Below are 144,179 nucleotides of genomic sequence, written 5' to 3'. Positions count from 1 at the left end.
GATTAACTGGAGAATTATAGTGATTATTGGTTCTGCAACGAGGAAGCTGGAACTAAAACTGGAACGCCGAGCCACTTGGGGGACATAGTAGATATCTTGGGGGATATTTATTAGATATCTAGTTATCTACTAATGTAGATAACTGTTTGATTTAATTTCTTATTCATAGTTTATTCATCTATTGTTCCAATTATTCAGAATTCATCAGACATCATAAGAAACTATGAGTAATCCTTGAAGGAGACCCTCAAAGGTTCCCCTTCTTAGACATCAACTTCAAACTCAATTTGCTTGTAAGATATTATTTTGATTTAAGCAATATGACGGACTGACCAAATCGTCTGGACACAGGACATTGTTTTGACTGCGCCCCAAATCAATTATTGTCCACGGCTTGACTGTGCGTGGACAGGTCTGTCTCTCCGGGGTAGGGGCGACAAGAACCCTTCAGGGTTTCCCTTGGGGTTGAGGGTGCGGGAGGAAATCCTAGAACATGAGAGAGGAGGGGGATCTAAAGGGTTTCTAGGGCTGTACAAACAGTGAGGAGGAAGGAGGGTAACACTAAAGCCCGGGTTTATAGGGAAATAGTTGGGGGAGCGGCTAGGCCCTGTTTTGAATAACTAATTAGAGAGCCCATCAGATCCAGGGTGAGGGAGGAGATAGCTATTTTGTGTTGTGCGTTACAGGGAATTCCTTTGATGTGGTCTCGTGGATGCCTTTGGCGATCCTATTAGTTTGTGCCGAAATCGATTTTCGAATCTTGAATTTTATTGATTGGGCAGTGATTCGTGAAGAGGCAGACCAGAGCCCATGTTTGACATTTTAATGGCATGTTGAGAGCAGGCAGGACCCCCACATCAATGTGTGGACCCCAGTGTCAACAATCGCGATGGGCCCCTTTGGTGTCTACAGTCAATACGAACTGACTTTACGCACTCTGCAAACATAATTAATTAACTGATGTAGATGAATAGAGTGGCCCTAGAAAAAAAACAAAATACCTGCTTCATTATAGTGTCAGAGAAAACTATTATACGCTTGTTTAATAGTTGCAAGATTGTTTCATTCTATGATATTGTTGAGATGAGGAATGTTGAAAAACATTGGGGGAACGTTATTGGGATTTTCCTTCTTCAACATTCACTGTGGACTTGAGAAACTTGAGAAAATAACGAAAACTATATTTCATGAGATTTACTTCAAACTGTCAGCATTGGTTGAATGTGAAGCATTGATGTTATTCATAAAGGAATCCTGACAGTTGTAAGTGAATCTCTTCATAGGTCTGGCCATGGAATAAGACAATCTTCATTGATAAATTAAAAAGTAAAGTTTTCTCTGGTCTGGCATAAGTCAACTTAACTTATACTGAGTTATTTGGTGCCTGGTGAGATGGTGTTATTATCAGAATGTTAGAATCAATGGTATAGAATCTATCTATATTCTTACCAACAGAATATATCTAATAATATTATCAACCTTGTTCAATGATTGAATAGCAGCAATACAACTTACTGTATATGACAATGTGCAGCTTGCAAACTTTTAGGGCCGTTTACACAGTATCAGTTTAAACTAAATTTCATCTTAAATTGGATTAAATCCATATCAAGTCTCGTTCATTATAATGTGGTTCATTTTTAGTTTAAGCCACCAGCTGATTCAATTCAGTTTAAGCTTTGACTGTGCAAACGAATCAAAAGGTTATTGAAGGATAGTGTTAGTTTGCGTCAAATAGAGCTCATAATTTGTAGCGCGTGAAATATATTTGTCGTTTGCTATTGGTTATTTAAACGAAACGTCCTCCCTCCTACTCTGGCAACCAACCAATGAGAATGCTTCTTGAAGCGACGTCGTCACAACGACGCCATTGCTTGTTTATGATTGGTTGGATACGGTACTTTTCAAGAGGTTGTTGGTTACAGTTGAAATATCACAATCAACAAACTAAATTTCAATATTTCTTTCTTATCTATTCAGATTTTCATTGCAATTCATCTACCAATATCTGTGAAAACTACACTAATATCTCAACATTTCAATAAACTAGACCAGTTTCTTCACAGGTCTACAAAGTACAGAGTTATTTTCTTCACATTCCAATAAAATAGTCCAGTTTTTTCGCCATGGAGAAAAAATCTGACAATAAATGCTATAATTGATTTCTTTTGTATTGAAATTATTGTGAAATTGAATAAAGACCATTTTATTATTATTATTAGTCCAGTTTTTCACAGGTCCACAGAGTACAGAGTTTTAGCTAGAAGAGTTCAAAACATGATCTCTATTAGTCATATCAACCCACTTGAAAATCGAGCAGGGCGAACCATGTTTCAGTGTGTAATTATTAGCATGAATTATTTGCGCCGTGAAAGGACAGGAAGGATATGCCAGGAGATGAATGGTGACCGTCGGGCCACAGGAAGCCAGTGTCCTCTCTAGTTCCTACTGCTCTATGGTGATGATCTAGTGCTCTCTATGGACCTCTTTCCTCCATCTATGCTATCCATGAACTGTACGTTCATTGAACTATATTTATGTGTATGCATGTGATGTAACTAGCCTACATGTTGTTATCTGTGTACGCTCATCTCTCTGCTTTAAGATACATCAGCCGTTTGCACAGTGCGAGTTCAAACGAAATTACATTTTAAAGTGGATTAAATCCATATGAAGCCTCGTTTGTAATAATGTTGTTCACCTTGAGTTTAATCCATCAGCTGATTGGATTCAGTTCAAGCTTTTACTGTGTTAACGGCCCTAAATACAACAAACTTCATTGACATGGAATCTAATCGATATGCTACAAAACTAGACTAATTTTGCTCTAACTGATTTGACTGGAGAGTCAAATCAATAGGGCAGTGTATTGAGGATATAAGTCAACTATTGTTTATTGACAATAGCAAAGTCAACTACCCTATCCGTTAGTATCGAGAGATCATATTATTGGGTAATATAATAGATAAACAATAGCGTAAGTATGCTATGTTACTAAGTATACATATACTTATACATACCTAAGTATGTATACTTATGCTATTGTTTCTCTATGGTAATATTCTAATATTATATGTTCAAATCTGTTACAACTAATGAATGGAATAGAATTAAAATATTCCTTAGCTTTTTCCCATAAAGGATAGCAGAGAAGAATGCATTTACGCAAAGATACATGAGCTTATAGCTCCTAGCAACTAGCCAGCTAAGCCCTCTCATGCTAGTGAATTGGACTTAGTGAGGTCCACGTTATAATGGCTGTGGAGAAAGATAGGAGAACAGCGTTGCTGATTCTCTTCCTTGTCACTGCATTTAATAGAGGATAGCCGTCACCGGTATACCTTATGTAATTCTGATCATTTATGTTTAAAATAATCAATTATATTTTATTTGTCAAGAATCTATACTTTTCTTGATTAAAAGAAGTTTTCTATACTTTAATTGATTAAAAATAATCAATTATATTTTATTTGTCAAGAATCTATACTTTTCAATGATTAAATAACTTATTTTTGTAATTGAGGTTAAATATTTTGTTAATTGATTATACGTCCACATTGTTAAAAACTGATCTGTCATCGTTGCGGAGCTAGAGAAGGATAGTGCTATCTGCATTTTCGAGTGATAGACAAGGATAGGAACACCAATAATATCAATCATATACTGCCATAGTAACCTGGTAAATATTGTCATTGTAACTACAGCTTATCACACTGGACTTGAGAATCAAATAATGAGGAAACTAGACAACCAGTCATAGTACTATTTGTGTATGGAAAATGTGTAAAAATGAAGGCAAGTAGCATAATAATTATATTAATAGTTTTTTTATATCTACTGTTAATGAAGGTAAGTAGCATAATACTGTCAGGCACGGCCCTAGGGACTTTGCCGCCCTGGGCGAGATCGGCAACTGCCCCCCCCCCCCAGGTAGCCCGTCTTTAATTGTTAATCCCGGGTTCCACCCCTCCTTGAGCTATCGCCTAACGCCGGTTACATATTGGGCGGTTTCTGCCGGGGTAGTAATTTTGCCGTCGCCGCCTTTCGAGCAGTAGTCTATGGACTTGAATGGAAGCTTACACACTGGGCGGCAGAAACGCCGCGCGGCTATATTGCCGTTGGCGGCAGCTGTGCAGCCGTCCACTACCACTGCGGCTGGCGGTGTTTTTGCCGTTCTTGTCTACGCAGTGACCAAATGGGCGTTAACACATTTGGCGGTTGTCTACCGTCGCCGCTGATCAGTCGTCTTTCCCAGTTGCTCCAAGTCAGAGGTCTTTGAAAATCAGCCTTTCAATTTGTGTCTTGTTGTAAAGTTTGTAAGTTGTTTATAACATTTACTTATTGCTTTAAGTGTTTGTGGTTGACGAGTGTGAGAAAATGAGTAAGTTGGTAGACAATGAGTTGTTAATCTCATTTGTAGAACAGAGGCCAGTTTTGTGGGACAAAACCCTCGACATATTCAAGGATCGAGATGCAACAAGGAATCCGTGGAAGGAAGTGTATATGGAGATTAGGGGGATTTTGAAACTCTGGATGACAAGGAAAAAACTGTAATATGTTGTATATCGCTGTCGATTTAATAAAAACGTTCATTTCAATGAATCCAAGCAAGGCGATTTCTCTGATGTCTTCTTTTCCTTCGACGGTACAACAAAAGTGGTAAAAGCTGTTGCCTTTCTATTTTAAGTTAAACACTTAATAATATATACTTTTGAAAAATGTGCAAAATACAATTAACTGAACACTCATGAAACAGAGAAGTCACAACACATTTGCGATGAAGAACTACAAGAATTATTTTGGCTACTGATCATACGTGGCGGTAATTTTGCCGCTCGATGTTTGGCTGTATTTTTTCCGCTGAATGTGTAAGCTCTACTTTTTTTCGAGGCGGCGACGGCAGTTTCGCCGCCGCGGCAGAAACCGCCCAGTGTGTAACCAGCGTTACTATTGTGTCTCCGCTGTGATGCGACACCACAGTCTCAGTAAACTCTAAAAAATTATGTTTATCAATATTTATTGATATTTAAACAAATATTTGACAAATATAAATATTGGGGAACAGTAAAGTCCAGTCAATATAGACATAAAAATGAGGGTTTGCTTGCAATTTATATCGTAGTTCTGATTTTTTAATATTTTATTTGGATACATAAGAGAAGTCCAGAACCAAATTCTCCATTTAAAATTCCCTTATGCTAATACAGAGTGGCCCAAAAATTTCGTATTTTAGGTTCAGTTTTCAGCTATTTCCGGCAAAATCAGTGATCAGACAGAAAAATTTGCATTGCCTTTTTATGATCATAAAATTCTGAATGAAATGAGATCATTCGGAACTCTCTATCTCCAATGAGTACTGAGTTATGATATTTCAAATTTGAGTGATATTTAAAAAAAAAAACAATTTTGATGATATTTAGTATTTGATCAACAATAATTATATCCCGATTACAATCTAGATGTAAAATTATAATCCCTCTGGGCATAATTTTTTGCTCTAAAATCTGAGACTAGGTAGAGCGCTCTATCTCATATAGATTTCCAGGTACACTTGACAACAATGCTCATTGTATTGTGAAAAACACCTCATTTTTAGCTTCAACCATCATCACCATCTAAATTGTCCTCACAGTGATATTTACCACAATGATATAAGCTCATGAGATTATGTTCTATGAGAATCACCCGTTAGTTGCACTTCATTTCAGTATTTCCTAGTGGAGAGGCGCGCGAGGACACGATAAAGGATCGCTTAAGGATCAAGCTATCAAAATGAAAAAATTTCTTAGGAAAACATTTTTTTTTTTCAATCATTTCAAATTTTCTAAAAATATCAATTTTTGAGAAAGTTATTCAATTTACTAAAAATGACCAAAAATAGTGTTTAGTTGAGTTTTTTTGGAAATTGAATAAATTTTTCAAAAATTGATATTTTCAGAAAATGTTTCAAAATTTTCTTGTTTTATTCAATCAACATTACCATGAAGAATTTATCTCGTACCGAATTTGAAATTTCCTGTCCCAAAATTTAAACTTTAGGCGTTCATATCTCAAAAAGTAGTGATTGGAAGAAAATGTTTTCCAAAGAAAACTTTTTCATTTTGATATATACCGGTACAAATCGAAAAACTTTGAAAAATATCACCAGTACAAGAAAGTTTATTTTTAGCCTTTGCACAGCCTCAAGATGTAGACTGCAACATAGTATTAGGCCTACTTAACTTGCTAAGTAATTAGAACTACAATTTCTACAAGTTTGTTTAACACACCTGTTTAATTAAGTAGAACTCGTCTGACCTTTGCATGGGGAAATTCCTTCACCAATTCTTCAAGATCTGGGGACTGAACTATTTTATGTTCGCTAGACCACTCAGACGTTCCTGGGATATTGTTGATCTTAGGAAAGTCTTCATTAGCTCGAGTTTGAAAAGCTTCTTATATAATTTTACCATTCACATTTGATATTATGAATTTATTATTTATTTGTATTTTAAAATTTTCCATTCCTTTAAATTTGCCGCCCCCAAAACCTGCCGCCCTGTGCGGCCGCCCGGTCCGCCCACCCCTGGGGCCGGGCCTGAATACTGTATATTTTTTGCTTTTCTTGTATGTAGCATAATAATTATATTAATCGTTTTTTTTATATTTACTGTTAATGAAGGTAGGTAGCATAATACCGTATATTTTTTGCTTTTCTTGTATCTACCTTAAATTTTCTGATATAACTAGCTACACTGACATAAAATCTATTCCTCACGTTTGTTAGCTGGACTTTGGAATTTTTATTTCCACTAGAACGAAAACAAAAATAAAGCTAAGTAATGGAAAAATAAATTTCGTATAATGAATCAATAAATGATGTCAGTTCAGTGAATGTTAAAATTTGATGAAGAGCGAAAATAGAATTCAAGAACATAATTTTGCGAAGAAGAATAAGTTTGGGAGAGAGTGATTATGGAGAGTCACGAGTGAGAGAGCTTAGTACAGAGAGAGAGAGGATTGATTGATTGATTGATTGAGTACTTTATTTATGTAGATTACAATGTATACTGTCTTATACACTTATATACAATAGCTTACAATACAGCAAAATTATAGATGAATTTACATGATATAGACTAAGAAAATAATTATTGAACTGTATATGATATGAAAAAGCAATTTGTAATATGTAGGATGAGAGAGAGAGAGTGATATGGAGAGTCACAAGTGAGAGAGCTCAGTACAGTAGTACAGAGAGACAGTATGAGAGAGAGAGAGTGATATGGAGAGTCACAAATGAGAGAGCTCAGTACATAGAGATGGAGGGAGGGAGAGAGAGTGATATGGAGAGTCAGCAAGTGAGAGAGATAAAATGAATGAATGATTGACCCCCAGAATGTGCTATGACCCCAGTGACCCCTAGATTCAATAAGTGAATGAAATGTTTGTGATGGCCTTGGGTTATAAAAGGCCTTCCTTTTATTGATGTAAGGGCAACTTAATGCGGAATTGCGGAAGCTCAACTTCCTTTGCTAGAAGCCTCTATGCTAGTAGATAACTCATATCATTTCATATCACTGAATGCAACTGTTTTGTATACACAGAGTGTAGAATGTACATTCTATACACTCTGTGTAAACATTACTAGTGTTACGTAGAACCATAGAAAAACAATAGCGTGAGTAGATATCCCATGGTACAGGGCGTTTAAGTCGCAACTTTTACTGTTAACTCAAGCAGATTACTGTCGATTATTGTCGATTTTTGAGAATGTATGAACGGCACAATATGAGAGACTACCAGCGTCACACAGCTTCACGGGAAAGAACTACGTGGACTATCGGCTTGAGATAACAGTAAATGTTGCGACATTTTATACATGTTTTATACCATGGGATATCTACTTACGCTGTTGTTTCTCTATGATAGAAAGTAGCTGTATTAAAATAGGATATTTGAAGAATTAGACTATAGTAAATTTGCTATGGTAAAATGTAGGCTATGTGGATTTAGTGAAACCTTTGTAAAATAGAATAAAAGTTCAATAAACTTGAAGTAATGGAAAGCTTTGGGGGATTTCAAGTCAGCAGCAGTAGGAATGAATTTGTGACGTGAAATTTCTCATTCCAGGAGAAATAAATAAGTAGTATTATAAACTTAATTGTTCAGTTCAAACGAAAGATCGATTACATGGAGTTTAATTCTTGTGAAGATGATTTGTACCACTTTATCTACGAGATATTTATCCACTGTATTTACAAACCGACAACGAAAAATATAATTTTGATTATAAAACATATACATTCTACTTCGATCTAGAACGAGGAAAAATTAATTCCATAAGAATTTGATCTCCTAATTCATAAAAATGTAGCCTATATTGTTATTAAAAACGTTGAACTTCAATACATTCCATGGAACATATTCTCCAAATTTAAACAATCGAGCAATGAATTGCCTTCGAAAAATTTGGAGCACAGAAGATTGATAGATTGCTGATTGAAGCAGAGTACCTGGTATCAGGAGATGGATAAATTGGAGATGAAAGGAAAGGTCAACAGGATGAATTCAAAATAGTCAATTCAATCAGAAATTCATTATTGACAAAGATTGTAATATTGACAAAATACAAAACACAAATGAGAACGACTAATGAGAATCAATAAAAAAATTGAATAGAGTGGAGGAGAACGAGTAAGAGAGAATGAGAATGGCAGACCAATCACCAGCAAGATACAAAATTAGAACAGTCCCACTAACCGTCAAAATCTGCCTATTCTCTCCTGATTGGACAACTGGGTGAAACGTATCATTTCTGAATCTAACGCTAGGGGGCAGTAGCTACTGGGTGGAGTACAATTATTTTTCTCTTCCATTTTTGTTATGTGGATAGCAGATGGTAGTATTTACTGGGTAAATGCATGACCATTTCTTGATGAATAAAACAAAAACATACTATTTTGTATATAGTGAGGTCTACGTTATAAATTATAATGGCAGTGTAGAAGATAGGAGAAAAGGGTTGCCAGATCTCAGCCTTGCCACCCAAACAGCTGATACTGGTATATCTGATGAATTTAACTGTTCATTAGTGTTGAAAATAGTTAATCATATTTTATTTGTCACGAAACTATTTTTTTTAAAGATGTGATGATAAATTTTCATGATTGAGATTAAATATTTTGTCAATTTGATGAATTTCTACATTGTTGATAAACGATATGGCAACATCGCAAAGATTGATAGAGATAGCGCCATCTGCTTTTTTGAATGATAGACAAGGATAGTAACACCATTGCAAATAATACACTGCCATTATAACGTGGACCTCACTATAGTAACGTATTTGAATTCATTCAATAAAATTTTCTGATACATTCAAATTTAGGAGTACGAATTCTGTCAAGTGCTTAAATCACAGCATCTGTGATTTTCTAATAGCTTAAGAACCAGTAGTTCATATCTTTAATAAGAATCTATTCTAACATTTTCGTAAAAAGACTTGTCCGAAAAAATTTAGTACCGTACATAAGTTGAGGAGTTAGAAGGATGTGATGAGAGAGTTTTAATTCATTCCATTGAACACACTTCACCATTACAGATAATTCTAGAATGCATGCATGCATGCCATCAGGACCAGTTTCGTGAAAAAATGGAAATTGCATTAAATAATAAAATCTGTGGGGCCTCCAAGTTGGAGGCCCCAAAGATTTTATTATTTCCAAGATTCATTAAACACATAAAATTGTTTCATAACTCATCTTTGATTTTTCACAAACTCACTCGCTCACTCACTTCTTCACTATCCCCAGGTGTTTCAGCCAAGGATGAATTATCCTTTTAATGACGTTCAGCGAGTTTTCCCTAAATAAAGGGCCTACTATAAAGCAGGTGCCTGGTGTCTCCAAACATTCATCTTCCAAAAAACATATAGGAGAAAAAAGGAGCCATACAATGCAAAAAAATTACAGGAAAAAAGGGTCATACGTCGAAGAGAATGATTTATTAAATAAGTACAAGATAAGAATAATTTAGGGAATAGCAACACCCACAGGCAAAACGATGGGGGATGCATGACTGACGTCACAATATGTATTTTTCAACTAAGCCCTCACACTCGCACACACTTGGGGCGCTGCAGGGTAGAACGCTGTCAACCCCGACATGGAATCCAATTTATAGCCAGATCTGAATATTCTCCCTTCGATTTGTTGTCAAGGCTGTTAACAAGCCTACCTAGGGCATATTTAGACCCCACCTACCCCCAACCTATATTACCAGAAAACTACCCTACACCAATTACTGGCCCATATAGCCTTGCACTACGCACGGTTCTTTTCAATCACCCTATCGTACAGGTTTTTCTCAGTTGAGTATCTCTCTTGTATTATTCTCACACTATCACGCTCTCTCTCTCTCAACCTGCATATTTTCCACTATATTCCAATCATATTTACTTCTTTACTCTCTCTTCATCTGTCTCTTTTCACTCTTTCTTCTTTTTTATCACTGCATCTATAACTCTCTTCAACTCTCTCTCTCTCTCTCTCTCTCTCTCTCTCTCTCTCTCTCTCTCTCTCTCTCTATCTCTATCTTTGGTAGAGAGTTAGTGGGGATGATATTTTTAATATTCTTTCCGAAGAATGGACATTGATATGTCCAAAGCTCCGCCAGTTTATGTAGATGCATAACAATATAATTATCTATAGTTATTATATTACAAATCACTTTTTCATTTCATATACAGTTCAATAATTATTTTCTTAGTCTACATTATGTAAATTCATCTATAATTTTTCTGTATTGTAAGCTATTGTATATAAGTGTATAAGCCAGTATATATTGTAATGTACATAAATAAAGTACTCAATCAATCAATCAATCTCTCTCTCTCCTCTCTATCTCTAAGCCAGTAAATATTGTAACATACATTAATAAAGAAATCTAATCTAATCTAATCTCTCTCTCCAATATCTTTCGATCTCTTCATCACAGTATCTCATCTCTCCAATAATTATTTGGTTTGAATGATTGAGAAAGGAACAACATGCTTAAAGCCCAAAACTGTTCCTTTCCCGAATTTAGATAGAAATATTGTCCAAAAATAGGTTATGTTTACACTTAATGATTTTTGTCCAATTTTGAGTCCAAAATATATAGATCTTTCCATCTCTTCATTCTCTCTTCGCCATGCTTCTCTTCATTCCTCAATTCTCTTTCTTTCTCTCACTCTCTTCTTTCCTCTTCATCTCTTTCCATCCATATCCTCTCCACCACCATTTGATCTCGTCCACCTTTCTTCTCTTCTACCCCTCAATAAAGGTGAACAGTTTTTCACATCTCCAAATGATTTTGAACCGAAGTGGAGTTCTCATGTTGAATCCTATACAGTATAAACAAGTAGATTTCAAACATTATTCATTATTATATGTGAAATGTAAACTTTTACGATACCATTATGTGAAATGAGACATTTTCTTGAATATTCTATTCTTTGTTGTAATATTCTTCCTTTTTTCTTGTTCGGATCTTGATGTAATAAGACTAGTCTACTTAATGCTCTTAATTTTGTTGGTCTCGTTAGATAGATAGATATGTTGATAGAGAGAGAGAGAGAGAGAGAGAGACTGAGGGAGCTACGATACTGTAGAAGTGAACCAAATAATTTCAGCCTTACCAATAGAAAACTAAAATCTTTCTACATCTGTCTCTTTTCCACTACTTTCTATCTCCCACATCCCCTCCTCTTTTCTTTCCCCACATCTGATCTTTTTTATCGTATATCTACCTCTTCCGCTGTCTGTCACCCTCTCTCTTTTTATCAGGCACCATCTTTCTTCAATCAATATAAACCCAATAACTCCACTCATCAGTCATCCACTCCACCACATTTCGATCTATCTCACACTCACTCCTTCTCTTTCCTTCTATCATTCACCCCTTTCTCCCCACTCCACGTCCATACGCTTCTTTTCTCTCTCACCATCTCTTTTTCCCTCTCTCTTTCCCTCCCTCTCTATCTCTCACTCTCTCTCTCTCTCTCTCTCTCTCTCTCTCTCTCTCTCTCTCTCTCTATCACTCTTTCTATCGTACTCCTGAATCCATACGACACTCCCCATATATAATTATTTCTGTTTTCAAGTACTGTACTTTAAAAAAACCGGAGGGTAGGCCTCCTGTACTAAAGTGATTACGTCATCGTTTCTAATAGAATGTGTGGGAATTCTTTCAAGTAGTTCTGAAGGGCTACACCCACGTATACAGTGCAACCCTATAGTGGGATTCAATTTAAATAACGGTTAGCATTAATAGAATGGGAATGGGAAGCATTCATGCTTTTTTAAATAATTGCTGACAATTTAAAGTGAATCCCAAGTGTCATTGTTACGTCAATGAAAGTTTTTCAATAAGAATGGGAGCAGGACTGTGTATACCAGGCTCAAGACTCAATGGGCTACAAGTACATTAGTTCTTGAGAGAGTTTAGAAAACGCAGGAAAAACACACATATTGGGCGTGACCTTGGGAAATTTTCAAAATACGTCCGGTGCGCGTCGAAGGGCCAGTTTCCGAGCTCGGGATTTAGCTAAGCTCTAGACTTAAAACAGCTGGAGTCAGAAAATTGGCTTTCCGATACTGGGCGTAGTCGTAGTCATAGTCACGTTTAAATTAAACTTCGAAAGACTAGAAAATTGAACACAAAAAAATAAAGAGAAAATAGTTTAAAATTTCAGCTAATTTGAATTATTTAGGAATGTTTCATTTCGTCAAGGAAAAATGTTTCTAATCATAGTAATGGAAAATTGAAGATTTATTTTGCTACAACTATTTACTGCGACTACGCCCCGTTTTGGAAAGCCAATTTTCTGACTCCAGCTGTTCAAAGTCTAGAATTCACCTAAATCCCGAGCTCGATAACCGGCCCAAAAACGAATATGAGCCATATGCTGACACTACGCTAAACCAGGTTACTTGTAGATATGGTTGCATTAATAATAATGAGTTTCATATGGGGTTTAAACGATCAGCTGACATTTCTCCGTATAAACCACATACGGGTCCTTACTGTCAAGTTTGCAAGTTCTTGGCTTAGTAGATTATAAGCTCTGTTGATGGAATCTGTTTATTGAATAGAAAATGAAAGCCATTCAACTTTTTTAATATAATATAAGGACTGTAGATTGGCATTAACTCAAAAATTGTGATTGCTTGTAGATGATATCAAATCTTGTTGATATCTGTGAAGTAGGCTACTTTTTTTTATTTATTTGCAGTAGTGTTACTAACCCACTTGAAGGAATGCAGATGATAGATAGAACTCGTTGAAATTGAAAATTCCATGTTATTTTATATAAGTTATATAATATACTAGTAGTTCTGTGAACAGTAGACCTCACGCAGTATTCCCATCCACAAGTACCTGATGTCAACTGTTTTAAATGTTAACAAAATCAGTTCACGTTTGAATTTGTATTCCATAATTTATTAATATTTATGTTAATTTAAACAATGAATAGAATATATTTCTATTTCAGAATTTATATAATATTCATCCAGTTCCGTGATAATCTTTCCATCTGATAAATTTTTTTTTCAATCAAAAATATTATAATTTGTTTAGCATTATTTAGTTCATTTGATTATTTTTAATCACCTATTAAATTAGTTTTTTCGAATGTGAGAAAATTGGTACTGATGGACACGCATAATAATACCATGACTGCAAAAGAAAGTATTGAAACCAAAGACCTTAAAGCTGCAATTGGACCAAATTTATTAACAGAATGTTAATAACTCAATCTTTATAGATTATATTAGATTGAACATAACTTATCATACACATGATGAACATGTGTGTTTGTCAACTTGCGTTCAATCTAATAGAATCTATAAGGATTAAGTTATTAACATTTTGTTAATAACTTTGGTGTAAACCCAGCTTAAAGATGCATACCTCTTTAAGGTCTTTGATTGAAACTATATACCTTATACAAATACAGTAATAGACTGGCTTCTCCACACATCTGTGTAATCACTTGTCTGCTGATTTATGATGAATAATTCTATAGTCTGATTTTACTGTAATATTGACGTATGAAGGAGACTTCTTTTTCCTTTTATATTATCCTTGAAATGCAAAATTTCCAAAAACCTTGTATATACGTCGACGCGCAATTTAAAAAGGAACATACCTGTAAAATTCCATGAAAATCTATTACCGCGTTTAGCCGTAAATGCACAACATATAAACATATAAACATTTAAACATTTAAACATTTAAACATTTGAACAATTAAACATTTAAACATTTAAACATTTAAACATTTAAACATTTAACATTAAACATTTAAAAATTTAAACATTTAACCATTTAAAACATTTAAACATTTAAACATTTAAACTTTTAAACATTTAAACATTTAAACATTTAAACATTTAAACATTTAAACATTTAAACATTAAACATTTAAACATTAAACATTTAAACATTTAAACATTTAAAAATTTAAACATTTAAACATTAAACATTTAAACATTTAAACATTTAAACATTTAAACATTTAAAAATTTAAACATTTAAACATTAAACATTTAAAAATTTAAACATTTAAACATTTAAACATTTAAAAATTTAAACATTTAAACATTTAAACATTAAACATTTAAACATTAAACATTTAAACATTTAAACATTTAAACATTAAACATTTAAACATTTAAACATTAAACATTTAAACATTTAAACATTTAAACATTTAAACATTTAAACATTTAAACATTAAACATTTAAACATTTAAACATTTAACATTTAAACATTTAAACATTAAACATTCATCTTCCAAAAAAACATATAGGAGAAAAGGAGCCATACAATGCAAAAAATTACAGGAAAAAAGGGTCATACGTCGAAGAGAATGATTTATTAAATAAGTACAAGATAAGAATAATTTAGGGAATAGCAACACCCACAGGCAAAACGATGGGGGATGCATGACTGACGTCACAATATGTATTTTTCAACTAAGCCCTCACACTCGCACACACTTGGGGCGCTGCAGGGTAGAACGCTGTCAACCCCGACATGGAATCCAATTTATAGCCAGATCTGAATATTCTCCCTTCGATTTGTTGTCAAGGCTGTTAACAAGCCTACCTAGGGCATATTTAGACCCCACCTACCCCCAACCTATATTACCAGAAAACTACCCTACACCAATTACTGGCCCATATAGCCTTGCACTACGCACGGTTCTTTTCAATCACCCTATCGTACAGGTTTTTCTCAGTTGAGTATCTCTCTTGTATTATTCTCACACTATCACGCTCTCTCTCTCTCAACCTGCATATTTTCCACTATATTCCAATCATATTTACTTCTTTACTCTCTCTTCATCTGTCTCTTTTCACTCTTTCTTCTTTTTATCACTGCATCTATAACTCTCTTTCAACTCTCTCTCTCTCTCTCTCTCTCTCTCTCTCTCTCCTCTCTCTCTCTCTCTCTTTCTCTCTCTTTGGTAGAGAGTTAGTGGGGAGGATATTTTTAATATTCTTTCCGAAGAATGGACATTGATATGTCCAAAGCTCCGCCAGTTTATGTAGATGCATAACAATATAATTATCTATAGTTATTATATTACAAATCACTTTTTCATTTCATATACAGTTCAATAATTATTTTCTTAGTCTACATTATGTAAATTCATCTATAATTTTTCTGTATTGTAAGCTATTGTATATAAGTGTATAAGCCAGTATATATTGTAATCTACATAAATAAAGTACTCAATCAATCAATCAATCTCTCTCTCTCTCTCTCTCTATCTCTAAGCAGTAAATATTGTAACATACATTAATAAAGAAATCTAATCTAATCTAATCTCTCTCTCCAATATCTTTCGATCTCTTCATCACAGTATCTCATCTCTCCAATAATTATTTGGTTTGAATGATTGAGAAAGGAACAACATGCTTAAAGCCCAAACTGTTCCTTTCCCGAATTTAGATAGAAATATTGTCCAAAAATAGGTTATGTTTACACTTAATGATTTTTGTCCAATTTTGAGTCCAAAATATATAGATCTTTCCATCTCTTCATTCTCTCTTCGCCATGCTTCTCTTCATTCCTCAATTCTCTTTCTTTCTCTCACTCTCTTCTTTCCTCTTCATCTCTTTCCATCCATATCCTCTCACCACCATTTGATCTCGTCCACCTTTCTTCTCTTCTACCCCTCAATAAAGGTGAACAGTTTTTCACATCTCCAAATGATTTTGAACCGAAGTGGAGTTCTCTTGTTGAATCCTATATAACTTAAACAAGTAGACGAAAATGTTTTAAAACATTATTCATTATTATATGTGAAATGTAAACTTTTACGATACCATTATGTGAAATGAGACATTTTCTTGAATATTCTATTCTTTGTTGTAATATTCTTCCTTTTTTCTTGTTCGGATCTTGATGTAATAAGACTAGTCTACTTAATGCTCTTAATTTTGTTGGTCTCGTTAGATAGATAGATATGTTGATAGAGAGAGAGAGAGAGAGAGAGACTGAGGGAGCTACGATACTGTAGAAGTGAACCAAATAATTTCAGCCTTACCAATAGAAAACTAAAATCTTTCTACATCTGTCTCTTTTCCACTACTTTCTATCTCCCACATCCCCTCCTCTTTTCTTTCCCCTCATCTGATCTTTTTTATCGTATATCTACCTCTTCCGCTGTCTGTCACCCTCTCTCTTTTTATCAGGCACCATCTTTCTTCAATCAATATAAACCCAATAACTCCACTCATCAGTCATCCACTCCACCACATTTCGATCTATCTCACACTCACTCCTTCTCTTTCCTTCTATCATTCACCCCTTTCTCCCCACTCCACGTCCATACGCTTCTTTTCTCTCTCACCATCTCTTTTTCCCTCTCTCTTTCCCTCCCTCTCTATCTCTCACTCTCTCTCTCTCTCTCTCTCTCTCTCTCTCTCTCTCTCTCTCTCTCTCTATCACTCTTTCTATCGTACTCCTGAATCCATACGACACTCCCCATATATAATTATTTCTGTTTTCAAGTACTGTACTTTAAAAAAACCGGAGGGTAGGCCTCCTGTACTAAAGTGATTACGTCATCGTTTCTAATAGAATGTGTGGGAATTCTTTCAAGTAGTTCTGAAGGGCTACACCCACGTATACAGTGCAACCCTATAGTGGGATTCAATTTAAATAACGGTTAGCATTAATAGAATGGGAATGGGAAGCATTCATGCTTTTTTAAATAATTGCTGACAATTTAAAGTGAATCCCAAGTGTCATTGTTACGTCAATGAAAGTTTTTTCAATAAGAATGGGAGCAGGACTGTGTATACCAGGCTCAAGACTCAATGGGCTACAAGTACATTAGTTCTTGAGAGAGTTTAGAAAACGCAGGAAAAACACACATATTGGGCGTGACCTTGGGAAATTTTCAAAATACGTCCGGTGCGCGTCGAAGGGCCAGTTTCCGAGCTCGGGATTTAGCTAAGCTCTAGACTTAAAACAGCTGGAGTCAGAAAATTGGCTTTCCGATACTGGGCGTAGTCGTAGTCATAGTCACGTTTAAATTAAACTTCGAAAGACTAGAAAATTGAACACAAAAAAATAAAGAGAAAATAGTTTAAAATTTCAGCTAATTTGAATTATTTAGGAATGTTTCATTTCGTCAAGGAAAATGTTTCTAATCATAGTAATGGAAAATTAAACATTTAAACATTTAAACATTTAAACATTTAAACATTTAAACATTTAAACATTTAAACATTTAAACATTTAACATTTAAACATTTAAACATTTAAACATTTAAACATTTAAACATTTAAACATTTAAACATTTAAACATTAACATTTAAACATTTAAACATTTAAACATTAAACATTTAAACATTTAAACATTTAAACATTTAAACATTTAAACATTTAAACATTTAAACATTTAAACATTTAAACATTTAAACATTTAAACATTTAAACATTTAAACATTTAAACATTAAACATTTAAACATTTAAACATTATTTAAACATTTAAACATTAAACATTTAAACATTTAAACATTTAAACATAAACATTTAAACATTTAAACATTTAAACATTTAAACATTTAAACATTATTTAAATATTTAAACATTTAAACATTTAAACATTAAACATTTAAACATTTAAACATTAAACATTTAAACATTTAAACATTTAAACATTTAAACATTTAAACATTTAAACATTTAAACATTTAAACATTTAAACATTTAAACATTTAAACATTTAAACATTTAAACATTTAAACATTTAAACATTTAAACATTTAAACATTTAAACATTTAAACATTTAAACATTTAAACATTTAAACATTAAACATTTAAACATTTAAACATTTAAACATTAAACATTTAAACATTTAAACATTTAAACATTCAAACATTTAAACATTTAAACATTTAAACATTTAAACATTTAAACATTTAAACATTTAAACATTCAAACATTTAAACATTTAAACATTTAAACATTTAAACATTAAACATTTAAACATTTAAACATTTAAACATTTAAACATTTGAACATTTAAACATTAAGAGAAATGCCAAACCGTCTACTTGAATCTTAGACCTCACTTCTTTCGGTCAATAATGAAGATGAATTTGCACTGTTCGAAGCTGAAAGCTTCTTTCTTTTCTTAACAACTGATTTTTTTCATGGGAGATGGTAGATACTTATTCAACCATTATTATCAATATATCGTACTTCGGGCCTAACATATAAGACTACATATTAACCCCTTGTGTCCTTCTCTCATTGTTCTTCTCTCATTGTTGAACCCTACACCAGGGTTAGCGTCGGACATCGTATGACGTTTCCCATCGTCTTACATTGAAAATCGCACATTAGACATTAGAATCTCTCATTGTTCTTCTCTCATTGTTGAACCCTACACCAGGGTTAGCGTCGGACATCGGATGACATTTCCCATCGTCTTACATTGAAAATCGCACATTAGACAAAACCATATCTGGTTATTGAAAGCCTGGCTGTATCCTGGGTTTCGTTACGCATGCGTGAGTTAGTTACGATTCTGTCAAGCAAGAGTAATCCTTTTTTAAGGGTGTTAGTGTTGGTGAGGGGACTGTTTAGGGGATTTTGAAGATCAGAAATGTGTGCGATATTTTCAAAATCGGATTGAGTTTCACGCCCAGAGAAACAAAACCAACCAGCCGCACCAATGAACATTCACACACACACTCTCTCTCTCTTTCTATTTCACCAAATTACTCCTCACCCACCTATTATCATTAACTCACTCATTATTCTATTGCACTCACTCACTCTCTCTCACTCTCTCCCTCTCCCTCTCTCTCACTCTCTCTCTCTCTCTCCTATCCAGTGTATTCACTCACTCATTATTCTATTTCTCTCACTCACTCTCTCTCTCCTATCCAGTGTATCTATCCAGTATATCCTATCCTCTCTCTCCAGCTCCCTCCAGTATTTATATAACATAGATATAAATAAATAACTCTAAATCTATCTCTCTCACTCTTTCTCTCTCTTCCTCATACTCTACTCACCAGCTCACTCACTCACTCACTCACATCACTGTGTCTCCCAAACACAACCCACGCATTTTTTTGAAAATAAAAACTTTAATAATGAAATCAAGAGTTGAAATGACTCTTCAGAACTCACTTCACCACGCTTGTGTGATCTAGATACTCTTAGCAGGCCGAGTGGTGAGTTGTTTTCATTAGTTTATTCGGTTCAATGAATTTCATAACAGGGACTGCGTTATTGGAGGGCGGGAAATTCAATTTGTAGAAGGTTATGAAAAAATAAATTGTTGACTCTAGAGAGTAGAGATAGGAAGACTGACTGTATGAGTGGTTTACTCATGGATTTACATTTGAGAAGGATGAATCCTCTTGAGAAGGAGTAATCCATTTGAGAAGTAATAATATTATATAGGTCCCTAAAATATGAGAAATTTCATAAAAGTGGGGTGTGGCATTAAATTGCATTCATGTACAATATTACATCACTTTCAAGAGTGTTGAAACAGTACTTCTTGAAACATTCAACGATTCAACCAATCTACTAGACGTAATAACATTTCAGGAGCTAAGGCTAGCTTCACACACATTCAGTTTCATTCGGTTCGGTTCGTTGCCGAAAACGAATGAGGCTTTCATACATATCAGGTTTTAATTCGTTCGGCTCTAATAAGGATTTTTCTTCTCAAAAACAGCTGTGTTTGGATTTTCACAATTCATGCTAGTAATAAAATATAAAAGCTGGTGTTCAAATAGAAAGATGTGATTTCTTGAACAACAAAATTTCCAAGTTACTTAAAAATTGTGAACTATTTGAATAGTTTATTTTTTATTATCTTAATTTATTTTTGACATTCAGAGTGATTATTTTTTTGAATTGAAAATTTGTTTCAATTTTGACACATGATACATAACGTTATCATCTCTTCTCTTCATTAATGAAATCATCAAATTTTCATGGAAAAATATAAATTCTCCCTGAGTTTTAATTTGTCTTCATATTTTTTTAGCAAACTATTCATTGGAAAAAATGCTCCAGTGAACAAGCAGAAATTGATTGGTAATTGACCATAATTATATTATGATTTTGACATGGAAGATTTTTAAACAGATAATCACGATAACAGGTTGAAATAAAAGCAAAAAAAGCGAGAGTGTGTAAAAGACTTTGGAATGCGCTAATCAACAATAAATAATTGAATAAAAATGGTTGCGAAGCGAATGCTGAATTAGTTTGATTCGAAACTCGAACTGAAATCATGGAGACTATGATGAAGAAAGTGGACACTCGCCCGATCTAGCGGATGACTTATTAACTACGGACTTCTAAGCGGTTGGAAAGAGACTACTTTCTGGCCTAGACCGGAAAAGAAACCTGTTTCTCACGTCAGACGAGAGTTGTCTGCAAACAAGGTCTTTCAGATCTATGTAGGGACTGGAAAACAGCTGCTGCTCTCTGTGCAGTGTGGCGAAAAAACCTATTCGTGTCGAGGGGGAGTTCGGTGCTATTCGGAACCGAATTCAAACCGAATCAGCGTTTCACACTTATCGGAATTCGCCGAAAACGAAACGAACCAAAGTGAACCGAATGTATGTGAAAGTAGCCCTTCGCTAGAAACGAATTTGAACCTGATGGAATTTATTAGTGTCAAGTGAGCGTTCGCTTCTATGCGGTTTTTATTCGGTACCGAATTCGAACCTAATTACCTATTCATACTTATCGGAATTTGCTGAAAACGAAACGAACCGAATGTGTGTGAAACTAGCCTAACTCGAAAAATTCAAAATCTACATAATCATCTTGCAATCTACCACCCCATAATCTAGTTCTCACCACTTTACTTATCTTATCTACAGTAACTATATAACCATAATTATTATATAGTTATATGGTTATAGTTACTGTAATCCTATCCAGCCAATAATCTATCATAAGATTCACTTTGAACAGTCAGCATTTGTTGAATGGGAAGTATTGACGCTATTTATATGGAATGCTGTCACTTTGAAGTGACTCTAACTGATAATGTTGTTATCTTTTATTGGCGTTTTAATGTTTCCTAGTAATGGCTGGAATCGGCTGTCAGATGTCAGGGACAAAGCCATCATGATAGTGGATGGGAGTAGCTCGCATTCCAGATTGGAACCACAGAGAAAAGATGGAGAAGGAACAGTTTAAATTGTTTGTCTCTATGGAACTTCAAAGTTGATTTTTGAACTGGAAGTTTCTCTTATAAAGCTGATTTATACTTAATCCATTTTCAATACACTATAGTGAGGTCCACGTTATAATGACAGTGGAGAAAGATAGGAGAAAAACGTTGCCGTACCTCTGTCTTGTCAATCCCTTCCATAAACGGTAGTAGATACAAGTTTATTGATGTAGTATTAACTGTTCATTCTCGTTTAAAGTAGCCAATTATATTTCATTAAGCAATAAATTAGATTTTTTAATAACTTCATAATGAATTTACATAATCAAGATGAAATAATTTGTTAATTAGTTATTAATCATACATTGTTAAAAGACAAACTGTCAACAGAGGAAATTGAGAAAGAGATGGCGCTATCCGCTTTGTTGAATGAAAGACAAGGATAGCAATACCATTGCTAATCAAACACTGCCATTATAACGTGGACCTCAGTATAGGCATAACCAGAGACACATAATCCAAGTAAACAGTATTTTTCTCTATGACATAACTGACCAAATGGATTCACAATCTCATTTCATATATGGTAATACATTAGCCTTCTTATACAAAATTTGCAACTGTAAGTTACATTGCTCATTGTTAATCTTGTATTGTTGTATTTGTGAAGGAGACACATTAGGGGTAACCTGTTGTCTCCATAAATAAATAAATAAAATAAATAAATAAAAATACTTTATTGGGAAAAAAATAATCAATTTTGAATAATAGTGATCAAAATAATATGAAATTGATATTGACAAAGTAAGATGAACTTTCTGCAACCTCTGAACCTCTGCATTTGTGACTATCTGTCCAAGAAAATATATCTGACCTAATATCATAAATCAATTACCAATCAATGTTAAAACTATTCTATTCTATTTCAAAAATTCTTCTATCTTCTTTGAAAAATCTAGGATACAACATAAATATAAATAAAGTGTTAATTATGGTTTTTCAATGATAGGAAAATAGAAACTTTTTCAAATTCGTATAGAGGAATATGGTTTGGAGGGAGTTGTGAATGTAGAAGATGAAATTCTATAAAACTAGTGCTAACTTATTGATGTGTTATCAATAGCATGCTCCGCTATGATTAGTGTTAAATTACTTTTCTGAAGTCTACTGAGAAAATGAATCCATAAGAAATAGAACTACTGAATTGAACAAGAACAACTCTCTGAATTAAGATATTTTTCTCGGGCCACTCTCGTGTTCCGGATGGACACGTTAATTCGTCGGTCCCGGTTGCCTAAAAAGCAGTCGTTAGGTCATGTCAGAGACCATGAAATCGATCAGTTGCGACCTGAAAACTCTGACACCAGACCTGAGCCAGCCAGGTCACACGATATTATTATTATAACTCTCTGAATTCTAAATTATTATTACGTGAACAAGATTTTGAATTTCGGACTACATGGAAATTTATTAAGTTTTCAATGGAAATTGGTTTCTGCTGTCAATCTTATTAAATGAACTGTCAAAAACAATATTCTTCCAAAGATTAGAAGCTATTGGCTGTCAAACTGTCAGCATTCCTTTTATATTACATCAATGTTTCCCATTCAAACAACACTGACATTAATAAGTGAGATCTCTATAATCTGATCTTACTACAGATCTGAATAATCTTCTATTACACGTATTTTTACTTTCCTTGCCCTATTACCATAGGTAAGGAAAGTATTGCTTTCCGAAAAAAATTAAGGTACACCAATTTCTAAATATCTATACGTTTGAAGGTCCCCTGAGTCCAAAAAAGTGTCTTTTGGGTATTGGTCTGTGTGTGTGTGTGTGTGTGTGTGTGTGTGTGTGTGTGTGTGTGTGTGTGTGTGTGTGTGTGTGTGTGGTGTGTGTGTGTGTCTGTTTGTGTGTGTGTATGAGTGTATTGGGTACCCCAATTTGTAAATTTCTATACATTTCAAGGTCCCCTGAGTCCAAAAAAGTGTTTTTTTGGGTATTGGTCTGTATGAGTGTATGTGCGTCTGTGTACACGATATCTCATCTCCCAATTAAACGGAATGACTTGAAATTTGGAACGTAAGGTCCTTACAATATAAGGATCCGACACGAACAATTTCGATCAAATGCGATTCAAGATGGCAGCTAAGATGGCTGTCTAAAACAGGGTTTTTCGCGATTTTCTCGAAAACGGCTTCAACGATTTTGATTAAAGTTATACCTAAAATGGTCATCGATGAGCTCTATCAAGTGCCACAAGTCACATATCCGTAAAAATTTCAGGAGCTCCGCCCCATCTATGCAAAGTTTGATTTTAGATTCTCAATTATTAGGCTTCAGATACAATTTAAACAAAACATTTCAAGTGGAAAAGATTGAGCATGAGAATCTCTACAATTAATGTTCAGTAACATTTTCACCTAAAATTAAAAATAAGCTCGAAATTCGAGAAAATGTTATTTTTTCAATTGCAAACTATTGGCACCTGTTGATTCTATTGAATCATTCACTATGAAGAGATAGCAGACTTCGTGTGTCTGCAGCGTTATTGTCCTGTCATCAGCTGGCTTAGATCTTAGAATAGTAGACTTGAGATGCGCGGGAACACTAGCGTCAGGTGATCAATTTTCATAACGGCAAGGAAAGTTGTGTGAGTGCGCCACACCAGATTTTTTATTAAAAAGTATTGACATTTTAAGGTTAAGTTTGCTCATTAGACAACATACCTACTATTCTCAATTGTAGTGAAAACTGTTACGCGACCAAGTAAGTAGAGTAGAGCTAGCTCGGTAGAGTTAGTATGCCAGTTACTCGACCACTAACTCTACTAGTGAAAACCAGGCTATAGGGATAGCAGCACTCTACTCTTCTATTACTTATATCTCTATAAGCTCATAGGGTTACAGCTCTAGAGCTCACGATTTGAAAATACAGTGCTGTACTTTTCTGAACTTCATCTCAAGCATGATCTTCATGTTTCCACCTCAAACTACTTTAGTGCCTTATAAATCATCATACTTTCTCACAAATGCATCATGAGGATAACTGGAAATATTCCAACAACTCGTGATGAGAATTACAGAAAGAGATCAAAGGTAAAAACAACACCAGCATAAATAACAATCGTTGAGCTCATAGAAACCAGAAAATTCTTGATGTTTTGATACAGAAGAAAACTAGAGAACTGGGCGCCACATTGTTGAAAAATAATAATTAATGACTGTGAAGAAAGTTGCATTTAGGAATTTGTGAAATTAAATGTTCATGGTTTTGTTGATTTATGCCTGGTTAGCTGAGTTGAGTGGGAAAGAAACTGGGAATAAACGAACCGTGATGAAAGTCCCCCTTGGATGATTTGAAAATAAAGAGATGATTTTGAATGAATATCGGTTTCATTTCTATAGTTATTCAGAATATCGCAATCCAGTTACTAATCAGTGAATGTCAGTGCCATTCAGTCAGTATCAATCTCCATTGAAAGTATAAAAATTCACATAAGCATACTTATATTATAATTGCATCTTTAATTAGGCTACAATCAACCAGGGGAAAAGCCCCCCACCACAAGCCCATGGACGCACCCTTGGAGTGAGTACCTCCCCAAGATTTGATTTTGAACTCCCTCACAAGTATTTCAAGGACGTCCAAACCCCTCCCCCTCCTATGAGCACCCCTGAATTAACAAGATGGAAAAGGTCACATCTGGGATTACTTCTGATATGCTTTATTTGTCTTCTCGCCTTCCTTTGGTTTGTTTTCATAATATTTTGTATAATAACTATTGTGAATATAATTCATGTATTTAATTGTAGTTTTTTCATTACGGATAATACCCACATGAGTTATTTTGCTTGTGCGTAGGTAATTGGACTATGCTTAATTTTTTAAAATCTACCTGGAGTTTGTATAATAATTTGCAAATTGAATAATAACTATTGTAAATATAATTCATGTGTTTGATTGTAGTTTTTTCATTGCGGATAATGCCCACATGAGCTATTTTGCTTGTGCGTGGATAATGGGACGTTGCTTAATTTTTTAACATCTACCTGGAATTTATAGCAGCAATTTACGAGTTGAGAGTAATTTTCTCTCTCTTCATAGATGAATACTGTATACAGAGTGTCTCATGGAAGGTGTAACAGCCGAATACCAAAGATTCATTCTACATAAACCTTTTTATGAGCGTTCAAACTGTCCGAAATTTGACTTTGAACTTGACGAATGCAATATTCCAACTTTGAGCGCTAAAAAAAGTTCAAAACCGTCAAACAATGCAGCAAATTATATATAAATGAATCTTATTGGAAATTTCTTCCTCTTTCCAACCATACCCTTAAAATTAGATTTCGACTGATATTTTTCTAGGTATTGACGTTTTTCAAAAAATCTATAGATCTCGGAAACTAAGGTCGATATAAGAAACTTTTACCTGTCATTTTCGTTGAAAATTTCAATTTAGAATAATTTATGGTCTTCGTCTGTTACAGCTTTCGTGGGACTTTCTGTATATTTTCGAAAAGGCCTAATCAAGCAAAGCCTAAAACTGTCCCTCGTATAATATTTATGAGTAGTAACAAAGTGCTCACCTTGTATCTCGATTCTTACCTTCAAGTTGATAATTTCCGATAAAAATGATCAAGTACCAATTATCTTATTGCAACATAACTTTTTCCAACTCTTCAAGTGCAAATATGAGTGAAATTGAAACTAGTTGTCTTGTGTTGTAATAAAATGAAGGGTACTTGATAATTTCTTTTGTGTTCCATGTATAAATTGCCTTATAATAGGTATGCTTTGAGTCTTCTTAAAGTTGAAATTCATATTTTAGCATTAATTTCCGCTGGAGAACTTACTTCCGCTTATGATAGTAGTGCACCAATTTGATTTAGTGAGCTTACACACTTGATCTGCCAAGTACTGATTTTAAGCAGTTTTTCCAATTAAGCCGTGGTTAAGTGGTAGAGTTGACATTACTATCCAAACTTCGCCACGTCAACAAGTAAAAAAGTCATTCTATTCTATTGTTAAAGTAGGTTCGCCATAATTCAATCTTGATCAACGATTTTTATTTCTGTCAGTGATCTAAAGCCGTGTCCACACTGAACAAATGTTCGATGAACATGTTTGTTGAAACAGTTTGGGCAAATTTTATTATGTTTGACAAACAATGTTTGCCCGTGGCCAGTGTGGCCGCGTCACCAAACAAAATATTTGTAAGTGGGAATAACAGGTTTTATGTTATGCAGCAGTCAACTCTGAAAATGTTTGGAAGAACAGTAATTTTTTGTTTGACAAACAATGATTGTTCAAACTATTTAAAATGTTTTTCCCTGAGCCACTCAACAAACATGTATGTCGAACATTTGTTCAGTGTGGACACGGCTTAATACTGAACCTTTTTGAACAGTGTTCTAGTATTTTATTGTTTGATGAGTATTTCATCCTAGAAATCAATCATTATACTTTTTATTATGCAAATGTTTTGGTTCATTAGAGCCTGGTCACACGGATCTGCTACCCTATAGGTTTCTATAGACTATCTATATCTAAGAGAGCGATCATATAGGTATAGAAAACATGAGGATCGCAGATCGCTCTGTGTAGCCGGGTCCATCTGTATAGAACTATAGTGAGGTCCACGTTATAATGGCAGTGGATAAAGATAGGAGAATAGCGATGCCGATTCTCTGCATTAATTAATTATATTTTTACACTGGCAGAAACATAATTGGCATCGCTGTGGACCTAGAAAAGGATAGTACCACCGGCTTTGTCGAATGATAGACAAGGATAGCAAAACCAAAGTCGATCGAATACTGTAATTATAACGTGGACCTCACTATAGTATAGGACAGCAAGTCCAAAATTCAATATTCTACAAGTGAATTTTTCAGTGAAACTAAACTTTGCACTTCTAAAAGTGGGAACAGAACGAGCAGGTCGCGGTGAAGATCGATGCCTCTGAACAGCTGTGCAATGATGAAATCATTTGGAGTCATTCATTGATATTGATATAGAAGGTCGATAGCGAGGTGAAATTTACATATCGACCTGACCGTTCTGTTCGTACCCAAAGAAGTGTTAAGAGTCTCATACTCAAATTGAGATTTATAACATAGCCTAAATTCCCATTCAAAGCCTATAAGGCTAGTTACACACACATGGCTATAGTACGATTCTTTGATGACCTTATAAATCCTATTGGATGAAACAGATGATGCTTGTCGAGTTTCGTTTAAACTGATAGAATTTATAAAGACGGCAGAAGATCTAACGTCAAAAAACGATGAGTGTAGCTGGATACACAGTTCTACTAAATTCTTGAGCCTTTTGAACTATACTCCGTACAAAATTACTTCAGACTTGGAGGAATTTGGAGGGAGATCAGCCAATTATAGTGATGGTTAGAGTCACAGGTGGAAGCGCAGTTGTCAATTTGTCGATTAGAGTCAGTCACGTCTGTGATTGCAGAGAGGAGACTTCCTAAGGCTATTTACACACACATCGATTTTTGGTCGTACGATATTTTGCCGTCACTATGAATTCTATCAGATTAAATGGAACTTTGCAAACATCATATGTTTGAAATCATCTGTTCAATCTAATAGAATTTATAAGGACGGTAAAATATCGTACGACCAAAAATCGATGTGTATGTAACTAGCCTAAGTTTAACATGAGCGCTTGAATACTCACTGGAAATTGGAGAACGCTGGCCGGTACACAACGGCAACATAGCCGCCGTTGTATCCCTATCGCTGTATATGGATATATGGCTAGTAATATAATATTCCCAGGAATAGCTCTGATTGAAGTAGCAGTGCCCAATCAATTTTTCTCTACTGCGCATGTTCACCACAAGTAAGAAGTAATTTTGTACAGAGTATAGATAACATAGTTCCACCATAGAGAAACAATAGCGTAAGATATCCCATGGTATAGGGCGTTTATGTTGCAACTTTTACTGTTATCCCAAGCCGATTACTGTCGATTATTGTTGATTTTTACTGTTTTGACAGGGTAATAGTGTATGAACGGCACAATATGAGATACTACCAGCGTCATAAAGCTTCACGGGAAAGAATTACGTGGGCTATCGGCTTGAGATAACAGTAAAAGTTGCGACATAAACGCCCTATGCCATGGGATATCTACTTAAATGCTATTGTTTCTCTATGGTTCTACTCAAGGTACCCAGAATACATATTCTAGGTACTACTAAAGCAAAGCCAACCAACGTGTTTCAATATTCGTCTTTTGAACTATAGTTTCAATTACATAATAAGATTGTACTTTAATTCAACTTATTTGTATGTAGGATGGAATTTTCTCTCAAACAATAAGAACACGAATAATTAATGCTGTTATCACTTCTATCTTTATTAATGATTTGTACAGGTTTATGTATAAAATGTCGAACCTTACGACACATAAATATATCCATCATTTTAATAATTCATATCGATTTAACTCGAATGCATATAAATTTTGTCACACACATCGAGACTTAAACATTATACTTTTGCAACTGTTAACAACAAAATTTATATCGACAATTTCCTACTTCACACATAAACCACATTTTCAACTAGATTCCTTCCGAAACAATCATTTTCTATTAGGATAAACAATCACCGGACTCTAGTTCGATTGTAAATAATGAACTAGTTCGGTTTACTGATAACTTTTTGATTCAGTTACAAAACAGATACAGTATCTTTTAAATGTTGTCTCTCACAATGGAACAATTCTCTAGAAGTAACAGCAATCATAATTCTTGAAAAAATACTCAACGCACTTATGTAACTAATTTTATTATCCAAAACATCATCAATATTCCAATTTAACTTCAGTTTAGTAGTTATTGGTTGCCTGTAGCTTTTTATGGCATTTCTTTTCCTCTCTTCCAACATTTACCACCAATTCAACATCTTGTCCAATGTACACTCTAACTTCTGTCTAACAGTCACAATATACACAAAATTATTTACAAACTCTGTTAGAAAAATGAAACAAATTAACAGCTTTCCTTTTCTCTAACACGAAAAAGTCTCAAATACAAAACAATTCAACAACCGGGGGTTTCCTTCAAATATACGAGCTCTCAAATCATTCCAATAACTCCATAAATACATGCAATTCTAATAATGACCATAAACTGATAATACTGCATTGAGTTTGCAACACAACATTTCTCATAGATTATTATACAACTTCATTAACGTATCAACTCGTCAAGTTGATAAATAAATCAGCGACTTTTGGAATTTCGTAATCTGATTTTCTGTTTTCAATATTTTTTTCTTTCCGGTGGTTTCATCTCTTTTATGAAAAAATATAAATATAATATTTTGAAGAATTTATGAAAATTTGATCATTTGAAGCAATCAGACTGGAAACAATATTGCAGAACGCCCTCAAAAATAAATAATGTTAATAAATATTTGGAAAGCTTTTATGTTTAAATATTTATGCATAACAATAATTTTAATAACTAGAATTATAGACTAGGTGAAAGCATTCCATACAGCAAAATTGCCCCATAATACAACATTACTATTCTCATAAATATATTGTAGTACAAAAGACAGCATTTTGATAAGCTATCAACTAGTTTCTTGAACAATTTAATTTGTCCAGAAACCGTTTGCAAAATTGGCTTTCATATCAAAACACACAACATTTGTATCGTTCAACATATTTCAACATTTAGCACTTCCCATTATTTTTACAACATTACAAAATTTCATAACTTACTGGTTTTATTTCAATTTCCAAGATACAATTTACATTAACACATTTACAATTCCTATGTTTACTGTAAACAATTTTTTATGTACATTTATACAGTGTACATTATGTACAGATGAATCCAACTAGACAAAATGAATTACAGTATTAGTGAAGTTCACTTCAATAATTTATAGGAACATTTTTTAAATAGCAGAAACCCAACTAGACTGCATTAGTGTTTCACCAACATTACAAAGAATTATGCTAAATCTTTCGAAATTTGTTAGTTTGAATGATAATCATAACATGAATAAATGACTAAAAAATATACTTTCCCGAACAAGTAATTGATAAAGTTTGATAATAATGTATAGTATAATAAGATGGAATGATTGAATGTCAACTAAATTTCAACTTATCAACCAGAAACATCATTGGAAGCAAGACAAAATTTGAATCAGTATAAAATGAGTAGAATGAAAAGATTCTTATTAATTAAATTATTGGTTTCTCACAATATTATAGTTTAACAATAACTTGAATTGTATGCTTCTAAATACATGAAGGAGCATCAATTTTATATCATGGAAATCATATCATCAATCAGAATTATGCATAACAAACAAGATAGAATAATACTTCAATTGGACGAAAAATATACCAAAATTGTAAAAGAATCAATATGAAGAGTAGGTAATTATTATATGAGGATAATAATGAATAGTATTTGATCCAGAGTTAACTTCCCCATAGAAATATAGTATATACAGTATAATAACAGATAAGGATATGTATTTATTATCAAGTAGTGCTATATCCGGGAATAGAGGGGTTGTAGATAATTCTTGTATAATGCATTAACAACATGAGAGCTCAAAGGAGTTCTGAGATGTTATATGGGCTTCAGAAGCATATGAAACAAAATGGAATACCTAGTATAAATAAATTGATAATATAAGTTCTATTTTTTTTTTACATTTTGATAGGTTTACAGCTTAGAGAACAGATAATCTTTCCAACAAAACCAAAGACACAAACCAAAATTTGTATTCAATACTTGGCAAAATAGCCTAGCATTGGCAAACATAGGCCTAGTTGTTGAACAGTGAAAATGAAAAACAAATTGACCCATAGATTAAAAATATTGGAATGATACAATAATGTAGCCTATTAATAAATCAAAACAAAGAATAATAATATTGCACAAATAATATTGCATTATGAAATTGTACAAGTAATATTTGACATAAGGAAAAATTCCACATGATCATAGTCGAAAATTAGAGTTATTGTTCCTTTAGAATAAGAATCAATTCAGAATTATTTCTTGATATAATTTGTGAATCAGCATTTTTCCATTATTACTCAAAAATCAGGAAATAGACAATTTTCTATAGAAAGAAAAGTATTCATACAATACCCAACAATTCGTAAACAATTCAAGTTGAGAAAAGTAAATTTAAGCTATGGATAGATGAATAATGAATTTTGAATATAGTAAAATATGAAATAATAAAACAAGGTAGGCCTATAGTAGGCTATGGTATAAATGTATTCAATATAAATGTATAAATGAAGCTAAATAAACTTCTAGTTCTATATGAACAAGGAGACGAGAATAAGTGAGTTGAATATTTCAAATTAATACTTTTTCAATTTGAATATATTTTGTGATTGACAGATAGATTAAGATGATTAAATTCTCCATAATTTTCAACTTTCAGTCAGAAGCCTACTTCCTATACCAAGATTGTCAAACCAAATACTTGGTTTTAATATTAATTTCACCTTTTCCCATGTTTTAATATTTCTCATGTTAGATATTATCATTTTACAAATGTCAGAGAATGTACATTCAAAACCGTACAATAAACTTTATAATATTATAATCAAACAGTATGTTTATGGGGAACCAAATTCCGATTAAATAGTATAGTGTGAGGGAGAATTAATAAAATCAAATTGTGATATGAAATACAGTTCTTTAGTCATATATCGTATACCATGATATTCATAAAATTTAAGTTATTTGATCAACCACAAGTTTTGTGTAGCGATCAAAATATCTAATCTATAATAATAACAATTCATATAGAATAAGATTGAATTGATTTGAACAAAAATGCAGAATACTAGATATTTTAAAAGGGATAAATAATTTAAGAAATAATAACTGAACCCATAATAAATGGTGCATGAATAAGAAAATAATTTGTAATAATAAAATAATGAAATTTTCAATCATTTCAATACAGAATTCATTAGTGTATAATGAATTAAAAAGAATAACAATGGCAAAATTTCAATCACAATAGAATATAGTTGGAAGATTGAAGACTTGGTGAAGGATATGCAGACCACAGTTTCAATTAATTATTTTATAGAAATTAATCAAATTCAGATAAATGTCTAAAAGCTGTGGGAAATACTTCATTAGGTCTTGGAAGACTAATCAACTTTTGGAAGAGCTTTATTTTCTTAGAAATTTGAGAATGTTAGAGACTACCTACTCTATAATAATATAATTCCAATGAGATACACAGCCTAATTAATTTCAAAATTGGGAAAGATGAAATTTGAGAACTAAAAACAAGATGACCCCTCATAATTAGTGTTTTTTTTTCGTCAATAATCAATTGTTATTGACCAAGTGGATTTGTTAAATTTATACTGTAGATTAAATTTTTTAAAATAAAATGTTACATCGGCTGCTCAGTAGCTTCAATAGAAAAATTGTGAATTGAAGTAAATTGTGAATCAAATAAAGTTCCACAATACAAATAGAAGTAGCCAAGTCTCCAATTTTCCAAATGCTTGTAGATTGTCTGTGAATTGAACTTTCTACATTACTGTCTTCAGAAAAAACTGAACAAGAAATTAGTGAACAAAATGTTTGACAATATTCAATAAAAGTAACGAAAAAATATTGTAAAAACAAAATAAGAGGGAAATAAAATATGAAACATGCAGAGATGAAACCACAACTAACATCATAACACTTTCCACAATCTGATAATGAAATAAAGTTTGATTTGATAATAATTAATGACTTATAAACTAAACAATGCGAAGAGGTAAGACTTGTAGAAAACATAGTTTCAAAATACACTAACAACAATATGATAATGATAATGCCTACCGAATAACGTATGTTAGTCAATTAACTGTCCTTCTAATCCAGTCTTAAAAAATGAATTAATAAAATAAGCACAGCCTAGGGGTTCAGAAGTAGTCGGGTCATTCACCGCTGACGGTGACTGGGGTCGTCCACTGCCAAGGGCTCGTGTACGTCTTGTCCTGGTGACTGAAACACACACAAAAAACAAACAAAATTAGTGAAAATTGCAATAAAATATTGTGAAACAAACGTTCAGCAATTCACATAATATTTAATAATGTTGACATGTCTTCAAACTTTCAATGGCTATTCAGTTGCTTCTGTCTGTAAAAAAGTGAGAAACTTGTTAATAGTACTCGCAAATAGTAAAATAACTCGAAGTTCGGAATGAATCAAGAAATCATAAGATTTTGATAATCTGTAATCTGTGAGAATTTGTACCAATAGGTCTATACTTGAAAATATCGTTGAATATGGTATTTTTATTGTCTTACAATAATCGAATTTTGAATTGGAACTCTCAGGGCCGGGTGATCAATAAAAGTTTCATATCATCCAAACTTCAATGAAGCTATGGTCGCTCAATAACAGTTTTTGGCCCGGCTTCTAGGACAATTAATAATCTATTTTGATGGTCCATTATGAACCATATTTAATGGTCTATTAGATTTGATAAGTGGTCTAGAAATCGGACCTCTGTCGAAGTAAAATTAATCCAGGATTAAATCTAGCTATCGTCGCATAAATTCTATGTTACAATTCAATCATCCGGGAGTTTAAACTCGAAATGAAACTAGATTGCTATTCAACAATTGTGTTTGGTCATTATGTTTCATTCCGTGTTTGTGGATTTTGAAATAATTCAATGGTAGTACAGACACCACCTAAAACGGTGAGCTCATTCATCTCTTATCATTCCTTCGATTACCCACTCATAAGTCAAGAGTCGCTTACTATAAAATATGCTCATCATTTTAACTTTTCAACGAAAATAAAAGTTAACGAATGGAAAAATTGTCCCAGCGGCTAGTCGGATCTCTTCGCGTTTAAGATAAGTGGCGTATTCTTGGTGTTCCTGTTGGGTGATTACTTGAGGTTGAACCAACAGGTTCAAAACCACTTTTGGTGGTAAGGAACCCACCTGAAAATGCTGTTCCGTAATCATTCATCTCATATAATGAGAACTGAAGTACAGTATTGAGTTAGCAATACTTGAAAATTATATTTATGAGTAATGTTAGAGGAAACTTATAAGATTGTTTTATTCTATCGCATTGTATCTGATTAAGCAGCAGATAGAGAAGCAAGAAGACTATAATTGAGTAGAAAATGAAGTAATAAGTACAATATTCAGAAGCTACTTCATCAAGCTCTGAACTCTGCACTTATTTACAGTACTGATAATGCCAAATTATTTTTAGCCTACTGTTGTCTATGAAAAACGGTTGTTATTTTTACTCCAAGGGCAACTGAACATTGATAGCATTGTGATATTGTGACAGATATCAACCACATTCCAATTAGTTTCAATTTTAATAGAAACAATCTGTTATGATGTCCTACTTGACCTGATAGTGCTTGAAATGCTAAAATAATGTGGTTTCTACTATAATTTGTCAAAACTTCAAACTCAATAAGTGAAATCAAATTTACTAGAACAATGAGTAAAAAGCATGAATACCTCACACAATATCGATATACAAAAAATAGGTACCTCAGACTTTTAATAAACAATTTTTAAACTAAATAACAATAGTCAATCAATTTTTTGAAGTGAACAACTACAAAACTTTACCTATTTCGGACTATGTGTAACCTTATCTACATTTGGGAGGGGAATAGCACAAGGTTACCTTATTTTTTTCTCCTTATCATTTTGATGATGTACTTATTGTATCAATCAATAAAAAATAAATAGTCGTGGTAGCCCTATAGAGAAAAATTGAATACAGTATATAGAACATCCTGTTAAGCCTTGGAAGTAGTGTTTACAGTACTTTTGTAATATTTATAAACTTCTAACTATATCATTAAAGTTTTGTGCTAGGGAATGAATTTTCATAAAAAATTTGGTACTTGACCGTGATGAAGTAAATATTGCAAAGTTTTAATGGAAAAGTTCCATCATTCTCTTCAAAAAGAGAGACAAGCTATAGAATGGAATAGAGAAAACTGAAAGAGATCAGTGTAGTATATGATATTCATTATGGATAATTATTATAATAATTAATCATTATTATTACATAATAATGATTATCACGATTATTCAAGTGAGAATAACATACTTCTAAATTAAATTGGATCAGAAAAGCTACAGAAATGAAAAGCTAAAAAATTTGAATCAAAGATTGTCTATGACAGTCATTCACATTGCAATAATATTCGTAATATTGAATATTATTGACCAACAAAGTTTTTAATTTATTGTGATTCATTTAGAGTATAACATCAACCTTAAAAATTTTCAAATCATTATTCCTGGACCGAAAATCAAGTGACGAAGCAGTGTGTGATTACATAACCTTAACTATTGGACAACATTAACATTTTATCAAAAGTTTTGGAGAGAAATAGTACAGGCTCAGCCTAGTTTTTCCACCTACAGTATGTCATAATTGTATTATGATTATAGTGTTTTATACAATAAATGAATGAATGAACAAAGTCCTCAACAAAAATCTGGGAAAACGAAGGAGTATCCTCTATCGTCTATCGTGAATTGAATATTGTCACAGCATTCACTAATTATTGAAATACATTAGTTTATAATACAATAGAAGCTTCAACAGTCAATACCTAATTGCTTTCTGATTAATAGAAAATTGAATTGTATCATTTATGGAAGGAATGATGTCTACCCATCAAGAAAGATGGCTGGCAAGGTGTAAGGGAGGTGTTCTATAGTTGGATTCACTGCAAATTGTCGGCATTCCTTGCTATGAATAGCATCAGTAGCTTCCCATTCAACTCAAGCTGCCAGTTTGAAGTGAGACAGCAAGAAGTTCTTCTTCGTGACGTCATTAAAATAAGCCCACGACCCCATTACGCTACTAATTACTACTTCACTAATTAGTTTCACTACCCCTTTCCTATATTCTTCAGTAACTCCTCTTGCTTCTCTTTCAACTTCTCCTTCATCATCATCATCTTCATCATCTTCTTCTTCTTCTTCTTCTTCTTCTTCTTCTTCTTCTTCATCATCATCATAATTTTCTCCTACTTTCTCCACTTCTTCTTCTCCATTTTCTTCTTCATGATTCTCTCTTTTGAACCCTTTATTTTCTTCTTCTGCGTCACCAAATCTTTTTTCTTTTCCCTCTACTGCCCATTCTCTTTCCCCTTTTACTTCTACTGCCCATTCTCTTTCCCCTTTTACTTCTACTGCCCATTCTTTTTCTCCTTTAATTTCTACTCCCCATTCTCTTTCTCCTTTAACTTCTACTGCCCATTCTCTTTCTCATTTAAATTCTACTGCCCATTCTCTTTCTCCTTCTATCTTTTAAAACAATTCACCTTCTTGTTCTTCTTCCTCTTCTAATGTTGATGTTCCTCTACCTGCAGTTCCCCTCTCATTCACACCATCTACTCTCTTATACGCTATGATCTTCCTCTTATTGTTTCAGTTATTCTTATTATAGCCTTGTAAGCTTCTTCAATCTATCCTCTTATTCTTCTTCACATAAAAAAAATACTCATCCACGTTTTCACCTCTTCATGATTTTTCTAAAATTTTTCATCTTCTTTTTCTATCAATATCTTTTGTTCCTGCCAATCGCTGTCATTTTTTAGTTCCCTTTCCAAAGTGGGAAATTTCCATTCCAAGATCCTCTACCTCCTCATCATTCTCATCCTCTTTATCCTCCAATTTATTTTTCCCTTCTTATCAATCACAATCTTCCCAGCTGTCTTCCCTTCATCTCCCTCCTCATCATTATTTCACTTCTTCTACCTCCTCTCATCTTCTTGATCCTGCACATCCTCACAACTTCTCCTGTTCTTAGTCATTCTCCTCAATCTTCTTCTTCTTCATCATCTTTTCCTTCAACTCTTCCTCTTCTTCTCCTTCTTCTTCTTCATCTTTTTCCTCTTCCTCTTCTCCTTCTTCTTCTTTTTCTCCTCCTTCTTCTTCTCTTTCATATTTTTCTTCTTCTTTTCCTCCTTCTTTTTCTTCTTCTTCTTCATCTTTTTCCTCTTTCTCTTCCCCATCTCCTTCTTCTTCTCCTTCCTCTTCATCTTTTTATACATCATCTTTTTCTTTTCCCTCTTCCTCTTCTCCTTCTTCTTCTTCTTCTTTTTCTCCTCCTTCTTCTTCTCTTTCATATTTTTCTTCTCCTTCCTCTTCATCTTTTTCTTCTTCTTCTTTTTCCTCTTCCTCTTCCCCATCTCCTTCTTCTTCTTCCTCTTCTTCTCCTTCTTCTTCTTCTTCTTCTTCTTCTTCTTCTTCTTCTTCTTCTTCTTCTCCTTCTTCTTCTTCTTCTCCATCTTCTATTACTCCTTTTTCTTAGTCTCGTTCATTTCCTGTTACATCTCCACCACCTTCTCCTACGTCCTTCAATACAATCCTCCTCCATCAATACAATCAAGAAACGGGAACACACTAACAATAAATGAAACGCGAATAAATGAACCTTCAAGGCCAAACTTTAGAAAGACGACAAAATGGCGTGTTGAGTGCCCGTTCTAACCAAACCAAAGAAAATTAATTAAGTAATCAGGTTAATAAGCACAACACTAATGAGTCGAGCACATGCTAACTTCAGCAAACAAGCCGTTATAACTGATGTGGAATTGTTCAATAGTTATAGTTGTACGGTTATAGTTTATAGTAGTTGTTCAAGTTGTTGGAGTACTTGAATACAAGGTGTTTCCCATGTTCTAGAAAGGGGAAACATGTGCAAGGTAAATAGGGAATGACATGAATATAATTACAAGACAATTCTCTTGAAAGTAGAGGAATATCAACAAGTTGTAACCATGGTGTATCAAATGTTTTCATATTATATGAGAAATGAAGATATCATGTTATAGATACAACTAGAGGACTGAGCATCAGAGCATTGTTTGAAAGGGCATTGAGATTCATCTCCAATTAATAGTAAAACCCAGATGGTAGTTCGGAATTCACCTGAACCAGTTTCCACTCAGGTAGGAGCTTCGAAAACATTATTCAACCCGCATTAGATCATTTGAACCGATCGCCAATTATATGTTTAACTATCGTTAGAATTGGCTAAAATCTCACTAGAATAAATTTATCATTCCATAAGTAGACTAGAAAAAATAAAAAATTAATATCGATAAAATTAAACATTAGCGGTAATATTCCCTATTTCGTATCATTTTAATCGGACTCCAGTAATTAACTTATTGAAATTATAATGGAATAATAATCTCGAGCGGACAGAATTTAATGATTTGAAAATCAAAATATTCCTCAATTTCTAGTGACAACAGGTAAGTACCATGATATCTACCAAACTCTCCTTTTTGGAGAGCAATTCTATTCACGATCATATACGAGTAAGTTTAATCTACATTATACGATTCATCCTATTTTAATTTTTCCTTTTTATGCTTTTGTACTCCAGAGCGAAGCTCGGTCCCCGATATTATATATGATTCATCCTATTTTAATTTTGCTGATGCTAAATTGATTTTCAAATAAATATCTTACGATTTTTTTGAATTCACGATTCATATACGATTAATCAACATATACGATTCATCCTATTTTAATTTTGCTGATGCTAAATTGATTTTCAAATAAATATCTTATGATTTATCGAATACAGTGAGTAGGCCTACGAGATACACGAGATACAGTACCGTATTTAAATCATCAACTATACATTACATACGACAGATAGACCTAACTATATTCATAGTGAGTGTATCATTTGTATGTAAAGCACATTTCTTATCACATTATCATACAGGATAGAGCCCACAAACTTCATTTTACGATAACGAACATTTTATTGATCGTTAGCTTTTATGAGACGAGACCTCCCATGCGCATGCGCTGTGACAAACGTGTGAATACTGATGGTAGAGATAGTGTTTGTACTATCTCCTGTATAGGAGTGTTATGGAGAGAAGTCTAAAATAGTTAAAAAGCGAAGAGAGAGGGAAAAGAGAGAAGAAGAAGAAGAAGAAGAAGAAGAAGAAGAAGAAGAGAAGAAGAAAACAAGAAGAATAGGGAGAGAAAAGAATAAGTAGAATAAGAAGGAAGAGAAGAGGAGAGGATCATAAGGTTCAAGACGAGGATGAGAAAAAGTAGAGGAGACCAGAAAAGAGGATACAAGGGGATGTACGAGGAGGTGATGAAGTGTGAGAGATTACAGGAGGATGATAAGAACGACACGGAGAGGAAGGAGAGAATGAGTAGAAGAATAAAGAAGCTGGAGAGGATAGAAGAGGAATGAGACAGGAGGAGGAGGCAGAAAAAGGAAGAAGAAGAGAGAAGGGCCAGGAAGAGGGTGTCGTGTCAGACTTGAAGAAGAAGAGAGAAGGGAGAGAGAATAATATGACAGAGGAGGAATGGAAGGAACAGGAAGAAGAGGAGGAAGGAGAAGGGCGAATAGGAAAAACAGGTGAGAAAGAGAGTGAAGAGAGATGACAGGAGGAGAAGAAGAAGAGAGGAGAAAGAGGAGAATGAGTAACCGGTGAAGAATGGAAGAAGTAGAGAATGAAGAGATGGGGAGAATAAAAAAAGGAGGAAAATACGAAGTATTTGAAATTTGTAAAACAAAAAAGAACAGGAAGTGAAAGAAGAAAACTGAGGAGAGGTGAAGGATGTAAGAGGAAAAGGAAGAGAAGGGATTATAATACGTAAAGAAGGAAATGAGAGCATAATGAAGAGAAAAGAAGAGGGATAACAATTTAGAGAAAGAGGCGGAGGAGAAGGAGTGGAAGGAAGAAGATGGTAAGGAAGAAGGAGGGAGAACAGGAGGATTAGAAGTTTGAGAAGAACGACAAAAGTAACAAAAGGAGAAAATAACGAGGAGTGGAGAATGAAAAGGAGAATTAAAGGAAGGAAGAGAAGAATGAGGAGAAAGAGAGAACTGAGAATAACAAGAAGAAATCGTGCAACTACAACGTATGAGTAGACAAAAATATCTCAAAAAAGAAAAAGAATAAGCTGAAAGAAGGAGAAGGAAAAAAGAAGATGAAAGTGAAAGATAAGAGCTAGACGAGGAGTTGGTACCTGACTGGGAATAATGAACAGGTTATCTGGTATATGTGACATGTCATTACTTGGATGATTGTGGAGCCCACACATGCTAAGACTTGTTCACGACCGAGGGGCTATGCTGACGAATTCTAAGCTGGAAATGAGTATCTACTGAAGAAGGCTCAGTCTTTTACCATCACAAAGCAATAAATAATAAAATAAAATAATCGCCCGGCAACTTCCAGTTCAATAGTAGTTTAACCAGAGTTCAGCTTAGTCCAGGATCATGTTTCGCGATTGAACAGCTGATAGTTTAATCTTGAGATGAAATAAAACTGCTATTGAGAATGTGTTGAATTCCTTGATTAATCAACCACAAGCTCATACATAACAGTTCCGTTCAAAATTATGGGGCATAAGGACCCATAAGTTTAATACACCCTGCAGTGCAATATTTCTTTATAGGAAACAGTTTTATGCTATCATGCCTGTTGTTTCCAAAGTTTCATCACTCTTATTCTAAATAAATTAATAAGGTGCATAGTGCAACTTTCATAGTAGCTCAGTAGCTTCATAGGTTGATACAGTACTTATGAATCAAGAATAAAACAGATTCCAGAGTATCTCAGGATATGATTGGAGAACTTTGTAATTTTGATAAATATTTTTAATAAACCCAAATCAAATGAATCAATATTGCTCTGTGGATCCATCTCTCGAACCACAGAAATCGACAATTTCAATTGTTTTAATTTGGCATCCCATTCAATCGAGTATATTCCAAAAAAAAATCTATTTGGCCAAACAAGAGGGTTATAATGTAATGGTGATAAGTCGAATTGCAAAATATATTTTGAAAAGATGCATTGATTTTGTATAAAATGTGATCTTGAATTATTGTGAACCAATGTCTTCCACTTCTTTTTGAACAACTCAAGCCAAAGGGTCTTCTACTCCTACATTTCTCCACACTATCCTATCTTTTTCTATCATTTCCTTACTTTCTAAATCTTCTTCTATCATTTCCTTTTTTTCTAAATCTTCTTCTATCACTTCCTTACTTTCTAAATCTTCTATTCCCACATTTTTTCTTCACCAACTTTCTTTCAAAATCCCTCCATTCAGCTTCTACAGTCAAGAAATGATACACAATACAATAAATACACAGGTACAATAGACTACACAAAAACAAAGAGAACTTTAAAAATTGTGTGGACCACAGGAGCTGAAATCATCGAGGAATCGCCCTGGGGATTCGTTATAGCCAATCAGCTGTTGTTGTGCTGGGGGTAAAAAGGATTGTAAAAAGATAACAACAGGCTGGGGTTCCTGTTGACCAAACCGGACACCTAATTGACCAATGAAAAGACCGGAACAACTTTATTACCGTCGGTAGCAGAATGATTGTTGCGTTTTTTCGGACTTCACAAAAACAGAAAGATTGTGGTGACTCACAGTAACTAGCAGTTATTCGAAGGGAGAAATAAGACAATAGAAAGAGAGTTTTAGGGGAAGAAGATGCAATAAAATGTGGATAAATGAAGACAGATAACTGTTCATAAAGGGATGATCAAAATGGATACAATAGTAACCAGAACCAAAGAAAACTTTTACATTGTTTTATTGTATACCAGAACATTTCTCAACTCCAAACAGAAAGACAGAGTTCACTCCCAACGAAACAACGTGAATGATTGATAAACAAATGAATACAGCTGTATTTTTAATATAAATATTTTCCTTCAAATATTTGAAAATAATTCACCTTCAAATCTATTTATTGACCCTTCTTAAAATTCTATCATGAAACCGATAGATTTCCAAAGCAATATCAAATTTGTTTATAAATAACTGTCTCAAAAACTCTGATTACTGACCTTACCAAACTTGAACTCGATAAGTTTGGTTCAAGGTCAATTTCAAAATAATATCAATTTTTCCACTAATAAATATTTTTGTGCTACAAATAACTGATTACTTGTGACATAAAACTTGATAAAGTAAATGTGTAAAGCTTTAATTTATTAAATTTAAAATTATCGGTATTGTCCTAGACACCATGAAAGGATCATGATATTTTAATTAATTTTGGTTTGTGTATCATTGAATGAATAAATGAATAATTATTTAGCGATGCTACGCCGTTTTGAAATGGACAGATTGTTTAACATTATAGTGAGGTCCACGTTATAATGGCAGTGGAGAAAGATAGGAAAAAAACGTTGCCAAACCTCTGTCTTGTCAATGCCTTCTATAGACAATAGCAGATACAGGTTTATTGATGTAATATTAACTGTTCATTCTCGTTTAAAATAATCAATTATATTTCATTAAGCAATATATTATATTTTTTAATAATTTCATAATGAATTTACATAATTAAGATAGAATATTTTGTTGATTAATAATTAATTGTACATTCTTAAAAGACAATGTGGCAACAGAGCAAAGCGAGAAAGAGATAGCGCTATCCGCTTTGTTGAATGAAAGACAAGGATAGCAATACCATTGCTAATCAAACACTGCCATTATAATGTGGACCTCACTATAGAAGATACGTTCTCCAAGAACGTTGCTAAAGCTACTTATATGACGTCCTGAATTGGCCTGTCTGTACGTTACCAAGATATTCACTGTCAAAGAGTGTATACATTTTTTGGGTCCCTCTGTATTTGAGAGGTCTTCATCTCCTTCTCAAATTAACCTGATTACTTCCTAATCCTTGAATAGTTCTATTTTTTATTGTTCCTATCTTTACATCCTTTCCTACATATCCTACAAATAAATCCTCAATATGCTTTTTATATGAATTGAAATGACCTTTATTCTTCTTCTTAGAAAGAATACAAACAATATACAATTTACATATATACAAAACTTGAAGAAGGTTCCTCACATGGGCAAAGCCTGTGTGCGAGGAATATCCCAGTGTTGAACTCTGGTTGACTATGACACAGAAATCTAATCAGGGGTTTGGACGTCGCAGATTGCGTCCTTGAAAGGTTGAGATTCAAGGGGGATCTAAAAAAAGTAGTCAGCAGTGTTTCAAATGACTATTATCATAGAGAAAAGATAGCGATACCTTGCATCAGTTGTCTCTGCTATTATGTATGTGGGGGGGGGGGAAGCTGCATTTTATCTAAATTAAATTCAGGTTGGGGGGGTGCATCCATGGGCTTGGAGTGGGGAGTGTTCACTCATGGATAAGAGTAAGTAATCAACAATACTAGTAGTTCTGTGAACAGTAGACCTCGCGCAACTATAACGACGTCCCAAACCATAAGCACATCCACACTGATACACTAACTATTCATTTGATCGGATCATGCTTACACAAGATTTAATTATCATATAACGCTTTCCGGAATTTAGCGCGAGAAAACCAGAAGACATCTAGGCGCCCAGACGAGCTGTTATAAGTTCTTTGCATCATATTCAATAGTGCATAAAAATTGCACTCAATGAGGCATGCAATTTATAGTCTACACAGCTGCTAATTTTTTACCAAGTTACATTGAGATATTGAATTGCATGCGTCATGGCATGGAATTTATAGTCAACTCGACAGCTGATTTATGATGAATGATTCTATAGTCTGATTTTCACTCTAATATTGACGTATGAAGGAGGCTCCTTTTTTCTTTTATATTAAACTTGAAATACAAAATTTCCAAAAACCTTGTATATATTTATGTCGACGCACAATTTGAAAAGGAACATACCTGTCAAATTTCATGAAAATCTATTACCGCGTTTCGCCGTAAATGCGCAACATATAAACATTAAGAGAAATGCCAAACCGTCGACTTGAATCTTAGACGTCACTTCGCTCGGTCAATAAGTACTGTAAAGTATCCAAATACTAGAGGTACATGGATAAGAAGAACAATATTATTATTAATGAAATAAGTCAGGCCTACTCTGAGCTAAGGAAATTAATAGGAAAAAATATTCACTATAGGTACATTGATCTGTGCTGTAAGTGCGAACTTGTGATTCTGTTGACGGCAGTAGTTGAGTTTTGCGCTCACAGATGGCGCGAGCATCGCTGATAAGACCGGCATTGTTTACAAAACGTCGGCGCGCTCCTATTTATGAGGTCAAACTGAATGTCTTCGATCCACAAACGTTGCTCCGTCTCTCGTCCTCGTCTCCTTTCTATAGAACGCTGCAATTCTGTCTGCTGCATTTTTTCTTTCATTCTACTTGGAACCTCGTTCAATTGATATTTCCTATTATTTTGCTGCAGGGAGCATTCGTCACTCATAATCTTCCGAGTGTAATACTCACATTATACTATACATATGCCACAGACCAGATATTGTATTGTGTATTGTATTATTATCATATGTCACCAACTCGTCTCCCACTACAGACTTGGAAGTTGCAGTTGGATGGGAAAAGAGACATCATAAGACCGAGGAAGCGGTGGACACCGGAACAGGCTTTTACCACGATGGCCTAATTACCACGATGGATGATTATGATGATTATTGTTATCATATATTATTGTATCTGGTTAGTTTCTGTTATAATGTTCATTGGTGATAGTTTTCAGAGTATAATGCTCACACCAATTCCAGACTTGTTCATGTGTATGTAATGAGATGGATGATGATTGATTGATTGAGTACTTTATTTATGTAGATTACAATATATACTGGCTCATACACTTATATACAACAGCTTACAATTCAGCAAAATTATTGTTGAATTTACATAATGTAGACTAAGAAAATAATTATTGAGCTGTATATGATATGAAAAAGCAATTTGTGATATAATAACTATAGATAATTATATTGTTATGCATGTACATAAATAATTGGCGGAGCTTTGGACATATATCAATGTCCATTCTTCAGAAAGAATATTAAAAATATCCTCCCCACTAACTCTCTACCAAAACGTTAATTTCATTAATTAAACTAAGGATTTATTTATTAATGGAAATATTGTAAAAGTTTTATTTAATATGAAAATTTAACAGAAAAAACAGAAAATTGATAAATTAAAATAATCATATAGGTAGATAAGATCAAATTATTGATTAATAAAATGAAGTAGGCTGAAAGTAGATCAGGGTTATCAACTTTCAGTAATATACAGCAGTATGCAGAGGATAATTAAAATAACATGAGTTTATATAATATATAATTCATACAATAATTACAATATAATCATATACAATTCATTCTATATGATGAGAGATGAGTGGATCTACAGCTTTAAGTGGGTTCCAAACCACCGAGAACGTATTTTAAAACTCTCTGTTCAAGCAATGACTCTCCAATCAATCACTCTTTCAACTCCCGACCGTAGTAATCAAAGAAAATAATGTAATTACTGGTATTTTAGTACCATAAGTCATATATTACTGATATAAGTCATTCTGGAAAACGTCATCAGCGATTTTTAGCCGAGCCATCATTTCAAACTAAGTGAACTCCTAAACTTCGATATATTTGGTAATTTTTTTCACTGATTTCAAAACAGCTCTTGAAGCTTTCAAGCTAATTGACACCTGGTACATATTTGTGCAATGAGATCCTACTTTGAATACAATACCCTACTTGTTAGTAATGCACAAATGTACATTACTGCATTTGTTAAACAATGAGATGATTTGCAAGTACGTCCTGAAATTAGTAAGTATATGAAGAGAAAGTTTCATTGAAGCAACAAGACGTAACAACTAGAAAATACGTCATAGTCATAATTATTCCCCTATATCTATATGCTCAGAGTGACATGTAACTTATTCACATGTGAGGTACTGTTACAGCATCATAATTTCTCCATAGATATAATGACACTCTTTACCTGTATGGGTAGTTGGGTTAAAACATTAATATCGGGGACCGAGCTTCGCTCTGGAGTACAAAAGCATAAAAAATTTATAACGAAAGAAGAAATTATAATAACATTCATAAAATTCATACAGAGATGTTCTATCTAATCACAGTAAATTGAGATTAATTCCCAGAAGAATGGAAAAATTTCCCTCACAAAGGCCCAGTTGCACAAAAACCGGTTAGATTTTAATCTTGATTAACTTCACGTGAACCAAATCAGAGAAGACAATTTCGAAGAGATGGATCTACTGGAATTAATCAGGATTGAGAATAACCTGGCTTTTTTGCAACCGGCACTAAGTACCTGATTGAATGATTACAAAAGTTCACTGCTGAGTCATCATTTTGACACAGTCCCACACACATGAACTCGCTCACTCACTTCTATCACCAACAGACGACGAAATAATTACTGTATTATCAGCTGTTTTTCCAAGGATGAATAATAATTATCCTTTTAATATCCTTCAGCGAATTTTCCCAGGGATGAGACCTAGTGCAATCGAATCTTTATATTATAAACCTATTATGTTCTGAATTTCGTGAGAATCGTTAGAGCCGTTTTCGAGATCCGGTGAAATACAAACATACAAACATATAAACATATATAAACAACTAAACATATATAAACAACTAAACATATAAACAGAAGTTGCTCGTTTAATAGTATAGGATTTACTAATACCTATAAGGTTGAAAAAACATTAGTTTTCTTCATACATGTTACCTATACATGAGGACGAAGACATTTTCAACCAATAAGGTTGAAGAGACATTATTTACCTATACATATCAGGATAGAACACATAATTTGGGCATCTATTATATGGATCCAGAGAAATCTTATACCATTACATACAAAGCGATGATAATGTATAGAGAACACTGAAAAATAATGGAGCAATTCAGTTGCCAAGACGATTATGTCAAGTCAAGCAAAGAGAGGGCATATTAGAAGATACCTGTATGTCATTTGATATAATTCAGAGATAATTTACTCAATTTTCCCCAGTAAAGAAAGTTATTAGAGCGTGTCTAGGAATGTCTGCGAGAACTCTACGTATGGATTGTTTGTGTTACAGCGAATGACAAGCAATATTCAGATGCCGTGTTATGATGGTTGAGTGATTTCAGAAGTGTATGAAGGACTAGAATCATTTGAGTGAGTACTGTAAATATCTTCACGTGATAAACCTATAAGGATAAATCTATTGAGGCCAGACATGAAAAATATTATCAACCATAAATGGAGAAAAATAATTATATCATTAAATTCATGATGAATTGAATTTATTTTCTATTATCACCGTAGTTTCATAGCAAGGATGCTCAATTCAGTGATCTGCTGAATTGAATTTAATTTAATTGAAATTTATTCACAACACTGACATATTTTACAAATATTTTTACAATGCAATTATTATAAACAGTATCATGATGGAAAAAAAAGAAAAGAACTTCAGTAGCTTAACAGCTGTGGTTGAAGTTCTACACTATTGTTATTGTACATAATAATATGAACGAGACAGTCACTTGATTTTGGTAACTAAAAAAAAGAAGAATAAGTCTTTGTCAATTTCACACAAACAGAATTAGAGCAATAGTAAAATAATAATAATAATAATAATAATAATGAAACCTGAGAAAAACAAATAAAATACAATTCCTGAAGTACCTAAACATCTATACAATAAATATATAACATGAAAAGAATAAATAAAAAAATGAATAAATAAATAAACCTCTATCACCAGTATAATTTTTAACAATTGTGTCTAAAACCAGTCAAATTGATCATCAGTGAAGTAACAAATAAAAGCAAAAGTTAAATTTACTACAAGATTGTTTGAAATACTACAAGGAAATACTGAAGGAGAAATAATATTAATTCAATAAAACCGATTTACGCGGGAAAAAAATGAATAAAATCAAAAACAATGACAATCGTCTTGAAAAGATGGGAAAAAAGAGCAACGAGAAATGTATGATAGTCTAAAGAAAGGATTAGTTGGCCTCTAGAATATTTCCTCCTCAATGTCAATCCCACATATCCACTCCTCAATTTAATTCCTGAGCTTTCTGCTACCGCTCATATTTTCTATGAATTTAGTCGGGATTAAATTTATCAGCCTCTGAGAGACGTAAGAAAATTGTCTTCTACTCACATTTAAGTCCATTCTATTTTGCTGAAATATGCCTCTAGTAGGGCGTAAGTTCAAGTTGGAAACGGTTATTTATTACTATTATTGCACAAATACATTTTTTATAATGCGTTCTAAGGCCTTAATAAGTTGAGAAATAAAACCATAATCAAGTTTCTCTTTCCCTCTTATTGAAAGATGTTTGAAAATTTAATTGTATCATGGCGGTTTTCATTGAAAGTATACTGGAACAATTGAAGAATAAGTGAAAAGTGAATCCGAAAATGTAGGCTAAAAGTAGAAGGAGTAAGAAGTATAGCAACTGATAATAAAGGGCTATTTACACCATCTACGCTAAATGCTAAACCACGTTTTGTAAATAATATGGTTGCATTTATTATAATATGTTTCATTCCGGATTTAAATGAAAAGCAGATATTTCTCCGTTTAAACTGAGATGATGTATATATATATATGGACCAGAGTCAGTTAAGAGAAAAAGTAATCAGAAATTATAAAAGGGCAAGGAATCTATCTACTATATACTATACAAGGAATCTATGTGTAATATCAAGTAAGGTTTTAACTCAACATGCACTAGAAATATAGTAGAAACATAGTTCACTCAAACTGCAATAGATGCTAGCACCAGTCTGATGAATTTACATGAAGAGCTATCATTGGCTAACAAAATATGGTAGGAGCCCAGAAACTTAGTTCACTGTACCTGAGATAGGTAGCAGCACTAACTGGATGGATATACATGAGGAAGTAACATTGGCTGAATAGAAATGGGAGGAGCCTAAAAACTTTGTTCACTGAAACTGCAATAGAGTAGATCTGGATAGAATAGTAGATCTGGATAGATCTACTTGGATAGCTCCCATTAGATGAAAAAAATTGAAGGAGGGGCCCATATAGTCTTATCTAATTACGTTACTGACCTGCTATTGGTTAGAAGGCGTTGACTACGATCAATATTTATCAGCTATTCTAACATTTGGTGGAGCATGCATGAATAACATTCAAACATAGAATAAGACTTGGTGAAATCATTCAAAATTAATATCAATTTGATTATAAATATTATTGCTAATTTTGAAATGCATCAAGATTATAATGTTTTTCATGCTATCTACAATGAATATGTTTATTGCTCTAGTAAGTTGTAAACATTTTTGAGGCAAATTATAGTCAAGCATTAGAAACCATGGATTCATATTATTAGTATGTCTATTGCAAAGTTCATTATTTTTAACTGTGAAGAAAAGCGATGGATCAATTAGGAAGAAAATCATAAGCTTATTGAATTACTATCAGTATTCGGCACTATTCTGTATTTCTATTATTTGGCTATTTAAAATAATTAAAAAGTTGCATATTAGTTATTATAACAAAATTAATGATATTTGCAATGAGTTTGGATGAGTTTGTTGTAATTTCGTGAAAAAGTGCAGATTAAAATTGATAGATTAATGTGAAAGAAATTAGCAAAATTGGTGATCAAAAATCTTATTTCATAGGTTTTGTCAACTCACTAGATATGCCGTGTTACGAGTATTTGTTCACAGAACAGCAACATACCTGTAAAAAAGAGAAAGCTGTTAAAATGGTAATTCTTATATTGACATGCCAATTATTTCCATACATTAACATCATTCACTCTCACAACGTAGATAAGATACGATACAAGAAATTTCACTTGACATATTATCATATAGACTAGACTATGTGGTGCAAGATATGCCTTATATTTCCTGGAACCATTTTTACAAAATTAAATTACTGGCAGTATTCCTTATTTATTTCTACCTCCGTTAATTTTTTTATGTTGTACAAGATATGCCTTATATTTCATGAAACAATTTTTAGAAAAACAAACTTTACACAGTATTCTCATTCATTTCAGCTTCCGTTAATCTTTATGAGGAGAAATATTAGGAAAAACACATAAATAATGTATCAGAATCATAAAACCCAAATTTTATGAATTAATTAATCAATAGTCAATAACGATGTTGAATGTGACATTTTATTGTCACATCACCTTGATTACATTACACTCAATTTAGTCCTAGCTCTTGTCAATTTTATCAACAAAATTGAAACGAAAATTGCAACATGTGGATAAGATTGAGAATTCAGTCAGAATCTTACTAATTTTCATTACAAATGGGATGATACCCACTTATTTCACATAAAACTCTTGCCAATTCTGTTAAAACAATATGAACAAAGATTACAACAGTTGATTGAAGCGGAATAAAGCCAAGATCTTAAGGAATTTCCACCCAGGTTTCAATGGATTTTCATCTGACAGTACTGATATTTCAGTGACTATTAATATTTCTATCAAACATGTTGTACTCAAAGATTCTTTAAGAATTAAGGTGAGTTTTACGGCGATCTAACTGGTTTCACTTCTATTATCTTTCAAGTATTTCAATACTGGATAAGTATATTTTGAATAGTATACGAATAGTATATTTTTATAGTACACGAATACTAGTTCGAAAGAATACTGCAGTTACAAGTCAAGAATCACACCACAATCCAATCTCTCACGAATTTCACCGAACAGGGGTTGGAAATCAAGATTTCCACCCTAATGAATCCACACAATAGCCATCGACTGGACAATGGTCATCCAACAATGAATTCACCCAGAAATAAATCAGACAGACAAACCCCTATCAGTTCATTCAACCGAGAAAGATACGAATACCATACAGGCTCCTAAGATAAGACACATTTAATTCCAAAATTCACAGATGTGAGCAAAAATATATTACAATACAACAAAGCCCTACACATATATGGAATATGTGCACATACAATATACAGAAAATATACGCGTTGAGAGCAAGAATGCTACCAATCCACAGATTTGTAAGCTGATGAAAGATGGATTTATAGATTTGTTGGAAGTCTAGTCTTGCGAAAACCTGATAGTCACTTCCTGAGGGAGAGAGTTTCTCCCTTGAAGTCAATCATATTTTCTCTCCCTCTTGCTTCATCACTCTCTTTACTCTCTCCAACTCCCTCCCAATCACTCACTCTCTTACTGAATCAATGTTCCTCCTCTTTCTCTAGCCATCACCCTTAAGTTCCTAACCAATCTATATGTTCTCTCTCTCACACACCCACAGTCTGTCTCCATCTCTCACTTTCATCAAATATTATGTTCTCGTGAGTGTTAGTGAACGTTTATATTTGACAAGGGGTGGAACAGAGAAGCCAGTATTATTATTAATGTGAAAGCTAGACATCAGACAGAGTGGGAGTCGGTGGTCTATAACTGTATATACAACTTAAACATAGCACGACATCCTATATATTTCACTCCTTTCATTACGATGTATCATCTGCAGGCTTCATAACACAGTTTCACACCCTAGTCCTAGTCAGATGTGAGATCCACTATAAACTGTCATCATTGATTGAATCAGGACCATTGATGTTATGTAAAAGGAATACTGAATTTACAGTGATTCTCATTTGAGCTCACTGAATATTGCCTCATGCTGTGAAAGAGACAGCATTGTGAATCATGCTTATTTTCGATCATTTCAATTCAACTATGACGCAAATGTAAAATGTAATGGACACATCTAGATTCTAGAAACACTTGTGTGGACTAATAAGTACATGAATAGTCCATAAGTAGGTGGATTTTCATCTATTCATTAGAACTTGAGTGGATTGAACATGAAGAACCTCTTCTCTAACTTCTAACATGGCTTTCAGAAGATGTTTTCATTAGGAGATGAGTGGTAGACTTTAACATGACTTGTAATCTAACTTCTGACATGTACTAACATGATGTGCAGCAAGGATGAGATATATTTCTAAATTTAAGAAAGTGTGTGGTCACATGATGAAATAATAGATATTCTACAGTTTTACTAGATCCAATATGATGAATATACATTGGGTTATTTGATTGAATTAAGAAATAGTTTTCCTTCGTTCAATTGAAGCAATAGTAGTGTTGCTCATTTGAATATGTATTGAATTTATATTTTGCTCTATACTCAAATCTACTTGCTAGTTTATAGAACTATGTTTAGACATTCAATAAAAAGTTTGTAATACTTGTAATAAAACGACGGAATGATCAACGAAAGTGTGGTGCAGTGAAAAAGGGTTTGTACAAAATTTGAATTAAAAAAAGCTTTAGAAATTCAGTGATTGGTTATCGACAAAAATTGGGTTCACCGGGGTTCTTGTGTGATATTGAGGATTTTTCTGACTACTTTCATAGATGGGGATCAATGAAACGAGGTTCAACTATCGAAATATAGAGGTGTAACAAATCTCTCGGGAAAAACTTGATGAAACTTCTGAAAATTATGATATTATGTTATTATAAATTGCTTCATGAATGCACTCCACTCTATCATGCAAATAAGATAATAATATCAAGTAATTCATCAATACAATATCAAGTAGAATAACAACAAGCACAATACATCTGTGTCTATCAGTGAGTATAGAATGTAATTGATTGTACATTCTATACTCACTGGTGTCTATAGACGAACTGAACCAAAATTTGAGAACCTTATTAACACGTGCCGTCTATCACAGACTCTGCGACTGTCATCAACACCTCATTGCGCTATCCTGTTACATGGAGTGGATAGAAGCTTTTGGAGATAGTCTTTGACATACGATCGCAACACGTATCATGTTATCAACGTATCAGATAACAGGGCATAAAAGAGAATGAAACTTTGGAAGAACTTGTAAATGATAAGTTGATCATAGATATTTTTACCACCAAGAGATCTTGTGTGAATATTATTCATGTTTTGTCAAATACATTGGTTTATTATTTTTATTTGTCAAGTTATTAATTGATCTCACATCACATAATAGAGTAGAAACATAAAACAGATATAGTAGTAGGCTACCACTTGTGAATAAAAAGTTAAGTTTCTATCACTTATTTTTTTTATTATTTATAGGAATGAGTACCAATATAAATAAACACACTTATCATACAGTAAGTAATCATCAGTAAAGTTATCAAACCTTAAGCGTTTGTTTCTATTGGTGGATGAATGCAGATCTCATTGGCAGCAGTCATTTTCTACGTCAAAACATTTCAACCAATCACAAGCAAGTAATGACGTCGTGGTTCACTACCAAATTCCAATAACGTAACATGATTGGTTGATGAAACAAACACACAAACTGGCCGATTCAATTTACGATAGATAGCCGATAAAATTGACCGTTCATAGGGTTCATAGTTCACAGTGCAGTATTATCGTGTATTATAGATCATACTATTCAAATCGTGTAGGAAATGAATCCCTGTGAATATGTTTTCAAATAATTTATTGCCAGTGATAATTCCCAAAATTGGGAATTGGTTATCGATGGAATAATTTGTACTTATTTTGTTTTGTAAGCAAATCCAATAAACTTCATGAGTGATGGGAAAACTTATCAAGTTAACCAAGTTGATCCATTAGTTTTTATAACTTTATCATTGTCATCTATCTTTTACCACAATTCTTCACTGTTTACTATCTCAATTCACCTTACTTCTTTCTCATGTTCTTCTATTTTATTTAACTCTATTTGATTTCTTCCATCATTTATTTGAAATGACTTCTCAATCACTTCTGCAATTTAAATTCTGGCTTTTCTACTGCCTATGTCCACTTCAGCTATCTCTTCACTCCACGTTCACGTCCATTATTATCCTTTTCCACCTCTTTTCACAATATTCAACAATGTGTCTTCGCTTTTCTTCTTCTTCCATTTCATCCTGTTGAAAGCAATGCCCATCCAATTCCAATCAATTCAATATATTTGTGTTTTTTCTTCTCTCTCGCTCCGTTCTGCTCATCAATTATTAGACGTCACCATTCTAAACTCAGTTCATTTTCAAATTTTCTTCACATTATTCATACTATCCACGATTTGTTTGCATACTTCTATCTGCCTTCCTGACTATTTTCAGAATATTGTCCCTCTTTACGACTGAACTAACGCTCCTCCCCCAACTTAATTCTCTCATTGCTTCTCATCACTAATGTCTTTCCACATTGTTCTCTTTATTACCACACATTTTCGAAACAAACATATTGATCTTCTCAATAAGTGAGTAACTATATCTAGATCTCAATTCACCGTATCTAAAAAAGGAAAGGTTTTAAGGTTCTGGATATAAACTGCTAAACGGAAAGCAATGCTTCAAAATTATTGTTCAAAAGCTGATTAGCCCAAAGCTATAGTCAAATTATCACTCTTACAAAACTTTGAAGCAGAGTAAGGAATAAAAATAAAGTCATTCATAACTCTTCAACATTTACTATAAATACAGGCTAGAAAGAAAGTACATACTTATGAAAATATTGAGCACAATATACCTATTTCGAGAACAGGGCCTCTACTAAAAAAGCCAATTGAAAACAGGTACAGGTAGTTGTACCTCTTTAGACTACAAAATACCTGTAATAATCTCAATACTGTTCACAAGTATAGTCTTCATAATACTGTCCAAACTAGTACATTATACCTGTATACATCATTCTAAAGAGCCCCAGCACAAAACTGAATTCGGTATACGGTACTAAAGACAGACCTATATACCTTTATTTAGATCTAGTCAACACTCAGTCCGTTTTTATGCAATCATGCTAATATTCATTCCACTGGTGTTCCACAACCATAAATTAGTTTAGCAAATGCGGGTCGACTTCCAAAAAGAAAAACTAAAAAAATGCCTCATGGCTATTGGTCCGATACAATCCGTGTCATTCTTTTAATATGTTAATTTGATGGTCAATTATAACGGCAGTTTATTGAGCGTTTATGAATGTTGCCCGTTAATATGTGGATTATAGCTGTGTGTTAGCCTCTTATTAGTAATCATAGCTTGCGGTCATTCTTGTTTGTGTTGTTCCTTATATTTGTTTGGCATTATGACGTATGATAAGGTGTTATTCTAGTTTCCTTCCATTCATAACACATAAACGAACCTGCTTTAATCTGGTGGTCTAATTCGATTTGGATATCAATATTCTAGAAGTTTTTAAGCTGTTAGCCCCGGTCAGAGAAGACTTCTTCACGGAAAAGCGTTCTCTGATTGGTTCTCCTGAAATTTAGGCTTTTGTGCAATTGGGCCTCAATGTTTTATTCTATTCATGAATGAAAAGCCTAAAAAGAAGTTGTTGGGTCATGTCAGAGGCCCTGAAATTGATCAGTTGAGACCTGAAAACTCTGACACCAGACCTGAGCCAACCAGGTCACTCGATATTATTATTATTATACTGGTAGTTCTGTGAACAGTAGACCTCACGCACTATTCTCATCCACAAGTACCTGATTGAAACTATAGACCTTAAATGGAAATACAGCAATAGACTGGCTTCTCCACACATCTGTGTAATCACTTGTTAGCTGATTTAGTATGAGTAATTCTATAGTCTGATTTTTTACTCTAATATTGGCGTATGAAGGAGGCTCATTTTTCCTTTTATATTATCCTTGAAATGCAAAATTTCCAAAAACCTTGTATATACGTCGACGCGCAATTAAAAAAGGAACATACCTGTCAAATTTCATGGAAATCTATTACCGCGGTTCGCCGTAAATGCGCAACATATAAACATTCAAACATTAAGAGAAATGCCAAACCGTCGACTTGAATCTTAGACCTCACTTCTCTCGGTCAATATTATAATTATATTAGATTACTCTAATTATTTGTAAACTGTCATATTATGTCAAGTGAGAAAAAAATGAATTATTCATGAATCATGATACGAATGGTATTCGATAGTTATCAATCTGATCGATCTGATTGAGTTATCAATCTGATAGTTGTCAATCTGATTCAATAACAAATAATCCCTACATCACACAAGCGAGCACGATCTGTTGTGAGTAGAAGAAACCATTTCTATGTTAATCCAGATTTCAAATATGCTGATTAATGTGCAACTTTATATTAGTTTCTAGTTTGATGGTTTCCACTATAAATCAAATCAAATCAAATTTTATTTCGCCATAATAACAAGAAAAAATAAAATAATAATATATAATACAAAGTAACCAAAATTCAATCCTTAATTTAATTAAATTAGATCAGTATTGTAGTCAGTAACCGATACAGAGGAAATATAATCCTCATGATTTAAATGATATATTCAGGAGAGGTGGGACCTTCCAGCAAGGGACTCTCCACCCTCCACCAACAAAAGCCATACGAATTTACTTTATAGCATACTTTTCTTTTAATTTTAAGAAGACTATACTCACTCAGCCCAACCGAGCGAGAATGAATACTTCCATTACAACTTATGGGAATAATATTCCCACTGTACCGGAGACTTACTGATACTGATATGTGGAAATCCACCTATTACATGAAGATAGAATAATAAATAGAATACTGTAATAGATTATTGAGAAACATGGAGAATATTTAACAAAATAACGCCAGGATCATTCATCAATGACACTACCAACTCTTATCAGTGACAGAATATGAAACAACACTTCCAAAGGTTTCATGAAAATCTATTACCGCGGTTCGCCGTAAATGCGCAACATATAAACATTCAAACATTAGAGAAATGCCAAACCGTCGACTTGAATCTTAGACCTCACTTCTCTCGGTCAATAATATAATTATATTAGATTACTCTAATTATTTGTAAACTGTCATATTATGTCAAGTGAGAAAAAATGAATTATTCATGAATCATGATGTGAATGGTATTCGATAGTTATCAATCTGATCGATCTGATTGAGTTATCAATCTGATCGATCTGATTGAGTTATCAATCTGATCGATCTGATTGAGTTATCAATCTGATGGTTGTCAATCTGATTCAATAACAAATAATCCCTACATCACACAAGCGAACACGATCTGTTGTGAGTAGAAGAAACCATTTCTATGTTAATCCAGATTTCAAATATGCTGGTTAATGTGCAAATTTATATTAGTTTCTAGTTGATGGTTTCTACTATAAATCAAATCAAATCAAATTTTATTTCGCCATAATAACAAGAAAAAATAAAATAAAAATAATAATACATAATACAAAGTTATCAAAATTCAATCCTTAATTTAATTAAATTAGATCAGTATTGTAGTCAGTAACCGATACAGAGGAAATATAATCCTCATGAGTTAAATGATATATTCAGGCGAGGTGGGACCTTCAAGCAAGGGACTCTCCACTCTCCACCAACAGAAGCCAGACAAATTTACTTTATAGCATACTTTTCTTTTAATTTTAAGAAGACTATACTCACTCAGCCCGACCGAGCGAGAATGAATACTTCCATTACAACTTATGGGAATAATATTCCCACTGTACCGGAAACTTTCACTGATACTGATAAGTGGAAATCCACCTATTACATGAAGATTGAATAATAAATAGAATACTGTAATACATTATTGAGAAACATAGAGAATATATAGCGAAATAACGCCAGGTTCATTTATCAATAACAATGCCAACTCTTATCAGTGACAGAATATGAAACAAAAGTTATATGAAATAGAATACTAGAAGATAAACTACACTATAATAAATTGATGATAGGGAAAAAATTCGCCACGCTGAGCTTAGCCTTAGCAAGCTAAGCTTACCATGGTTGGGACTAATTGTGTTGGCTCTTTTCTCTCTTCTTCCAGACACAGATTAGTCAACGTGGTGAAAAATATTCACAGTTTTGTTTTAACAGTATTTCTTCATTGTGATGTATTATGATTTGTGGAAAAATTTGACTTGATTTTCTACATTTTATATTACAATTTTTTTAAAAAAGTACTATGGTTTTATTCTTCTAATTGATTTGATTTATTTTGAAATTCGATTGTCGAAAATGGTATAGTCCAGAATGATAATCCCAACTCATTACAAAGATTGCGTGATCTATGAAATTATCCTATTATATTAAGCGAGCAATTTCTGTATGTCTGTTTATATTTTTATATCTGGTTATCTGGTTATTCATGTTCAACGGATCTCGAAAACGGCTCCAACGATTTTCACGAAATTTGGAACATAGTAGGTTTATGATATCATCCTTGGCTGAAACAGCTGAGACTTTCGTCGTCTGTGGATAGTAAAAAGTGAGCGAGTGATTCTGTGGAAAATCAAAATATCGCATCCTCGGAATTCATAAGCTGACGTATAGCCAGCTGTAAAATATAAACACGATCATTTTAGAGAATTGTGTTCTCGTTGAGATAACGAGCGAAGCTCGGTGCCTCGATATTATAAATAATGAGACTCGTAAAATGAGTACTCAATAAATAATTGAAACATATAAACTATTGCAAAATGTAGCCATAGATCATTCTAAAGGTGCGTACAGATTTACGCGCCGCGAATATGAGCAATTCACTTTTAATCAGCTGATGCCAAGCTTTTTATATCTGTATTTTACCGTTTCTGTAAAAATACAGATATAGTCAGCTGATTAAAAGTGAATTGCTCATGTTCACGGCGCGTATATCTGTACGCACCTTAATGTTCCGTTCTTAGAAAATGGAGGGGTTCTTGAAAATACATGTTTATACAATAATATACACTGCCATCTACAATCATAGTATGTTTGTTTAAAGTATCTTACGATTATGACCAAAAAAATCTGCAAAGGAGTATAGCCTTATTCCGACAGAGATGTATTGAATAATTATTGTAGTACGAGTATTAAATGTTGTACATTCAGAGCTATAATGTATGAGGATGCGAAATTAGAAAAACGTAATAGATAAGTAGTAAAGATGGAGAGAGAAAGCAGAGAAAGAGAGACACAGTAGAGACTTGAGTTGAGCACTGTATGTGGAGAATAGAAAATAGAAAACAAACATGAAAAAAGGAAGAGGGTATGCGAGACAAAGTTGAGAGTCCAGAGACATTTCCACTCCCTTGGGAAATCAAGGCCACAGTTTTCCGGAGAGGAAAGTCGCCGTGCCCGTGAGGAGATTCACTTTAAACTGTCAGCATTCCTTACAAAAGACACCGATGCTTACCACTCATCCAATGCTGACAGTAAGAAGTGAAACACACAATAGCTTCCGGGGAGGTTTGGGAAAACTGTCGAGGAAAAGAGTTTGAGGTGGTAGTGGTGACCCTTCCGGACTTTTTGGTGACTTCTCCGAAGGTTCCTCCTCACTTGAGGGCATCTCCCGATCTGATAGGGAATCTTCTTCTTCTTTTTCTTCTTCTTCTTCTTCTTCTTCTTCTTCTTCTTCTCCTCCTTCTTCTTCTCATCCTCCTTCTTCTTCTTCTTCTACTTCTCCTCATTCTCAACCTTCTTCTTCTTCTTCTTCTTCTCCTCCTTTTTTCTTCTTCTCCTTCTCCTCCACCTCCTTTTTTCTTCTTCTTCTTCTTCTTCTTCTTCTCCTCCTTCTTCTTCTTCTTCTTCTCCTCCTTCTCTTCTTCTTCTTCTTCTTCTCTTCTTCTTCTTCTCCTTCTTCTTCTTCTTCTTCTTCTTCTTCTCTCTTCTTATTTTTTGTCGGCGAACAAGTTTCACGCCCTCGGGCACTCACTAGTGCACTCACTCACTGTGCTGCATCGCTGTCATTCAACCCTCCTCCTTGAAATCCTTCCTCAACTTCATTACAAAATCATATATATCTTCTCCATTTCCTTCTCCGTACAATTCAACAATAATTCTCTTACCTTCTTCCTCCTCTATTGTCTCCTCCTTCTTCACTGAACTCATTTCGCTCTTCTTCCTTGTTCTTCTTCTCCTCTTGTTATCTTCCACCTTCTCCTTTCTTCTACAACATTCTTTCGCTCTTCTTCCTTGTTCTTCTTCTCCTCTTGTTATCTCCCACCTTCTCCTTTCTTCTACAACATTCTTGCCTTCTGTCTCCTGTATTGTCTCCTACTTCTTCACTGAACTCATTTCGTTTTCTCTAATTCCGCTGTTCTTCCTTGTTTTTCTTCTCCTCTTGTTATCTTCCACTTCGTCTTATCTATCTTGTATCTTCTTTTTCTTCTCCTTTGTCACTCTTATCTATCCCTTTTCATTTGTTTCTTTGTTTCCTACTTCTTCTCGCGACTCCTTCTACTCTATTTTTCTTGTTGTCTTTTGCTGTGTCGATCTTGCAAAGTCTTCCTCTCTCTTCTAATTCTTCTCTCTTCCCTATCACCTCTCATTATATTTCTTTCTTCACATCTTCTCTGTCACGTTCTCTTTTGGCGTTCTCCAATTCTCCAAATTTCCTTCTATCAATTTTCATTTGTTTTCTTTCCCTCCTCCCAAGATCTTCTTTTTTATCTTTGTTCAAAGCAATTTTTGTTCTGTCACTCTTCTGTAATCTTCTCTTTTCTATGGCACTCCACCTTCACATTTATTTTGCCTCTCATCCTCTGTTCTTCAAATCATCGACTACTACGTCTATGATTCTTTATTCTCCTAGATCTATTCTCTTGTTTCCTGCTTTTCATGTTTTCTTTTCTTGGTACCTTATTCTTCTCTGTATTCCTCAATATTATTGTATTTTAATTTCTTCTACTTCTATTGCTTTTAGTTTTCTCTCGTTGCCTTAAACCTTCGTTTGATCTCTTGAGATTATTTCCTATCTATCTTCCCTTTTTCTTATACTTCTTCTTCTTCTTTTTTCTTCTTCTTCTTCTTCTTCTTCTTCTCTTCTTCTTCTTCTTCTTCTTCTTCTCTTCTTCTTCTTCTTCTTCTTCTTCTCCTCCTCCTCCAATCCTTGTTCTGGCCTAATGGCATCAATTTGTTTATGTATTTCCTTGTATTTAAGTAAATGTAAGATAATTAACAATTTCCAAATTAATTTTTTCTCCTTGACCTTATCTCTTCTTCCTTCTCCATATTTTTCAAATTTCCTTTTTTTCACCTCTTCTTTTACTTCTTCATCAACTTCTACTTCGTAGTCGTCGTCTTCTTCATCCTCCTATAACTTTTACATCTTTTTCCCCTTCTTCTCCATTCACATGACTCTCTTCAGCCAATTTTACACTCAGACTGTCAATTTCGGTTTCCCCAACCTCCCTGAAAACCATCACCCTCATTCCAGACCGCAGTTTCTTCTTCTTTGGGATTGGGAGGAGACACCCTTGACCACCAGCAATAGGGGAGAGCTTTTCAATTGTCAGTTAACTTTGTTACGGTAATGATTTCCTCTTACTCTATTTGGGGGAAGGACAGTAGGTGAGTGATATACTCGATACTGGATCCTCGGATAAGACTTGAATCCAATCGGATATTCACTGTTTTCCAGTATACGTAGTTTTCAAACTTCACCGGGTTTGGTTGGGGCAACCAAAATTTCAAATGTACAGAGTTACCCGAATTTTCAAAGCAGTCAGAGTTTCAGATTGGATCAAAAATATTTCAAATTTCGAGTAATCTCTTCAAACTTAACAACTGTTATATCAATTTCACTACTCCTCAATACAACAAACTTTCTCTAATATTTTAACCAATTAGAACCAAATTGTATCACAGTGCAACTATAGGTTCAATTATTCAATCGAGTAGAGTAAGTTTCTTGTGATATTTCAGTAGGTAATTTTGAAAAGAAGGAGTGAAGAGTTCGATAAATTGAAGAGAGAGGGGGATTGAAGGTTTTATCAACTATGGTAATCGATATGATTGTACATACTTGGAAAACCTTCAATCCTTGAGAGGGTAAAAAAGTTATGAGTAAAAGTGAATAGAAGGTATGTATGAAAGGATGCAATGGAGGACATTGATCTTTATTTTCTCTTCTTCATTCCCAATTTTACTAGACTGTCACTGTACCTAACTTTGTTTATCAATAACGAAATAGCACTCATTGGTGAAAATGTTCTTTGCCTCAATAGAAAAACAGAAAATTGAATTTGTAGTAGAACAGCTGAGTCAATTTTTTCCTGTGGTAACTTGTGCATTGGAGGACAATGCAACAGGCCAATGCACGATGAATTTGAACAATGCAAATAGAGTTTGTTGATACATTGAATCAAAGCAAACTGTACCAATTGATAGGGATGAATTTTGAACAGTTTCTTAACAAAATTTCAGCAAACTATTCTTGGATTTTCTCTCATTTTATATAACACAAATAACACAAAGATATCAAAAGTGCATAATATACATTTTGTTCTGTTTCTTATAGAATTTTTAATCTACTTTTTCTTGGATTGGTCTCATTTTATACTACACAAATGACACGAAACATGTCAAAAGTGTGTTTGGATAATCCATGATACCTAGCAGATGAGTACATGAACTATGAAACTATGCAACTTTTGATCAGAAAAGGAATTCTACTTACTCCTCACTCTCCCACAATTATAGAACAAGACATAGAGAAGTAAGAGTTGCGAGATGATGCACACAGGACCACCATGTATGAGAGAGGAGTAAAGAGTGCTGGCATTCGACTGTACAATAAATTACCAGCTAATATAAGAGAAAATCAGGACGTAAATTCAGAGTATGATGAAGGAGCAGCTTTGAGCGTTTGTGCTACTCAATTCATGAATTTGAAGCACATACGAGATGAGTTAGGCTGCTCAGTATTCCTATGTACATATTTTTATATAATTTTGCTATCTAAATAATGAAAATATGACTTGATTTGAATACATATTATCGACATATCCAAATACCCCTTCTGTGGGTGGTAAATTGGACGAATAATAATAATAATAAAACTTACCAATTATACCTTGTGAAAATATAGTCAGAATCAAATTAAAATCCGCATACCACATACGATAGAATGTGTCTAACTGAATTAGCGCCACTCTGTCACACCATGTCAATTTTAAAAACAGATCAGAGAGAGACAGCAGCCGTACAAAACAAATTGGAAAGAGACAGCAGTACAAAACAGATTAGAATATAAGAACGAAACAGATTAAAATAGACAATAACAGTACAAAACAGACAAGACAGAGCAACAGTAAATACCTAGTAGATTAAAAAGAGACAACAATGCAAAACAGATTAGAACGAGAGCGCGAAACAGGCATTGGAGAGCGGTTTATTAATCGGGCCAATTGTTCAATTATTTGCCACCCTCTATTTCGCTGTTAGGGGTGAGTTAGAGTGAGTGACATTTGTGAGGGGGGAGGGAACAATCAAACCAGCATAACACTTTACAGGAATTTCATTCATTCCTGTCCTTACACACACACTCTCACATTCAGCCTCTTTCAATCACACATTCTCTCACTCTTTCTCGCTTGTTTACACACACTCTCTCTCTCTCTCTCTCAGTTTTATCCTCATACCTCATACTCTGTTGCTTACTCGCACTCTTTTCTCTTTCATCTCTTCATAACTCTGAATGAATGAATGAATGAATTTATAAATGAATCTCACTCACAATCTTTCTCCTTCCCTAATTCTAACTCTCTCCCTCACTCTCTCACGCGCTCACTCATTCTGTCTCTCTCTCTCTCTCCCTATTAGAGGCATATAATCAATCAATCAATCTCTCTATAATATTGATTTTGTTATCATAGTATTCATTATATGAAATGTAAAGGGTTGTGTGGCAGAGAGGACCTGGAGTCCTAACTCCGCCCTTAATAGAAGCAATTAATCAATCAATCTCTCTCTCCTCTCTCTCTCACACACACATTATGTCACTCTCTCCCTCATTATGTGTCTCTCACACTCATTATGTCTCTCTCTTTCTCTATCTATCTCTCTCGCTCTCATTCTGTCTCTCAATCTCTCTCACTTAATCTCTTTCTCTCTATCTCTATCTCTATCTATCTATCTATCTCTCTCACACACACACCTACAACACCTCATACATGCCTCAGAGGTGCATAGGGGACGATTCCAAGAGGGTGCAAGGTGGCTAGTACAAGATTCATCTCAAACTGTCAGCATCTGTTAAATGCAAAGCATTGATGTTGTTTATGAGAAGAGCTGACAGTTGTTAGTGAATCACACACACTGCAGCAATCATTTAAACCCGGCACAAGCCTTGAAATTAGGGCGAAGGGTGGTTTTTAGCAGCGTGATGCCTGGGCACACGTCTGCTCTCAACTATAGTACGCAGTTAGGGGTTGTAATTGTGGGGCTGACACCCTAGGGGATGATCGGGCGAGGGGCGAACATATGTTGTACGGTGGTGAGGATATCGACTTGATTGCAACACGTAAGATATTATATATCTATGTATAGATGTATGCTATTTATACTCAATATTCAGTAGTACTAAGGATTGTAGGTGTGGATTGATATACAAGTTACTAAAGGGAGATTCATTCCAATGCTCCCTATTGAATAGATTCTGACAGGTTGAACTGAATCTCACTAAAATGGCGCAAGTATAATTTTCTATTCGAAGTAGAGTTTGTAACAAGTTCAAGCATAGAGAAAAGATGGATGCATCATTATTAATAATTGTCTATTGTTCGAGTAAGAGAGCATGCAACTACATTTTATACGAATTTCACTCCAGAAAGTATGAATGGAAATATCGAGATCATCATAATGTCGGTCCCGGCTGAAGTATGACAGTCGTAAGGCCCATTGACGGCTCAGATGATATATTCAGGCGAAGTGGAACTTCCGTCAGGAACTCCCCACCAATAAAAGCCATAAGAATATTATTATTATTATCATCATCATTATAAGTGTATTTCTTCATTTTTGTTTGTTATATTTCCTGTAATAAACTCTCTTCTTCTGAGGGTACCAAGACGAAGGAAAAAGGAAAAAAAAGAAATTATCATCATCGGTGGAACTGGGTGAGTGATGCCCTACTAATTGGCAGTGTCTTGGGCTGGTTTGCCTTATGACATCTCAAAGAATTGACAGAACTGAAATTTTTGGGTGGTCCTAGTTAAAAGAACTTAACTGAATTTGATTTTTTTCACATGTACTTGATAATAAAAAATATTGAGAATGATAATTTGTTTTGGAGAAGTTACTACAGTATAAAACTTAATTGACAATAGTGAACTGTACTTGTCAGCAATTAAAATACAGTAGACTACATGAATAATTCTAATATAAAAGGTATGGAGTTATCACTTGTACTGTAGAAGGGAAATCGTTTTCACAAAACTACTGTATTTAAATTGAGGGCGTATCAAACTATTAATTTATTCACTTCTGTTATCAAACTGTTCATTGTGGACTGTTCAACTTTCAATATTATCCTCTCATTATATTCCACGATTTTTACATTTTAGTACATTATTCTATTCTCAATTACAGATGATGACTTCTCAAATACTGTACTATCTATTCTATTATTCACGAAACATTTGATGTTGTTTTCTATTAAACGTTTTTATTCAATTATTACCAGTTATCCAATACAAGTAATTATTTTTCAGGTAAAATAATTGTATAATAGTTCAAATTTATGAATACCTCAACTAAACATAGCTCGAAAAAGTATTTACACTGTCATTAGTATTATAGAGAAAATATGGCTCTTCCGCTATCTTTTTTCCATGGTAGTATCCTAGTAGTAGTGAGTGACACAAGTCAGTCTGTGACACAAGTCAGTTTGTGACACAAATCAGCCTGTGACACAAATCAGTCTGTGACACAAGTCAGTTTGTGACACAAGTCAGTCTGTGACACAAGTCAGTCTGTGACACAAGTCAGTCTGTGACACAAGTCAGTCTGTGACACAGATCAGTCTGTGACACAAATCAGTTTGTGACACAAGTCAGTCTGTGACACAAGTCGGTGAGGTTTAGAGCAGCCATCTCTAATTTAGGTGGCTGTGGTTTCAGTGAATAAATCATCTACTGAAAGTATTTAGTACTGTAGGTACAATAGATTAAGTAATGAACCAAGAAACGTGCGGGAATCTGTCAATAGAAACGTTTGGTTGTCTCAAATATGTTTTATTAATTGGAGGTATTGTTTCCAAAAATAAGATTCCAATTAAAGTTTATTAGAAAATATGTGGTAGGCAGATGTGACAGATGTCGTTTCAAGTGTTCAATTGGAAAGGTGTAGCTTGCATTATATGTGACTGATTGATTTGAAACACTCTAATGTTGTCAAAGTTAAAAAACTCATTGATACTGTACGATTGCATTGAAGAAAGAATTGAGAACTTGACATGGTATAACAAATGAGACTTCTGTATGCTGTTGTACATTTAAGATGTTAAAGAATGAGGTTCATGGAGATAAAACTATTTTTTAAACGAACAGTCTCTGTCCCTTTTTGTTGGATCTTGGTGCCTCTTCCTAAAAAATGTATAGCCTAAGTCTTCCAGAATGGAAACATCTGACAATAGTATGTTCGCGCACTGGAGGATAGAGGACTGGACAATCGCTATTTCATTACATACATCATACATGCCTTTTTTAAATGTATGAATTTAGGGCTACTTTCTTGTATTTATAGAATAGAGTTACAGTACCTTTTAAAATTAATAAAATAATGAAATGAGAATACAAATTATAACGTAACAGCGTTATACGAGGTTAGGTTACAATTTGTATTCTTATTTAATTAATATTTTAAAGGGTAGTCTACTATAATTCTATTCTATCATACATATGCCATTCTACGATTGTCTAGTCTCTGGTACGTGGACATACTACTGTCAAATGTTGTTTTGGAGGGTTTCTAAAATTTTGAAACCCTGGGAAAGCTGACGCAAAAATCACAAATGCAAATAGATTTTATTCACTGGAGTCAAGTCAACCTGAATGGTGTATTTTCTCCATTCTTTTTACCAAAATAATCATGTATTTTCGTTTCACAAAGCTCCTAAATTCAAATTTACTGGCCCCCATCTCAAATCAAACTCAATTCCTAGCAATTCCCAGCTCTAAGATTGATGAACTAGGAGAAGAGTCAAAAATATTTTTCGGTTCGGAGGTGTCCACCTAAATGGTACCTCGCAAACATCCCAGTCTGCTCTGTAGAATAGCATAGCGGACAGGCCACCGTAGACAAAGATAGAATTATGGAGAGAGGCTGAGAAAGAGTGAGAGAGAGCGACAAATCACAGTATCCAGGCCGAAAGGAGGATGCAGATGAAAAGAGAGAGCTAGCTGTAACTATGTAAGCTAGCTATCAGATGAAAAGAGAGAGCTAGCTGCAGCTATATAAGCTAGCTATCAGCTAACGGATTCTGTGCTAAGCCAGGCGAAACATTTATAATACAGCGCATGCGCTACAGAATTCCTACTATCACCACTAATCAGCATTTAGAGATTTAGTTCACATTCCAACTCATCAGATTTGCTAATGTATTTTCCAAATAGTTACCGAAAAAGTTGGTACAGTACCGTAGTTTTCGTACAGAAGTTAATAATTCAGATCTGTTATCAGAAATCAATAATTTGTTGCCTGTATATAACCAGTGCATGTAGGGGAAAAATGAATAAAATCATTGATACTGTATAGCAAATAATTTGGACATGGACAAAAATACATACTGTCATTAAGAAATACACATAGCCTGAATGAATACACATATATATAATTATCTATGTATTATAATGAATGAATTTTGAACAGGAAATGAGTAAGTCTAGGTGATGACCAGTTGTTGACACACCAAGACGGCAAGACAACTTCAAAATATGAGACTTTGATAAGTAATGTTGATAAATTCTTAAATTGACGGTTAGATTCAAAAGAATGTGTTCATGACATCATGGGAATCAGAGTTTATTAATATGGGCATTTTCACAATAATATTATAGTTTTGGATTTCCTTCCTACATTATTTTTCATTGTTATATTGTGAATTTATTTGCCCCGAATCTTGATAACCATATACATTCATGACGTGAATTGACACCACGATTCGTCATACATAAAAGTAAATTTACTGTATGACGATAATAATTGATTGTAGAAAGGAGAAACTATAATATTATTGTTGAAAATGGTCATATTAATTAAAAATGGAATTCAGTTTGGCTTCTGATGAGTCCATTTAAAACTTCCTGTTTACTGCAGTTCTCAGGATCGTTTGCCGCAAAAGCACATACTTGAGGCGCCATTGAATTGTCTGGGAACTTAAATTGGCAGACATCGGTATACTTTGTAAATAATTAATCAGTAATTGAAAGCTATATTTGGGTAACCTCAAGTCTACGAGGGTAAGACTTCACTGACTATTAATTGCATGACTGGTTACAAATATGCTAACGACTACTATAGTTTGTACAAATTTGAAAATTTGATTTCCAGAATATTCAGCTTTGAACAATAATCTACGGTATTTCTTTGATCATTTACAATTTAATTGATATGATGCAAATTCTGGCCATAACAGTTGTTTGAGGAATGGAAATAAAGCTTGGAGTTTGGAAAGGTTGTTGGATTACGTATGTCCTATTTATAGAAAGCTTTAGCTAAATCAGTATCGTTGGTATTTCTATCACTTGACATGCTATTTCTATGATTTAATTCCGCACAAATCATCAAATTGAATATTTAAGAATTAAACAAAAAGACGAACAAATACTAAATTAACAATTATAGAAACTGTTGTAATGTGATTAATAAATAATGATACTAAGGAAAAATGAAAAGGTTATCAAGTAATTGATTGTAATTGAAGTGTTCCTTGTGTTATTATACTATACCCTTGTAATAGATACATTCACAGATATATACAATATGCTAATTCATGAATGAAAAATTATTTCATTCATGTTAGGAAACTTCATTGAAGTTAGAAACTAACTTTATCACGGAGGAGAGAACACGGGAGAGATTTTTCTTTTCTCTATGCTTGTATGAAGATCTTGTTAGGCTCTGGAATATTAGTATCGAAATATACACAAGAACTGTACCAAAATTGAAAACTATTGAACTTGTCTCCTGTTGAATAGAACAATATAATGATAGAATCCTCAAAATTAACATAAAGATTCCATTCAATGATCAGCACTTTCAATATGTTGAGTCATAGAGAAATCATACACTTTTCTATGCTTATTCTAGGTTCAGTGTAAAAACTGCATAAAAAATATTATTATTGATCTAAATTGATATTATTTCATCGAATTACCAACTTTTCACAATAATAAATAGAAAACGTAAATAGAAAAATAAGCAAAGTGCTTGATAAGTTTACGAGGATCAGATTGTTGAGTTAAATGTCATTGGAACGTGACACAACTCAAATTTCATTCATGAATTAAAATAAAACTTCAAAGATTATATAAGAATAGACTTTCTCGGAAACTTCTCGTAAAGTCATCAATATGACAAGTCGATTGTTGACTTCCGTGGAAGTGAATTCTCACGACTATGCCGATTCAGTAATTCAAAAGCGTTCAAAGTTGCAGCTTTGCAAATTGCACACACACCGTAGAGCATTGACATTGGAAGATTTAATAACATCACATTGTATTAAGGCTGGATTTAACATTACAAAGCGCGAACAATGCTCTATCATTCAATCTACATATATGAAATTCTAGGAAAACTCGTCCATCTACGTAAAAAAATTGATTGAACATAATGCATTACTGAGAATGCCGGTTTTTTTATTAATGAAGGCTAGCAATATGAGAGCAGAGAGTATAGAATTTAATTATTATAGACTGAATTGAATTGATTGACTGCCTTTATTTTCCTAGAGAGCGAAGTTATAAATTCTAGTTTTCCTAGACTGCGTGATAAATTCTGCAAGCTCCTCTTTGTATGGAAGCTGGATGGAATCAGACATTATAGAAATAAATTCATTCTAATTGCAATTGAATTCTATATTATATTCTCATGATTGAACTAAATGAATGCAAGGTCTGTTAGAGGAAGCAGAGGAGGCTGAAGGTTGACATTATTTTCACATACATACATACATTCCCGACAAATTTCCGCAAAAGATTATGAATCAACAAAACCTAGACCTTATGTGGTTGAAGTCATTCTATTCTATGTAAGATATACCTTTCGTGAAACCAAAGAGAATGAGATGATGCTTGTATTCGTATTTTCTTTGGTGAAAACTACACCTAAAATTAAAGCTGATGAATTCCAAGAACAAGGAAATAGAGCATAAAAATTCTATTTCCCTTTTTCCAAACTACACCTAAAATTAAAGCTGATGAATTCCAAGAACAAGGAAATAGAGCATAAAAATTCTATTTCCCTTTTTCCAAACTTAGAAGCCAAATGTTTCCTTTCTCACTCCACAAATCTTTTTTCCACTTTTCAAGAGTCAAATCGAACGAAACCAAGTGCAGTTCAACTACTGAGTCAAGATGAGGAAAAGTTCATTCACGATTTGATAAAGGTACATAAATTTCCAAATCCTGAAGGTTCATACCACAGAATACAACAGTACAGAAGTTTTCTCTGATTCAGACCACAATACTTCCCACAACACTGCCATCATTCCACAAACATCAAAATCACTTTTTCTACTTTTCAGACGTCAAACCCAACAAAATATCCACAGTCGTTCACCTACTATTGAGCTGATGGATTTCAAGCACAATTAGCCGTGCTAATAGCCTAGAAGTAACGGGTTCAGCTTAGCCAGCTTTGGCAAGTAGAGCAAATATTCAGTTAGTTGTCGGTCAGTTAACGCCGGTCAGTGACTGATCAAGGTCACGTGAAACGTTGATCACCATTCTAATCACTTATTCTAACCACTGTTACTAACACATACTATACATATAGTTAATTCATATACAGTCACTAACTGTGTATATAAAGTCGTACACTAGAGAGAAGGCTAAATGAAAACGTAGAAAACAATTTCAACCCGTTTATAGAAGCGAACTTAGTTGCATGCCATTCATGGATATAGCGGTACTAAGTTATGAATAGGCCGTGAAATCGTACCCATTGTAAACATGTTTGCTCTCCTTGATATCTTTAAATAGATGTGTGGGGTTACAGGCTGGATTTTTTGAACAGTCAGTATATTGGTCGAATTTGGATTTCAGGTTGATAATTGATTGAGTGTTTTATTTATGCATATTACAATGGGATATTGGATTACTGATTACAATATTATGATAATAAATAATAATAATATCGAGTGACCTGGCTGGCTCAGGACTGGTGTCAGAGTTTTCAGGTCGCAGCTGATCAATTTCAGGGCCTCTGACATTATGATGAAAGAGATGGGCAGTGTAATCACATAAGGTTAGTCACGAAATTACATTTTATCAAAAGGTAGGCTATATGGATAATTTTAATATGATTCCGATTCTACAGTATATCAGAAGAAGGAAAAATAATTGCTTATTCCAGTGAATGCATTCATTACCATGCGTTAGGCGTTAGTAGTAGGCCAACCATATTTTCCTTGGCCTACCCCGCTTTTGATGCAGGTTTAGAGTCCATTCAAAAGATTAACGTAGCATTACGTAACATTAACGTGAAACCCCAAGTAAATAAAGATAAAGTATACAACAGGATGTGAGGTGATGGAAACATAGATTTTATGTCAGACTCACCATTTGAGAAACAGAATTGAATTGAAGTTTCAATTTTGAACAAATGGATGAATTCACAAGTTCATGCTTTCAAAGCTGCCACAAAAGCTTCAAGTCAAACACATTCGAATATCAAAGAACTGTTTGTTCTCATTTTATGATGGACGTTTCACAAGGTCTTGTATTCATTTGATAATATCGTTTGATGCAAGCAACTTCAAACAACTTGTGAAGCAACTTTGATCAAAGACACTTCCTTTGCTGAATGTGATTTATAGAACGCGATCTGACTTCTGTGTTACACATGATATTTCTTATTATTCGTCCAAGGTTTGCAATGACGTTATAAATTTTGCCACGATTCTCAACAAAGCTCTTTACACGTTCATTCAATCCAGTGATTTGGATAACCATACTAGCAGGTAACCCGTGCTCGACAAGGGTCTGATTAAAAACTTGACAAACTGAAAACTTGACCCACTGAAATCTTGAAAAATTCAAAATAGGCCTATAACCATACTCGGTTATTAATTTCAAGTTAATCAGTACAGACTTGATTATGCGTCATTCGCCTATCCCGAGCGTGTATAAGCCAATTCTTTTCTTTATTATAGTATAGATTATGGGTGGATGGTTTTTACTATATTCCAGATTGAGTGCCATCTGTTTATCTGACGAGGGTGATTCTCTGATAAACTCCAGGCTTGTGCGTGGAGCGTGAGTACGCTAATGATGATGATGATGTGATGATGATGATGATGATGATGATGATAATGGTGATGATGATTATTATGATGAGAGAGGATTCTGACGTTCTCAAGGGAACATTTTCTTAACTTATTCTAGTCGTGCCACTTTCGAAAGGGGTTCTTAAATCTTTCTCATTAACCGAATAAGACCAAGTTTCCCAAAAATGATGGTTTACTTAGTTTCTGGTTTCAGCATTATTATGATAGGGTTTCCTAGAGAAGAAAAACGCATGAACTAGCCTACTTACACCAAGCAAATATTTAAATTAAACCAAAATATATTTATATGTTTTTATTAAAGAACAGATCCTCCTACTACACAAGCTAATCAGAAATTCCAAATTACCAAACATAATTAGTCATATAACTTAGTAGCTTAGAAAATTCAGACATAATTACAAAGAACTAATTTGGAAATTCCAATGATTTCGAATTGAGAGATTCCTGTACTGAATTGAGAGGTTGGTGGGTATAAAAGGCAGTATAAAATTCAAACATATTTACACCAAATAACGAAGAATGCGACCAAATTTTAAACGTTCATGTACACAACAGGAATACGAAATTAATATTTGAGTATTTTAGAATATTGCATCTTAAATTTGACAGATCCATATTATCAATCATGGATTTTGAAAGGGTGATTGATCGGTGTTTCATTGCTTTCTTATCCTCCATGTTTTATTCATTGGATCGTCTGCATTCTGACCATGTCTCAGTATTCAATCTTTGCCAAGGATACGAAATATGAGTAGATTCAATTCATACTGTCAGTATTCCATATAAATAATATCGACGATACCCATTCAACCAATACTGACAATCTTAGTTGAATTTCACAATAAAAGCATGTGGATGAATAATTAAGCACGAGGTCAGACTCGTATTATATATACAATAGTCGAAGTTTACATGTTATTCTGACAGCTCGTGAACAACTTGATTGTCCTTGTCTGTGTCATAAATTCAAATTTGATAATTTAGTTAGAAGTCTGACTTGATTAGAGAAGTTGACTGTTTTCCAAAATTATTTCACTGTGAACCTAGCATTGTGATTTGTTTTTTTTTCTGTTTCAGTTTTCAGTTTGGTATTTCTCTGAATTCTGACCTTCTATAAATTATCAATATAGGTGTGAATTATTCAATAAATGAATTTGATTTGATTTGATTCGACTGAGACACTGTCAAATATGTGTGGTTTTATTTCATTATCCTTTATTCAATCATGGTTCATAGTTTCGTGATATTAAAGTTGAGTTTATGATGCATTTGCTCTGTATTTATTTATAAAATATCCAGTGTTAAAACAACACCTTTAAATTCACGTTTCACATATTTAAAACGTACTTTGAAAATAATATCCATTATTTTTTATAGCACAGTATTTATATTATAGCCGAATCAATACGTGCAAAACTGTCTTGTCTGCCAGTTATTATCATTTATGACATTACAATATAATGCTAAACGTATTAAGTTGATTCATTTTTTGTTGGTTCATGTTAACTCTATTTGCACTCCTACTATGTCCATACATTTTTTATTCAGTTGAAACTATTTGAGAAATTTGCATTTCAGAGGTAGGATAGGCTACCTGCCAATTAGTATTCCAAATACAGGAATTATTATCTGTGATAGAAATCGAATACAGCTTTCAGCTTCTACCATTTCCAAGAGTCAAATGCCAGAATAATCCTCTATAAATTCTAAATTCCTAGTTTATAAATATTTTGGACTCAAAATTGGACAAAAATTGTGAAGTGTGAACATAACCTATTTTTGGACAATTTCTATCTAAATTTGGGAAAGGAACAGTTTTGGGCTTCAAGCCTGTTGTTGCTTTCCCAATCATTCATATTTTAGAATTATATTGTAACCTATATGTATCAACCTATAAGCCCTCCTCTATACCTTTCAAGGTTCTTGGCTAAATTTGAAAAATCGAAAGGATTGTTTTCTACATACAGAACCTACTAAAATGCATGCTCAAAAATTCTGAGATTGAAATTAACACTTTGCACAGAGATGTTGTGGAATTTCTCCATATTAAGGTGAAATAAAAAGATGTTGTCAATTCCACAAAGATTTTATTAGGTAAGTTTTTAAGTGGTAGACTACCACTGATGATGATGCCAAGTGCATCGAAACTAGTTTGGACACAAATAAAAACTTTGTGGAATTGACAACATCTTTTTATTTCACCTTAATTCTGAGATCGGCTGAATATGTAGCCTATCCTTTTCAAGAGATAATGTTGTATGTGTATGGAAAAATATGAATAGAGGGTTACTTCCAAGCTTCAAGAGGCAAAAAATAACTATCAACCAACACCACAATTCTCGACCTCTCGACTAACACTTCAAGTATTGTGTGGGCGCAGCAACCATGGAAGAAAACGAAAAAAACGAAGGTGTTGTATGGTTCAACTCAAATTGGAAGGAGTAGCTCCCAGTATAGTAACCGTATTGTATAAAATACCACATTTTTGGTCGTTCACGCTGCATACTATATACAGACGTACATGCACACTATATATAGCTTGACATAGATATGTATATATACTGACTACCCGGCTCCTATTTATATATTCTTGAGCAGTGCTTCAAGGATGAAATTAGAGGTGGTGCACCATTGCACAGTACGGCAACACTGCATTCGGAACTTATGTTTGCTGAGGTTCCTTTCTACAGCTTTGTACCGAGCTTCCTTCATGTAGATTTGTACAGTTCAATGCACAGCTTTGGTAAGAGGGAGAGAGTGTGAATGGGGTTGTAAATGAAAGAGAGAAAGACAGACTGATAAGGTGATGAAGAAAATGATGAGGGAGAAGAAAATAAGCTTCAGTAAGAGGGAGAGAGTATGAATGGGGTTGTAATGAAGGAGAGCAAGAGAGATTGATAAGGCGGTAATGAAGAGGATGAAGAAGAATGAGAAGTAGAATAAGAGGAAGGAGAAAATAAATAAGTAGCCAGAGGCAGGAGCTGACCAAATGGAGAGGTGGGTGATAATCTGTTGCCTTTTTCGTTCATTGGCATTTACTATATAAGAACTGTACTTTGAACTGTAATGACTTGACTTTGTACAGTACAACAACAATAAGTACATAATTATAGTACAATAGTTATAGTTGAAAATGATTTGTTAAGCTTTAAAACAGTTCAGTAGCGAGAAAAATATACTTACATTATAATAAAATTAGTAGAATTGATGGTGATGTTGTGAAATCTCTCCATAATAAGAAAACAAAGATATTGTCAAATTTCACTAAAAAATATAGTTGAACGAGCGAAATGAGGTCTAAGATTCAAGTCGACGGTTTGGCATTTCTGTTTATATGTTTTTATGTTTCGCATTTACGGAGAAACGCGGTGATAGATTTTCATGAAATTTGACAAGTATGTTCCTTTTTAAATTGGGCGTCGACGAATATACAAGGGTTTTTGGAAATTTTGCATTTCAAGGATAATATAAAAGGAAAAAGGAGCCTCCTTCATACGCCAATATTAACGTAAAAACCAGACTAAATAAATAAATAAATAAATAAATAAATAATCATTTTATTTGTAAACGAGCATGTTATGCACATACAAATAGAGTTGCTATCTGATTAGAGCCCATAAACAACAAAATTATTCATAGTGATCACAATAACAATACTATAGGTACAAAGTTTATAATATAATATGAGAATAATAGGCCTTTAACATTACAAATAGAAACTTTACAAAAACATAAGAAGAATAACCAACAATAATTATTAGTTCTTAATCAATCATCGAGCAATATCAACAACAAAGTCTATAATTTTATTAAAATGTGCTTTACGCTGTACATACACTCTAAACTTATACTTATTTATACATCAATATTATCCTGTAGTTTCCAGAATTAAATTTCGAATATTCATAGCGTTAATCATGTAATTGTAAATATCCCTCATTTTATTTGCTGTTATATTTGAGAGAAGAACTAGAGTTTTATCTTCAGGATTGACTATGTTTCTTACATATTTGGCCAAGAACTGTTGTCTCAAATCAATATACATCGGGCAACGTACCAGGACATGAGTGGGTGTTTCATCTTCTCGCATGTTACAAAGTGGACAATACTCCATACTGTCTATGTATATACCCCTGTTCTCTAAATAAAGATAAATTCCGGATTTCGATGCCATACGTAATTGTGTGACTAATCTTATACATTTAAACGCTGATCTTATTTGAAGCTGGTCGCCTAGAGCAAAATTGGGATTTAAAGCCTGGTAGAAAGGGAAAGAAATGGAGTTGAATGCTTCCTGTTTGTCTGCCTCGAACAATATTGCACCATGTCTACTAACTATATCCCATTTCATCCTACCAAGCCGTGTCAACCAATTCTCCGCCTGATTCCAATCAGTATTGACATAAGCAAGAGTTAAATGATGTTTCACCAAATTCACCCAGTTGAGAGTATTTCTGTTTTGATAGAGCTGACTGTCTGACAAAAGCATGAGCTTCTTAAAACAAATTTTGGGGTACCTGTTTTCTGGCATGCCTAATATTTTTATCAGCCACGTTAAAGTTTTAAACATAATCAAATTAACCAGTTTAACCCTTCCTGTTTCTAAACGTAGTGCCCAGCTCGGTGTACGTCTACTCAAAAACAACATTCTCTTGAAAAATCCAAGTTGAACTCTCTCCACCTGCTCAGCACAAGCCAACCCCCACACTTCAGTACCATATAACGCCGTTGGAAGAACAACTGATTCAAATAATCTTATCTTGCTATCCCAAGTATCCGAGCGAGATTTTCTGAGAACCTGTAACATTACTTCACTGACCCCCTTAGATTTAGTTAATACAGATGAGCAGTGTGTATTAAAACGGCCTGAGGAACTGAATTCAACACCCAAATATTATATGTATTGCATACTTCAATTTCTTCTTCCTTATAATAGAATGATCTATTCCTTCTCAACTGCCCTTATGAAAAGGGATTATCTTCGTTTTAGAAATGTTAACTTTCATTTCAGAGATTCACAATAATCTTCTAAGCATTTAATTTTGTTTCGCATGTCGGAAGGACAATCTGCTAGGATGACGACGTCATCCGCATACAGAAGAATTAGAATATCAGTAACTCCATCTATGTATATTCCAGATAGACCTCTAGCTCTGAAAAATTCCTCAATATCTGAAATATACAATGAGAAGAGAAGCGGGCTAATCGAGTCCCCCTGCAATACGCCCTTACCTACTGGGATGGATGCATTCATATGGACAGCTCTGCTCTACGATAAAGCTCGCTAAGAAATCTTACAATCTTACTACTAACTCCCACGTTTCCCAGCTTGTACCATAAACTAAAATGGGGTACACCGTCGAACGCAGCCTCATAATCCACAAATAGTGCATAGATGGGTTTATGTCGCAATTCTACATGTTGAAATATTATTGAATGTAAAACAAATATGTTATCCATGCAGCTGCGATCCTTTCTAAACCCACTTTGTCCTTCTGGGAGAACTCTGCTATTCTCTGCCCACCTCGATAAACGAATCTCAACTATTCTCGTTAGAATTTTTACAATTGTATTAACTAGGGCGATTATCCTATAGTTACTTGGCTCATTCGGATCTCCTTTTTTATGTAACACGAACATTAATACTTTGCACCACTCGTTTGGGATAATTTGACCATTGAAAACCTTATTGAGTAAATTCAACAAATAAATCTTCCAGCAATAAAAACCAGACTATAGAATTATTAATCATAAATCAGCTGTCTAGTGGACTATAATACCACCCGTTCAAAAACATCGAACATCTTGAAAATTGTATCTTTCCATCAACGTTGTAGACAGTTGCAGCCAGACCTGATAACAGCGCTCACACTCACATTCCGGGACGACACGTCAAGGTACGATATAGGACAGAAAGCTCTATGTTTATTTAGGATTTTTTCTAGACATTTTTAATTAATAAATTATTTATTAATTTTTGAGAAAACATAACAACAGATCAATGTAACTCACTGAGCGCGAGGTCTACTGTTCACAGAACTACTAGTTTAGTCTAAAATAAGTTACTCTTAATAACTCAGTTTGCTGTAATCTATTTCGTTTACTATAAAAAATAGAATATGGTTTAGTTTACGAGAATCTAAGTTTTTTGAGATTAATATTGGTTCAGGCTGTCGAACGTGTTTCATGACAATTTAGAATTTGTAATCATTGTGAAAATTTTGAATTTAAGGAAGTGAAATTATAGATTAGAACTGTAGGCTTCACTGGTAAACTTTAGCAATAAAAAGTAATATTTTAGGTTAAGAAATACGAGAACAAAATTAATGGTCAGTCCTAGTGAATAGTCTTAATAGAAATAATAAAACAAATTGTGAAAAGGAAAGAGCTGATATGGTTTGGAAGTTGAGAGGAACTAAATATATTGCATCAAATCAATGTTGATAGAATAAGAATGTAGAATAGAATCAATCAGGATGTCATAAACCGTGGGTTCCCATCTGACCGAATCCAAAAAGTCTCGAGTCTAGCCGATGAGATTCGATCAATTGCGACGAACTACAACATTTTTCTATCAAATGGGATTCGACTGTTTGAGAATCGGTCAGATGGGAAAAATCAAATTTTTGACCTTTTGCGTCAGTTGAGATTTTCGGCCAAATGGGATTACTATTAAAACTTTTCGATCATTTGGGATTCGACCATTTGGGAAAGTAAAAGTTTCAATTCTATCATTTGGGTTTCTTCAATTTTCGATCTTTTGCGACAAAATAATAATTTCGACCAAATGGGAATCGGTCATTTGGCATGCCACTAAACTTGAACTTTCCCAAATGGTCGAATCCCAAATAATCGAAAAGTTTTAATAGTAATCACATTTGGCCGAAAATCTCGCAAAAAGTCGAAGATTTGATTTTCCCATCTGACCGATTCTCAAACAGTCGAATCCCATTTGATAGAAAAATGTTGTAGTTCGTCGCAAATGATCGAATCTCATCGGCTAGATGGGATTCGACCATATGGGAAAGTATACTTTCGACCTTTTGGGATTCTACTATTTGCGACAAACTACAAAACTCTTCTACCTAATAGGATTCGACCATATGCGACGAACCACAGCATTTTTCTATCAAATGGGATTCGACTGTTTGAGAATCGGTCAGATGGGAAAATGAAATCTTCGACCTTTTGCGACAGTTGAGATTTTCGGCCAAATGAGATTACTATTAAAACTTTTTGATCATTTGGGATTCGACCATTTGGGAAAGTACAAGTTTCAATTCTACCATTTGGGATTCTTCAATTTTCGATCTTTTGCGACAACATAATAATTTCGACCAAATGGGAATCGGTCATTTGGCATGCAACCTCATAAACAAATAAGTTATAGCTAATAGCTAAAAATTGGGATGCCAAAAAGCCACAAGCCCTATCCTTGTCAGTCTCCAAAAACGTGGGGGGCTCTCATAGTTAGGTTCCATTCTAGACTTCTAAACGCTGATGAAGAAGGTTCATGTCATCGAAGCCAATGAAATGAAATACGAAATACAAGGAATTCAGATTACAAGCAAATAAGAACTATGAAGAAATCAGAAATCAAGCAGAGATAGAAATACGAAGAAATCCGAAAACGAGCAAATAAGAAATTTATAAATTAGGATAGGAATCAAAGCAGAAATTCATAATTTATCAACCTATTGACAAATTATTTTCAAGGTCAGTCTGTCATGAACATTGCTCATAAATTGTATATAATCAGAGTTCTTTTTATATTATTTTGAGCAGGGGAGGTCAGGCAGGGCAGAGAAGCCTATTATTATTGTCTCCCTAGGAAACCTTATAGCTTGAACAGTACTTCATAGTATTTTAAAAGCCATAGGCTAGGATTTCGGTTTTCAATAGTATTTTTTTACTTGTAAGTCGCAGTCCACAACATTCCCCATAATCACAAACAATAAAAACTCACAATTTTTCCTGATACCCTCAATCCTTTCGAGAGGAAAAACTATTCGCCTATGAATTCTGCAGCTTTCATTTTTACTAAGGAAAAAACATTAACATGTTCAAAATTAAACTACAATTCACTTTTTGTGTAGTTGAGAAGTTGATATTGTGGTAATTATTCATATTGATTAAAAAAGACTGAGAAATTGTCAAAAAACCACTGATTTATTGATATTTAGAAAGACCGGTTTCGGTTATTACACCATTGTCGAGAGGTTCATCAGAGATTGACAATGGTGTAACAATGCAATTCTACAACCATTAGTGAAGTTTCGGGGGGGGGGGTGTAATGACAACTCTTAGCCCCCCTGTGAACTCCCTCCCTTGTGCCTCACGAGAAAGAACCATCGAAAATGTTCAAAGAAGAGAGTTTGGCATCAGTCCAACCAGGTCTATAGTGAGATGCACTTTAAACTGACAGCATTGGTGGAATGAGAAGCATAGATGCTATTCATAAGGAATGCTGCCAGTATGTAGTGAATCTCACAATATAGTAGTTTTGTGAACTTGTTGGCAGGCTGCCAAAAGAGCAGGAGGCAACATCGGAGATTTCATCCCGACTCCCGACTCCCCACCCATCAGATGGAAGCAAACTGCAGTCTCAGCGGGGGGTTTCGGGAGAGGAAATTGCTTTCTCTATCGTTTGAAGAAAATACCCAACTTAATTTAAGTGAGTTTCGCGAGTGCCTTTTCCTGGGGTCAAGGTTAGGGTTGGCGAAAAATGAGAGTTGATATTAGTATCGTATGTTGCTGTTTAAAGTTTGCAAATAAATTTAATCTTCAACTTAATTTTGAGGGAAGTTTCGTAGTTTTATTTCCCTGTGGTAAGGCTGAAAGTTGGAAAAAATTAGAGGTATTATTTCTATCATATATTGCTGTTTTCAAGGTTCCAAATGAATATAAAAAACTGTACTGAATCTCTACCTTAATAAGAGTGAAGTTTTACAATTTCTTTTCCTGGGGTCATGGCTGGTATTGGAAGAAATTGAGATTGATTATTATAGATTATCGATTATTATTAGTATCAAATTGCTGTTTGAAGTTTCTAAATCAACATAATACTGCACTCTATTTCCAACTTAATGTGAGTAGAGTTTTGGAATGTCTTTTCCTGGGGTCAAGCCTGGCTGGCGTTGGAAAAAATGAGAGTTATTAGTATCGTATAAGTTCATGATTTAATTTCCAAATGAATTCAATACTCAATTTTCAATTTAGAAAACTTTCGGGATACTGTTTTCTGGATTCAAGGATGAAAACGAAAGATATTATTACTAGGATGTCGTATTCTGTTGCTTGAAACAGAATTCAATATATAATTTGAAACGAAAATGTCAGTGAAGTTCTGGAAGTTTCCTTTCTGTGATCAAAACTGGCGTTGAATGAAAAAAGTCATATCCTGCTTCTGAATTCAATCCTTGATCTCTAACTCTATACTCAACTTCGCTAAATTAAAGTATTGTCGGTTGCTTTGCTTGAAAGTACTGTATTGTAAGGTGTTATGCATACGTTGGGTGGAAAATACAATTATGAATTTATCTTATTAAAATGACAGTTAGAATGATTATATTTTTCTACTTACAGAAGATTTGTACAACATAATGTGTGGAAACATACCTGTAAAAGAATAAAACAGAATTAATATTTCAAGGAAATTAATAAATGATCATATTTTCAATTATCATATTATGATCGTTAAACTATAAGAGACACTAACTGACATTATTATCAAGCTCTGAGACACTAATTGGCATTATTATCAAGCTTCATAGAAAATAGGTAACTACAATGAAATTCGATGCAAAAAAATGATCCCTATCCTAACGCTTGAATCCATGCCTATTTTATTACTTGATTGAGAAAGAATTCCACAATTAATTTTCCATGTATAATTTCATGATATCTGATCCCTTCCCAGTATTATTCCATGTTCCATTTTTGTCAGATATAGACAGAGAGTATAGAAGGTAACTTTAGGAGGCTGTTGTAGAAGGTTACTTTCCACACTGTCTGTATTATCATACTAGTATGATACTAATACGGTAAATAACGACTTCTAACTATATGCCAGATGCACGAGTAGCACGAGAAAAGATGAATTTCAATTTGAAATTTTGGTAATTACAAAGTTTAAACAAAAACCAATGAACGAGAGCAGCTCTTCTGGCAGCCATCTGAGAAAAGACATCTCAAGACTTTATTTCTTATCTTCTTCAGAGATAACATCCCAGTCATAACAGACGATTCCTCATCTGGTTTCCACTCTTATCTCGATCATTTCCCCTTTTTCAAGAGCAGGAAAGAAGGAAGAGGTCCCCAAAAAGCAGTCTTATCCCGTCCAGACGTCAAGGTAACGTCGACATTTTTATCCCGCCATGATCCGATTATAGTAAAGACCTCAAAAGACTAATCTGCTTAAGGGACGCTTTAAAGGCTGACTTTATCCACTCAACATGGCGGGATTGGTTTCAAACCGGAATCAGTCAGTCTTTCCATTGATTAGTGTTGGGGGAGTCAAGGGTCTGATTGGTAGGGTAGTAACAAGTTAGCAGCAGATAACGGATATGTAGGCCTACAGTGGAAAACCTCGACGAAAATAGGCCTACAGTGGAAAATGTCGACGAAAATAAGTTATTTTTGTAGTACAGTAGTACCTTGGATAGCTGATATTATGTTGCTTTTTTTCTAGAATCTTCAGTAGATTTGAGGAAAATGGATCAAATGAAAACATTAATCATTAATACATGTATCATAATCACTTTATTATTTAGAGCTACATGTACTCAGGCACAAACATTCATATAATATGAACGTGTATACACACATGAATAACGTAGTTTGGGGTAGGTCGGCTTCAATCTTCATTGTGACACTTGGGGCCAAGCCACACAAAGCGTTTTTTTTCAGGCGTTTTCAGATGAGTCGTCAGGGTAGGAAGCTCTCTGATTAGATGATTGGGTTGGCGTTCAGGAATCAGCAGATAATGAGCCGATCGGAGAGCTTCCTGCCCTGCCGACTCTTCTGAAAACGCCTGGAAAAAAAACTCTTCCCTAATAATAAGCTTAACCAGGTTCACGAGACTTTCAAATCTCTATGAAACATATAAGATTTAAAGGATAATTCAAGCAGAATTGCTAAAAGTATACAGTAAAGAGAATCGAGTAATGCTTACTACTAATGAATAAAATATGAATATGTATAATTCAATAATAAAGCTGTAAATATGTCAGTGCTAATATCAGTATTTCCAGAATAATAATAGTAATATCACAGATTTATGCCTATGTTTATTGAGTCTATGGTAGTATTCAGCATTCTAAATGCAATGGGAAAATCAGATTAACAATTATTAAAAGATTATAATGAAAGATGAAAATAATTTAGATAGTCATCAATGTATTGAGTTGAGCCTGTGAACAAGTAGAGTAATTCTTAATGATTGGATAAATTAATAAAACGTGGAACATTGAATTTAATTTTATAAAATGAGTTCAATCCTCCTGAATTCAAAAAATAGAGTTAAGGAATAATCTATATGAGTGATAGCTGCTCATCAAAACACAGATTGATTTAAGATGGAATATTTTAAGAGAAATTGCAGTTAACCAACTGCTGGATAATTATTATACTGTATAATATTAAACAATATTTCGTATATTTTTTAATATAATACTGCATTAAATATGCAATGTATTGACTTGATCTGGCCTAATGGCATCAAGTTTACTCAAGTTACTTTATATTCAATTCATTTAAATAGACAAAATACAACGTTAACTTGAGTAAACTTGATGCCATTAGGCCAGATCAAGTACTAACTATTATTTCTAAATCTCATGATAACATTTCAATTAAACATATGATTTCTCAATACATCACAAAATAATTATTTAGTATATTTTTCATATTATACAGTAAGAGAATGATCTGTTAATTTCTCAAGATTGACAACTCTTTTATTTTAATACTTGGACAATCTTCTCACTACCAAATCCATCCAACTGCTACAATCTTCCTACCAAACAATCATCTTAAAAGACCATTCTTACCGACCAACTTCATTTCGATGATCCACTATGGTGGGCCATTAGAGAAAGACAACCATCATTTCTGAAAGGAGGTGTTACAAGAGCGGGCACTAGGGGAGAAAAATACATAAAACGACCATAAAGCGAAGGAGAAATCAAAGAGGAGCGACAAAGAAAGAGTTTCAATCTAGGAAATGAGATTGGCGGCTGCTTTTATGTGGTCCACCTATTGAGTCTTGCCAACTTGACAAAAAAAATTGTAGTTTCCCTTTGTTGCTTTCAATCAGTTGATGAAGCTGAGGAAAGTGTGTGGGTTTTGAGGTTCGTGTAGGTGTGATCGGAGAGGAAATAAAAATGAAATATCATAACAAATGTTATGAGAAACGAAGGTTAGAGTTGTCAAAACTGGTGAAGTTTTAGAGGTAAAGTGGGTTTTCAGAACACAGTTAAATATAGTGGTTGGGATTGAGATTATAGCTTATGTTCCGAATAAATTAAATACATCTCAACCGTTGGTTGAGTTCAGATAGAGCAAAGTTGAATACTAAAGAAGATGATGAAATTCTTTAAAAATGATCAGCAATCAGCATTACAGTTGGGATTGAGATTGTAGCTTAGGTTCAGAATAAATTAAATACAGTTCAACCGTTGGTTGAGTTCAGATAAGCAAAGTTGAATACAGGAGAAGATGATGATATTCACTTAAAATGATCAGCAATCAGCATTGAAACTTTACTTCAATAATTATGATTTATCACATTTGCAGCTTCACTTCAATTATGACAAATTACATTTGAAAGTGACAGTTGCAACACAAGTCTAAAACTCACATCATGACGGAGCTGAAAGATACTACATCAATACTGAAGAGACATCAACTGAACATTGAGCAGAAGTTTTTTAAATGGGTGCATGCAAGCATGAAGTAAGTAAATATTTATTTTATTATTTATTAAATATTTATAGATTATTTATTGAATCTATGATGCAAGCAAAGAGAAGAGAAATTTTATTCCCTATTTCATTCATCTCTGATGCAAGTTTCCTAAAAATAACAGAGAACCGCATACAAGGGAACTGAAATCACTTATTTGATTTTATTTTCCATGAATCGAATTTTTGTTAAATGGATTGTAAAAACAAAAATCTGAATGTGATGAATCATTTTCGTTGGGGAGTAGCTGATCTGTTTCTTTGAAAAACGTCATGTTATTGAAGGTCTGTGATCTCCCGAAGCTCTTTTCTACAGGAAACAGGATTACTAAGAAAATGTCACAAGAAAACTATACACCGTACAAAATTACTTTGGACTTGGGAGGGACATGCGCAGTAGAGAAGGCATACAGAGGTAGAGATACAACGGCTGCGAAGTTACCGTTCTGAACCGGCCAGCATTCTCTAATTTCTAATGAGTATTCAAGCGTTCATGTTAAACGCACGGAGTTTCATTACTGGAAGCATTCAGTCGACTGACTCTAATAGACAAATTAGCAACTGCGCTTCTACCTATGACTCTATCCATCACTGTAATTGGCTGATCTCCCTCCATTTCTCTGCGCCGCAAATTCCTTCAAGAAGTCAGAAGTAATTTTGTTGTATGGAGTATCCACATGCCTGTGGATGCCAAATGTGGGAGGTACCTAGCGGTGGTAACCTAAATAGATTTATAACTGAACAGAACTAAACTGATATAAAACTGATTCTAGACCCTCCAAACCATTCGCATTTGATGATACTCTATACTATAATACTATACTGGCAGATGCCTTTGAGCTAGGTTTAGGTTATAAAGGATCAAATCTATCAGCAACAATTCATTATTCTTCCTTTCTCACACCACTGCATCGCTTCCTTCCTCACCTACAATCATCATCTCACGTCATCACTGCTCTTCCGTCTCTTTCATCTCATTCTACTCCTCCTCCTACTCCTCCTCCTCCGTTCTCCCTCATCATAATTAACATCCTCCTCCTCATCCTCACAGCATTGATTAACTCTGCTCCCTACCATACACCATTCATCCCTCAACCAAACGTGTGAGCTTTCAACGTGTATACCTTCAACTTCACAACAATACGAAAATAAGGAGCTTCGAAAACATGTGCACTGACATTGTAGTCAGGGATGTTCCAATCACCGTTGTATTACAATTTATATAAGTTAGTGAAACTGAAGGAATCATAACTATTTTCCTTCTTTTTTGATCAGTATATAAATCAAAATTCGATGGTGTTTAATAAAATAATGAGAAACTAAAAACATGGAACGTTTTACGTTGAACAACGTTGTAAAACAAGCAAATGTAGGTCTATGTGGATTACTAAGGGTTGGATGAATTTCTTACGCCAAAATCATCATTGACCGAGCGAAGTGAGGTCTAAGATTCAAGTCGACGGTTTGGCATTTCTCTTAATGTTTAAATGTTTGAATGTTTAAATTTCATTCATTCATTCATTCAAATGTTTAAATGTTTATATGTTGCGCATTTACGGCGAAACGCGATAATAGATTTTCATGAAATTTGACAGGTATGTTCCTTTTTTAATTGCGCACCGACGTATATAAAAGGTTTTTAGAAATTTTGCTTTTCAAGGATAATATAGAAGGAAAAAGGAGCCTCCTTCATACGCCAATATTAGAGTAAAAATCAGACTAGAATTATTCATCATAAATCAGCTGACAAGTGATTACACAGATGTATGGAGAAGTCTATTGCTGCTGTATTTCCATAAGGTCTATAGTTTCAATTAGGTACTTGTGGATGAGAATACTGCGTGAGGTCTACTGTTCAAAGAACTACTAGTAATTCAAGATACATGACTTCACACTCGGTCCTAATCGAATTTCACATAACATGCACTATCAATATTCTTCTACATGTCAAGCTCGAGTCAATTCACAATTACAGAAGTACTGAAACAACAACTAAATTTAAAATGTAATGTATGTAGTAACTAATAACTGGATAGGCCTAGTCTATAGTGAGATTCCCTTTGAAGAGTCAACATTGGTTGAATGGACTATATTGATTTTATTTATATAGTTGAAAGTGAATCTGACTGCAGTACTTTGAAAGCCCTTTGGGGCTTCAACATCGAGAGTACCATAGATCCGAGGCTGTTAGAAGTTCACCAGTAAGTTACCAGTAGTTGAGGTTATCAAGAGCTTCTATCATGGAACGACTATAATCTTGGATTGTTCAGGTTCATTAACACAGGACATTTGTACCAATGATGGTTTAAGACATGTTTTCCGCTTTCTCCAACATTGTTAAATGTGTATGCTGATGATCTGTGTAGAAGTTGGAAGCAAAAGATTGTTTTATCAATTGGATACAAGGATACAAGGATAAAACCTTGGATACAAGGAGGCATCCAGATATCTCCTACGATGAATCTCAGTTCACTGTGGTTCGCTGATGACCAGGTAATATCGCAAGAAACTGAGGATGATCTGCAGAGAGCATTATACCATCTGAATTTCCTCAGTGCTGAGTATGGCATGAAGATCTCATTCAGCAAAACGAAGGTGATGGCTTTCCAGAAAAAATATCCATTGAGATCTAAAATAGTCCTCGATAATAAAGTCCTGGAACAAGTTCACTGGTCACTGGTCACCTGGAACACTTCAAGTACTTGGGTTGTGATATAAACTATGAAATGGACCAAGACTTGAATGTGAAATTGAATAGATTCCAATCCATTTGTGGAACAATAAATAGGACTTTGAGAAACAGAGCCAGGAGACAAAACTTAAATTCTATAAGGTTATGGCTATTCCAACGCTCTTATATGGCTCTGAATCTTGGATACCTAAGAAAAAAGAATGGAGTAGGTTACAGGCTGCCGAAATGAGGTTTTTAAGAGCAGTAAAAGGGTGCACAAGGGAAGATAGGCTTCATAATGTCGATATAAGAAGCGAGCTCAACATAACCTCCATATGGCAGAAGATTGAATAAAATCGACAAAACTGGAAAGATCATGTTGAAAGGATGGAGAGCGATAGGATTCCCAGGGCAGTCATGTTGTATAATCCGGTTGGGAGGAGAAGTGTGGGCAGACCCCGTAAAAGATGGATGTGATGGTGAGTTTGAAGTCGGAACAGGCAAATTGCCTAATCCTTGTAGGAAGACGACGACGAGTACCATAGATCTACCATATCTTCATAATATATGAATTGATTAGATATATGAATACGATGTCATGAAGATACTTTGTCGAGCCCTTTTTGAGCTCATAGGTTTAGAGATTGATTTGAGTGTATGTGTACCACAATTTTGTGTACAATAGGCTATTATACTGCATGAAGACTGGGTTAAGCCTAGTGTTATCAAAACATTGAAACTATTTCAAGCCCTCATGGACCTCTAACTCCAAGGACTTGATGAGAAACATTATTTGGAAGAGTAGTCAGTGAAGTGAGGTCAATGACCTGAATTCAGAGCAATGCGACACTCTTTTTGAGTTGTCTCTCTCTCCGCTCTCTCTCAATTGCACTTACTGCTCCACTTAATAATACATGGTCGATGGTCCTATGTTGACGCTGCTGTTAATCCAACAAAGTAGGCGAATGGATTGGACGTTATTGACGTGAGTGATATGGGGTCTCAAGCGAAAGAAGGAAGAAGAAACGGAAGAAGAAGAAGAAGAAGAAGAAGAAGAAGAAGAAGAAGAAGAAGAAGAAGAAAAAGAAGAAAAAGAAGGAGGAGAAGAAGATGGGAGAGAATGAAGAGGATGAATAAGAGAAGGGAGAAAATGAAGAAGAAAAAGAGGAGAGAAAGATCAAATTCATGAAATTGGTTCACTAGAAAGAATCCCAAAAAAGATAGCCTTTCTCTATGACTGTTGGATACTAAAAGAATAATTTGGAAATGCTTGCTTGACTTGGGCATGGGTTGGTTGGGCTTCTTCATGAACTACATATTAAACACAATCGATGTACTGTATTGTGGAAATACAGCATTTCAAATTTCAGTCCTCATACCTTCATAAATAATAGAGAAATTTCAAAATATGAATTAACATGGAGACTCGGAAGGAGATAGATATTGATCAAATCGCTAATGATCCCAGATTCATGTGACATAAAAAAATAATAGAAGTCCTGTACTGTATATATAAAAAATATACATCTTTAAAAACTAAAAATGAAAATTACTGTATGACACAAAATCTGCTTCATATTATGAGTAAATTAATAACTGAGATTACACTCCAGGGAGAATAGAATTGGTGTAGAAGTTGAAATGGACATGACCTACATTATATTCAGACGATCAAAGACAAAATTAGGAAATAGAAGTTTTAGGCAATAGCCTGTTTTTTTCTTCCCCGACTATTGTATTGTTTATTCTATTCAATAAATAAATAAAATGAAATAGAAATGTTGAATGAAATAATGTTGAATGAACACTCTCAACAAAATAATGCCACCATCATCACTATGACTACGATATAGGATAAACCTAGAATTTCCAAGCATGATTTCCGATGCCATTACCACAAAATAATTTGACAATAAGTTTAGTTATGAATAAAAGCCATTTATGAATGGATAAAAGAACTGAGAATAATTATGAATCCAGGAGATACGTAATTCATTCCTGGTATGATGACAAAAGAAAATAATATACCAAGAGCTGTCATCAATAAAAGTGTATAGAACTCATTCAAATCTTCACCATATATTTTTATACAATAATTGTTTTTTATACAGTATATAGCCTTTATATATTTCAATATAGCCTTTAGCCTTTATACATGAATTGTATAGCCTATACCTAGAATAACAAATCACAGCCTATTCTCTGAAATAGAGTATACCAAGAACACTTTTTCAGCAACACATTACTTTTCAATAACAACAAACAAAATTGTCATTCAAGATTATCAATATAATAATGTTTGATATTCCATTTCCTGTTCATTCTACACATCCATTCAAGAATGTTGTAGGATTTTACATTTTCTCCACTTTCATGATAATAATAATTGTTGTATGAATAGAATTATAATACACCACTTGCGTTCGCCACCCATACAGGCGCCAACTGGACTGAAAACATTCCCCCAACAATTGAAAGCGTTTTATTTCTATGGTTGTGGTTGCTTTTTGCTTCTTTCCGTGGACTCAGCCGGTCACTGAAGTAGGCTTTGTGAATAGGTCTGGCGCCTATGCAGTCGTCTGATACAGATAGCATAACTACAACAGGATGTTGACATATTAAATAGTTTCTATAGTGCAATCGATGTCTTTCCCATGCGAATATCAACAAAATATCATGAGTGAGTAGTTCATGTGAAAGCCTTTCCCACGTTAATATACGATTATAACGAGATCATGATTTTAGATGGTAGATAAGAAATTATAATAATAATTAATGGAATATCCAATGAAGCTACGGTACAGTAAATAGGATTGGACTGAGGATTTCTGCTACTGCAAATATTGACTGCAATATCTTTTAATTATTTCATCGGAAATACTCCATTCATATGAAATGTTTGGCAAATATCAAATTAATCGTTGGGTTATATTCGTGAGAAAGTACACAAAAAGATAAGTTTGAACCACTCAAGTAATGTTTTCCCAGGGGAATATATAGACAGAAATTATTTGCACAAGACTATTGCTGTTGAGTTTATTGGAATTGAGCATCAACGTTTTGGATTCAGAACCCAATTCTGCTATGATCAATGAAATACACTTTTCAAATATCTCAAAATATACAGCGAAATGATATTAGCGGAAGTGATTATTCCTATCCATCTTGAAACAACCACTTATTTATTAGAATTTATTCACATCAATTTCGGAATTTTCAGATAATTGAAGGTTCCCGCGCGTTTTCTATCCTATACGTACATGTACAAATGAATGGAAGATTCAATAACTATTAAAAAAATAGTTGAAATAATTGATGATAATTCACTAAACATCAGTTTTATAGAATCGATTCCATCTCAGTTGACCGGTTATCATTGATTTTATTTTTAATCTCTCTTTAAACGTTCAATTAATACCTTATAGTACCTCAAGTAATACCTTCAATTCAATTATACTGTCATTTATTACAAAATCATCTTTAATTTAGATTAAATAAGGTTCCGGCAAAACCATTCCACAAAATCAGCAAGTTATTTTTCAAAATTGTAATGCGCCTATAAAACTGACACGTTTTTAAATTCTTCAACATATTCGAACAACAGGGGCCTGTTTCATAAGACCCCAGTAATACAGGGCCTGTATTACAGGACTTAGAAATTGAAATTTAAAATCCTGTAAAATTATGTTTCATAAAAATAATTCTACTCTTGTAAAATCACCGGCAATATTCACCTGTATTACAGTCCTTTATTTTCCATCGATGTTTTCATTGGCCAGCAAGCCTAATATAAGATCTGAAGTGCTACATAAGATGTTTTGGTGGAAAATCCACATTATCAAATTTCTGACGATGGACAGATTGCATTCATGCAAGAAAATAACAACTACGTTAATGATAAATAGTTGAGAAATTATAATAACTACTTAACTTACATAACTTATTATAACAGTTATGGAAGAAGTAATGTTTCAAGAAAAGTTAATTTAGCCCAGTCAAATAGTCATTATAAAGCGACCCGACCAAACAAAAATTAAGGTAATTTGATAATTTAGCCCAATCAAATAGTACATCGGACCAAACAAAAATTAAGGTAATTGATTTTATTGCTTTAATCGGTCCATTTGGCTTCTTGTAAGAGTAATCTATGGTTTCCCACCAATATTTCTGAAGGCATAAAACTTTTGGCAGCCTAAAAACCACTAAATTTTCGTACTTTTTTCAGGTTTTCCACGGTATCTCCAAAACTAATTGTTCTATCAATATTTTTGCTCTATACTTTTCTGAAGAGCATTAAATTCTTTACAATATATCTCTAAAACGTTCATATATCTCCTATAGGAAGCGAGTTATGGCTCGTCGAAAATTGGTAATTTTTTCATTTCTGCGAAAAATCACCAAATTCACGTTTTTTAGTCGGATTCACGGCTGAATTAGTCGTCTATAGTATTAATTGATCGTGATAATGGTGTTGTCATGATGTTTATGAGGTCAGTGATAATCTTACTGGCTCATAATGGTGAAAATGAGAATTAGTTATTAGTTGTAAGGGAGCCACGTCAGCTTTGTCATTTGGGGTTCCCAGAGGAAGATTGCAGGAAAGGGATGTGTGAGGTTAAGATTAATGAGGTTAATGAAGATATTATTGAGGTTAATGAGGTGTGTGGTTAAGATTAGGTCAGATAAGTTAATCTATTCAAATAGATAACATAGTATTCATGGTTAGATTCTAGATTGCAATAAAAATAGGTGAAATAAAAGTTATTTTAAAATAAATTACCTACTCAGAAAGTTATATAAACTTCTAGTTATTCAACGAAATACTTATTAAATGTATTCAAAATCTTCAACAATTATTATTATGCTATTTCAAGGAATCGTTTGCAATATATTTATACAAATGTTTATCTAAATGAAAAAGTATAGTTTGAATATAATATGAATGTCCATTCTTGGGAAAGGTTGTGTAGTGGTTCAGTGGTAGTGACTTGGGGAAGGACGAGCAGAACCTAAATGGAGCCTCTTGAAACCCTTTCGAGCCCCAATGCATATGGACGGGGAATGGTCACGTGACACTTCTCCTCACATAGGAGTCTGCAGCTACTCAGTTTACGAGTTTACCTTGATTGTGACTAGCGTGTAACTGTAAAACAATGAGTGGGATCGACGATGCACTGTGTTCCATTTCTCAGACAACTAAAGAAGACGATTCAAGTCATATTGTGACCCAGAGAGGACTGGAAAGATTGTTAGAATGTAGTGTTGAACATCAAAATCCTCACTATTTATTTTCCTCACTATTTAAAATCCTCACAGGTTTATTTTCGACGAGCTATAACTCGCTTCATATAGGAGATAGAAGAACTTTTCACAAATGAAAATTGTAGAGAATTTAATGTTCTTTAAAAAAGTATAGAATAAAAATATTGATACAACAATTGGTTTTGGAGATATCGTGGAAAAACTGAAAAAAGTACGAAAATTTAGTGGTTTTTAGGCTGCCAAAAGTTATGCCTTCAGAAATTTTGGTGGGAAACCATAGATTACTCTTAATAGAACCCCAATGAACCGATTAAATCATTTACCTTAATTTTTGTTTGGTCCGATGTACTATTTGATTGGGCTAAATCATCAAATGTTAATAATTAAATTAACGACATTAATTAAATTTGTTTAATAAAAAACATAAAACATTATGGACGTACATTTTCTGAATATTTCTAAAAACGCTTTACTGAGGAAAGCTTATTCTAAACCGTTCATTATATTGATAAGTTTCCTGCATCATATTGTATGAAATTCTGTCCTTGTAAATTCTTGGCCTACGAATAATAACATAATCATCTTCACTAGAACTAGAACTACTATCTTCATCCATTCTTACACGTTGCCTTTACAACAGAATGTCACTTTTCAAGATTTTACCTACACTTGTAAAAGTTTTAGGATGGTCTAAATAATGATAGAATATTCAACAACTTACAGGTCCAGTAATACAGGAAGTTTCTTTTTATGAAACACAACACAGATAAAGTCCTGTATTATTTACTTCTAATACAGGCAAATTGTTTTACAGGGAAAATTGTTTATGAAACACAAACTTTTAATTTTTTTCCTGTATTACAGGACTTGTAACTTTTATGAAACAGGCTCCAGGTGTATAATTTCAAAACAATTTTTCAGGTATATTATTTACAAATTATCATTGAATGTAGAACAGCGCAGATATTTGCAAAAAAGAACCATACTTCAATGCAACTCAGCTGAGTGGTTTGAAGAAAGAAGGAAAAGAGTTTGTGCGTCAACATTTGGAAAAATTTGTAAAAGAAGACAACATACACCCTGTGTGTTTCGTATTTAGTATATTCATAAGAATTCCCATGACTATTCATAACAATTCATAAGATCCGTTTGAACTGTATTGGTGCAACCATGAAATCAATAACATAAATAAGTAAATCATCTTCAAAAAAGGAATGTACATTCAAAATTCCTTCCTTTGAATTACAGGTGGCATTTTTCGAACGCAGCCGTGATGACGTAGAACAGTCTCTGAACTGTAAAACCAACAGAAGGCATTCATTGCTCAACCACCGTATTACAATAATTATTTACAGGTTTGAAGTGGCTGACTGCTGACTGGTGAGTGAGTGGAGTGAGTGCACTGAACAGACGTGAGACGTCTCCTCCACCTTTGTTTACATTCTGTGTGACCTTCACTCCATCAGTGCTTCAGTTTCCAGTGCAGGCGAGGCACAAGCATGAAGCACCAGGCTTACCAACCGACACGCGTTCAGTGTCCTATCTCAGACTTGCAGGATTGATGAATGAGGAAAGGAACAGAAAGATGGAGAGTGAAGGAAATGGGGTGAAGAGGTAGTGGGTGGTCAAGAAGTAAGAGCATAGGTAGAAAAATGAAGACGAAGGAAAAGGAGACGAGAAAATGAACAGGTAAGGATATGGAAGAGATGGGGTAGTTAGTAAGAGTAAGAGGGGGAAGAAGAAGATAAAGAGGAGGAGGACGAGAAGAGAAGAAGGAGGAGGAGGAGGAGGAGAAGGAGTAGAAGGAGGAGTAGGAGGGTGAGGATATGGAAGAGATGTGGTGAATAGAAATAGGAAGAGTGGGAAGGAAGTGGAGGAGGTGGAAAAGGAGGTGTAGGAGGAGGAGGAGGAGGAAGGAGAAGAAGAAGAAAAAGAAGAGAAAGGAGGAGGAGGAGGAGGAGGAGGAGGAGGAGGAGGAGGATACGAAACAAAATTAAGACGAAGGAAAAGAAGATAAGATTTAGCAACAAGGAGAGAGTGCAAGAGAAAATAATTAAAAAAAAAACAGAATGAAAGAGGAGTTGTTGGAGGATGAGGAGGAGGAGGAAGGAGGAAGTGGAGGAGGAATGGAAGGCGGAGGAGGAGGAGGAGGAGGAGGAGGAGGAGAAAGAGGATAAGGATGATTAGAAGAAGGAGGAGGAGGAGAAGAGGAAGCAGGATTAGTAGGAAGAAAAATTAAGAGGAAGGAGAAGATGAGATTAAGCATCATGAAGAGAGTACAAGAAGAATGAGTTGGCAAAAAGGAAGTAGGAGGAAGAGGACAAACAGACAATAAATCAAGAGTAGAAGAGAAAAAAGTAAATAATGGAATAGGAAGAAGAAAAATGACAATACCGAAATAACAGGGGAGAATAGAAGTTACAAAGGAAAATGGGGAGAAATGAAGGTCAGGTGCAGTGCAGTAATGAGTGATAATGGAAGATAACCCAATAAATTATACAAGAACATAGAATGAGAAAGTAGAAGTGGAGGAGGAAGAAAGTAAGATGAGATTAAGATAAGATAAGATTTCAAAATTGAAATTGATAAAACCTTGAGAAACTCTAGCAATCAATTAAAAAGAGTATCATTGATGAAGAGGGGAGAGGATGAGAATATTATAATTACATAATCACAGAATGTGACTAGAATTAATTATAAAATAAATTACATAATTATAGAGAGAGAGAATAAAGAATGAGAGTATATTATTATGAGAAAGGTATGAAAAATAGGATAAGAGAATCGCTGCCTTTATTTTGCACTAGGAGGAAGAGTAAAACAAGGAATATGTGACTCAGAGCAGAGCATAAACGAGATACGAGATACGAGCAATCTTTCAGCAATCACCGTCAGGTTGGCAATAATGAATGAGCGGGAAATTTTCGATCGCGTTTGGCGGGAAGAAATAAGATATCCTACAACAAAGACTTCAGCCCGACGCCCGACACAGATCTGGTTTCGTTTAGCATTTTATTATTAATTCGGTAAGAGGCCGCTTCCTGTTTACAACGTGCAAGATGAAGCCAAAGTTCGGTAGCTTTGCTCTTCAAAAAAAAAAAAACCCAATACGTTTTGGATGAGTTGCTATTCAAAAAAAGCCAAGAATACCTACAAAATTCAGAGGCTTTGCTAGTTAAAAAAAGAGTCAAAACGGTTTGGAAGTTTAGCTCTTTTGAAAAAAGTGAAACAAAAAAAAAATTGTGGGAGTTAAAAATATAAGCCAAATTCGAGAGGGTATGCAAACACGAATACGAAATTCATTGGACAGAACTTACGACTTGGAATACCGGGTTCTAGATGAATGAGGGTCTAAATGAACAGCAGGTGTGTAACTTGAGATGAACGGAATGGCATTTTACTACGCAGTAGTTCAGGATTCTTCAGGACAAAAAATTATCAGAGTGGATTCAGTCCTATCACATCAAATCTCACAAAAATCAGTACAAATCAATCATGTGATTTTTTCAACTTGTAAAGCTACTCGTGAGCTCTTAAATTTTCCAACAACCATAAGAGGTACAGTTATGATCCTTCTAAGCATCGAATCATCATTATTTGACCTTCATCATTTTCCAAGTTCCTATAGTTGAAAGTTTTAAATACAACAAACAGAACAAACATCTCGAACTCCTCTACTTTTAGTAAAATCAGCTCTATCTCTTGAAGCTACTGAATACAAATTCATTACAGTTGATTCGAGTACAGGTATTTGATCAACAGCGATCACATAGTATCAAATTGTTATTATGGCTGACCAATAAAAACCACCAACAAATAAATAACCCCAAACAATACCAATGAAGTATCACAATTCTAACTATACAATTAGAACTAGAAGACAGTCTTCCTAAACGAGGAAATGTCCTTGAAGCCTGAGGGATGGTGACACAACAAAGAAAACGGTCGACGAACTTCTCGAAACGTCGAGACTTTTGAAGAGAACCGAACCAAAACGAGAGGAAAGGTGACCCACAAACAAGAAGAAAAAGAAAGCGACAATAAACAACAATTCGTCTGGTCTATTGTCTGAAATCTAGAAGAGCTCTACAGGGTAGATAGTAGAATATAGTAGATACGTAGTATCACATATGTATGCCTATTTATTAAGCCTGGTTATTTAGTCTATGGTAGTGTCTAAAGACAGTAGAATTATATAGAGTAAAAAAGATACCGTTTAAATAATACTTGCAGTAGAAGTTTAAATGAATTTTATAAATATGTATATGGTTTTGAGAATAAAAAGTTATTTGAGATAATTTGTCTTTGGTAGAATAAATCTCAATAATTCATAAAAAGTTATGATCATTCATAATTTTCATAAAAACGTAATATGTACAGTCTTATCTTCACTTTGAGTGTAATCCACAGTACTCCACACCGTATTATACCGTAGTACTTTGTAGCGTACTTCACAGATGAATGATTATTCCAATATAAAATACAAATAATGGGAACTAAGGGAGAGTCTTTTCAGTTTCGCAGAAGTATTTATTGTTTTTTTTTCAGCCTTCCAGGAGGGTGTCAAACATGCTCTTTTCAAAACATCATTATAACGGTGGACCACCAAGGGTAGCGTGGCATTCAGGGTATTTTTTTACGTTTTGAGTGGAGTTGCATGCCTCTATCTGCCTCTATCCACGTGCCTTTTTCGTTCCCCTTCTAGAAACGTCTAGGCTTTTCTAGGCTACGTGATCTAGCGACACGATCCTAGCTAGTTATTTACAGCCCACTTGTTTTTTTGGTTCAGGAGTTGTTTACTGTGATAGTGTATTAGAATTGAGGGTCAATAATTCGAAAACATTTGTTCAAATTGAGTGTTATTTTAGTAGAAGAGTTGTAAACTATGCCGCATCGTAAAAACTATAGTTATAATAGTGTTATTGCACAAGGTACCGCTATTGATCGAAATGTATCACATCTTCTATCTATAATATAATAAAGGAACGAACTGGCTTATACACGTACAGGATAGAAAATTCATAAATGACGCATCATCAGGTCTGAAATAATCAAATTGAAATTTTGCATATACATTCTAAATTCACCGAGGATAGTTATAGGCCTATTTTAAATTCTTCAAGATTTCAGTAGGTCAAGTTTTCAATTTGTCAAGTTTTTAAGTAGACTCTTGCGGAGAACAGGTTACCTGCCAGTGATAAATAAATATAACTATTGCTTAATTGAAACTAATCTTTCTATTTATTTATTTTTGCAACTGGTAAGCACAGCATTTTTTTTTAGTTTGTAATGTTATTGTGTATAGTGTAATATTGTTAGTATTTTTATAATGTTCAACTGATACTGAAAATCTCTTTCCTTTTTTCTTTTCTTTTTAGTTTTATTAAATATTTTTTTCTCTTTCTTGATGTGCTTTGTGTTAACTGTAACACTTACTTTTTTCTGCCCAAACTGGTTTTTGTAATATTATTCTCCATGATAATGATTTGAAACCTCAAGTTTATATAGTTCAATTTGACTCAAATGGATAGAAGGCCATAGATACTCAGTCAAAAGGACTTACATAGTTCATACAAATATAGTATAAACATAGTTCGTACATAGTTCTGCAAATCATAGAATAGTTACTACTGTGTTCTATTTCACTATGGGTTTTCATTCATTACGACGATCTTCTCAAGCTGTACTGTTGTCAGCATAGTGACACATGGTTTTATGTTCATTACCATCCAAGACATGGTGAGATAACAGTAAGTAGGTACATAGTAGATATCGAAGTAGTTGTATATCATGTAAAATTAATTGTACCAAGTTGATTTGTTTTAATTGTATTAAAATATGGAGAGTTTCTTCCATTACCAAGAAATTCACCAACAAATAACATGATTTTCTTCTATTCATCATCGCTGTCATTTCATATTCCCTGTCTTAGCAATATCCAAATACAGTACCATCCATTCCCATTTCTACAAGACTCTTTCAAGCGTTTCAAAAATAGTAGTTCTTCACTAACGACGTGTTAAATGTTGCCACCGTCTTCCACTAGAAAAAAAAAACATAAAAAAGTTGAAAAAGAAGCTCCACGTAACTCTGACAAATGAGATGCTACCGAAATAGAAATGGTCCCTAGTGAATAGCGCGAAAAAACCATACTTGACTTTCAAAAAGAAGTGTCTCGAGGATTATTACAGTACTGTAGTACAGTTTTTGTGTCACACATCGGCACACATACTTGTGCACGCACGCACACCACCACACACGTTCCAAAAGATACGGTGCCAAAAGAATCAGCAAAAACGCTTTTTACAAGTGGCCAAATAAAAGTATGTAATTTAATTTGACCTTGACCTGAATCACTACTGACTGAACAGCGGGAATCCAATAAACGTTGAAGGGGACATTATTTAAAGATGTAATTAAGGTTGAAGGATTGTTGGAGTTATTCTTTTAAATTCCCCCAGGCCTACTTGACTACAGTTGCCTACTTCAAAAGTTATTTATGGGTTCGTCCAGAATCATAGCAACAACACTGTAGAAGTTCTAGTGGAACTGTACATAAAAATATATAAAATGGTAGATAATATAAAAGATAAGTATTATAGATAAAACTTCTAAATTAAAGGTCTCAAGCAACTTGTGAGCTGATTTAGAAGCTGATTTAAAAAGTAGATATAGAAGCGCAGACCGTTTTGGAAGACAAATCTATACAAGTCTGAATCTTAAAAGCTTTGAATAACTTACAAGAGAATATTGAAAGACAATTCTGAACAAATGTACATGAGATCATGGAGGAAAAGAGGGTTAGAAAAGGAGAAGAGTATGTGATAAAGAGAAACAGCCAACAAACATGAAGTTTAAAATACAGAGGAAAATAATAAGAAAATTGAAACATTTCCGAAAAGTTCTCCAAATACTTCTTAAACCTGGATTTCTTACATTACAAAAGTTATCAAAACCGATAAAACTAGAAAGTCCAAGGAACCTTTGACGAATAATTATGAGAATGTATTGAATGATGGAAAAATTTCAAGGCCAACTTCTGATTCATACCTTATGAATATAGGCCTACCCACAGATAAAATAAGTAATATTTACTTCCTTTATGGCCTACCTGAACAATTAGGGAAAATCCTTGCATTTCTCAATGAATTGCATTATGGTTCATGGAGAAAACTTGAAAATACTCTGATCAATATTAAATGCTTATCAAAAGTCTGATTACTTGAACTACGAGAACCACATCATGTAATATGTTTATCATGTAAGTTTGATTATTTGAGCTATGAGAACTACCTCCTACCTCAATAGTACCTAGTGATAGGAAACTCAAATATCTCCAATAGATCTTGGAATTGGATAATCTTCTTCTTCTTCAGCTACAATTCGATTGGTAGGCAGCTCTCCATCGGTTTTTGTCAGGAGCTGTACTTTTCAGTTGGATGCAGCTCTGGATCCCTAGATCTTTGGTAACTTGCTTCAGATATTGTGGCCGGGGCCTACACGAGCCCTTAGTCCAATTATTATACCTTCCAGTATTGTTAACGTGAATTCGTTGTGTCTAATTACATGGCCCAGCCAAGAATCCGTGCCTTCTGTCCTATTAGGATTGGATTCTAATTATTGATTAATTGAATACTAACTTCTCGTAAGTCTTGAGAAGTAGAGAGAACAACGACTCCAGGAAACAGATGAAAGGAGCAAGCGTAAAACAAGTGAAGAAAAAGTGCTGGGAGGGGTTTGATGATAAGGACTAAATATAAAAAACAAAGGAGAGTAAGAAAAAAGAGTAATGAAAAGAATAATCAAGTGAAAAACTATAGTTATTTGTGCAACTAGTGCACCGAAAGAAACGTTTACTTTAAATGGTTTTGGAATGGTTTCTTGAGTGCAGCAGAGGAACTTTGCGCACGTATTTCACATTAAGTTTTTCCTACAGTTACCATTGAATATGAAAAGTGGGTAATTATGGGTAAAATTGCCTGAAATGCATCAAATGTATATCTGTGTAATTTTATTATTAATAAATGAAATAGAATGTAGTATGTGTGTTTGAATGGCGGGGCGGCTGTGTGCTGTCAACTGCTGTCATCCACCACAGTCCACCCCTTTAAGATTCTTATAACGTGCACCACCACACTATACCACAGTTACCAACTTAATTTTGATTTTGCTGCACTGGTGCTCCATATAACCTACTAACTATTTTGCGTTGCCATGTTGCAAATCTGGAGTGCAGGAAAAATTTTTCCCGCACTAGAGCGGAAAAGTGATTCTTTGCGTTCTGTAATCAGTGCAGCAATGGCCACTTTTCAACTGTAGGAAAAATACAAAAAACAAAGAAGAGTAAGAAAAAGGAGCAATGAGAAGAATAATCAAGTGAAGAGTCAATGTACGAGTTGTTGGGTGTTTGGTGTGAACTGTGGCGACCTTGAGATCCGGGAAGCCCACAGAGTCTGACAACGTCTCTAATCTGAGCCTCATCCATAGTGGCAGCATTCCTCATTAGCAACATCAACACTTCCCATTCGATTAATGCTGACAGTTCAGCATGAATCTGACAGTGGTGTCTGGTGGACCTGTTTCAACCACCTCCGAAAACGTCGATAAATAAATAATAAAAAAGCGTATAACCATCAAATCAAGCAACGGCTTAAGATAGTCTGGCCTTTTCTGGTGGGAAGGAACTTTGAGAATGTTTAGATTTAGGATTTGTGTGTGACCTTAGTCAAGAAGCATAACATGACTCTTCACTACTGCGTTACCTCTCCAAATCTAGAAATCTTGAAATCTGTTCTTTATAATAATTCACTTTTATAAATATTCTACTCTTAATCTTTATATTTCTCTATATCTCTTGAATCAATTCAACATTTAACTTCTATACATCAACATTTTTTAAAGGGTTGTGATTGTGTGACAGAGAGGACCTCGAGTCTCAACTCTGTCCTGCAGGACAGAGGACACAGGACACTACAGGACAACTCTGTCCTGCAGGACACTACAGGATAAAAAATTATAGACTCGATTGGTTATTATGTTTCTATATCTTATATATTATTTGTTCTCACAGTACGTCCCTCATTCACTGTACGTCTATTCGTCTCTTCAGGGTCATTCACACTCATCATCTATTTTTGTCTCTTCTTAATAGATTTCCAGATTTTTCTTGGTTCTACTTCTATTTTCGAGATTATATTCTCTTTGTACTACGCTTCCTATCTATTCCTTCTATCAAGAATGTATCTATTTATTTTACAATCATCTCTTATTCTCCCTTCTTATAATTTTGTCCCTGCATCTCATCATCTATATTTTGTGCTTCTACTGTCACTCCATTCTTCTTCTTTCTCCCTTTATGAAGCACTAGTTGAATCTTACTATCTCTCTCTATTTTCCCCTTTCTCATTATTCTGCTACACATCTCACCCACTTTTTCCTTCTCTGTCTTCACCAGCCTCTTTTCACTCTATTCATCATACTACCGTTTTTATCTCACTTCTGTGCATTTTCTAGCACTCATATCTCCTCTCTTACTTTTTTCTATATCTCTTCATTCTTATCAATATTTCTCTCATTATTCATATCATTCTCCACTCTCAGGTTTCTCCCTTGCTCTCATTGTATTTTTTACACTCTTCCTTATCATTTTCCACTCTTGTGTTTCTCTCTTTCTCTTCAAATTGCTATCATTGTACTGTATTCTTCACACCCTTTCTAAAAAAAAAACACTATATTTTATTCTATGTTTTCTCTCATCATACTCAGTTCTCTTACTTTCTTCACATTTTTCTTCTTCTATCTTCATCTTATCAAACTCATCTTTCACTTTATGTTCTCTCTTACAAGTTCTTGTGCACATAAACTCTTTTCAACTCTCCTTCCTCTCTAATTCTCTCAATTCTAACATTCTCTCCCTTCTGTATTCTCATATTCGTCTCGTCTCCTCTCAACTCTATATTCCTCTCTCTCATCATCATCATCCTTCTCCCTTTTCTCTCTCTACTTGTGAAGCGCGCCAGTAATCAATAGTAACATGAAAGCAAGTAGGTCAAAAGCCTTCTCAACTCGACACTGAGCTGTGACGTATCTCTCTCCTTCAAGTAGCGAATCTTATCTTAACGTAGAGGATGTTACTATTCAACTACTGGCACTGGGTACTACTACTCAGCTACTGCACTGCACAGTCAGTCAGCTGAATTCCTATCAAAGAGAATCATAGAGTTATTATTATTAATCGAAAATCCAAATTAAATGCTGTAGATCACCCTGAAAACTTCTGCTACTACTACTGCTTCAGGGTAATTTACAACAACATTTTACTTGGATTTTCGTTCAACAATAATTATTCATTATTCAGCATTTGAATAAATGCGATTTCTCATTAATTTCCATATGTAATCATAGAATATATGATTCCTAATCAGTGCATCTTGTAAATCTGTAGATCACAGTTCGATTTAAGCATTCAAGTATAACCTCATTTCGAAATCATATTAAATCTTAATTTTAGAGAGCAATATTGAAGAGTTCGCCTATTCTTCCTCCTCAAATATATAATGTTCTTGATAAGGATAATTGATTCTGTGAAAATGGATGAGTAAATGAATGAATGATTCAAAATGATGACAGACTTAAGATGTTGAATATCCTGCAACGCTACTCTTTGCCAAGTTATATAAATCTTCCTGTAGTCCTGATGGAAATTATCACATAATATTCATGAATATTGATGATTTATTTTCATTTTATTTATCAAACAATGATGAAATACATGATCATGAAATGCTTAGAAATAGAAAAACAAGCTGAATTGGAATTAGTTCAGCTATGCAGCTGAACATTGAAATACAATACAACTAACAAAATGTAGACTAGGTATTGACAACATTAACTTGGTTTAATTTTTTTTTAAAGGGAATGGTGTGCTCATTTTAATTGACGCTCCTGAAAATTGAAGCTTCCAAAATGTTCACTTTTCATTACTAGCATAGAGAAAATAATACTTAATAAAATATAGTAATATTCAATCTCTGTTACTAGCTTTCACACCACAACCAGAAACAAATCCGCAATAGCTGCAAAACATAAAAAAACCTATTTCGGTTACGATTCTCTACCCCAAAATTAAAAATCACAATCCATTTGTCCGGCAAACTGCAACCTGAGAGTATAGAATGTAATATTACATTCTGACTGCAACCAGAATAGAATCCGAACACATGCAGTCACTGACAAATGCTACTTTTGCGGTCGAATGCTACTTTTTTAGCCATTCTCAATGAATGTCTACTTCCGGTAAACGCATCAGAATTGATTAAAGAACAATGTCACCGTCCGTCAATGTGCGCATGCGTGCGTACGTCTGTTCATGTGTGAGTGAGAGACTACGAGAGAAGAGGTCAAACGAAGGTCACCGTAATGTGTAGTCAGTCATTCAGTCGCCCCATGGGAATGTCACTCTTTTGTCGTGACATTAGAACTAAACTGGTCTACTGTTCACCATTTTTCGAAAAGGTGACTGGATGATAAAAAAATGGAGGAAGGTTTTCAGAAGAAGCGAACCACTTTGGAGTTATAATCAGTCACGACAAAGTCTTCCGTCTCTCGACTGAAAGATCAAGTCTGAATAGGTTATCACGACATAAAATAACTTTCTATTAGAAAATCAAGTTGTGGTGATTCTGGGAATAGTGAAGTAGGTCTCAGGATTAAGATTCAGATTCCTTTATTCATTTGTTTAACAAAACATAATTCAACTTACGTTCTAGCGTTAAAAATAAATACCAGTAGCAGTAAAATAACATGGTGAATCATATTAAACTAATGAGTTCTACAATAATATTGAGCAAGAAAAATGATGGAATATGCAAAAGTTAAGGTACTACTGTAATGTTTTCACATGAAACGGTGAAGTTTGGACTTTAAGAAGTCCATTTTCAGAGAGGGTATCAAGGATACCCTCCCCTTCAGCACTCAACCGTAGAAAAAAAGTTGAAAATTCAAACGAAATATTATGTCTAAGCGAAAAAAATTAAGACTAAAAATATCAATAAGTAAAAACCAATTTATATAAACTATAAATCATTCAGAGTTAAATCAATTAACAGAAAAGAGTAAATAATAATGATAAAAATAAAGAAAAAGTTAATTCCCAATAATTGGAAAATCGTTATGATATAATAATAAGTGGAATAATGAGGGAGTGAAAGTTATTATTAGAAAAGAGATTTGTAGATTTAAATCCAAAAATAATGTTAATAAGAAAGGGAAATTATTGTACAAAAGAGATTAGTTTATGTAAATAACAAGATAATATGATTATGAAAGTTCATGAAGAAATAATAATAATTCTAATTAGGGAATTATGGAGGGAAATTATAATACAAAAGAGAGGGGCAGGGATGAAGAATAAGGATGCTAGGATCCACTCGAGGAAGAGTTTGAATAAGAAACAATCTTAAATGTAGCCTATACACATTTCTTATGCTAAATTTGCATGAATGAAATGGAAAAGAGAAAATCCATAATTTTACTTGGGAGTGATGGGAGTGAGGATGATAGAGTTCTAGGAATAGTATTGGAGGATTGGATTGGTTACGTCGAAGATTTGAATGTAAAGATGTAAATTTCTCATCCTGCCAAACAAACATTACACAAACTTTGATGAAAACAAGCTAACACTAAGGCTGGATTGCCCCAAAGGCTGTTAAATTCTAATCACGATTGAATGCTACAAGAGCCAATCAGAGGAGCCTCATTTTCAAAAAAGCCGTAGACCTATCTGATTGGTTCTCGTGGCAAGATTAAAATTTAACAGGCTTTTGTAAGAATTGAATTATTCGCAAATGGGAGGATTCAACTGTATCATACCACTGATCTGAAATATATAAATCCTAGATACGCTGGTTATTGCTACACATTCATCCAATCCCTAATACGATTCGCAAGTTTGACATACCAATGTATCCCAAACATTCCACCTTTGTTTTAACATTATTCTGATTTCAGACAGTTCAATTTAATTTTGATTGAGGAATTGTTTGTAGTCCAACAAGCATTCCTCACTTTGATTACAATTATTCCAATTTCACAATAGGTCCAATATGTTGCACTGATAACAATTTACAATAAGCTACAATAACAATGATAAGGATGATATATTGCTGGAATAATGTCTAGAACAAACAAATATGTTATATCACGATATCATACTATGATCCATGAATTGTTGTGGCTACATGCCTCATTGTTGATTCAACATGATATTATACAAGAGTTGTATTGTACATGATGATAGGAGAGAATTCCATAATTTGAATTCTGTGTTCCAACTTCCAAGTTCTGTAAATAGATTTCGTACAGGTGCAGCGAGGTAGATATTTGAATAGCAATAGTGGCTAAATTTATATTATTTCAGTCTTGTACGGTAGCTATGTTATGCATGAGGAGAACGAGCAACAAGCATTCTGAAACTATAATAGGGTTGAGTAGGCAAGAGTTGAAAACGGGGAAGAGTATAGGAAACGAGAGAGAAAGAGAGAGAGAAGGTGGTAGAGATCGAGAGGAGAGAGGAGCCAAGAGAGAAAGGGTTGCCAAAGTGGAAGAAAACTAATGGATAGGACAGATGGAGAATGTGGAGGAGTAAGTAAAAGTATAAGGAGCCAAAAGAGAAAGGGTTGCCAAAGTGGAAGAAAGCGAATGGATAGGACAGATGGAAAATGTAGAGGAGTAGGTGAAAGTATAATGTGGAGGAACAGTAAAACAAAGAAAGATAGAGAAATGACGATAACAAGAGAAAGTAGAAAGTGGAGGAACAGTGAAAAACAAATAAAGATTGAGGAATGATGTGAAAAAGAAACAAAAAGGAATGCCGGGCTGGGAAACAGTGTAGAAGAGCCTCGAGAGAGAAAAAGTGGAGAGTGGAAAAATAGAGAGGGTAAAGGAAGGATGAAGAAGAGGGAAGAGTGGACAACATAGGAGGAAAGATGGTGGTTTCCTTTGACTTGTAAGAATAGGATAAAAACATACATGAGCAATGTGAAGAAGAGAAAGAAAGAATGAGTGTGGGAATAGGATGGAAAATATAAATAAGCAATGTGAAGAAGAGAAAGTGGAAAAGAGCTACAATAAAAAAAGAAAGGGAAACCATTGTACAAACAAAATGAACGAAGAAAGTAAAACAACGTGAATTATTGAAGATGGGAGAAGGTGAAAATAAGCTGCACAATGAAGAATCAAGGGAGAAAAGAATTTTCAAATAGAGTAAACAAAGTAATGTTATTACATGATTGTATTACATATCATTTATTAGATCAATGATAACTGTAGAAGCGAAGAAGGGAAAGAGAAAGTAAAGTGAGTAAGAAATAAAAGTGAGAGGGAAAACGTTATGGAAACTTGATGAACATGGAACAAGGTAAAAATAAGATGTGAAATACGGACAAGAGAGGTGGAAAATAGTATACATGAGTGGTATAAATAGGATAAACAAGGTAAATTGAGAATGTGAAGTGGAGAAAGAGGAAAGGGAGAGAAGAGATTTCAAATAGAATGAACAATGTTATGTTATTACATGTACTCGATCTAATAAATGATAGCTGTAGGTGCGAAGAAGGGAAAGAGAAAGTAAAGGGAGTGAGAAATAAAAGTGACAGGAAAAAAACGTTATGGAAACTTTGTGAACATGGGACAAGGTAAAAATAAGATGTGAAAAAAGACAACAGAGGTGGAAAATTGTAGACATGAGTGGTATAAATAGGATAAACAAGGTGAATTGAGAATAGGAAGTGGAGAAAGAGGAAAGAGAAGAAGAGAAAAGCCGGCAGAGGGTGGAAATAGGCGGTGAAAGGGGAAAAGCATTTCAGAGTATTGATCTGGGCTTGACTGGCTGGCCTACTGCTACAACTTCTACTACTGCCAGGCAGGCCTTGGGGAGAACAGAGCAGCGAATTCTGGGCCAGGAGGAGGAGGAGGAGGAGGAGGAGGAAGGGGATCAAGGGTGAGTGGGAAAGGGAAGCAGTATGTACTCTCTGGTTGGAAAACATTAGCCTCGGTTAGATTTTCCTACCAAAAGGCCTAGTATGATGATGATGAGGAAACAGGAGAAGGAGGAAAAGAGGAGAAGGAGAATGAGGAGGAGAAGGAGGAGAAATAGAAGAAAGGGGAACAGTAGTATTTCTCTGGTTGGAAAACATTAGCCTCGGTTGAATTTTCGTACCACACGGACTAGTATGATGATGAAGAGGAAGTGGAGGAGGAGAAGGAGGAAAAGAGGAGAAGGATAATGAGGAAGAGAAGTAGGAGAAATGGAATAAGAGTGGAGAAAGGGAAGCAGTAGGTATTCTCTGGTTGGAAAATATAGACCTTAGTAGGATTTTCCTACCACAGGCTCTAGTATGATGATGAAGAGGATCAGTAGGAGGAGAAGTAGGGGATGAAAAGGAGAAGAATGAGAATGAGTAAGAGGGAGAGAAGTGAGGAGAAGAATGTAAGGGTGGGTAGGGAAGGGAAGCAATATGTACTCTCTAGTTGGAAGACCACGGGGCCTAGTACGATGATGAAGAGGAATAGGAGAAAGAGTGGGAGGGGATAAAGAGAAGAAGAATGTGGATAAGGAAGAGGGGGAGAAGTAGGAGAAAGGGTAAAAGAGTGGAGAAAGGGAAGCAGTAGGTATTCTCTGGTTGGAAAACATAGGCCTTTGGTACATTTTCCTACCACAGGACCTAGTATGATGATGAAGAAGAAAAGGAGAAGGAGTAGGAGGGGATAAATGTGGAGAAGAATGTGGAGAAGGATGAGGGGGAGAAGTATGAAGAAGGGACTAAGGGTGGGTAGGCAAGGAAAGCAGTATAGGTAATGTCTGGTTGGAAAACATAGGCCTTTGTTAGATTTTCCTACCACAGGGCCTAGTATGATGATGAAGAGGAACAGGAGAAGGAGTAGGAGGAGATAAAGAGAAGAAGAATGAGGAGAAGGAAGAGGGGAGAAGCAGGAGAAAGGGACTGAGGTTGGTTAGGAAAGGGAAACAGTAGGTACTCTCTTGTTGGAAAACATAGGCCTCTGTTGGATTTTCCTACCACAAGGCCTAGTAGAATGATGAAGAGGTAATGGAGGAGGAGGAGGAGAAGGAAAAGAGGAAGGAGAAATAGTAAGAGAGGAGGAGGATGAGGAGAAGGTGGTGGAGAAAGAGGCGGAAAAGTACTGAAGAAGGAGATAGAACATGGAAGTCAAAATGTACTATTTTGAAGGAAAACATATGCCTCGGTTGGATTTTACTGCCGTAGGCTTCAATTATTCAAGTATAATACATAGAGAAGGAGGAAAATAAGGGGATGATAAGAAGATGGTGTAGAAGGAAAACATGAACGTTAAGAGGAAGAAAGGGAGTAAAAGGGAGAGGATGAAGGGAGTGAGAAAGGGAAGCAGTAGGTTTTCTCTGGTTGGAAAACACAGGCCTTTCTTACATTTCCCCACCACAGGACCTAGTATGATGATGAAGAAGGAAAGGTGTAGTAGGGGATAAAGAGAAGAAGAATGTGGAGAAGGAAGAGAGAGAGAAGTATGAAGAAGGGACTTAGGGTGGGTAGGCAAGGAAAGCAGTATAGGTAATGTCTGGTTGGAAAACATAGGCCTTTGTTAGATTTTCCTACCACAGGGCCTAGTATGATGATGAAGAGGAACTGGAGAATGAGTAGGAGGGGATAAAGAGAAAAAGAATGTGGAGTAGGAAGAGGGAAGAAGCAGGAGAAAGAAACTGAGGTTGGTTACGAAAGGGAAACAGTAGGTACTCTCTTGTTAGAAAACATAGGCCTCTGTTGGATTTTCCTACCACAAGCCCTAGTAGAATGATGAAGAGGTAATGGAGGAGGAGGAGAAGGAAAAGAGGAAGGAGGAATAGTAAGAGAGGAGGAGGATGAGGAGATAGTGGAGGAGAAAGAGGCGGAAAAGTACTGAAGAAGGAGATAGAACATGGAAGTCAAAATGTACTATTTTGAAGGAAAACATTTATGCCTCGGTTGGATTTTACTGCCGTAGGCTTCAATTATTCAAGTATAATACATAGAGAAGGAGGAAAATAAGGGAATATAAGAAGATGGTGTAGAAGGAAAACATGAACGTTAAGAGGAAGAAAGGGAGTAAAAGGGAGAGGATGAAGGGAGTGAGAAAGGGAAACAGAAAGTACCCACTAAAAGCTAAGTACAAAGTTGGCCTCGCTTGGATTTTTCGGCCTTAGTCTCTAGTATGGGAAGGAAAAAAAGAAAAAGAAGGAGTGGAGGAAGAGAGCAGAAGGTATAAGGGGGAAGCCGATATAGTCTCATGTCAGAAAACATGAATCTCGGTTTAATTTTCCTACTTATAGAATACGATAAAGGAAATTTGAAGGAGAAAAAAATGACAAGGTGGATAATAAAAAGGAGGATGAAGAGGGAGTGAAGAAGATGGGTGAAAAAGATGTCATAATGATAAGAGGATGAGTGAGAGGGTGGGTGACGAAGAGCGATGATGAGGAAGAAGAGGAAATAGAGGAGCAGGTGTGGACTGTGGGAGAGGGAAATCTGAATATATACTCTCTTATCAGAAAACATGATATCAAATTTTGGGCTTTTCCGAAAGCTGTCGCAACTCCGAACATCAAAGGCATCATGTTACTACTTCGACGACATATTTTGTGGATTTAATGAAAGCGTTTGATAAGGGAAGTTTCAGAAGGTTCGAGTTCATTGAACCTGAGTTCACTGAAAGTTTGTCATTATTTTTAGTTACTTTATTAGCAAGAGTTTGAGAAGCCTTTTACAAAGTTACGTGAGTAAAGTAATCCAAATTTTGAATGGAAGGTGATAAAATATTGAAATAGAACAAAATATGCATAGTGGGCGAGAGTATTTCTAACTTCATTACATTAGGAACATTGTATAAATAGAAATTCTGTGCTAAGTTTCTTGGAAAGATTCAAGAGATACATTCATTCATTAATACACATAATACAAAGATGAATGTATCAAATCATCATGGTATTTTAAGTTGAAAATATCAAACTTGAATTTAAAACTTTAGAACTCTGATAATTTGTAGAATAGAATTTACAATTGTTAATCGATTACGTTGTTACAGAACAAAACATTCTAGATCAGTTTGGGTCCCTTATATTTACGTTTTGGTTCCACATAGACCTTTGACTTAGCATAGCCCTACAAAAAAAGTTTAGAGGAGTCAAACTACACGATCTTAGTGGCCAGTTGACATCGCCTCCGCACAAAATTACCTTTTTTGGAAATCCATAGCATTCAAACTGAATCAGATTTGATGTAAATGTGATTTTTAATTTCTAGGATACTCTCACCCAGAGTGTATAGAAGGAAACATTGTTAACGCTTTTCTTTCATCACACATTTTCTTCAAACTGTATAATTGTTAGCAGAATAATTCCTTTGATCAGATTCCGCTTTTTGGTGGCAATCATATTCTTGAGTTTATTATGTCTTGTTTGTTGGAAAAGTGGATTCAGTTTTCCAAGAATTACATAGAATTAATCCAGTAGAGAATATTCAGTCGGAATATATGTAAACTAAGTTCCTACAATATGCTTTTTTCATAAAAGAAAGCAACTCTGCTGTCAGTTGATCGGCAGATCGCCGGGCTTTCAAAGAGCTCACCGCCTGCTCTTCCAGGTATTGAGGGCTCTCAAGTTCTACGTCTTTGTTCTGTTTACGTCTCCACTAAAATAATAAAATTATGGTAAAATTCAAGTTTTCAATGCTATGTCTATCTACTCAATCTTCTGAAATCTGATCATTTTCATTTCCTCCTATAACTGAATCTTAGCATAAATCTAATAGTTACTATTGTTGGATTTTTTTCTCCAATTCACTCTTTATGAATCCACACAACCATCACGTTTTTATGTTACGATCAGCCAGAATAGAATGTACATTCTATCAAGAGTAGCCTATAGTACATTCTATATTCACTGGTTACAATATACGTTTTACAATACTCTGTTATTGCTGATACATTGATCATTGAATTGGATGGATTAATCAATAGATCTGAAATTTATATGACTTGGGAAAGCACATGAAATTCATCGATTTCCCCCAAATTTCGTCTGAATTTGGCAACTTACACCATCAATTCCACCTTTGGACGGTTCTGATTGTCCAATATTTATCAAACACCCTCCTGAGGGTAAGATATAATGTAATAAGATATTATATAAGGTCCTAATGCCAAGGTATTGGCAGAAATTCTTCAATCAATCCTACCTACATTTTCCTTCATTCATCTACAGATCCTACATCCAGCTTTTTCATTCTATCTTCCTGTACTCTAAACCCCTTTTCGAGTCTCACTGGCAGAGTTATCTCTATCTCATATGTTTCGAATCTTGCTTGTTATAATATCAGATTTATTAATCTCAGATGGTTAGAATCTTACTTAAGAAACAGATTTAATTCAAGTGAAATCGCAGACAAACTCCACCTTATCTGACCCATTTCAGAAACAAAATCCCTCACCACGACCAAGTCACCAAACCCCCACACCTCCCCAGGGTCTCCTGAGACGTTCCAGTCACCCCAAACCCAGCATCTCTCCTAAAATATTCTTATCTACCCCTCATTGCACCCACAAAGTCACTCAGATCGATGTTCTACTCCACTACCCTCCCTTACACTTCCAAGTTTCAACCCCCGAAACCAACTTATCCACAAACATACATTTTCACTTCTCGAACTTTCGTCCCTCGTTGGGGTGGAAATTAGATATTAAGCGACTGAAGAAAGTTTGATGTTGTTTCTGTGAAAGTCAACGGTTCGAGACAAGGCAAATAAAATAATATAAGAACAAATCCAAGATAAATTTCCTTGAATAAGCGTTTGAAGTTTATAATAATTTGAGAAGGATCAATTCTCGAAATACTGCTCGTTCGTTCGTGTAAGGTGATTCTATATATGCCTATATTCGAATAATAATCCACTGTTTCAACAGCTTTGACATAAAAGGTCAGGTTCTCTTGTTCTGGAGTAAGACATCAATCTATAAGAGGTTCTACGCAGTCGCAATACGGTCCGTCAATCTGCTTCCAGGTTGTGAAGTTTTACGATATACTGTGTGAGCTGTCTATTATTTGGGTTGTGTGGTTGATTGATTTGATTGATTGAGTGGGCTACTTTATTTATGTAGATTACAATATATAGGCTACTGGCTTATACACTTATACACGATAGCTTACAATACAGCAAAATTATAGATGAATTTACAAAATATAAATTAAGAAAATAATTATTGAGCTGTATATAATATGAAAAAAAAACAATTTGTAATAACTATAGATAAAATGGATAATATTGTTATACATCTACATGAAATGGCGTAGCTTTGGACATATCAATGTCCATTCTTCGGAAAGAATATTCCAAGTATTCTTCCTACTAACTCTCTACCAAAACGTTAATTTCATTAATTCAACTAAGGATTTATTTAAAAATGAAAATATTGTAAAAGTTTCAATTAATATGAAGATTTAAGAGAAAAAAAACTAAAAAAAATAAAAGATTTAAGAGAAAATTGTGGCAGAGGGGACCTGGCGTCCTAACTCCGCCCTTATTAAAAGCAATAAATTAAGTCAATCCAATGAATTGCCATAGGATGTGACAACATTAAGAGATGTGGTAAACGAAAAATAGCATGAAAGAAATAGCATGAATATATATTATGATATATATTTCCACACAGAAAACACTAAACATGTAGAAGACACATTAAAAGAAATTTATGAAACCAACCATTGTATGTAATTGTAAACTATCTAATATTTCCTGTAATTGATGTAGTAAGTTTTAGTTTTTTTGGGAAATAAACATTTATTTATATACTTATTTAAAACTCTTTCAAGAATTCTTGGATTTTACAAAATATAACTCAGAAATTGATCCATAATATAATCAGCTTATCACAGTCGAATACAATACTATTTATACCACTTCTTCGGGGAAAACGTGAATAGGTACTGTATCAAGAAATACCCCAATAGGATCGCAAATATTTCAAGTGTTAACCCTATAGCAAGTGGAAAACTACCACATACGAAGAGGGGAAAATTGATTGCAAGTTATATTGAATTTAATATTCTTAGTGTAATACTATAACTACGGTATATAAATGTCTCTCTATAAAATCAAAAATTCGCCACTATAATAGTGTAGTTCGTCCAGAAGCACTTTATGCGTGTGAAACTCTCTTTCAAATCAGAAATGAGAACAAGACAGATAAGGTGAGTAAAACAGAGAGATGGTCCATAAGAACCATCATAAATAAAAGTTATCAAAAAGATAGAGTCTGGAGAATTGCAACCAATGAGACAATCTATAAGGAAGTAGAGCCCATCCTTAGTATAATGAAAAACAAAAAAATTCTATTTTTTCCATGTTCTGCGAATGCCTGAGAATCGAGTTCTGAAACAGCTTGTAATGCGTAATTTGAAAAAGAGGAAATGTGGCAAGTATGTTGATGAACTAAAACAAGATCTTCAAGAAATAGGCTTGGAAGTTGAGGATGACATTGATAAAGTGAAAATAAACCATTTACTTGAAACGCACATATTCAATTTGCCAAAAATGCACAGGGAGATTGTAATCACTGATGCAGAAAGACGACAACGATCCAAGAGAATGAATAAATATTGGGCTGATCGAAAAACCACACAGCTTCAGAACCAAGGACGATTTTAGTTGATTGACTCAAGTGGTCCTATGTGGCCAAAAAAGACGAAAAAAACTATATCTAACTTACAGATAATCTTTCACACAGGAGGATAAAGGGAATAATTTTTAGCTGAATATATTTTATCTGTACTGGAAAGGATTTATTTCATTTTTCTAGTTTCGGAAATATTCCAAGTGTAATATCTGCAGCTAGTGAGAGAGTACCTACTGTTCAGTAGGAGGAATGTTTCGAATTTGTAATAAAAAGGATAAGTACAAAGGAAGTAGGATAGAAAGGAAAGATGCAATGCAAGTCGAGGCACAGCGAACTTGGCAACGCGAGTCGAAAGCAGAAGCAGTGGAGGAGGAGGGTGAGTGACAAGGTGGTGGAGGGGCAGGAGGAAAGAAACGTGACAACACCGCACGGCAAGGCTTCACTGATAAAGCGGCTACAGCGGTGCAAGCAAAGCACAGCCAACGCAAGGCATGGGACACGATATATAAGTACACCGGCGGTCGTAATTGAAACAGAGAGAGAGACTGAGTGAGAGAGAAAGGGGTAGAGAGAATGCCAAAGGATGATGGTGATAAAGAGGGGAAGCTGCTGCTCTAGAAGCGAGACTGTGAGTCTCGGAGCGCGGAGTGCTTCACTCGCGAGCGGAGAAAGATTGGCGTGGCATTGACCTTGGTTGAGTTTAGCAGAAGAAGATGAAGAAGTACAAAAACACAAGAAAGAAGGAGAGGAGGAGGAAGGATATCAGAAAGACGGATGAGATGAAAAACAAGGTGATGTAGAAGAATAAAAAGGAAAAGAGCACAAGAAGAAGAAACATAAGAAGAATTAGGTGGAGGAGGAGGAAGAAAGACATGTAAAAGATGAATATGATGAGAAACAAGGTGATGTAGAAGAAGAAAAGGAAAAGAGCACAAGAAGAAGCAGAAGAATTGGGTGGAGAAGGAGGAGGAGGAGGAGGAAGACGGACATGTGAAAGATGAATTACATGAAAAACAAAATGAAGAAAAAACTAAAGACAAAGAAGGAAAAAAAAAGAAGAACAAGAAAGAAGAAGAAGGAGAAGACAAGAGGAAGAAGGAGAAGTAGATCAATAAGAGTTTGAAGGAGGAAAATAGTTGATGGTGAAAAAAATTGGAGGAAAAGGAGAAGAATGAAGGAAATAAAAGAGGTGAATGAATAGCAATAGTATGAAGGGAAAAGCGTGATAGAAAATCAAAGAAAATGAGATGATGTGGAAAGAGGAGAAGTATTGGAGTTGGAGAACAACTGGACAATGTATGAGAAAGAAGGTGGAAATGATAAGAAGAATATGATGAAAGGAAGAAATGTGGACTTGGAAAGAAGAGTTGAAGTACATGAACAAAGTGAGAAAGTGGATAAATTCAAGAACAATGAGAAAAAGGGGATGAAGGAGAAGATGGAAGAGTAGAAAAGGGATGAAGAAGAAAAACAAGTGATATATAGTTCTAGTGAAGTATAAGAAGTAAGAGGGAAGCGGGAATTAAGTTAGAGGAAAACGTAGAACTTGAATATTATAATGGAAAGAATAAGTTAAAGAAAGAAAAGTGAAGACCAAGATGAGGAAGATAACGATTTACAGGAAGAGGGAAGTGATTGAGAAAAGAAACGTGAAGAAAAGGTAGAACCTAAAGTACCTGTCGGTTATACTATGAAGAATAAATTAATCATGAGGAAGAAAAAACAGGTGTCATAGGAGAAGAGTAAATATTTGGAAAAGGGAAGAAAGTAATTCAAAGTAGAAGGATAAACTGAGTGAGAAGAATCAAGCTGGAAAAATGAAAGGGAGAAGGGAGGAAAGAGGAAAAAAGACGAAGAATAATAATTGATAGAGGGGAGAGGGATGATGAGAATTTAGAAAGGTTCATATACAGAGTATTTGGAATTTGTACAGTAGGCAGGGGACATTCTGTTGCATCCAGTGAGTATAGAATGTAATTACATTGAATAAATTACATCCTTTACTCAATGATTGTAATCTGCTGCAGAAGATTATAATATTCATGAAAAAAGCAAATACAAGTACTGTTGCACTTTTACAGTATAATACAAATAATTAAACTGCATTTATGTTCAAGTGTTTTCTTTAGTAGGCCTACTGTACTAAGGTGTGGGTAGTAAGCAGTAAGGTAGCTTCTTGCTATGCTTCCTCTGGTTTAGTTAGCCTCTTCATCTTCTTTATACCAACTTCTCGTCTTCCTCCTCCGCCTCATCCTCATTCACCTCCTCATCTTCTCCTTCTCTTTTTATGCTCGTTTCTCCTTCTCTATGAATGCTCGTTGTCCTTGATTGTGCAAACGGTTCGTGACAAGGGCAGGGAGACGGGAGGAGAAGAGTTCGCGCCTCTCCGAGTAGGTACTAAGGAGTCTTGCTTTTATTTGAAATTATTTATCGTAACGGAAACCAGTATTGGAGGGAAACATCTGGTCGCGTTAAGACGGTTGAAAAGCGCGCGGAAAATATTGGGAGTGAAACGTGAACTGAATTTGTAAATTCTATGAAAACTCCGCGAAGTGAATTTGTGAATTCTAAGTGTATTTGAAAACTTGGTTCATTGAAATTTGGTTATATATTTTTGAAGTTTTCTTAGTAACCGCATGATTACTTGACATGTTGATAGGCCCGACTCCTCATTTGAAACGTCCACTGAATCTTAATTTGAAAGTGAATGCTGTTCGAATGAATCTCTCAATAGAATCTTCCGTAAATTAAAGAAAATCGCAAGAATTCAATGAGCTGGAAGAGTTGAATTCTGCTATTGAGTAGGCTAGTATAAAATAAACAATCTATAGTAATGTGTTCAATCTATAAAAGAATAAACAATCTATGATAGTTTCTACAATCTATGACAGTAGTTTATGGTTAGAAATTAATACTGTGTGATAACATAGGCTGAATAAACATTATTCTTTGAAGAAAATTGCAAGAGCTCAATGAACTGGAAGAATTGAATTCTGCTACTTGATGTAAACGTTTCAAATGAGGAGTCGGGCCTCTCAAGATTTCAAATTATTAATCTATGAACTGAAAAAACTTCAAAAAATTACAATCAATTTCAATTGCATATAATGAACAATCTATAGCAGTTTGTTCAATCTATGACAGAATAAACAATCTATGATAGTTTGTACAATCTATGACAGTAGTTTATGGTTAGGAATGAATAGTGTGTGATAACATAGGCTAAATATACATTAGTCCTGAATCTGTAGTAATACTCTGAACTTTCTACACAATCACAAGCTATGAAAAATATTTCATTATTTTATTTGTTTTCTATTTTTTCGCTGAGTATGATGACCACATGAACTCCAGGCTAGTGCGAGAATAATTAAACAAATGAGCATGAGCATAATTCTAGTGCATAAAATTATATTAGTATTTTTTTAGTGTAATCAAGTAGATACTGCATGTTGTGTACTTCATAACAAAACATGGAGAATTCAACAGATCAACAAAAGGTGGTTTCTTTGCTGAAGATGATACGCACATGAGCTCAAGGCTTGTGCGTTAATTATGAAACTAATGAGGATGAGAGATGAATACACTACTTCTAGTGTATAATTATAATATTATAGTCGCCTTATCATGTGTAATAAAGTAAATAGATAATGCATCTTGAGTACTTTATAACAAAACATGAAGAATTCAACAGATCAACAAAAGGTGGTTTCTTTGCTGAAGATGATACGCACATGAGCTCAAGGCTTGTGCGTTAATTATGAAACTAATGAGGATGAGAGATGAATACACTAGTTCTAGTGTATAATTATAATATTATAGTAGCCTTTTTATGTGTAATCAAGTTAATAGATACTGCATGTTGAGTAACAAAACATATGGAGAATACTAAAGATCGACAAAGGGTGGAAATTATATGAAAACAGGAAGCCAAGACCTCAGATGTAGTAACACCAGTGAGCAGGTACTAACGAATAGCTGCAATTCTTTAATCGTTGGCATTTTTTGCAGGGATAGGCGTGCCAATTTAACAAGGAAACAGGTTATTTGCACACACACCTAAGGCGAGCATCACTTCATACTGTCAGCATAGGTTGAATGGGAAGCATTGATGTGGGGAGAATACGAAATACTGACAGTTGTAAGTGAATCTCACGCCTGCCGCAACCTCAGAAGGGAGTCTGTCTTCTGCACTTATCCACTCACCAGGTGTTCCACAGAACAATCTTTTCGCTAAATACATTGTAATCAAGGTGGCACCTGTTCGAGAACTGTTTCTCCCCTCACTGCTGTCTATGGAAACTATGGAGTTTTTTCTATTATTTATTCGCTGGTCGTGAGTGAAAGCTACAATGATAGCATTGCATGACCCTATTCAGCGCATATCTTCAGCATTGGTTCATAGCACACACCCAAGAAATAATTTAATAGAAACTTAGTTCATGAAATGTAGGTTTCCTAAACATGAGTAGGATATGAAATACAAGTAAGGTTTGCTTTATCGATGACATGGTAAACGTATTTTTCGAAATACTAATAAAACCTCACAAACTTTATCTGGCAACTACTAATTATTCTGAACATAGAATTTTCTGAACATAGGCTGGATATAAAATAAGAGAAAGGTTTGTTTATTCGATGACACAAAATTTGATTTACAAGTTCTGAGAGTTTATTGAATGTAATCATTCTATTATATTCATTTCATTCATTCATTCATTTATTGACACACTTTACAATTTACAATAATAATTAATACACAAAACATTACAAAACAATAATATAAAGTGGTTAGGTAACCTCATTTGAAAAAACGTGTTGAGGCACCATCACACTGAAAATAAAGAAAGAGTAGCTTGGAGCCTAGCTAAAATTATATAAGAACTTGATAATATATATTCGGTTTACAATCAAATCAAATTCAAAATGTCTAGTCTATTTATTTCTGGACTGAAAAGTGGACTCAAATCTATTGAAGTGGATAGCATAACCTATCATTTTTATTCATTCATAACTCTATCTTCATTGTATTATCATTCATCTCATCATCATCATCACCTAGGCTTAAAATACTTCTAGAAAGTCGCCTTTGTAAAATAATAAATAAATAAATAAAAAAAACTTAGCCTTTTTTCAAAATTCAAATAAAACCTCATCTGGCACCAACTAATTATTCTGTCAAATAACTTTTCATTCAATTCACATTATATTTCTTGTTAAAAACATTCTATTTGGTCATATAAACGTTTACAATAACTATCAATAGTTTCGCGAAAGTCATTCATTATTTCTATAACTAGCAGGTAACCCGTGCTCCGCAAGGGTCTAATTAAAAACTGGACTCACTGAGATCTTGAAGAATTGAAGATAGGCCTATAACCATCCTCGGTGAATTGAGAATCTTCATGCTAATTTTAGGTAACAAGTTCAGTAGTCCAGACGTGATAATGCGTCATTCGTAAATGTTCTATCCCGTACGTGTATAAGCCGTTCTTTCTTTATTATAATGTAGATTTTTGATCAATATTCAGTAAATGATTAGAGGAGTTTGAGTTTTATATGGTTGAATATGAGATGTTGGATTTCTAGGAAATATTTCATAACAAAATAGGAGTATCAGTACAAGGATATTAAAAGACGGAATTTTTGCTCATTGATTTCTTCAAGATTGATGCCCAACAATCATGAAATATGCATTCATGAAAGGAAAATAACGAAATCTGAGTTGTTGTTTGGGTTTTCTATGTGAAATCTATTTTTGAATGAAGATTTATGTTTTTGGTATCATTATTAGATACTGAATGAGAAGACAAGCTCAATGATAGTCGAAGTGCTTTTCTTCATAATTTAATTTGCCCAAAGAAAATCACAAGGAAATTTCTAGATTGAAATAAAATGGATAAAATCTTGAGTTTCTTATCTTGAATTTTGGGTCTGTAATACAATTATAATTACAGGACTTTCCTCACCAAAAAATCATATAGGCTAGGTAAGAAAAGTATTGGTTTCAAAAACATTCAGATACCCAAATTTCATGATGTCTGTACATTGAAGGAAATACGAATTGATAGATATTGGATTGAATAAGATTGTTAGAGATCCTATTCATAATCTTGCTTTATGTTCATGGGTGTATGGAAACACTGGATGAGAATAATGTATAATTCATGTTCCAAACTATAGTTTTTGAGATCAATACTGTAGCCTAGATATTTTCAACTCATATTTTATCCATGAATCTGAAATGTTTTTAGTAACAGTTCACTAAATATTGCAATATTCATTTATTAATTCTATAGGAGAATCAAATTTGAATTGCTAGATTATTGAGTTATAAATCATTCAATACGGGTGGCATCATGACTGTTATTAGATTAATTCAAAACTATGATTATAATATTGATGATTGAAGTTTATTCAGGACTAGTAGGCTAACCTTGTTTGAAATTTTGGAGGTAGTGAATATGTAATTATATCTTGGCTGAATGACGAAATTTGGATGGAACTTGCCGAATGAAAACTGTTGTTGGAAAGGTATACGTTGTATTTATTGTAGTCTAATGGATGATTTTTGTCACTTGTTTCATGAATCAATGATGAATATTGGTGGCTTTTCAATGATAGAAATCACTATAATTTGGGAATTTCAAGTTCATTCTGAGGAGAGCTATTCAGAGATAGTGGTGCCTCTTCATTCATGGGAGCTTTTCTTTTCAGGAAATTCACTTGTGATTCACAATAACATCTCACTGATAAATTTATAAAAAGAGCTACAGTATTTATTTAATTTCTTACGTTTCTAGCACTACAGGAACAAACAAAATCATTCACAAAACTGCATTTCATGATTCTCCATCTTTGATGAATTTTAAAAATATTACAGATCATCTACATCCATGTCATCTCATCTCTACATTGCTTGATCTCAAATTTACACTTGATATCGTGGACAATGCATTAAAATCAATACTGCGAGTTTAACCTTGACTATATTATTACCTCCTGACGTCTCTATGAATGTCTGATATGAATCGGTATTCATGATATCTTTTCATTCATCACTATAACTTCAGATGTTCATTAATACAGTTTTATTTTGATAACTATGTTCACAGTTTGACATTGTTCAACTGATATCGTGCTATTCTTATAATTTCAATCAACATTAAATTATTTTTTTAACTTCACCTCGAATTCTTTTGTCAATCAAGTATACGTCGATTGCACAGTTAATTAACTTAGATCTTGTATAAATAGGTAAAACGTCGCATCATTTGTCAAGAATGAGAATCCATCAATAATAATTAGTTCAAGCTTTATAAATTGAGAATTCTTGTGACAATATGAATGAATTATTTTCTGAAAGTTTCTACTGAATGTCTCTACTTCCTCAATAGTAGTGCATTGGTCATTTCTAATTTTTCCATAATATTATATTATATTGTACCAATAATTAAATAGAATCAATTTCAAGATCTGTGAACATGTCATTTAGTAATCTCTGAATAGAATATTATATTTAACTGCATTACTATTACCATAACAAATTATATTTTAATATGTAAAACAGTAAAATAATTCTATTCTTCATCACTCATTTCCCAGTTTGTTCAGTAACCCCAATATTTTTTCACAAGATCTTATACGACCTTATAACAAGGCTTATACGGAAGCCTATTGGAAACAGTGCTACTAGGTGTGTTATCAGTTATCTTATCTGGTAACATAACTGGAGAAGTATTCTAATCAAGCATTATTATTTTATCACTACATCACCTGTGAAACAAGAAATATAACTTCACAAAATAAATAATAATATGGAACCTATCTAGCTCAACAAATAAATATTACAATCGAGAATTTCAGTTTGATTGTGAAATGTTGATGGGGTTTTTAACGTGGGTATCTTATCCAATGGCATTAATAATGAAGCATGATTATTTGATAACTATATCACCTGTGAAACAAAACAATTAAATCCACAAATTTTCTATGAAAATATCAATAAAAATGTGTATGAATCCACAAATTTTCTATGAAAATATCAATGTGCATGGATGATGAGCCTACCTGCTAAACAGAGGATGCCAGAGATGCGGATGTACTCCGGTGTTGGGATGAGGCGGGATCATCTCTGGATGCGGCTGGTCCTCAAACTTGAGCAGTTTCGGCCTCAAATTCGGGTCGACCAGGTTTTTCACCTTCAGCTTTGGCTTTTCGGCCGGCACCGGCCTTTCCTGCTGACTCTGCTGCTGATGCAGATTGTTGCTGGTCGACGTTGCCGGGTGAAGCGAGTGCTGGAGTTGTGGTGGAACATCGTGGTGGAGCATCGAGTGGTGAGGCGATTTGTGGCATGACTTTGAGGACGTCGACATGTTTGTGGGCGATTTCAACCTATCCAACATCTGCTCACTCTTTGGTATGATGTTGTGATGAGGTGGTCTGCCTCCTGCCGCGCCCCCGCCAGTCGACGCATTGCCATACAGACTGCTGTAGACAGCCGCTGACTGCTGCCTCTGGTACTCAGAGACCGGCGTCTGCCTCGCTCGTTCAGCATAGTTCTGCAACTGCTGCTGCTGCTGATCCAACCTCTGCATCTGTTGTTGGTACAACCTCTGCTGCTGTTGTTGGTGGTGTTGGAGTTGTTGTTGTTGTTGATGATGCTGACTGCTCATATGGGAAGCAGCCGGGTGATACCCAGGGGGGGTCATTTGGGGGCGGCTTTGGATCCCACCACCCCCGTACACCCCTCCTCCCACACTGTTCACCCTCTCCCTGTGCCTCTGCTGCTGATAGCTCTGACTAATCGGACTGGTTCTGGCTGCAGTCATCTTCGACGTATTGTACAACTGCTGCATCCTCGGGTTGTACTTTGTCTCCTGATAGGGGTGCCCCCCAGGTTTCATACCCGGATGAATATTGTTGTTGTTCACCAAAGTGTTATTATTGTTCAAACTATTGACTGTAGCAGTTTTAGTCGACATATTAGCAGTGTTGGCTGTGGTGGTGTGAGCTGCAGCTGCAGCAGCCCCTCCCCCCGCCTGGACCAACGCCTCCTGCCACAGTACCATGTTCAGATCCATTTGTGACTTGTAATCATAGCCAGACACTGCAGCGAATGGGTTGCCCTGTGGACTCAGTGGACTCGCATTGAAGTTGTAAGGGTTGTGTTGCGAAGCTGGAAACAGCAAGTTGAGCATAGCTAGAAACTCCGGATTGTTGCCATAAGCTACAGCTGCTGCCTCCAGTTGATTCAAATAAGGCAACCACAGCATCTGATTGAAAGTGGCTGCATCTAATGCACAAGCTGCCTGCTCCTGTTTCAGCTGTTGCTCTTGTTTCAACTGTTGCTGCATTATCTGCAACCTCAACTGTTCTTCATCTTTACACGTCGTCTGCATCATTTTCTGCAGATGAGCCAGACTGACAACTAGCAGATCCGGGTCTGTGAGTAGTTTGGGGTAAGTCAGGATTTCAGAGTTTTGTGAGAGGAGACGAGGTATCTCCCTGGCTGGGTTGGCGACCAGGGCAGGTAACCTCGCACGTGGCACTAGTAGAGGGTCAGGAACTTGTAGATCAGGATCTGACAGCACGTCTTTCAGCTGTGCTAGGGGGTCATTAGATGACTCTGTGTCAGTTAGAAGTTCAAGTAACCTCGAAGTATTATTATTATTATTCTTGCCCGGATTGTTACTCTGTGAATTCTGTTTTGTTTGAGCAGCCAATGCAGCATTTTGAAGTTTATTACTGTCATTGATAACATTATTGTTGGGTTCACTTGAGCTTTTCTCCTTTTTGCGGTTGAGGATGGCTTTCAAATTGATGTCATCTGCCTTGTGTCGCTTGGCTGGTGGTTCAGAGCTCATTGGGGTTGGACGTCTGGATGGCACAAGGTTCAACGGCTCCTCTATTACCGGTTTCTTTTCCACTGGTGTCTTAGAGCATGAAAGTATGGCTTGTAGAAATTTGTTTTTATTCTGTTGGATTTGCAAAGGTGTAGCTCGACTAGTAGGTGCCTCAGTTTGTTGGATTGTTGTTCCTTCTGGCAGATTCAACGATTTTAGCAGGTTGGATCCAACAACTGATTCCTTTTTCAGATCACTCTTTCCATCTTTCACAACACTATCTTCTTTCTTTTTGTTTGAAATGACAAGATTTATTGGTCCTTCATCAGCTGATACTGAATTAATCTCCTTATCACTATCTTCTTCACTGTTTTCATCATCAAAGGTTTCATCCAAATCTTGATTTTCATCAGGAAGAGATGAAGGAACATAATCTTCTATTTTTTGTCTCTTACTAGTCACCTCCTCTTCTTCCTCAATCACTTCTTCTATCATATCCTCAAATAGATGATCTTCTAAATCTTTTACATCACTGAATTTCAGTTTCACAGAATTTTCCTCCACTGCCTTATCATTATTCTTTCCATCACCCACCTGATTATTAATGTGATTAGATTTTGTATCATTACATAACTCCTCATTATTGGGTATTACTTGATCACTCAATTTTTCATCAAGCTCTGCAACTGAAGGTTGTATTTCATCCACATTCATGACAAGTTCACCGGCTTCATGTGTACTGAGATCTTGATTAAATTCTTCAATGTTTATATTATTTTCTGTATTATTGGAATGAGGAGTGAAAGTGTTATTAGTATGCAGATCATTATTTTCTTTGTGATGTTCACCCAACCCTCGTACAACAAAGTCTTTCATTTCCTGTTCAAAGCTTGAGAAGAATGAATCACCTTTATGTGAGTCCACATCTAGGTTGTGTTTTTGGCCACTCATCTCCTCCACATCCATATCTTCAAGCTCTTCGATGATTCTCTCAATTTTCAACGTCTCCTCTTCAGCACTAGTTTCGTCATCGTCGTCTTCGTCCACACTCTCCTGCATCTTTGTCGCTGCCTTCAGACATTCTTCAACCGCCAACTGTTCCTCTTTACTGTATTTTCCAACACCAAATTTATTATCTGTAGCAGTCGCTACGAAATCTTCACTCCTTTCAGCATCCAGATTTTTACACGTTTCATTTTTATCCTCATCACATGCACTCTCACTAACAAATAGATCTTTGGCTGTTGAAGCTTCCTGCTGAGCTTTCTGGGAATTTTCAGGATCACAATCTGAACTTGGTTCTTTTAAAACTTCAACATTGTCTTTAACATCACTTGTCACCGGGTTCACGCGAATTTCTTCGTTGATAACAACATGTGCTGGAGGAGATTGTTGTGATTTGTTATCATTCACATCAACATCAACCTTATCATCAAGTTCGGCATCAATTTTAGCACCGATATTCTCAGCATTATTGTTCACATTCACATCAATATTATTGTCCTCGTTACTATCATTGTTGAGATCAACATCAACGTCTGTATCCTTCACATCAACACCACTATCAACATTTCCATCAACATTGTCCTCCTTATCAACATCAATAATCTCTTCAATACTGTCGTCGTCTTCAATTTCTATAGGTAGGTCGTCTGTCTTTGGTGGAGTAGCTACAAAAGTATATACATCGAGGGGATCACCAGCTGCCGAAGTTTTGGCTGGACGTTTGGGTGACTGATGATTGATGGGGGAGGGGGAGTGGGAGGATTCACTTTGCAACCTCTGTACAGGTGCTGAAGGTGAGGAAGAATGGCACGGGGGTTTATTACTGGCAAGCGTAGTTTCACGGTTTCTCAACTTCACAAGAGCGATGTTGTCTTCTTCGTCATCATCATCGTCATCACCATCCTCGTCGTCGTTATCAACAACATTGACATCATTGTTGTCGTCATCAACACGATGAGGAGAGGCATTGTCCGTTCTATCACAGTCATTATTAGTTTTTGCAACAACATCAACATCAGCACCACACTTTGCCAGTTCGTTGTTGTTGTTGTTTTGGGAGGGAGGAGGTTGGGTGTTATCTTTGGTTTGTCTGGGAGTAGTGGAGGTGGTGTAGAGAGGGGTGGTGGAGGTGGAGAGCAGCCGTTCGGTGCGGGGGATCGCGCGCCAACCCTGGGCCGTCTTCGTCAGCCGGATGCGGTTGCGACGGTCGTAGTCGGCACAATGCACCTCCACGATACGAGTGTCGTCCTGCTTCACCCACAGGAAGATCGGGTTCACCCGCGGGCTGGGAAGGGGAGGCACCTCGTCGTCGCGGTGATGGTGACGCTTGTGCTTCTTCCGGCGCTTGCGGGAGGCGTCCGAGCAGGCCGAGGACGAGGACGTCGAGCGTCGTCGAGAGGAGGACGACGACTTCTTGCTTTTCCTGTCGCTCTTGCTCTTGCTCCTTCGCGAATCGATTGCGGCGTCTGGAGTTGGTTGATGCACTGGCCGCGAGATGCCAGCACTCACCCTCTCATGCACCACCACCTGATTCTGCATGATGTCCTCCTGATGCTGCTGCTGCTTCACACTGTCACCCGACGAATACCTGCCAAACTCGCACATAATCCACATGCCATCGCGACGACTAAGTAACACCGCGCACCGTCGTCATAATACCACACCACTATCACCGTATCCAATATCAGTGCACAACCACAACACACAACTATTTCCACAATAATAACAACCTACCACAACATCAACTTGTTTTCAAATCACTCACAACATCTATACACACTCAGAAACTCTACGCGTGCGCGACCGCCAAAAGTAAGGTTATAATGCCACGAGACTTTATTTCTCACTGAGAAATTACGTTGCTCGTAGCTCAGATGACAGCCGAGAGCCGAACTGAGCCGAAGTGGCGCGAAGTCCCCCGAAGCTGCGCAACGTCACAATCACGGGCGTGGCTTGCCATTGGTTGCACCTCCCTCCAACAGTGCTGCTCGCACAGGGAAATTATTGTCTCCCTTTTTCTCACTCAACACACCGGTGTCGGTCGGTTTCTGTCCAGAACCCCACCCAGATGAAACACTGGGAGGGAAATTTTTGTTTCTCTTCTATTCACTACTCCACACACATAATCTATCTCCTTCTTGTCCCTTCATTCCCCGGTCTCCTTTCTCACTCTTGCCTCCTCACCGTGTTTGGAACTCCACCCAAATACACACTTCCAAGGACAATGCACCGATCTGATATAAGTGATAACAGCCGCGGTGACCTCAAACACTGTCTGCCAAACCAAAACATCGCTTCATCGCTTCCATGTCCCATCCAACCGCTATTCAAATGAAAAGCCCCGTCTTGCTTTCAATTATCTTTCACAATGCCTCCACATTTGCGGTGCAGGTTTACTGGAGATTGATTATTTCTCCTTCATACATAGAATTGTCTCGGGAGATTTCGGGGAATTCGACTGTACTCAGGAGGTGCTTCCTTTTAACCCTTAAGCTGCTTACAGACATGATCGCCACGAAATACGCATTTCACTTTTCATCTGTTGATTTGATTATATCATTCTGTATTTGTAAACAAACAGTGAAATAAGCTTAGCATCAACTGATGAAAAGTTAAATATGCGTGTTCGAGACGCTCAAGTCTATACGCACCTACAATTTTGTAATTATTCTCCCCATGTCAATCTTCTCAGGGAATATTATATTTATAAGGTTTCATTTAGTGATGATCTTTTCCTATAGAAAATGCATGTTCTCGGCAAGATTCTCAGGGATTTGTCCCCTCATAAGGAAATTCAACACATGTGTTTTTGTAATGTTCGCAATGTTGTGTAGGTTTGAGTTGTATAGGTTTCTCTGTTGTACTTTCAAGGTTTTCCCTCGAACATGAAATATTCGTGAATATTGTATTGAGTAACTATTTCCAATTCTTCAACATGTACATCACTCCTTAATCCAATGAATTGTTGTGAAAGTGGAAATAGTTACATATTTGATTACTTTAATGTTACGGTACGTCTCATGAAGTGCAGTGATGAGAAATAAAATTGATATGAGGGTAATTTTCCGATAACAAGATTCCCTTTTTCTTGAAGTTTCCTAAAGGAATTAAAAAGTGTGGGGTACCCAATATCAATAATGAGCTATTCGTTTCAAGTTAGCATGTAACATTTCATGAAGTATCGTCTTATCATTCTTCTAGAAGGACAGAGACTATTGAAAAACCATAGACGTGGTCTGTATATTATGTGTGTAAATGTAGGAAATTCATAAAACACAAGGTCAAGTTCACAAAGACTATAAGGCAAGCTACAAGAATCATCACATTGATTCACATTGCTTAAATCACAATGGTACAAAAATGATCTACTTATGATCTCAAACGAAAATCTGGATGGTATGAGATATTGAGATTCTCAGTGAATATACTCATCAACAGCTTTCTTGTTTATAATGATTTCCCCCTAAATTTGAAATGCTAAAGTATTATTCATAGAAACTTACTCTTAGATAAAAATTGATACTACGAAAATAAATTTAAAATTCCAGCAATCAATACCACTCTCACTTCAATTTCTGAAAAAATTAAAAGTCTAGAAAAAATATTTTATCAGAATCACGATATTGAGACCTTATAATCAAAATAGCATTAAAAGAGCTAAGAGCTGCATGTCGTACTTCATCTTTGTATGGAATGGAAGAATGCTTAAGTGGAGCGATTTTCTCGCAGAGGAAGGTCAAGTGTGTGGAAAAACAGGAAATTGATCATAAATCTTGTCTATTGAAGAAGTGATACTAAATTGTTCAGTGTAATGTATTGCAGTCATGTAAACGATGTTCTTCTGATAACATGAAATAAAAAATGGAAAAGAAAATCAATATTTTTATCTAGATGGAATCTAATCATTGTGTATGCTACTATATTTTATCAAAATGAGGGATTACAGCATTAGAGAATCACAAGGCATAAAACGTTGATTAAATCAATGAGAACATAGAAAATTTTATCATAACTTCTCCGCAACTTATTAGAAAAATGTAAATGTCGGTAAAGTTCGGTACATTTGATACAAAACGAACTAGAAAAACGATGCATTTTAGAATTAAAACTTCAAACTTGTTACTACGCATATAAATTGGATTGCCTACAGAAAACTCTTTTTCTGGGATGAGGGACTAATTTGTGATGAGTTGGATATTCCCCCCTCTACCGAAGCTACTTTTTTTGTTCCGATGAGGACCTCACCCCTCTTGCTCTTCTGACGTCATTGCAGATCTGTCAATAATTCAAGTGAGGAATAAATGAACTTTCTAGCCTGAGAAATGGAACTGTTGTAGCCTCAATACAAAAATTTCTAATTGGATGCAGAAAAAAAGGAAGATTGGAGAATTGAGAATGAAAGAAATTAAAATTTCATTGTAAATTGGTTAGTAATTGAAGAAAGAATTGAGGAATTTGTTTTAAATGCAGAAAAAGCAATTAAAGAATAACTATTCTCTGTACATGTTCTTGACAGATTCAGTAGTCACTGAAAAACATACCTGAAGTTTGTTCGTTTCCATAGAAGTAGAAATTACTAACTTCTGTTCAATTAAACTCCTTGAAAGTGTTTTCCAAATTAATCACGATTTTCAATTAACAATTCACACTGATTTTAAATTGATTGCTGCAGAATCTATAATCTAAACTCTGATTGGATTCTCCCAATAACAAAACTTCCTTGTTCGTCATCCTGTATCGTATATCTATCTTTAGTAAATTATTATATTATGAGACATTATAATATAAGAAACTTACAATACCATGATTACAGCTGTACCATGATTACTACTGTAATACAAAATGCGTAAATAATATTGATAAGTTTTTGCATTTACAAAAGAATCTACGTAAAAAACTATGACAAAATGTATTTTACATCCAAATTTGATTTTGAGTATTAGATTACGTTGGATAATAGAAAAGAGGTTTTCAACAATCTTTAGGTTTTGCAAACTTTAATGACAAAATAATTAAAAAAATGGTAAGTTCATCCACTAAATGTGATTCTTAGCTACTACAAGTTTCTTTATTGTTATTTTTTAACTCAAATTCATACTGTTATAGAAATTATGATCTTAATGATAATATAGATAAGGGTTTAATTAAAGTTCTTGAACATTCTTGATAGAGAATTATACCTGGTAGCTAGATTGAAGGAAATATTATTATAATATGATAACCATACAACACTATTCATATTTACTATACAGTATTATCCTATTCAGTTGTAGAATGGTTGGCTTTGTAATCACAGAAGGTATCTTTGGTGAAAACAGAAATTTTAAACTTAACCTCACTTTGGACTATTTATGTGCCAAAATCAAGGAATTGAAGAAGTTTTGGGCAATTGCCTGTTTCTCTTTCCAAATATCGTGTTTGTGACTGTTCTAATAAATAAATAAATAAATATTCATTTCTATACCTTCTTGAAAATTTCTTATCAACGATTTTCTCTACAGCGTACTGTCTTATAGGTTATGTAAATCTTCGAAAGGGTACTTCACAACTCATAACACCATCCTGAGTAGTTTTATATTCCCAACAAATTATCGCCAAGGTATTTCCAACCTTGTTAAAAGATTTAAATACAGCAGAAGCCATTGTCAAGCGTATGCTAATGATTTTGGCCTGAACATGCGAGACTGACTAGCTACTAAGATTAACATTCAATGGTGTTAAACGTTGGCTTGAGGCCATCTTTACCCCTTTTCAGTTATTATAACGAGCTGAAAAGATATTATTAATGTGTTTCAAATACTGAAAAGGTATTGCATTTATACTATAGTCAGAGGTGAGAAAATAAAGGTTAATAATTCGAAAAATGATTCATAAAACTCTATTCCGCTCAACACAATAAATTGTGCATCATGATTGAAATACAATAATTTCAGTATTGGATTATTCAGAAGAATCTTGCTCATTTTCTCCAAAGATTCTTATATTGTGTTTTGTAGATCCAAATTAGATCAAATCATATTTTCCCTATCAAAAAATAATTAAATCACAAAAATATACTACAGTAGGTACAATATTATATGTGAATGTTCTTTGTTGAATGACATTTAATTAGATTTCATTGATAATTGTATAACATTCTATTAATTTACTACTGAATATTCCATATTCTTAATTCAATCTCTATTATTCCACTAGAACTGATGTTTTGGACTTTCAATTTGTATTCTATCTACTAGTGAAGTTTCATTGTTTATTATATTTTCATTATATTGTAGTGAATTTATCACTTTTTGTAGTTAATATTAGATTGAATACTAAAGAGAGATACAGGAATATGGGAGCTGACAGATAGCATATTCCTGAATGCTATCAATTATTCGTATTGTTGCAAAATATTTCATAATGCTTACTCTATGAGATTTTTCTGAAATGATTCTACATTTCAAGAAAAACTATTCACTTTACAATATAATATCATTAATTTGCTACATGACATCAGTCCTAGATATTTATAAGTTGATACTAGTTTATTCTCTAGTAACCATGTTTATACCAATTTTCATATCCTAGTGATTTTAATTGCTTTTCCAAGCTATTCATATGTTTTCCTCGTGATTCCATACTATTTCTAGGCAGGGAAATGCTTGGAGTGCATATCATTCAATTTATCATTGGAATGAGTTATCAGTTTTATCGCACCTATAAATCCTTCAGTTGACATTGAGAAATGCGGCTTACAAAGTGACCTTGCATCTCTTTGAATACCCATTAGTATTTGGCGAATGCCCGTGCATGTGTGAGTGTTTGTATGTGAATTTACTGTGAGTGTGTGGTACAGTAATTGAGTACTCCCATCATTTTATTGCGCAGTATAGTGATTTTCTCAGTTCCATCTTTCATCAACTTTCCTGTTCTCAATACAAGTTTTTCGCAATCGATCTTTGAACTATTATGAATGTTGCCAATAATTCATAGCTCCATTCATTTAGATTTCATAGATTACTGATTAACTACAATGATAGATCACCAACAATTACCTAATTATCTACTACAAAGAAATAATAGTGATAGGCTAATAATAATAGTAGTGAATGAAGGTGGGTTTTCGTTTATGCGTAAATGCCGTCGTCGATCACGACAGGGTGAGGATCTCACATTGGGTAGATTTCAATTTGTCTAAATAAATTTAACACTTTTATCAGATCCTCTTTGGTCAGATCCTCAAAAAAGAAGGCTTTAAGGTTGCCTACTCCACCAAACCTTTACTTAACAACATTCTTAATAGTTCCAAAGACAAAATCAATCCGGAAGAAAAGAGTGGAGTCTACAAACTAAAATGCAGAGACTGCAATGCACAGTATGTAGGCCAAACTGGGAGAAAATTCAAAGACAGAATTAAAGAACACATCAATTCATTGAAGAAAGGGAAAACTGACTCTAACTTTGCCAATCATTTGATAGAACAAAACCACAACTTGACAGAAAACTTCACAATAGAATTTTTACACATCACCAACAAAGGTAAACTACTGAACACCCTTGAAGCCATGGAGATCAGAATCCTTGAAAATGACTCTTCTTTAATTAGTCTGAATGATCACACAAACTTTGAGTCTCTAAAAGTATCCAGTTTTTTCTTATAATCCTATTAGCTCTTATTTCACAATAACTTGCCTATTTCTCTTGAACCCTTTGTTTTTAATTTTTTTGTTTCTATTTCTGAGTCATCTCATTACATAGTCAGTATTATAATCCTTGTCCTTATTACATCAGATAACCATTTATCAATTGTTTTTTCATATTACATTTATTTCTGCTACTTTTCTTTTAGGTTACCCAACTCCAAATCACAACACATCCTCCCCCCTCCCATGTCAAACATTTCATTTGGAAATTGTTATTACACAAATTATATCTCATCCTTATATTAATTAATCATATGTATTCCATTAAATATTTTCACTATTTGTTTGTATGTTTTAATACTGTAATAGTACTTAGTTATATTTTTATCAAATAGCCAACCTTTGTAAATATTGCCACACCTGTAATGTGAAAAATAACCTTTGTTTTTAATTTTTGTTTCCATTTCTGAGTCTCTCATTAAATAGTCAGTATTATAATCCTTGTCCTTATTACAACAGATAGCCATTTATTAATTGTTTTTTCATATAGACATATTACATTTATTTCTGCTACTTTTCTTTTAGGTTACCCAACTCCAAATCACAACACATCCTCCCCCCTCCCATGTCAAACATTTCATTTGGAAATTGTTATTACACAAATTATATCTCATCCTTATATTAATTAATCATATGTATTCCATTAAATATTTTCACTATTTGTTTGTATGTTTTAATACTGTAATAGTACTTAGTTTATATTTTTATCAAATAGCCAACCTTTGTAAAATATTGCCACACCTGTAATGTTTCCCATCTGCTTCCTGTAAAAATATCAGCTTCAGTTGCCACTGAAGATGTTGCCATAGGCAACGAAAACTAGTTTTGGTGAATAAAAATGTTATAGTGGAATTCGACAACATCTTTTTTCATTTCTTTATCTTGTCTAAATAACCTGAAATATGTTCAATAATGTTTTAAAGGGGGAGTTAAATTTGTTACTTTCAGATGGGTAATATGTTGATATTATTCGATATATTTTGATTCGTAGATAGTGAACACAAGTACCGAAAAGTTACTGGATCAAACCAGTTACTGGTTTTAGCACACTTGAAATTTGGACGTTATGAATGTCTTTAGATAACGATGCCTGACGTCGTCGACTGCGGAAGTTTACGCACAAACAAAAACCTACCTTCGGGTGGATAGTATCAAAACCTTTATTAGTACTTTAGTAGAGTATACCACAACTGCAAGAATTGAATTCAAGTTATTTTGATAAGTTAAGTGGAGAACTCAGTTTTATAGAAATAGTCACAAGATTGCATATATTGTAGTATATTATTGCATATAACTCATAGAATTAATAGAGTTACTAGTCACAAAAATAGATTATTACTCGGTTTGATTCTGGTTTTAATTTTATTGGAAAGTTACTACGGAAATCTACTGACTTGGAAGTCGAAAATAACGTATGAGTTATGAGTTCCACACGAAGTCGAAAAAAACAGAATACTGAGAAGCGAGTAGACCTTCATACTGGTTATAGGTTTGTTAGTGTGTCAATCAATACGGCACTGAAATTTTATATTTCTTGAATGTCTAGACATTGGAATGTCTTGCAATTTTTGTAATAAATGTCCCGATTAGCTGTATGTAACTCTACTGAGTAACTCGATAAAATTATTATCATGGTTGGCTAATGAATATTCCATTGTAATTTTGTGTTTGTTCATCGTCTAGACTCTAGAGGTTAATACATACTAGTTTATACAAATAATAAGTTGAGATTCATCGCATTCCTTTCCCTAATCTATAAGTTTAGAGAGTCGCCGTGAGCAGCAGACAGTAAAATCAAGTTATAAACTTGAAGCACCTCTGATGCTTTCAATTATGTGGCCTGGAGTTGGTTGCTCTTGATGAAGCCTACCTATAGTATGATATTTCCAGAACAAAACTGCAGTTTGCATTATTCCAATTTTATCATTCAGCTGTCTCACATTTTCATGTGACTTCCCTTTCATCCAGATCATATTCTCAGTCTGGAACATTATTATGAAAACAGGTAAACTCTCCATCTCGATTCCCCCGACTGATAAATACGTTTCTAGAAACTACAAATCAGTTTAGCCAGGTCCTTCCACTAGTCAACTAACCCAATTACACCAAACTTCTGTATCTGATTTTCGGAGACAGCGCTAACGAATTTCGCAAATTCGTTTAGAGCGAGAGTGGATGCGCGAATAATAAGTTTAAGGATGTATTTTGCCATCAACCTGAGTTTCAAGCTTCACGAAAAGTTTGGAGACGTACAAATTTATGCCTGGATCGCGCAGAAGTTTGCAACTCACACTCACAAGCTCACTAACTGAGAACGACAACAAACTAGTGATGGAATAACTCTGAAAACTCTCTCAGAGAGACAAGAGAGAGATGCATAAGTTGTCGCGTGGTCTCTCTTTCTCGCACTGGGACTTTGGAGCTAAACTTTCTGAACTTTTCGTGTTGTAGTGGATTCCCGCCTTTTTCATGAGAGAGTTCCCGCCTTTTGTTGCCCACCTGACATTGTTCTCTCTCTCTCTTCGTTTCTGTCTCTGTCTCTCCCTCTCTTTGTAAAGGTTTGTGTGGCAGAGAGAGGACTAGGAGACCTAACTCCACCCTAATAAAGGCAAATAATCAAACAATCAATCAATCAATCTCACACTCTCTTCTCTCTTTGTTATGTAGATGCATAACAAAATTACAGTATATCTATAGTTATTCCAAATTGCTTTTTTCATATCATATACAGTTCAAACATTATTATCTTAGTCTATATAATGTGAATTCATCTAAAATTTAGCTGTATTGTAAGCCAGTATTAGCTGTATTGTAAATGTGTAAGCCAGTATATATTTTAATCTACATAAATAAAGTACTCAATCAATCAATCCATCGGTCTGTATTCATCACTCTGAATCTTTTCTGAGAAGATTTATGCTATATTGAAGATCCTTAGTTTTATCCATTAGGTCCATTAGTTATTGTGACAGAATCAAAGTCCTTTAATTACATAATTAATTACCAGATTTGCACTTTCATTACTAATCGGAAAATTCTCTAAGAAAAAATATTATCATATTATACTAAAATAATTACTATATTAAAATACAATAGAATTAGTAACGTAAGCAAGAATGAGTAGTAAAAGTGAAGAATGACTACATGGATTCATCCTGTGGCCTGTGTGTACTCAAGGTTATTTTGAGTAAGAAAATTTCCTAACAGAGACAAAATATCAATTCATAGGTAGAAGAATGGAAATTGGAGAATAAACCTAGTTCAAACACAATCATCAAAATAACGTGATATACCATATTCAGCAATTAAGACCAGTACTGAACAGTTGAGAGATTTTGCTGATATTATTGAGAGTTTGGCACTGAACATAATATGAACAAAGCTCGATAGAAGGCTCCATACTTTTCAGTTTCCAATAACAATATCAAGTGATTTTGTAGAGGATTTATTCAAACTGTTCAGCTTCGATTTATTGATACTGGTGGTACCAGAATCTTTCTTCATACTGGTGGATGTTCAACCGAATAATCTTTATTCTGGTGGAATTGAATCATTCATCTCCTGAACAGTGTGTATATAATGTAATTACATTCATACTCACTATAGAATGTATTACATTCCATACTCACTGCTCCTGAATGGTTCTATAGATCATAGACAAGTCAGCAATATTTTTCTAAATTTTTATTAATTTTATGGAGTAGATCAAGATAATAGGATTTTTCTGTAAGCAATCGTCTCTATTTTCAGATAGACAACATTTCTTGAAGCTGACGTTACCGTTCAGCTATTTTCTCTCTATGAGGTGCCGAATTATCAATGAAAACCGTTTTGATACGCTTCTGAGAAGAAACAATATTTATAAACAAATATTATGCAAAGGTGGTAAAACAACTTGAGAGAAACATGATGTCAGCGTTTGTTGTCATATGATGAGATAGATAGAAGAAAATGTTTGCTTTCATGCATTTGAAAATCAATTTTACTCGAATAGTGCAGTAATAACAGACAGAGTATAGAATGTAGAGCCTAATACAGAGTATATAGAGTAATAACTATATAGAGTAGAGAATGTTATATTCTATATCTCTGAGTAATATTAACAATGGATTGATTAAATGTCTTTGAATACGTCTATTCCATACATTGTTGAAAGCAGCATTGTATTCCACCACAGAACAGCACCTATTATGCTATTATTAATTTCTCTGTATTGCACCCTCGAGCCGTTTCTGGAACTGTGTGTTTACTGCTTCAATTTGATTCAAAATTGATGAAATGTTGGAGATATGTGCATGAGATAAATATGGAGCTTCAATTTGTGCTTACATAAATTGTGCTTCGTCCAACTATCCTATTAAATTCAAATTCCTAGTTTTTTTCTCAATTTTAGACATGAAATCCACTCTAAGTTCTCTGAAGTGAGAATTTAGCCTTTCTTTTAGCAATTTCACTATTTATGGGATTTGGGAATAGAGCAGCAGTTTTTGGTTAGGGCTCATATCTATATGAATTATCTTATGATTTGTAATTTATTAATGAAGAACATAAAACTCATAGAAGTATCATTCATACTTGTACGTAATACGATAATGCTTATATACTTGCAGTTTAAAATTTTATTATCAAAATATACAATATACAATAATATATCATTGTGACTATGTAAACACTTGATAAAGAACTATGAGGACTCGTAAATACATTAAATTGATGATTCCTTTCTCTCATTGCGCCTGTAAAGGGAAAAGAATCTGAAGAACTGAAAACAAAACAAAAAAGATTCAATGAGTACAATTTTCATTAATGAATTCTATACATTACAAGAATGTGTATTCTTCATTTATTACATTAAATAAAACACATCAGAATAGAAGTATTGAAAATTGCATCATTATATTACATGACTGTGTTGAATTTGATAATTCTAATGCAAGATTGTTTTAATTCAACTATTCAATTCAAAATAATAATGACAATTCAAGATAATATAACATGAACCCTACATCATCTTTGAAACCATTGTCCAATTCACCTGAAGAAATTTCAGGTGTATTGAAACGTTATACAGGATTACAAAATGGAAAACCTTGTGCATTGCACCGGAAAAACTTCGCAACTCAGTAGAACCTGGGAAACAAAGAAAACAATCGCATTTGAATGATTGTTGTTTCAAGAGAGTGGCGAAGGGATGGTTGTAACACAGGGATGAACTCGTGGTCCAGGGTTTTCAGCAGATCGTTTTGTCTACTAATGTAAGCACTCTGCCGGGTTTGTATGCTGGTCACTGGTCACTCTCTCCCTCAAGGGTCCAGGGTTGCTAGGTTATGGAGAGGGGACAGGGCAGAGGGAGAGAAGATACAGGAATAAAGAGCCAACCTCCCAGTCTTACACACTCCACTACACACCCTTGCGAAGTTGACGGGAAGTATTAACAATAAGTCATGCACCGGACCCCATCTAAAGCATATGGTTCCTGTACTTTAATCCACTGTCAGTATTCTTCACGAATAACACCAATATGCCCCCCCATTCAAACAACGCTGAAAGCTTGGAATGAATCTCACTATATATTTTATACAGATCCCACTAATTCACTATCAGAATTCTTCATGAATACCAACAATGGAATGAAAAAAATCTCTACTAGGCGAAGTTAGGACTTCAAACCCCTCTTATCACTCAACCTCCAACAAAATTTGCTCCCCATTCAAACAACACTGACAGATTGAAGTGAATAGATATAGATATCGTTCAGATCCCCCCAGCAGCGTTCTCCGTCCAGTAGAGAATATTTGGGGATCGATAAGACGGGAATGTCCACTCGAGAGGATACTTTTCGAAATTTATCGCTGATATTGGAGAGGCGAGAGAGAGGCGAGAGAGAGAGAGAGAGAGATAGAGTGTGTGTGTGAGAGAGAGAGGGCCACTTTGCGTTTGACCATAATGCGGACGAGCGTTATTCAATATTATCTGAATTGATATTTCTTGAGGGGCAGTGCTGTTTTATTCAGTGTTCATCCTGCAGGAAATTGATATAAGTAAGAATTTTGTTCAAAGGTGCACCGAGTATGTGCTTCAAGTTTTTTGGGTTTGTTATTTATTGAAGTTTATTGAATAGATGTAAAGTTGAAGTAACAGTAATGTAGGTAGGCTATGATTGGATTTGAAACAGACTGAGTTTGTAGAATAGCTGAATTTAATTGAATAAAAAACAATAATAATGAGAAGAAGTTTTGAGCAATACACAGTTTTTTTATTCCCGACTATTGTATTGTTTGCTCTATCCAATGAATAAATACGTTTTTCAAGAATTCAATTTTCTATTTACAATAAAACCGCGTTACGAGCGCTGCCAGGTGTTCTACCATATTACTGACAAACTCACAAACAGCATCGGAAACCGAACTGAGAATTTGGATAAATAGAACGCTCCCAGAAAGTTCAATGATGGATGCCACCTTGCTGCATTTGAACTCACACGATTTTATTAAGACAATAAAAATAGTCTTAACAAATCAGTCGATACTCAGTGCCGTTTGCAGTGTCAGTTCAAACTAGATTTCTTCTGGATTAAATCCAGAAGATTATGAAACTTAATGAAGATTATGATGATAATAAACTGGATTAAATCCATATCAATTCTCGTTCTCTATAATGTGGTTCAATTTGAGTTCATTTATTTATTGCCAATTAGAATATTCAAGACATATTAAAAACTATTTATAATATGACATATATAATTAAAAATATAATAAAATAAACATAATTACTCATACTTGAATAAAATTAAAATCAATTAATAAAAACAATACAAAAATCCCGAAGCGCCCCCCACCTCCAAAACCCCAAAACAGCCCGACAACCAGTCCCGACCCAAACCTAGGTCACTTTCAAGCTGAAAGATTTCAACTTGAAAACGACCCAAGTCAGGGCCGAAAACAGCCGCCGAACCACTCCAAAGCTTCAAAAACAAATGGCACCCCAAGACCCCCAAACTGCTTCCATCAATTTGTTAATAAGTAGCCCATGTGAGTGGAGTGTTTTTAATTAAAATAAAATATTATAAAAAATCTGGTGTGGCGCAGTCATACAACTTTCCTTGCCGTTATGAAAATTTATCACCTGACGCTAGTGTTCACGCGCATCTCAAGTCGACTACTTATGAACAAAGATCTGAGCCAGCTGGTGACAGGACAATAACGCTGGAGACATACGAGGTCTGCTAACTCTTCATAGTGAATCATTTAATAAAATCAACAGTTTCCAATTGGATAGTCACATTTCCTCGAATTTCGAGCTTATTTTCAATTTTAGGTGAAAATGTTACTGAACATTAATTGTAGAGATTTTCATACTCAATATTTTCCACTCGAAATTTGCTGTTCAAATTGTATGTGAAGCCTGATAATTGGAAATCTAAAATCAAACTTTGCATAAATGGGGCGGAGCTCCTGAAATTTTTACATATGTGGGACTTTTGGCGGTTGATAGAGATTATCAATGACTATTCTAGGTATGAATTTGATAAAAATCGTTGGAGCCGTTTTCGAGAAAATCGCGGAAAACCCTGTTTTTGACAACATTTTCTCCATTTCAGCCGCTATCTTGAATCGCATGTGATCGAAATTGTTCGTGTCGGATCCTTATATTGTAAGGACCTTAAGTTCAAAATTTCAAGTCATTCCGTTAATTGGGAGATGAGATATCGTGTACACAGACGCATCAATGTTAATAGGGCAAGGAAAGTAAAAATCTAGGCATCACCAGCAGAAAGTAAATCTTTGCCCGCTGGAGTTGAAGCTATATACTAGCTGATTAATTTCAGTTTTACCGTGCAAACGGCCTTTTGATGAGATAAACAGAATATAAAGGATTTGTATTTCTAGCTACTTCCATCCATAATATAGATTTTTTTGTATGTTCTTCACAACCTATACTTATATTGTAAAGTTAATTCAATTCCCTGTAGTTTTCTCTTCGAGATTTCGTTACATGTATTTTCTTATTTTGTATGTGATATATTAGAAACTCTTTAAGTTCAATTGTATTTTGTGTTCCAATTCCTAATTAATTCTACCTGACCAGAAATCAAAGACAATCAGATACTATTATGTGCATTATTTACCAATTGTTAATGGATAACACTACTCTATTATCTCTATGTAGAATCATCATATCCAACAGAAGACTCCCTCTTCTATTTCTGCACTTGCGTTCTATTTGTGATTCCGCCACTTCCATTGAAATCTAAATCCGAATTCATAATCCCTCTAACATCTATTGTGGTCGACTAATATTCCGGCTGTGGATAGATAGAGGTCTGCTGTTGCCACTGTATATTTGTGGGATGTCGGTAAGCCTCAACTCTACAAATGACTGCTGCATTCAAATCAATTGGATTCAGTTTTGTGCTCTGATCCGCGCTTGACCTGATCTCTCGTCTCTCTCGGAGCATCCATGCTTTTGTCTCACTCGTTTCTCCCGATCTACTTCCTCTTCTCCCAACACTTTTTTCTTTCTCTGAAATACCATGAGATCAAATTGATCGCCTTTGTGTGGCAGAGAGGACCTGGAGTCCTAACTCCGTCCTTAATAAAGGCATTTAATTAATCAATCAATTTCTTTTATGCTCTCATTGCTCTTTTAAACGTCTCTTTCTTCTCTAGAAATTCCTCAACCTGGATTTCAATTGATTCTTTTCATCATTGATTCACGTCTTCCAACTTTAATCGTATTTCTCTTTTTTCTCACTTCTCTAGTTATTCTCTATTTTCTCATTTCTTTTTTACCACCTTCATTCTTTCACTCGCTCTCATCTACTTCAGATTGATTCTTTCTCTACATGTCGTTACTCTCTGCTCTCCCATTACACTTAACACCGTCTTTCTCCTTCTTCGTCTCGTCGATTTCCGTCTTATCCCAATCATTTCTTATTTCTCTCTTCTCTTTCTCTATGCTTCTCTATGATTCTCTTTCCTTCTGAATGATGCTTTCCTTCACACTTTCTCTTTCTCTGCTCTCTATCCTCTCCGTCTGTCATACTCAGTTTTGTTTCTCGTTCTTTGCTAAATACCCTCTACGGGTTAGTTGGATATCTTCTTTCGTTACTTTCTATCATTTTTCTCTCTTCCTGTCTCTCTCTTATTTTCTCTGAGAAGCCCTATCCCGACTTCAAACTGTTCTAAAGATCTTTTCCTTCATGCTCTATCACTGCTTCCCTTCCACACACACTCTTTCTCTCTCTCACTCCCCGTCATTCTCTCTGCTACCTCTCTATTCATCTGTTTCTCTTAGAAAAGCCCTCTCCAAAGTTCTGGTTCTCCGTTCTCAGGAAATAACGATTAGTCTTGGATTGGCAGTCGCCGACATCTTCACTTCCTTCTGATGAAAAACATTCTGGTTCCTGGTTCAGACTATTCTTTCAATTAGTACATCACAAACTGATGTATTGTCGATGATGTAAAAAAGTGATCAACAAGCTTTAAACTTCAGGTGAAACCAAGTGAACATTAGTGCAATAATAATGCATTAGTTGAATAAGAATAGAATAGAATGACTTCTTTATTTGTTGATGTGGCGAAGTTTGGACAGTAATGTCCACTTTACCACTTAACCACGTTGTTAGCAAAAAATACAATACAAAATATGCAGAGATAATAAAAATAAAAACCAATGAAATAGAGCAAATTTTTACTGAAATGACAGTAAATGTAATGATTATGAGAGATCGACATTGAATAATAAAACTCAACCACTTCACTGCTGAAAGAAAAAGAAAAAATAATTTAAAACAAATGAATAGACAATAGACAAGTTATATGATTAGACAAGATAAGTAGAAGGAGAAAGATGAGCTCCAAGAGAAAGGGAAATGATGAAGAGGAAAGAAAAGGAATAACAGAGAATATTATTGGAGAATGCAAAGGGCGGTGCAAACGATAGTTCTAAGATGTCGAATAACACGAATAATAATCATTATTGAATTATGTATTACATAGTTACAAAGAATTACTAGTAGGCTACCCTTATTTTATTTTAGACACGATTAGACACGACTAGTGTCGGCCAGACCTGCCATTATCTATTCAATGATATAGTTATGGATATGTTATGAATCGCCTCAAGTAAATTATTAGTGCAGAAACCCGTATGATTTATCCGAAACAATATGATTGTTATTTACATACAATTGCATAATA

General features: G+C 34.5%; 1 protein-coding gene across 1 annotated transcript; it reads right to left on the bottom strand.

Annotated features, from left to right (window-relative positions):
- Positions 1-29,069: 29,069 nt before the first annotated feature.
- On the bottom strand, positions 29,070-128,173 carry LOC111058162 (histone-lysine N-methyltransferase, H3 lysine-79 specific). Its single transcript, XM_039437238.1, has 2 exons — positions 123,513-128,173; positions 29,070-33,751 (listed from the first exon to the last, which is right to left on the bottom strand). The coding sequence occupies exons 1-2, from the start codon at positions 127,904-127,906 to the stop codon at positions 33,685-33,687; spliced, it is 4,461 nt and encodes a 1,486-aa protein (XP_039293172.1). The 5' UTR covers positions 127,907-128,173; the 3' UTR covers positions 29,070-33,684.
- Between the last annotated feature and the right edge of the window lie 16,006 nt (positions 128,174-144,179).

This window comes from Nilaparvata lugens, chromosome 10, assembly GCF_014356525.2.
Source record: "Nilaparvata lugens isolate BPH chromosome 10, ASM1435652v1, whole genome shotgun sequence".
Taxonomy (NCBI): domain Eukaryota; kingdom Metazoa; phylum Arthropoda; class Insecta; order Hemiptera; family Delphacidae; genus Nilaparvata; species Nilaparvata lugens.
This window is presented reverse-complemented; position numbering and strand designations above follow the sequence as displayed.

Excerpts from the sequence above, each read along its gene's own strand:
- LOC111058162 (XM_039437238.1), bottom strand. The coding sequence starts at position 127,906 with ATGTGGATTATGTGCGAGTTTGGCAGGTATTCGTCGGGTGACAGTGTG. Across the intron at positions 33,752-123,512 it reads TGGCATCCTCTGTTTAGCAG|TCACCAGGACAAGACGTACA; the intron begins GTAGGCTCATCA and ends TGTGTGTTTCAG.